Source organism: Cajanus cajan, chromosome 11 (genome assembly GCF_000230855.2).
Source record: "Cajanus cajan strain Asha chromosome 11, NIPB_CcT2T_4, whole genome shotgun sequence".
Classification (NCBI taxonomy): domain Eukaryota; kingdom Viridiplantae; phylum Streptophyta; class Magnoliopsida; order Fabales; family Fabaceae; genus Cajanus; species Cajanus cajan.
Window position 1 is genome coordinate 23,356,691 of NC_138527.1, and position 144,179 is coordinate 23,500,869.

At 29.9% G+C, this 144,179-nt stretch overlaps 7 protein-coding genes and 1 long non-coding RNA gene across 10 annotated transcripts; 4 read left to right on the forward strand and 4 right to left on the reverse strand.

Moving 5' to 3' along the window:
• Positions 1-11,071: 11,071 nt before the first annotated feature.
• Positions 11,072-12,408, forward strand: LOC109806348 (putative F-box protein At5g52610). Its single transcript, XM_020368721.3, has one exon. The coding sequence runs from the start codon at positions 11,081-11,083 to the stop codon at positions 12,233-12,235; it is 1,155 nt and encodes a 384-aa protein (XP_020224310.1). The 5' UTR covers positions 11,072-11,080; the 3' UTR covers positions 12,236-12,408.
• A 2,130-nt stretch (positions 12,409-14,538) lies between these two features.
• LOC109806715 (uncharacterized) lies at positions 14,539-20,108 on the reverse strand. Its single transcript, XM_020369202.3, has 8 exons — positions 19,556-20,108; positions 19,145-19,225; positions 18,800-18,859; positions 17,870-17,913; positions 15,312-15,354; positions 15,131-15,202; positions 14,931-15,032; positions 14,539-14,847 (listed from the first exon to the last, which is right to left on the reverse strand). The coding sequence occupies exons 1-8, from the start codon at positions 19,892-19,894 to the stop codon at positions 14,728-14,730; spliced, it is 861 nt and encodes a 286-aa protein (XP_020224791.2). The 5' UTR covers positions 19,895-20,108; the 3' UTR covers positions 14,539-14,727.
• Positions 20,109-35,776: 15,668 nt separating this feature from the next.
• Positions 35,777-37,930, forward strand: LOC109806713 (micronuclear linker histone polyprotein-like protein). The gene has a single exon (XM_020369199.3). The coding sequence runs from the start codon at positions 36,585-36,587 to the stop codon at positions 37,773-37,775; it is 1,191 nt and encodes a 396-aa protein (XP_020224788.2). The 5' UTR covers positions 35,777-36,584; the 3' UTR covers positions 37,776-37,930.
• A 2,325-nt stretch (positions 37,931-40,255) lies between these two features.
• Positions 40,256-42,071, forward strand: LOC109805439 (uncharacterized). The gene is made up of 2 exons (XM_020367505.3): positions 40,256-40,657; positions 40,867-42,071. The coding sequence occupies exons 1-2, from the start codon at positions 40,338-40,340 to the stop codon at positions 41,738-41,740; spliced, it is 1,194 nt and encodes a 397-aa protein (XP_020223094.1). The 5' UTR covers positions 40,256-40,337; the 3' UTR covers positions 41,741-42,071.
• A 4,775-nt stretch (positions 42,072-46,846) lies between these two features.
• On the reverse strand, positions 46,847-48,854 carry LOC109806347 (putative F-box protein At1g32420). The gene has a single exon (XM_020368720.2). It carries the CDS (start codon positions 48,315-48,317, stop codon positions 47,184-47,186), a length of 1,134 nt encoding a protein of 377 aa, XP_020224309.2. The 5' UTR covers positions 48,318-48,854; the 3' UTR covers positions 46,847-47,183.
• A 9,987-nt stretch (positions 48,855-58,841) lies between these two features.
• On the reverse strand, positions 58,842-70,147 carry LOC109805605 (choline/ethanolaminephosphotransferase 1). Its single transcript, XM_020367761.3, has 19 exons — positions 69,945-70,147; positions 69,100-69,109; positions 68,942-68,992; positions 68,402-68,479; positions 67,709-67,784; positions 67,596-67,618; positions 67,412-67,512; positions 66,899-66,993; positions 66,723-66,791; positions 65,715-65,784; positions 62,819-62,882; positions 62,702-62,742; positions 62,508-62,592; positions 61,118-61,180; positions 59,916-59,974; positions 59,777-59,829; positions 59,460-59,532; positions 59,236-59,279; positions 58,842-59,087 (listed from the first exon to the last, which is right to left on the reverse strand). Exons 1-18 carry the CDS (start codon positions 70,079-70,081, stop codon positions 59,258-59,260), a joined length of 1,170 nt encoding a protein of 389 aa, XP_020223350.1. The 5' UTR covers positions 70,082-70,147; the 3' UTR covers positions 58,842-59,087; positions 59,236-59,257.
• Positions 70,148-101,546: 31,399 nt separating this feature from the next.
• Positions 101,547-111,126, forward strand: LOC109805592 (putative methyltransferase At1g29790). 3 transcript variants are annotated; one of them, XM_083066416.1, is made up of 10 exons: positions 101,547-104,764; positions 104,838-105,041; positions 105,134-105,361; positions 105,454-106,086; positions 106,159-106,421; positions 106,495-106,585; positions 106,729-106,833; positions 106,952-106,985; positions 107,066-107,161; positions 107,248-111,126. In XM_083066416.1, the coding sequence occupies exon 10, from the start codon at positions 108,863-108,865 to the stop codon at positions 110,246-110,248; it is 1,386 nt and encodes a 461-aa protein (XP_082922542.1). In that variant the 5' UTR covers positions 101,547-104,764; positions 104,838-105,041; positions 105,134-105,361; positions 105,454-106,086; positions 106,159-106,421; positions 106,495-106,585; positions 106,729-106,833; positions 106,952-106,985; positions 107,066-107,161; positions 107,248-108,862; the 3' UTR covers positions 110,249-111,126. The 3 variants fall into 3 exon arrangements, with proteins under 3 accessions (XP_082922542.1, XP_082922540.1, XP_082922541.1); XM_083066414.1 differs by having other exon boundaries at positions 106,729-106,985; XM_083066415.1 differs by having other exon boundaries at positions 105,139-105,361; positions 106,495-106,985.
• Positions 111,127-115,484: 4,358 nt separating this feature from the next.
• On the reverse strand, positions 115,485-117,020 carry LOC114916335 (uncharacterized). The gene is made up of 2 exons (XR_003804741.2): positions 115,795-117,020; positions 115,485-115,705 (listed from the first exon to the last, which is right to left on the reverse strand). It is a non-coding gene; the product is annotated as an uncharacterized LOC114916335 (long non-coding RNA).
• Positions 117,021-144,179: the final 27,159 nt, after the last annotated feature.

The window sequence follows — 144,179 nt, forward strand, 5'->3', positions numbered from 1 at the left end:
AACTTTGTTTATATTCCAACAACTGTCATACTTTCTTTGGGTAAGCCATATGTTTTATTTTGAAAAATTGATCGCAAGTCCATCTTATATATTTGCAACTATTCTTTCATATATGTTTAAATAACTTTTTAGTCCATGTAAATTACAATTAGAACATACAATGAGAAACTCGATCATTTAGGGTTTGTTTGGATTTGAAGATGGAAAAGGGGGAGTGGAAAAGGAAAGATTTGAAGGGAAAGTGAGTGGAAAGTGAGGTTGTTTGGATTAAGGGAAAGTGAGTGGAAAGTGTAGAGAAAGTTTGTGAAAGTTTGTGAGTGAATTGATTGATGTGATAGATAAAAAAAAATTTTAATTGATAATTATGTAAGATTACTATTTTGCCCTTAAATTAAAAAAAATTTATAATTAATTTAGTTAAAAGATAAATATATAAATTTTAATTAAAAAATTATAAAATATTAATTAAAAATAATTTAATTTAAATATTTACTTTAAATTTAATGATAGATAAAAATTAAAAATTTAATAGATGAATATATAATTTATACTTTTATCCTTAGATTAAAAATGAGTATAATATTATTTATTGTAAATAATAATAGTTACAATAAAATTATCTTAATAAGTAATTTTTTAAAAATAATAAATAATGATAAAAATAATAATAAATATTAGAAAAATAATAAAAATCATAATAAATAATAATAATACTAATTATAATAAAATAATATTAATATTAATAAAAATAAAAATATTATTATTTTAATTTTATAAATATATATTATTTTATTTTTTTATATATTTTCACTTTTTAATATTATATTTAAATAAATATTTAATTTATATCTATAAATTAAATAAATATTTAATTTATATTTATAAATTAAATAAATATTTAATTTATATATATAAATTAAATATTAAATATTTAAAAATATATATATAAATTAAATATTAATATTAAATAATTATATTTAATTTAAAATATTATATATTAAATATTAATATTATATATATATATAATCGATTACGTTATATATATATATAACATAATCGATTATGTTATATATATATATATAACATAATCGATTATGTTATATATATACGTAACATAATCGATTATGTTATATATATATAACATAATCGATTATGCTGTATATATGTATACAGCATAATCGATTATGCTGTATATATGTATACAGCATAATCGATTATGCTGTATACATATATACAGCATAATCGATTATGTTGTATACATATATATAGCATAATCGATTATGCTGTATATATATATACAGTATAATCGATTATGTTGTATATATGTATATAGCATAATCGATTATCCTGTATACATATATACAACATAATTGATTATGCGTCGTTTTTCTGTTACATGATAAAGTTTTTGCATATATGAGGCAGGGGTATTATGGAATTTTCTTAAATTTTACGTGGCTTTCATCTCTTTTCTTTGCAAAAATGCGAAGATGTTCAACGTCTCTTCTCCTTCTTTTCTTCGCCTTTCTTTCCTCATAAATCAGTAGAAACAAACGTAAAATTTCCTCGCCTTTCATTCGTCGTAAACAGTAAATCAGTAGAAACAAACACTACCTTAAGGTTTTTAATGAGAACCCATATGAATACCAAAACATACAATTACAAGTCAAACTTAGAAATTATCAACACATACACACAATTTACATCAATTCGAACATACAAAGAAAAACAGAGAATATAAAGACTCATTTAGGAAAAATCTATCATACATAGACATATAACAGAGACAAGATTAAGAGTCAATCTCATTACCCAATTCACTCCCTATATCCATATAAAAATAATTACAAATAATTATTAAAACCAATATATTTAATTATAACAAAATATAATGATTAATAATAAAACAAATATTTTTAATAAGAAAAATAGGATGTTACAACAAGGAAGACAAATATGACTTTATTCTTATTAATAATAGCCATAAATTGAGGACTAATGAGTGATATGTCTTAGCCACTCAAGTTCAACAGATGTATTATGTTAAAGATACCAAAGATTCTAATTGGTTAATGTAACACCATTTAGATATGGCATCTCAACGGTTGCACTACATGACACTTTCATGATGATACTTTATTCAACTCCTTGCTAGTCATAACCCTTCATCATCAGAACTCTCTATGAGTAGTCCTTTCTAAGATGTTCGTCCACATTTCAGATCAATGACTGACCTCATAAACCAACATAAGATTTTTCAACATGTTTTGTCCTCACTCACTTTCTAGGAAATTTCTTAGAAGATCACCCATTCTTAAAGTGTTTCAAACCAAACACACTTAATTGTGAAATTCTTAAGCAATGAGCTATCTAAAAGCAAATGCATCTTGTTAGTATAAGTAATACTAATTAATTCCTTTAAGTAATTTACAAACAATACAATCTCATACATGTACAAATCTTTGGATCCCTCTTATTTTAGTGTGTCTAGGCTATTACAAGCTCAGCAACTATCACTTGGTTCGTCCTCGAATCACACCATACAAGGAAAAATGATCTACTTTGATACAACTTGTAACACCCTTTAGATTTAGTGTCTTAGCGGTTGCGCTCCATGATACCTCACACGATGATACTTCACTCGATTCCTCATTGGTCAGAACCATTCACTAATCAAGATCCTCTATCATTCGTCCGCCTTTAAGATTAACTATTGACCTAACAAACTAAAATAAGACCTTTTAGTGTGCTTTGTCCTTACTCATGCACCTTCTAGGAAGCTTCATAGAAAGTCATTCATCCTTAAATTGCTCCAAGCCAATCACATTTAACTGTGAAATTCTTAAGAGATAAGCTACGTACTAAAAAATAAATGCATCTTGTTGGTATAGATATCACTAACTAATTCCTTTAAGTCATTCTTAACAATACAATCTCACACATGTATAAATCTTTGGATCCCTCTCATTCTAGTGTGTCCAAGTTGTTATAAGCTCACTAGCTTTTGCTTAGTTTTCCCTCAAGCAACATCGTACAAGGAGAAAAAACATGCTCTGATACCATTTGTAACACCCTTCAGATTTAGTATTTTAGCGGATGCACTCTACAACACCTCACACAATGATACTTCAATCAACTTCTCATTGGTTAAAACCCTTCACTAGTTAAAATCCTTCATAAGTAGCCATTTTTTAGATATTCGTATGCCTTTAGGATCAATAACTGACCTCACGAACAAATACAAGACTTTTCAATGTGTTTTATACTCACTCACATACTTTTTGGGAAGCCTCCCAAAAGTTTGTCTGTCCTTAAATTATTCCAAGCCAAACACGCTTAATTGTGGTATTCTTAAGTGATGAGCTATTGAAAAACAGATGCATCTTGTTGTATAGATAGTACTAATTAATTCATTTAAGTCATCCTCAACTTTACAATCTCACACTTGTACAAATCTCTAGATCCCTTTCATTTCAGTATGTCCGAACTATTACAACTAGTTGTTATGAAAACAAAGCCTCAAGATTTGTATGAAATGCCTGAGGAAGCCATAAATAAGGCTTGTTAAGAAAATGATGATATTGACTTGATTCCCTTTATATCTAATGCCCAAGATAATGAACAAGGATTTTCATTGAATAAGAACTTAGTTTAATCCACAACTAATAAAAAACTGGTAGTACCTAAAGTTGTTGACAGTATTGATGAAGAAAATGACAACGAGAATATTGATTTAATAGAAGACAAAGAAAGTACTAAGAAAGATGATAGTAATGATGATTAATTAATATTGTATATTATTTTGTAAAACAAACTTTATTATAAGCTATAATTCGATCCTTCTATTGTTTTGTGCATAGATTATATTTACATTTTTATCTATAATATTATAAACCTCTTGATAGTAATTTATTTTTAAAATTTATTAATAAATTAATGAATTTAATTGTTTAATTTATATTATAATAATGAATTGATAGAAATAATAAATCAAAGATTTATTTTAATGTATAAATATTAGGAGATAAATACCTTAAATATAATTAATATGCTAATATATGGAGATAACTATTCTAACTATGCATGTAATCAACAAATAATATTATAGTTTATTCACTACTAGAATTTCTCTTATTACATGCGACTTTTCCTACGAATTTTTTATAAAAATTCGCAGGAAATGTTGTTCTTACAAATTTTCCTGCGAAATTTTATCTGCAGGTAATACCTTCGTGGATAATATTTTTTTGCGAATTTTAAAATTCGTAGGAAATTTTCCTGCGAAATTTCTTGCGAAAAAAATTCGCAGGAAAGTTTCCTGCAAAAAAAAATTTGCAATTTTTTTGCAACAAATTTTGCAGGAATATTTTTTACGAAAAAAATTAAAGAAATTACTATAAATTCTATCAATAATTTTTCAACTTTCAAATGCTCACAATGAATTCATCCGAAGCATTTGTTTCCATGCTTCCAACATATGATACATAATCTTTTAAATTCTAAGATTGTAGATTATAAGTCTAACACTCAACCATATAAATCAACTTATAAGGTAAGTGTTGCTCTAACTTATATACTCTTTAATTGCTTTATTTTTAATCGATGTGAATTGAAGTTTTTTTTTATATATTAAACTTATAAATTTAAACATTTTTTTTATTTTTCCTGCGAATTAAAATTTGCAAAAAAAATCCGCAGGAAAAGTTACCTGCAAAATTTTTCTACCATTTAGCAAAAATTACTTGCAAATTTATTTTTACAAGAAAATCTGCAAGAAACAAAATAAAATTCTTACAATATTTTCTGCAAATTTTTATCATGGAAAAAAATTTCTATGATTATTAAAATAGTAGCAAAATTTGTAAGAAATATTTGTAAATTATTTTTCGCAAAAAATTTTTGCGAATATTTTTTTGCAGGAAAATTTGCAAGAAAATGACATTTTTCTAGTAGTAATTAATATTATATAATAAAAAATTTGATTAAGAATAAAAATGATATGTTTTAAATTTTAAATAATATTCTAAGAGATAATATATAATTTAAAATTTACTAATAATTAATACAAAGAAAATTTGATTAACTCTGAAATAAATTATTTGATAAGAATATAGTTGAAACATTAAATAAGCATTTTAAATTATATAGTCAGAATCTTATCAACAATTTACTATATGATCTTGATATTTTTGTATAACTAATAACTGATTTTAAATTTAATATAAAAATATTATGGAATAATTAATTCAAATGTTAAATTAATAAGTTATTAAAGTTAGATAATAAAAAAAGGATAAATACTTTTTTTAATGTTATACTCTAAAATTATTTTATATAGCTTACAATTTTCACATACAAATACAAAATTAGCTTTAGTTTAGTGGTTAGACTTTTTACAACTTTCTAAAGGTATAAGGCTCAACTCTCTCACTAGGACAAACAAAAAAGAACAAAAAAGAAAACAACAAGTCATATTTATTGGTTATTTGATTTTATTTTTAATACTAAAATTTTAATCACTAAATATTAATCATATAATTAAAACTTATAATAAATTATATATAAATAATTACTATATTTGAATTGTAATACCTGTGAGTGACCCTCTCTTTCTCTTTCCTATTCTTTTTCTTCATTTCTATTTCCAAGTTATGAAATTCTTCTTTTCATTCTCAAGTTCAGGCAATGTTGTTGTGGAGAGGTGGAGATAGCATAAGTTAGGTTTTCTTTTTCTTCGCAAGTTTCTCCATTCTTTTGGAACCCTTGAAGCTTCTTCTTCCTTCTCATTCCAGTGTAGCTCGGAGTTGTCTCACTCCGAATTCGAGGTTACGGGAGCTTGCATTTAGCTTGTGGTATCTTAATTATGTTGTTGTTGATGGATTCAGTTGAATGGATTGATTGAATTTTTTGTTGAATGAGAAAATGTGGGTTTTTGATATTGTGTTGGGAATCATGCAAATTGGTGGAAATTGATGGGGGCATGTTGAATTTGTGAGTTGTTTTAGCTACATTATCATATTAATTGTGTTTGGAAACTGGTTGCATGCTTTGGGATTCTTCTGAGTGCAGGTTTCGATGAAAAATTGAAGTTGGGTTTTGTTCAAGTTTGAATACACGTTGGGCGCGCATTCATGGCAACGGGTGGATCTTTAGTAGAGGGCTAATTTGCTCATTCATGCTAGGCGCGAGGTTGGTCGCATCGGGCGTGAATTAGAAATTTGGTCTTTGGCTGAAGGGTGTCGGGTGCGGAATAAGGCACGCCCGGCGCGGTATCAATAGAGGATGAAGGGGATTCTCTACTGAGGTCACGTTGGGCGCAAAGAGGAATGCATTGGGCGCAACCTTGGCAGAGAGTTTTTAGTGCTTCTACGCTGGGTGTAGAAAACTCGCGCTAAGTACAAGTGAGGCAGAGAGCCTCTAGTTGATTCACATCGGGCGGAAGGTTGATTTCACCAAGCTGATTTAAAGGATAAGTCTTTGACTTGCTCTCATCGGGCGCATAGTGTAAGGCGTCTGGCGTTGGAGTCCCAGGGGAGTCCTTGACTTGGATCGCGTCGGGTGCACATGTAGCTATGTTGGGCGCATAGGCATCAGGGAATGCCCTATTTTTGTGGCACTAGGCGCGGGCTTGGCCATGTCAGGCACATTTGGTATGTTGAATAATAGTTGAGTAGTTGATGATTTAATTAAGTTGATATATGTTGTGTATAAGGATGTTTAAAAGGTGTTATGTTAAGAGTGTTGTGTATCAAAGTTGTTTATTTAAGTTGCTTATTATTGATTATTTAATGTTGTGTTGATTAACGCTGTTAAGTTAATATTAAGATGTTTATTATTGTAAAGTTGTTAAGATGTCTATTTTTGTGAAGTTGTCAAGTTGGGATATATGGCTAAGATATATGTCTTATGTTGAGATACATAGTACTAAGGTGATAAGTTGAAGGTTTTTTTTTAAATTTGAATCCCTTAGTACTGTGTGGGTGGCATGGAAATAGTCGATCTATGTCATGGTTGAATGAACAATTGAGGGTGTGTGATACTTGGAGGGCAGTGGGTGGGCTAACTCCATATATGGATTGGTGATGCAAGCCAAGGTCGTGGTAGGCCCACACGCAAACCCTTTTACCCTGACAGTAGTACTAGACCTTCGAGTTTGAGTGGAACACTTGAGAAATCGCCCATTTTTGTTTATACTTGGTTCTCTTCAGAGTTCCTAATGATGTCTTGTGCCTGACCTAGTTGAAATAGGTCAAACGTTGGATTTAGTAGGGTTTATGCCACCTAGACTACTCAACCTCAGTTGTTGGAGATCTCCTAGTTGTATATGCATGACGATGCATTAGTTGATGTTGTGGTTGATGTTATACTATTGTTGTATTATTGATGTGTATGTTGTTGCATAAAAGTTGAATTGACTTGTTGATTTGATGTATCTTATTGTTGTCCATTGTAGGTTGAATGTTGTTTTATGATGATTATTGTTGTGAGCTCAACCTGGTTGTTTCTTTGTGGCTAGAACTACAATGACTATATCTCAGTATGTGAGCATATCAGGAGTAGGTGATTTTGTGGCAGGTGAGTTGCGTTTGGCTGTGAAGCAGTTGCAAGAAGTATATTTTGTTATATTTTACTGATGGCTACTAGATATTTTGTATAGAATATTTATTTTACTGACAATTGTATATGTATTTGAGATCAGTGACTGTAGATTCTCTGTATGATATAACTATTAGTTGTAAATATTATATTTTTATGCATTATATTTGGTATAGACTGTGTTCTCTATACATAGTCCATTGACGTTATAAATTGTGTAAGACCTGGCGGTCGTTACATGAATATATAAATTGTTAAAAATAAAATAAATAAATAGTTTTAAATATATTAATTATATTTTAAATTTAAGAGAAATAAATATAATATCTTAATTATTAATAATTTATTTTAAAAATATTAAAATATAATATATAAATAATATAATAAATAAAAATTAAAATAATCTCTCAAAATGTTCACATTCATGTTTAACATATAGATGTTAATTTATATTACATGGTAAAGAATAAAATAATGACGAAATTAATCTCGTATAAAAGATAATATGAAATTATTTTAATTTTAATATTTAAATAAATTTAAAATTTTATTCATTATTATTCAACTAATATTTTAATTTGTGTATTATACATTATAGATAGTTATATATAATAAATTTTAATATCTAATAAATAAATATTTATAATTTTATAAATTATATTATCATTAAAAATTAAAAAATAGACTTTAGATATATAAATTATTATTTAAATTTATAAATTTATAATAAATAATTTAAATTGTGTCATAAATATTAATTTTAAATAAAAATTAAAATATTGTAAATTATAAAAGTAAATATATATATATATATTAATAAAGATTAAACCATAAATCAATTACGATAATAAGTGAAAAGAGTGAAATCCAAAATATATTTTAGACATTAATATATTTTTTATTTTTCATCAATTTGGTCAATTCAATTTGTGTTTCTCTAATTTTATATTAGTTGAATCTTTTAAGAGCTAGAGGGTTAATTAGCTATCAAATCAATCTACTGTAGAAATGACTACTTCAATTTTGATTTTAATAACTTGTTAATATAGTAACATTAAATATTTATGATAAATTTTAACAATATATTTTTTACAATGAATAATTTGTTACTTGTAATTAAGAATATATCATAACTTTTATAATAATCACTCATGAATTATATTATTTATTACAAAGTTAACTTTTTGTCTCAAATACATTTTTTATATTTAATAAAATTTATATTAGTGGCGATTTTAAATTAAAAAAATTTAAAATTTATAAATATTAGTATCAAATTTTTATGATAAGCATATTTTGATCATTATTAATAAAATTATAATGACAATTTATTTTTTTTATCATTATTATAAATAATATTAATGATAAAATAGAATTTAATTACTAATGATATATTATTAATAACAAATTTTACTTTCATCACTATTATTTAATGAGTAAAGAAGGGGGAGGATGTCAACATGTGTAGGCTGATAGGGGAATTGCCCTCGAAACAAAGACCCTTGGCACCCAAGTCCAATAAAAAGGACAAAGAGGTTTATCAGTGTTATCAAAAAAATATTTGTGAACAGTTGTGTGAATCCCAACCTTGAAAAAATTGATTTAGAAATTTTTATATAAGCTATAGGGCCTTAGTAGAGAAACCCATTTGGATTCGTCACTAGGAAGACAATAATAATAATAGTTAGAAGTAGGCTGAACATGAGTATATTTACATAAATGTAAAAAAAGAAAGAAAAAAAATGAAAAAAAAAAAAAAAAAAACTTGCATAGAAACCCAACTATTAGGATTTGGATGAAGCTAAGTGGGAACAATATAATGTTTAATATCCAAACAACGCTCATAAAGAAATCATCAAAGGGAAGGGTTATACCAAGTCTTAGAAAATAAGATGAGGGGAAGCGTGAATTTTGCAACGCCTAATGTAAATAGGAAAAGGCCAAAAATAAGAAACTCTTATTTACAGCAGAGGATCCAACGAAGAGCAAACGAAGCATGAGTTGCAATCTTTGGATTTTGATGTAATAATCAACGATGTCAGTGAGTGGTTCTTCGTTTCCCAAAGAATGAAAAGTTTCATGAAAAGAAGGAATTGAAAATGCTTCAAAATTGTAATGATAAAATGATAATATAACAGAAAAATAAACCTCGATAGCTTAGAGGCATATATATACCGGTAGGGTTATGGGACGAGGAATATTCAGGGAATTAACAATGTGTTCATTGAAACCTAGTCGAGGGAATTCATCACCAAATATCTTGGAAAGAAAATAATTAATATAATATTGTGCATAATAATGAATTTATTATGAAATACAATCATTACAATATTTGATTATTGATTGAAACTATTACAATAAATATTAAATGATTTGTTCAAATATTTGTTCTTATTAACTTTAAAATACTAATATTGAAAGTAAATAATTATGTTATTCTTTTCTATTTGAAAGCTAAACATCTTAGTATTGTTATTGTTAAAAAAATTGAAATTTCTCTTGGCACGTAGGATCACTTCAATGACAAATACTTCTAAACATTGTTGTTTACTTTTAAGATACAAAATAAGCACTCAGTTGGAGGTGTTTTTAGTAGCTTCCAAGAAGGATGGCGAACCAGAGAAACCCATTTGGATTGATCACTAGGAGGACAATTATAATAGTAAAAAAAAAAAAAAAAAAAAACAACTTGCATGGAAACTCAAGTATTAGGATGAAGTTGAATGAGTACAAAGTTTAATACCCAAAGTCAAAATACATTCACGAAAAAATCATTAAAAGTAGTCATTAAAATAGATTCTTGCTCAAAAATATTAATAATTCAAAATTATGTTAATAATTGAAATCAAAATATATATATTTCTTATAATCATTTTAATTACTATAGTTATCTACTTTAGAAATATATAAAAAAAAATTAAATAAAAACGTCGATATCTTTAAAAGAAAATAATTAATATAATATTGTGCATAATTTTGTCCACGTGAGTTTATTATGAAATACAATCATTATTACAATATTTGATTATTGATTGAAACTATTACAATAAATATTAATTGAATTGTTCAAATATTTGTTCTTATTAACTTTAAAATACTAATATTGAAAGTAAATAATTATGTTATTCTTTTCTACTTGAAAGCTAAACATCTTAGTATTGTCATTGATTCAAATACTTTTTCAATCAATTTATAATAGTTTTACATTTATGGTTTCTAAAATTTATTATTTTATAAAATAAAAAAAATGATACGATAGTTTTGAATTAAAAACTGGGTAAAAACAGAAGATCATAACCACCCTAATATTAGAGGAAAAAAGAACAAAAAAAAAAATAGTAACTAAAAATATGACTGTTAAGCAGTCAAAGGAAATATAAATAAATAAATAAAATAGTGTGTGTGGAAGTGTAGTATATATATAATAGTAGATATGTAGTGCTGTTGAGAGAGTAAGTGTGAAGTGTGAAGTGTGAAGAAAAGAATGTCAACAATCCCAGATGATATCTCTCTGTACAACATCATCCCTTTGCTTCCATCAAAGACCCTTATTCGCTTCATATGCACGTGCAAGAGATGGAACACTTTCATACGCCAACCTTCTTTTCTTAACCTTCGCAAACTCACACACAACATCATTTTCCTCTCCCCTCTCGGATCCTCAAAACCCCACATTTTTTCATCACCCTGTCACTTCGACCCTCACGATAATGACGTCATCCTCACACCCCCACGTGCCTCCTCGCTCCTCGTCTCCTTCCCAAACCTTAGCTTCCCCAAAACACGTGTGCAGTGCGTCAACGGTTTGCTCTGCGTCCACCCCCGAGGCAGCGTTTGGCTCTCCTCCCACGTGGAGGCCTTCACCTTCATAGTGAACCCCACCACAAGGCAGGTGCACCCTCTCCCACTCGATCACTCCGTGGAACGAAGAGAGTTCATGGTGTCAACCCACTTCGGATACGACAACGTTCGCGGCGAGTTCAAGGTCCTTCGCGTGTTCAAGTACCGCGCGCGTGGCTCTCACGACATCAAGATCTTCACCCTCGGCTGCGACGCGTCGTGGAGACGCGTGTCTCCCGGAGCCTCCCGCGAGCTCGTGGAAAGCCTCTTGACCCGCCACTGGGACAAGAGAGGGGTCTGCATGAACGGTGTTATATACTGGACGCACGGCTTCATTCTTCTCCTGTTCGATGTGGGGCCTGAGGAGATACTCGCCACGTGCGCTCCCCCACGTTCGGGATACTCCCTTGTATCGTGCAAGTACCCGAGTTTGCAGTACCCTGATCTGATCGAAATGGGTGGTAGTTTGTGCCTGTTCAGATTCCGTGGGAATGATTTGAAGTTGTGGTTTCTGAAGGACCACGAGAGTGCGGAGTGGGAATCCAAGAGTGTTGTGCTTCCTCCAGAGGTAGTGCCACCAGAGGAAGTTGTTTTTCCACTTTGTAGGATCCAGAGTGGTGAGATTTTGTTTCTGCCATATTTTGTTCCCACACATGTTAGAGGAGTTTTGTATGACATGGAGCGTAGGACCTTTAGGACTCTTGCTCTCATGGAAATGCCTCACTCGTTGTTGCCTGATCCAGTTTCAGGACAACTTGACATGTTCTATTGTCAACAAAGTTTCATGTTATTAGAATAGCATAATATCTTTGAATCTCTGTTGCTTTGTTTCCGGGTTTACCTTTGGTTCTTTTTCGCGTTTCTATAGAATTTTGTTAGCCTCGGAGGTTGCTTTTCTTTGTGTTCAAATAATTTATTTTGGTTGAAGAAACAAATTCATTATATTTTTGTGATTTTTTTTTTTTTTTTTGGTTTTCCAAATCTTTGTTGGATCTTAAGCCTGACAACTATATGGAATATGTTTTGTGCCGTTATTGATTAAGAGTGTAAGACATGATTCTAACAAAAAAACATTGTTTATACTTCTATAATCTATCTATACCATTTTATGAAACAAGGTTGTAGCTAAGACAAGATAGGCTTGACCAATTTCTTAATTTTTGTGTACATTTTTTAATATATTATTTATAATTAATTTTTTTAGTATATAAGATTATATAATTATTTTTAAATTGTATATACATAAATATTGTTATAGGATTATTAATTTAAGAAATTTATTATAATTTAAAAACTATATTATTTTATCTTTGAATTTTAATAAAAAAAATGATATTGAAATGAATATAAGGATTAAATTTCATTAGAAAAAGTATGATTTATATATAAATAAAATATATATATATATATTAACGAAAATGATAGTGATAAATCATAAAGAACATTCAACTAAAGATTAATTCTTTCAATTCTTCTAAAAAAATATTTCTCTAGTTTTAATTATTTTGTATAAATATCAAATTATTTTATTTTATTTTATTTTATTCACAAATTATTTGAAAATATTTTAAAATATGAAATTAATCTGAATATTTTTGTTTGAATTTTATTAAATAATATTTTGAAAGATATATTGTATTAATTTTATATTAGTGATCATAACTTTTTTTCTCTAATTTAAAATTACTAAAAAATAAAATTTTAAACAATTAATATTTCATTAAAAATATTAAATTATATTAAAACTTATTTTTTCAAAACTGCGTGCAATATGTTTATAGAATGTTATAAACAATATTTAAATTATTGTCATTATCATTTTTTCCAAAATTAATTCTTTTTAAATTTAATTTGAGATTACGTTATAAAATAGTGACTAAACAAATTATCCTTGAAGGAGATGTTCAAACTTCTTAATTATTAAATTTAAATTATAATTTTATTGTTAAAAAATAAAGAATAAAAATTGATTAATTATACAAGAATAAAATTTAAATAAAAAAAATAGCCTTAGGCCAAGAATCTATTAGACATGACCCAAATATAAAAGAGATATTCTTTTTAATAATTGTTTTGATTTTTATTTTTATATGAACACTTTTACCCTTTTTATTTTATAAAAAAAATTAAATCACTTATCTTTTTAAGTATTGAAAGTTTACTGACGACATAACGATTTCTTTTGATTGATTTTTTTTTGTTTTATTTATCCTTTGCAATGAATAATTATCACTTTTTCTATAAATAAAAAAAAAAGATATATAGAAATGCAAAGTGTCACATCCACTAATAATAATAAAAGAGATTGTGTCCCCCATTTGGTGATACACACTTTGAATAACTTTTACTTTTTCGCTAGTATATATAGAGTTAATTATATACACTGTAGGTGTAAAAAAAATTTACAACGACAACTAATTATATCTTTTAATTATACATGTCACTGTTATTATATCTTTTAATTGTGTCATGTCACTGTTAAAAATAAATGTGTTTATAATGACATGACATAATTAAAAGATATAATTGATTATCAGTGTAAAAAAATTTTACACCGATGATTAACTCATATATAAAAGTACTTTGGATAAGATGTTGTCGGTCTTAATTTAAGTGATTCATTGTATTCTATAAAGGCGAAGATATCAGTCTTTTTTGGACTTGATGAGGAAAGCTATGGTGGCGTGGCGCACTACATGATCCATTTACAATTTCAGTCACTTTCTGTTTGGCATTGGAGTTGGACATTTAGTGTTGCAAGTTTTGTGATAAATATATTAAACACTGCTTCCTAAGAGACCTCGTCAAATAAGTATGATATACATGCCCTGCACGAACTCAATGCAAATCCTATCAAGCAAAAATATTCATATACTTTGGCATTCCACATATACATAAGGAGCTACCAGCAAGGCAATATCATAGCAACCCTGTGTTATATTAGATCATATATTACAGACAGATAGAATATAATTGAAATCTACAAATAGGTTTACATGCATTTGTCAACACATAATGGAATCATTTCTTTTATCTGTGTAGTTGTAGCTGTAGGGTACAAAAGATTGTATTAAAATGTGATTGATCAAGTTGGTTATTCACTTCACTCAACCTCAAACTATATTTCAAAAATTTAATTATAAAAATCCAAAAGTTCTAAGAACATGTTTTCTGTTGAATTGTTATGCTATAAATAATATACATCCTCAGCTATCTATCCCTTCTCAAATCCCAACAGAGAAGAATAACATTTCAATTGAAAAATTTGCAACACCTTAAATACATACAGCATTAAATGGCTCTCTCCAACCATGTTGGCAATCTTAGTGAAGACTTCATCCCCATTCTAGTAAGGAAAACAGAATACAACAGGTGGAGCAAGAACATGAAACATCCACTATTGATCAAAACCTGAAAGCAAAAGCCACATTAGTGTTTTAATGAGCCAAGAACAAGAACCAATTCAATACAAAGACTGTAGAATAGTGACATACCAAAATGCCGAATAGGGTATATATCGTGTTCATTGAGGGAATAGAATTAACACCAGAAGCAGTGAGGACAAAGGTGAGAGAAGCATGAATGTTAATGGTGATCTACAAGCAACATTTCCCACAGTACAAGAGGGAGAGAAAAACACGTTAGTAACCACAGATGATAAAAAAGATTTGGAGAGAATTCTTGAATTGATTACCAAAGCTAGTATGTTTTCCCTAATCAAGAAAGATGAAATCAAGACAAAGCCAACCGCACCCAGTGATCGTACCTACGCACATTATCAAGACTTTATTATAAGAAATGAGTAAACGAACCAGCTTAAACAATCATTTCAAATAGGTATTAAGATGTTTGAGTGAAAAGGTGACAAACATTACAATTGTGCACAAGAAAATTGACAGATTCCAACTTGCTCCTGACCTGAAAAGATGTAAAAAGACACTAAGACAGCAAAACATTTACAGGCTTTCAGCATTATTTAATTTATTTCAACAAAACAAAGGGTTAACAGCTTACAGCTGTTACCCTTATAAGAAAACATTTCAGTCTTGTGACAGGCTACTAAAAAATTAATATTTTGTGAACGTATGTAAATAATTTTGACATAGAAATTGAAGAAAATCGCCACCTAGACAAATATAGAAAGCTCATTAAATTCATGTCCAATTAAATGCCCAATTAGTTTTCATTTCCTTTTGCAGGAAGCAAGCATTGGAAACTTTAGCTTTAGTGCTTTAAGCACCAAGATTGACTGGAAGCTATCTAGAAAAAAGGCACCAGAGCTAAGCACTGGAAATAGAGGAAAAGCACTGCCTAACAGTGAGCATCAATTGTTCCAGTGCTATAAGTGCCAAACCCTATAAAAGAGCTGGATAAATGCTGGTGATTGAGAGCCCAAGTTCTCCCAGTGCCAAAAGTGCTGGAATACAGTGAAGCACTTCCCTAAGCACTGGAAGACAAAAAGAAACCCAGATGTCAGTGCTAGAATCACCATTGCAACGCTGAAGCTGTGTGTTGCAAATTAGATTCAATTATTTGGCACTAAATCCTAGAACTAAGTTCTGGATAGGAAAATTTGCAATGTTGCTTGGAGTGCTGTGGTCAGTATCCTAGGCCTTTAAGTACAAATACACGTTTTAGAGGGGAAAATGGGGGCTAAAAGGAGCAAATCTCTTCTCCTTTTCCGATCTTCTAGTTTTCTTATTGTCTTGCTATATTCCCTAGATTACGGTAGATGAAATTATCGAAATTCTTTGTAATTAGAAATTTTTCTTTTCAAAGCAAGTTTCTTCTATGAATATGAGCAATTTCTTTCTGCATTTCATGCTTTCTCTAACAGGCCATTAGCGATCTGAGGTTGTGTTTGTCAATGGAAAATTATGAATGCTTCCAGATATGAGAGTAATTGACTTGTTTGTGATATTCTAGATATAGAACTTCATGAGCAAATGTTTTGCTAGATTTCTACACTTAATTAGATCTATGATTTTCTAAGGGATTATTAGAACCCTGTGTTTAATTGAAGGGGCTTAGATTCAAGGAATTGAACATAGTCTAATTTTGATAGATCAAACTTCAATTTCATGATGTTCCACTGGATTGTGTTTGATTACTAAGAGGGACATAGAAAGATTCAAAACCTAGTCAAATCCATTTCTTGATTCTTGATTAATTCAAAATCATAAAAATCAACTAAACATCAATTAGTCTTAGTTGTTGCATTTAATTTCATGTTCCATCAAATATATTGGTTTGTCCAATTGTGTGAGCTAGTGAATGAATATCAATCTTCGTTTAAAACAACCCTACTTCTCTGCTCTATTACTTGTATGACTGGTACATTTACCAAGTCTTTTAAGAGTCTCAAGACTCTCAACCATTCTCCAGGGTGAAAATTAGAAAAATATTACTTGTAGGTATAGGAATTCACTTAGATTAGAGGAGGGAAATACAGAAAAGAGGTGGGAAAGGGTGAGCAACATGTTGTATGAGTACATTATCTACAATAATTTTAAAAAAATAAAAATAATAAAATAATAAAATAATAAAAAATTTGAATATGGGCATGACAAGGTATATTAAGTTAAATGTAATTATTATATTTTATTAATTTTTTTTATTTTTCATAATATAGTTGATAATTAAATTGATTTACTATCATTATAATGTTATGACCAATCTTTAATGATTTTGCAGAATTTGTTGAAAAAGCATTATTGTAACCAAATTTAAATATAAATGTTATAATTCCAATTATGTTAATATTTTCATTTCTATCCAAAGAGAAAACATATATAAGAGGTTAACATTTAAGACACCCAGATTCTGACATCTGGTATGGATATGATACATATAGGTTGCCAGTTTTGAAGTATATATGCATCAGAGGTGAGGAGAAAGGTGTGATTGTGTGACTGAAGGTTTGGGAAGGAGAGACAAGCCTTCTCAAATTGCTTTGGGTTATCTGTATTTTTCTATTTTAGTCCATCTTGATTTGCTTATTTTATATCCACTAATACAGAATAGCAGGAGGGAAAATCTAACACAATTATCTAATTTAATTCTATAATTGGTCCAGTTCTCTCATCTTGCCACATTATATAATAAGGATAATATCAGAAATCAAACAACATCTGCATTTAACAAAGCAACATACAAAAATATAAATTGCTTGCCCACTTTAAAACAACATCATCTGTTAGTCATGCCTACTTTGGAAGACTGAACATTATGCTACAAAATTCAAGTTTAATAATTTCACGTAAAAGTGAGGTGATTTAATTCGTGTTAACTTGAATTAAAAAAATGTAAATATCACAAATCAATGATTCACAGCATTATACAACCAAAGTAGTAATCTTAATTCAATGAATTTCATTACAAAGTTAACCAGTACATGAAGTATGAAAGAACATAAAATATGTGCTTGACTTACCTCCACAAAGTACCCATTGTGAAACCAACTATACCATGCTTAAGCTGCATGAAAGAAATATTCACTAATCATTTAATTTATAGGTGGTTTCACTACAGTATGCAAGCTATACATAACCCAACATAAAATATTTGTGTAAAAGGAAAATGAAGGGAGGCAAATCTTGGTTCCAAGTTCCAACAAGATTAATTTCCAATGATCACACCTGCAATTCTTACAAACAGTGACCTACGGTATACAGATTTTCAAGCTGTATGCAAAGAAATTGGCATGTTGTTATGGTCGAGGCTATAGTAAACCACTATATTGACTATTATCATCTCTAGAGGGATAAAATATAACCCACGTGAGATGTTCTGCTCTGAATAGCACCACATTTACAAGAATACATATTTGATATAAAAATAAATACATAAATAAAAATAAAAATAAAAAAATGCATCCTCCAACTAATTTGTAAATATTGGAGATCTCATGTCAACTAGTAATAAGACCAAAGTAATATATATGAGAAACAACTCTTACCTTAAAAGTTGATATTATGATGTTGAGAGTTAGACTCAACCTCATATTCTAATATGTTACAAGAGTATGTGATTGTTGTTGAGTATATTAGACTGTTATTAGCCAATCTCATATCAGCTAGTGATAAAGCCAAAGTAACATATATAAATAGAGGACAACCCTCACCTTACAAGCGGTTTTATAAGGTTGAATTAAACCCAAATATATATTATAAGAGTAAACAACTTTTCTTCTCCTAAAATATAAAAATACTCACTTCTCATAAAATTACATTTTGGCTCACAAAATTACAATTCCTTTCTTTTGTAAACAAAATAATAGGCAACAGCAAGGAAAACACAAAGGCAGAGTCCAGAGTCGTGTTGACCTAGCTCAGTAAGTTGATAAAGTTAAAAGCAAGCTCACCAGATAAGTTAGGGCTTTTACTGGACCAGACAAGACAAGCAAAAGTATAGTTGTCGCCACCTACAACAAAAAATAAATGCAACGTTAACAATCTGATAATCGATGCATCAATAACAATTCAAGAATACTTCAAAAATTAGTTTAATTTACATAAACAGTCTGTTTAAAATATTTTTTACACAGACATCCAATGAGATTGATCACTTTACCATGTCATCCTATTCATTAACATGATGTGACAATAATATAAATTTCTATCAGATGTCAGTACAAACTATTCTACACATAAATTAAACTCTTCAAGAATTATTTATAGCATTATGGGAAGCAACTAGCAAGTCTAACCAGAGTTTTCCTTCCAGCATCAACACCCCATCTCATTGAGGATATCACTATTGGCAATGAGAAGAAACAACTAAAGTAATTCTGCAATCAGAAACAAAAGCCAAACATGAGAATTGAGAATTAAAAAAATAACAAACATCCAAAACGTGAATTGAAAATTTTCTACCAGCATAAAGAGACTACAAGCGTTTTTGTTAGCATTAACCAAATTTCAACCCAAACCCATCCCAAAAATAAATAAATAAAAAGACCCATTACTCTATTTTCTTTGCCAAACCTCGTACAAACAAAGATCAAATTTTTGTTAGAACCAACCAAATTCCAACCAAAATAACACGTACCCACTATTCTCCTTTCTCAACAAAACTCCACAAACAAACAAAGACCCAATTTTTATCCGCATTAACAAACCTCAATGGCTAGGGAATTGCTCAAGAAATAGACCAAACCGGTGAGTGCAGCAAACATGGAACACTCAACCAATTGCAGTGTTTTCTGGTATACTGCTCCATTTGGCGACAAGTCGTGAAGTTCCAGCGAAACTCCCTTGTCTTCTTCTTCATTGTGTTTGGTTCTGCAAACTGGCCCTCCAAAATTCGAAACCCTGAGAAGATTGGAAGAGAGAGAGAGTGGGGGTTTGAGTGAGGGAAGAGAGAGAGAGAGGGATTGGAGAGAGAAGTGAAGAGGGTTGGATTTGGCACTGGACAAGAAGAAGAATGGAGAATGTGGATGAGTTTTGAGGGGAATCATGGAGGAGACTTAGGTCGTGTTTGGTTCTGTGGAATAATATGGTTTAAAATGAAACGGTCGTTGAGGTTTCGTTTTTGTCGAATGGGAAGTAGTTGATGAAAAATGAAAATCAAGCGAATTACAATAATTAGTGTGCAACGGCTTCTTCCTCAATCCTCATCCACCATTCCAAACACTGCCTTGTGATTTTTACGTCAATGGGTTGATACTAATTCGGCCAAATTGGATTAGGGATGTGTGTTTTTCTTTTACCTTCTGCTCGGTAGGGGAAAAAAATTAGCATGTAGAAGAAATAAATAAATCGAAAAAAAAAATTATGTTTCATGGGAGAGAAATGAAAGAGAAAATGATTAAAAAGTTGTATGTTATATAAATAAATAAATATAAGCGGTTAATTAATGTATTTTGAAATTAAAAATAAGTTAATTGAATTTTAATTTGAATATTAATTAGTAACATGCAATTTTGGATGGATTACACACATAAAAAAATACAAATGTAAATTAACTATGCATCATCTCGAAATTTTATGTTGTTAATGATTGTGCTTGTCGTGCTAGTACTTGGCACAATGGTGTAAGTCCCTTGTTAGCATTGTTTGTTTTTGAGACTTGAGTATACTACATTTGAGTAGAGCTTGTAAGATGTAAGAGGGAATTTTGAGACAGTAGAATAAAGAAATAATTAATATTAAGTTAATTAAGAACTCGGGAACAATTGAGAGATTTAGCCTATTGAAATAGTTGAACAAGTAGATTATTCACATCGAATAATAATAATAATACATTCCAATTTTTAAATTATATTTATTTGAGATATGTATATGCATAAAATTTGTGTTTTTAAGGTATTTGTGTAAAAACTTATGTTTGAAAGATCCCTTAGTGATTAAAGAATTTAAACTTTAAGGGTCAATTTGTTTTGAAATCTTAATCACATCTATAATGTTTTGGGGATCTAAAGTGATGGAAAATCTTAAGGAGAAGAATGAAGAATTTTTTATAGTTTTTTTTTTTAACTTCTTTCATCTTTGTTCATATGATTTCAAATATCAAAGAAATCAAATAAATAAGAGTAAAAAGAGTGATTGGTGTGCCACTTCTAAGTGAAAGATAAGCATGAGAAGTTAAACTTGTCACAAAGAAGAATTCTTTGATAAAAGTTCTTAAGGAGAAAATTTTTCAAAGAGAGAATTAGAGACTTTGCATAGATAATTTTAGAAATTTAGTTCTTATTCAACACTCAGTGACTAAGTACACATAGGGAAATCTACATGACAAGGTCCAAAAGGTGTGGTAGGGGGCATAGAAGCAAGCATACAAAAACTATGATTAGTGTGTAAAATATGTGACTTGGTAGGTGATGTGCAAACTAATGAGAGAGTTCATGAAGCCATAATTTTAATCCACCATGATAGATGTATGACTCTCCATTCTTTCATGGGCCAAATAAGTTCAATAAGCACATATGTCAAATATTAGTTGTACTCCCTCCCCTAAAATACTAAATACATCCTTAAAAATAATTTACAAGAAAATAAATTCCTATATTATTTGACCACAAATACATAGTCAAAATTAAGAAAATACTTATAATGAAAATTATATATAAAGAAGAAAAAGTGGATTATTAAAAATGGCCTAAAGATCAACATGAGCTTAGACATTTTTTATTCAAGCCTAACTCACTCATGTTGGATTAACCTCTTGGGCATGAGTCATCGCTCAGTGATTAGAGAATTTGGACCTTAGGGGTCAATTTGTTTTGAGAATCCCAATCACATATAATGAGTATAAGTGAATCTAGTGTGACCTTATAACCTTAACGAGTTACTAGTGGATCTTCCCCTAGGGTTTAGTGGTAGGCACCTAAGTTGGGTGGCTATATTCTTTGACATGTACTCTTATGCTACTATTTTTGCAATTGATTTTTGAAATAGTGTCACATGCACAATTATGTTATAACATGACACATTGTATAACATTATATATCTCTTAAATAGGTTGATAAATTATATGATGAATTTTGTTATAATTTGATATTGTTTGATCTTTGTTTCACATTGGGAGCATGAGTGGGTTGTATCTTACTCTCTTTATTTGATTGATTTTGTTTAGGTTGTCATTTGCAAGTAAGACTCAATTAGATGGTGATGCTAGAGAAAAAGCTTAGAACTCATTTGCTTGTAGCTTTGACTATCATGCTCTAATATTATATGACATTAAAATTTAAGTTTTATTATTTTCAAATGATTTATTTTTCTTTATTTCCCATTGTTTATAATTTTGAACTTATGTGTAGTTGTGAAAGTGTTAAAAGTTTACTAGACATTTTTTAATTGTTTTTAATTTTAATTGACTATATGACTAGAGTATAATGTGGGTTTGTTACTATTGCAAAATGTTTTTGTACCTATCCGATATTACAATGGTAAATATGTGTTGAACTTTGAAGGATAAGGTATTTATAAAAGATACTCCAACGCTCAAGTTAGGATGGACTCAAATATTTATGAGAGTAATAAATGAACAATAGTTTACCTTGATCTATGTAACTATTTATACTGATCATAGTGGGCTTGAATTTGTTGAGCCTTTAGTTCCTGATTACTAATTACGTAATACAGTTATTGACTATGAGTTAGTCTCTTAATATTGTTTCTCTCCTTTATTAATCAGGAAACCACAAGTACTTCAAAATAATCACTTTGATCGTCTCAACTTGTTCAAGAGTCAATGTTGTTGAGACTATCCTTCATAAGACGAATGTGTACATAGTCATGTTGATCATCTCGATCTGTTCAACAGTCGACATTACCAAGATTGTCCTGCGTGAGGCGAATGTCTATGTACATAAGGTGAACTCATCATCGATATATTATGTTGTCTCGATCGTCGAGATAAATGATAAAATAAACATTGTCCTTTATTAATGTTGTCCTCATATCCTTTTACTGTATAGTTTTGTAAAAGTTCAAAAAAAATTATTTATTTTTTATATATCATGAAAACCTCTTTTAATTTTTATATTAACTATAGAGAGAGATAGAGTGTCACATGTATATATCAAAAGTTTAAAAATAATGTTCGTTACAAAAAAAAAATGTCATATAATGATACACACTTTATAATAATACAATATTTGTCATTAAAAAAAAAATTTATTTACACTTGAATACAATATATGTTAGTATGTTATTAAAAAATATAGATATAAATACAATATATATTATTAAATTTTATTCAAAATCAACATTAAAATTGTGCATAATTATATGTTAAATAGATTTATGCCTATATATTTTACTTATAATAACATTTTTTATATTTCACTATATATATATATATATATATATATATATATATATATATATTAATGTATACATCAATGTCATTGCAGTATTAATAACTCTAGATGATATTTAACGACAGATACTAAACATGCTGAGATTAAAATATATAATTTCTAAAGTATAAGAATCAAACCCTAAATGATACATACATAAAAACCAAATGTATAGTTAAACCTAGAAAAATTCACTATACATGTGTAGGCTCCATGAGGGAGTAATTGGGCTTGTTTTCCAATTTTGCTGACTTCTATAGCCTCTGAATTGCTTTGGGCCACGCACCAGTCCAAAACATGAAGTAAAGTTAATTTCGCATGATATAAGAGGAAATACTCTCACACAATGTGAAAATGTTAAACCAAAATGAATTTTCTGCTTTCTTTTTTACTTGTAAATAAGAAAGATATAAATTAAAATGAGAACATCGTAAACCTCTTTAAATTCATACTTTAAGAAAATTAAAATTATTAAATCTTACTTGCTGGCATTTAAACATTCAGCAATTTGATTTATTTTAAATTATAATAAGATATAAATTTGTTTTTTGTTGGAGAGAAAAATAAACATAATCAATGGTATGTTTTCTGTTAGAAAAGTAAACAAAAATAATAATAAAATGTAAGAAATGTTGATCGTTTACATTAAAGTTCAAGAAGCTAAATTACAAAACCTGAAATTTCTTAAGGTAATTTGTTTTTAGTCTAAAATTGAAGTGAGTTATTTATAAATTTTAAAAAAAATATTTTTTAAAATGACTAGTAAAAATTAAGTTTTTTTAGTTACGCTTAATCCTACAAAATAATCTTAATCTGTTAGCACCATTTACATGTAAGTATTATATTTAACTACTTTTACAATCAAATAAACTAATTTAAACATGCATTTTAATATATAGAGAGAGGAATTAATGTTTTTGTTAACCACGGTATTAGTATGTAAAATTCATCATAAAAAATAGTGATTAATCTTTATTAAATATTATAAACGAATATAAAATAATTTTTTTCTTTTAGCATAGTTTATTTCTATGAGTATATAAATAATACTTTCTCTAATACTCTCTTTCTCACATTTTTGTTATTATTATTTGTTAAAATTGATTAAAAATCACATATTATAAGAGTCGCATTTCATTTAATGAATTTTTTTTAATTTAGTAATAAGATTTATCAAAATTTATTGTTTTAATTAATAATAGAGACATTATTAACTGAGAGAGTATCCAAACATTTATCGAGTAAAAAGCTTGAAATAAAATATGGAAGTTAAAATAATTTGTATAATCATAAAATGCTTAGCACAAAATGTGATGTATTTGTCTAGGCTAGTATTACCTGTCTACTCTATTTGATCACTAGATTACTAGAATAATTGAACAGCTATAAACCACCTTAGAGCATTCTGACACTATAGGACTAACATGGGCCCATAGAGGTGCATGTCAGACAACCAACATGCCCATAACATTCTAGGTTAATTGCACTTAATCATTTCTCATTCAAAAGAAAGCACATAGACAAATCTTTTTTTTTTTTTTTCTTTCTTTCTTTCTTTTATCTTTCTTGGGTCTCCTTCACTTTTGTTGGATGGCTCGATGTAAGTGTATTTTACTAGGATCCCAAATCATTTAAAACTTAATTGATTGCAAAAACAACAAAATAATTAGTGAACAAAGACCAAGGAAACATCATGATTACCCTAATATTTATAAATTACGACAAACTCAAGAGATTTACTATAGAGAATATGAGGGGAGAGAAAGAAAAAGGGAGAGACAATGCAGCATTGCTTAAGCAATATACTATTCTGCCTCTTTGTCCCAATGATTCAATAGGATTGTGCATGCTTGGGGCGTGCCACCACTACAATTATGTTTGTCTCATGGTCATGCCATAGTTTCTATTGGTTCTTATAACTCAGGTTGTAATAACCATTTGCAATGTTTGATTGTACCATGCTTCTTCTTCCACTTTGACATGGTACTATTTTGTGAGGGTGAAATTGAAGACCATTTATGAAGCCACTCAAGGAACAATCAAATGCATTGACTCTCTTCTTTAACCATTATCATTTTCTTATGAATGGATCTTTATCAACACCCAAATTAATGGCACAACAAGATGTTACTGAAAATGAAGTAAGTTTACCATGCGGCTCTTTTTATTTACTTGACAAGGTTATTTATTTTTATTTATTTTCAAAATGAATAATTTTTTTTTTAAAAAATCTTAAATGGATAATTGTGTTTGTGTACATGAAATCTAAATCAAAATTGTCTTTCAAAGACACAATATTTACTTTATTTTTTCTCTCTTTATTTTAAACAGAAGTTGTGATTAATACTACCACTTTGTTTTGTTTTTTTTCTTTACTATTTTCTATTAAAATAATATTGTTTACATTTAAATAATATTTTATGTAATTTTTTAATTAACAAAATTGTATTTTAAAATATGACTTCTATTTTTTTAAACTAGAATATATATATATATATATATATATATATATATATGGAAACTTTCACTTTAAAAGTCATATTTTACAATGTGACTTAATCTTTCCACTAAAAATAACTACGAATTACTTTATTTTTTACAATTTTTTTAAAGGTTACCTATTTCAGAAAATTTTCAAAAAAGATTACCCCTCATGTATGTCCTCCTTATCTTTCTCTGTACCTGTAAGAAATTGGTTTAGAAAACTTTTTTTTTTTTGGGTTACAATAAAATCTTTCTTTTTTAATCAGGCTAAAGGACTTTCAGAAACGTAAGGCTGGAGCATTCAAATTAGCACCTTTTCTTTATCTTTATTTTTGTACATCTACTTAGCTAATTATAAAATGAGGAGTAATCATTTCTTTTTTTCAATTCGCATCTTCTTTGGTGAAAGTAAAGCTTAATCCCTAGTATTTACATTCATTATAAAACATGAGTTTGAGCTTATTGTTACTTTTGTTAGCAATTTGATTAGTAAATTTATCAATTAACATTTGACTAATAGCCATAAAATTGAATTTGTACATTTCTAGTAATATATATATTTTTATTTTATTTTTTTCTTAAGGTTTTAATGTCTATTTATTTAGAAAAAGAATATGGGTCCAGCTTGAGAATTGGGCAAAAAAGAAAAAGGGTAAAGAATGAGAAGAAGGATATATAACAGCCATAATAGATCCTGATTTGGAGAGACAAGGAGAGTACTATAAACCGCTTTTCCGTCTTGCCCGATTGTCATGTCTACACTAAAGACTTTCTAAGATATTTGAATTGGGGTTAAGGTGTTTTGGGTTCGACTTAATTTTCATCCTAAACTAGTTTATTATATTTTCTTATGATAATAACATTTTTAAATGGGTTAGCCATGCCATCGAACATTATATTGGAGCTAGTGGGAACACTTGCAATAGAAAAGAACCATTAGTGGGATGATAACAATTAAAATAAATCAAACATGGATTACTTGTACCAACTTGTTGAGTATAAATAGAAATTGGAGAAGTATGCCCTACTCCCCCGATTATGCATTATTTTTCATTTTTATGAGATATGACCATCTATAATATATATATATATATATATATATATATATATATATATATATATATATATATATATATATATATATACTCTTTGTGTTTGTTTTATTAGATAAAAAATAATTTTAGATTTTCAGAGTATAAGTTTTAATGATTAGAAATTTAGACATTTTTTAAGAGAAGATTTTTTCAAATTATACTAACATTAAGTTTCTCAGACGAACTACTTTATTAGTAAGACAAAAACATTATATATATATATATATATATATATATATCAATATTATGTTTGATAACTAAATCATATTTATCTATATTATTTCTTGACAAATTAAAAGCAATAAAAATTTTCTTCAGTACTCGCACAACAAAAAAGTAACACAAACATGCTTTGAGTTAGAGAAAGGACAAGAAAAATCCTCAAATCATGTGAAGTCTTAGAAAAAGTTATTTTTGACTACACACACAATAGTTCCTTTTATTTGGTGTCTTAAAGGTGATAAGTAGCTTCCTTATTTAGATAAGAAGTGACAATTTGGTGAAACACATTTAGTGCACTAGTGGATACTTCTTTTCACAAGGAATGAAAATAAAGACAAACGAAGCAAGTATGTGAGAGATGCTCACGGATTTGCAACAATTATCTTCACGAAGCACTTATATAAGAAAACTTGAAGATTAAAAAAGGAGAGGACAATCAATTATAAAAGTTTTTATTCATTTTTTATATGAAAAAAAAATTGTACTTAAATTGGTTGTATTACGTCTTGATAATAAAATGAAATAATAAAATGATTTCCCAACTTTAACTTGGTGTCATTGCTTTGAACGTAAAGATGCTTGATTGTAAAAGAATACTTGGTTATTGAAACCTAAAGAGACTTTGTGTTCAAAGAATACTTGGATAGTTATGTAAAGAAGTAAGTCAAACAATACTTAAGTTGAGCCAAAAGTGACTTGTGAAAGAGTACCCATATCTTTGTAAAAGATAGTGGAACTTGATCGAGTTGATAAAGAATTAGACATAGTCTCAGTGGTTAAGACAAGCTAATATAAAAGTATTACGTTTTTTTTTCTCTTAAACTCTTCATCTGCACTTATAAGGATTTAGGATACTATAGTATTTTGAAAAAAGTGTTGAGTCTTTGATTGATACTATTCAAAATCTCCCTTTTATAGTGTCTTTCTTTTCTCCACAATTTGGTATCAAAGCTCAACATTTGATGGGGTTAAACATCTAACTGTGCTAAAGGAAAAAATCATAAAATGGAAAGTAGTGAGGGTTAGTACCTGCTTGAAAGAGATTCTTTTACAATGTCACCAACCTTTAAGGGAGAAGACTACCCATATTGTAAAGACAAAATACAAACATTTATTAAGTTCACCCAATATCATCTTTGGAAGATCATCACAAGTGGCGGTGTTCTTGTGATCAGGGCAGAAAGTGAGTACATGTAAGATGATTATAACACCTTACAACTTGACACAAAGGCATGATACATCTTGGCTTGCTTTTTGCTAAGAAAGAAGTGCATCAAGTTCTGTAGTTGCAAGACTACCAAAGTAATATGGGAAGCCATCATGGAAACTCATGAGGGCACTAAAGATGTAAGACTTAGATGAGATGATACTTTTTAAAGACACTGTGAGTTGTTCTTTATGAAAAAGAATGAAACCATTGGTGAGATATTTGAAAGGTTCAAAACTATTCTCAATGAATTAAAATACCTAGGAATTGAGTTCTCCAAATCTTAGAACAATCTCAAGATCTTTGATAGTTTTCCAAAGATTTGGGAACCAAAGGTCATCGCTATATCAAAAGTGCATAACCTTAAAACTCTTACAATGAATAAACTCTTAAGAGCCCTAAAAGTTCATAAAGTCCATATGAACAACAAGGGTCATCTAAGAGCAAATGATTCTATTACTCTAAGGTCTGCTAAAACCAATAAGAAGAAGGATAAGGCCAAAGCTCTAAAGGTTGGGTCTAAGCATGGTAGCTCATATAAAAGTTCTAAAAACTCCATGGATGATGAAATATCTCTCATGTTTAAGAAGTTTAAGAACATGCCCAAAAAGAAAGGAAGATTAAAAAGCTTCCATTAAAAGAATGATGGGTTCAAAAAACTTGTCCAAGAAGAAAAAAGAAAGGTCATCTGCTATGAGTGTAACAAGCTTGGACACATGAATGCTAAATGTACAACACTTAGAAAGTAATGGACCAACAAAAACAAAGTCAAGTAGAGTCTAATGGTCACCAAGGAAGATCTGGACAATAGCAGTAGCAGTAGTTCAGACAATGAGAAGGTTAACATTTGTCTCACCACAGTTGCAAACGAAATGGTAGAACTTGACTTTGACTCTTGTTCTTAAGATAATTTTGATGAAGAGGAGATGTCCTATGAAAATCTTCTGAAAAACTCTCACATTGTCACTCTTGAGTACAAAGAATTTAAATAAAAATGAAAACTATTACAAATAAAAAATGAAAAACTCAAGAATGATCTGTCAAATGCTACCAAAAAGATTTAAACTGCCAAACACAAGATCACAAGTAATGAACCACCTATGATTACAACATTGCAAGTTAAAAACATAAAACTCATAAAGGATCTTATTAAGTTTGTGAATGGATCTTCTACAATGACTATGTTCCTAAAGCATAAAAGATTACCCTCTGACAAAAGTGGTCTTATGTTTGATAAGAAAGAGTCTAAGACATCGTTCTCTAGACCTAGGACTTTCCTCTGTAACATCTTTGAGGAAAAATAAAAAAGCAATCATGCCCCTAGCAAATGTAAAAACAAACAGAAATAGAAAAGTAAGTCTAAGGTCAAGCGTACTAACAAAAAAGGACAAAAAAAATGTGGGTACCAAAATCTCAAATAATTCCTGTTGTAGATATCATTGGTGGGAAAAATGAAGGATTTACACTAGTACTTGGACAATGGTTACTCACAACACATGATGGGAGAAAGATTTGTTCCTAAACATGGAACCTCATGAAGAAACAGTCTCATTTGGAGGAAGTGGTAAAGGAAATATCAAAGGTATAGGTAAGATTGGTAAAAAACTCTATACCTATTGCTAATAATGTATTATATGTTGAAGGATTAAAATATAATTTTCCTAACAAAAGTCAATTTTGTGACTGGAGATATACTATATCTTTTGACAAGGATTCATGCATAGTCAAACAAAGTGATGAATCTATGCTTTTTACTACTTATAGAAAGAATAATCTAGAAAATTTGGGCAAACAAAATGTAACATGTTTAGTTTTCAAAGAAGATAAAAGATGGATTTGGCACAAAAAGTTTGGGCATATAAATTTAAAACATATTTCTAAACTAAACAAGAAAAAGTTTACTAGGACGATAAACTCATCTTTTCTATGAAGCTTTTTAGAAAGGGAAAGAGATTGAAACTTTTTTCAAATCTAAATAAATTGTTTTCACTTCTCGACCTTTGGAACTGTTACATGAAGATTTGTTTGGTCCAACTAGAACTCTAAATTTAAGAGGTAAAAAATATGGGTTTATCATTATAAATAGATATTTTAGATATACTTGGATATACTTCTTAGCTCAAAAACTCAATTCGTTCAAGGTATTTGAAATATTTTGTAAGAGGGTTCAAAATGAGAAAGGATTTTGCATTATTTCCATCAAAAGTAATCGTAGAACTGAGTTTGAAAACATAGATTTCAAACTATTTTATGAAAAGAATGATATCTTTCATAACTTTTCTTCACCGATAACACCTTAAAAAATAAGGTAGTTGAAAGAAAGAACCAAACTTTATAAGAAATGACTAGAACACTTCTTTGCAAAAACTATTTACCAAAATAATTCTAGGCAAAAGCAATTATTACTACATGCTATATACAAAATAGAATATTGATAAAAACCAATATTCAATAAAACTCCTTATGAATTGTGAAGGGGAAGAAGACCCAACATTTTATACTTCCATCCATTTGAGTGTGAATGTTATATCATCAACACTAAGAATCAACTTAGGAAGTTTGATTCCAAAGTGGATAAGGGAATTTTTCTTGGATATTTAGATACTTCAAAGGCATAGAGAGTTTTTAACTCTAGAACTTTTGTAATTGAAGAATTAATCCATGTTAAATTTAATGATACTCAAATGATTGATAGAAAATTATTAGATCTAGAAGAGGAATTTGCAAATTGAACCAAAGAAGATGAATGGAACAAACACATTGGAGCAAACAATTACTGAGATTGAATGTCAAATGAATTAGGTAAATGATGCATCCAAATCTCATAGAGATTGAAAGTTCATCATCTATCACTCTTAAGATCTAATACTTAGAGATATGATTAAAGGGATTAGAATAAGGTCTACCTTCAAAGACAATGCATCCTATGCTCTGGTCTTAAAAATTAAGTTAAAGACAACAAACAAAGTACTCAAAGACAATGACTGGATTCTAGATATAGAAGAAGAACTTCATTAGTTTGAAAGAAATGATGTTTGGACACTTGTTTCAAAGCTTGAACATCAAAGTATTATTGGAACTAGACATATCTTTAGAAACAAGCTAAACAAATAAGGTAAAGTGGTATGAAATAAAACTAGATTAGTAACTCAGGGCTACAATCAACATGAAGGTATAATTTTCACTAAAACCTTTGTACATGTTGCTAGACTTGAAGCTATTAGAATTATGTTAACCTTTGCAGCTCATAAGACATCAAACTTTTTCAAATGGATGTATAGAATGTCTTTCTAAATGATATCATTAAAGAGGAAGTATATGTAAGACAACTTCTCAATTTGAAAATTCTTCTTTCAAAGATCATGTTTTTAAACTTAAAAAAGGAAATTTATGGTCTAAAGCAAGCTCTTAAGGCATGGTACAAAAGATTAAGTAATTTCTTAATCAATAAATAAACATCGTCTTGTTCAAGGGCTACCTAAGCCCAAGACGAAGCTTGAGGAAGAGCAAAGTCTTCATGCCAAGCATTTCTCTCAGCATGAAGTACAAAAACAAAAGTAGAAAGAGGTTGAGCTAGCCGTTGAGGAAAATAAAATGTTGCAAGCTGAAGAATCTCCAACACTCCCATAAGTCCAAGTTGTTCCTACACCAATTGTTGTACCTTCTATTTTGTTTTAGGAACCAACTTCAGATACTGAAGAGGTATCGCTGCCTGTTGAAGAAACCATTAGAACATTTACTAGAACAACCAATGTTGTTGCACAACCCTCTAATAAATCAAGTAAATTGAAACTGAACCTCTAAATGTGGCTACCTCATTTTCCTTTGGTCCCAATTTTTGTTGGTGCCAAAAAGGGGAGTACAATAGTTATTAGTTTCTTAATTTTTTTTTTAAACTTCAAATTTTATTGCTTCATCTCAAGTAGATTTATTTATATGAAGTTCATATATACTCTAACAAGTATAATATGCTTTGATATTTATGCATGGTATGCCCTAATGAAATATATGATTATATATGATCTGATGAAAGGCATGAATATATAGTCTATTTGAACATGTCAAGAACACTTACTCTGAATAGGTATATATGATCAATAAGAAATATTTGACTGAAAAACTAAAATCAACTAGATCTGCTGTGCTTAAAATTTTCTTTTCATCAAAATGAGAGAGATAATTAGATCAAAAGACGATTTTTAATCCCTCAGGGTATAATAATGATAACAAACTTAGACATTTTTCAAGAGAAAAGTTTTTCAAATCATACTATAAGACGAATTTTGATAAATGATTGATTATATTAACATTAAGTCTCTTAGATGAACTACTTCATTTGTAAGACAAAAACATATAAATAAATAATTTATGATGCCAGATAACCAAATCATATTTATCTATGTTATTCTTTAACAAATCAAAAGAAATAAAAAAAACTTATTCAATACTTGCACTACAAAAAAGAAATACAAGCATGATTTATGTCAAAGAAAGGATAAACAAATCCCTCAAATCATGAGAAATCTAAAAAAAAGGTCATTTCTGACTGACATTCGCAATAACTCCTTATATTTGGTACCTTAAAGGTGATAAGTAACTTATTTGATCAGATAAGAGGTGACAATTAGGTGAAATGTATTTAATGCACTAAAAGACACTTCTCTCCATAAGGAACGAAGATGAAGACAGACAAAACAAGTATATGAGAGATACTAAAGGATTTACAATAATTATCTTCATGAAACATCTATATAAAGAAATTTGAAGATTCAGTAAAGGAGAGGACAATCAATTATAAAAATAATTATTCATTCTTTCTATAAAGAACATTGTACTTAAAGTGATTGTATCATGTCTTAATAGTACGACGAAATAACAAAGTAATTTCTAAACTTTAACTTTATATTATTTCTTTGAGCCTAAAAAGACTTGATTGTAAAAGAATACTTGATTATTTAAGCCTGAAGAGACTTTGTGTTCTAAGAATACTTGAGTAGTTATTTGAAGAGACAAGTTAATGAATACTTGTATCTTTGTAAAAAATAAAGAATACTTGTATCTTTGTAAAAAAACATAAAGAACACTTGTATTTTTGTAAAAAAAAATAAAGAATACGTGTATCTTTGTAAAAGATAATGAAACTTAATTAAGTTGATCAAAAACTGGGTATAGTCTCGATGGTTGAGACAAACTAGTATAAAAACAATGTATGTTCTTTTTTCTTAAACTCTTTGTCTGTACTCATAAGAATTTAAAATACTACTTTACTATTTTGGGAAAGTATTGAGTTTTTGATTGATACTATTCAACTTCCATTTCTAGTATCTTTTTTTTTTCTCACATATATAATAATGATAATAATAATAATAATAATAATTTTTAGTTTTGAAAAGAAAAATAACTTAATTATTTAGCTTAAATATGTTTGTTGTCCCTTAAGTATTGTAGTTGTATGATTTAAATTGAGTAATTTTAATTCCTCATTTATCATAGTTTTACATTTCTCAAATTTTAATTGAATAATTTTAGTCTCTCAAGTATCATAATTGTATGATTTTAATTATTCAAATATCACAATTATACAATTTTTTTACTTATTTAAGTTGTATACATTATTAATTTTAGTAATAATTAATATATATCATCTATTATATATATATATATATATATATATATATATATATATATATATGAATGACAATTATAGTATATGTAAATTAAATAAGTAAAAAATTATGGTATAAATTTTGACACTTATATGACATTTTTCAGTTTTAATGATTAATGTGGCAATTCTCACCACATTTGAGATTTAAGTGACTAATTACTCTTTAAAAATATTTGTACAATACAAAAGATATATGTTAGTTATTTAAATATTTGTAATTATATATTTATTTATTTATTTTCACCTCTTTCCATATATGCTTTCTTCTCGACCCCGTTAGCTATTTGCAATTATGTATACACTTGTCCAAATAAAAAATAAAAAGAAAAGCAGTTCTTGTCAAAATACCTTTTGCATCAACAAGTTTTAGTGATTAAAGGGAACTCTCTGTCCATCTAAATCTTTATGGTATTGATATTACACATTTGAACTTCCAATGGGCCATAGAAGTAGATCCTCATCCCAAAAGCAAAATTGTTGTGATGTAATGCTAATAAAATAAGTACTCTTCAATGGAAAAAAAAAATGATAATAAATTACTAACAAAATTAAATTAACAAATACACCTTTTACAGTTAGTTTTTGTCAAAATAAAATGGTGCATCTTTCATCCACTCCCACATGCATGACTCTGATGATGGTGATGCCAAAGGGTAACTTGCTAGCATGAAGCAAGAAGAAATGTAACAGTGTGGAAAAGACAAGATAGAGAGACTTGAATGAATACGGCACGCCAAAACTCTCATCTCTTGCCCCAATAATGGATCAACCTAGTCTCCTCACCTCAATGAACTCATGCTTCAAATTGGTCACCATTTATTCACAATTCATTAACTATTAAATAATCACTTAACACATTAATGCTTCCAATAAAGATATGAAAAATATTAATTAAATAAAACTTACATATAAGTATAATATACGAGGAGGGTTTAAACGATATTGGTGTAATTTTTACTAAGTATTACATCGCTTAATAACTTTATATTAAATATGAATTTGGTAAATCTAACTGTTAGATTGAAAGTTTATATCACTTTATATGTTTATATCAAATTTTGTTAAAATTGAACAATAACTTGAAGGTAATCAAAATGTTTTTATTTTATTATATTTTGAAATATATATTACATCAATTTTGTTTTATAAGAATAAAATATCAAATTATCTTTAATTAATATAAAACTTTGTATATATATGATTTAAGAGTGAAGAACTTTTGATCTAACAGTTGAATTTATAAAACTCATATTTAGTATAGAGTTATTAAGCGGTATAATACTTAATAAAAATTATATCATTGCCATTTTAACCTTCCTCATAATATATTATTATATAAATATTTTGATTTGAGTATAATCAGACTTGATCTCTTAAGTAAGATTTCATTTAATAAGTTTTGTAAATAGAAAAAATATAATTAAGATAAAAGGCTTTGATCAAAAGAGATTATTTGTTAGGTTTAACTTGATTCTTTTGATATTAATACCATTTGTTTTGAAAAATTAAATTAATTTTTATTTCTTACCAATAAATCTTATATATGCAAGTTTAAGGGAAAATTACAATTGTAATAGTAAGTGATTTAATTTGAAGAAAGAATATTTAGTAAATATCCAAATTGATTCTTGAATTTGGAAACATTATCAAATTAGTATATGAATTTAAAAAATTATTAAATACATTTTTAAAAGTATAAATTTATAATTATACTAACCAAAAATTAAAAAAAAAATGTATGGGTCAAATGATAACTCATTTTGAGAATTTGTTAATTTAAAAAATGTTGTTATGGGTTTGAAATTGATATATGATAGAAGATGTTATTGAAGGTAGATCTGTCGGTGGGACACGTGGTTATGATCAACGAGGAAAGGGCACATTTTGTGAGAGAAGGTAATGCTATGGTGTGGGTAGAATAGAAGGAATGATGGTAGGGAGCAAAAAAGAGAGTGGACAAATGAATATGCGTGCCACACTCATGTTACTATGAAGGGTTGCTTTCTCAACCCACTAATCTAATCTAAGGGATCTAAGGGGACACATGCAAAGTGGGTATTGGGGGTAGGATTTATTGTCAAACCTCAGTGCCAATGGCATGCAAAAGTCAAGGCAAGAGAGTAAACTGTTTGGGAAAATGTTGTTGACAGTTCATATGAAAGATTGATGGGTTTTCAAGAGAGAGAACTGTTTGGTTAGGGAGTGTCTTTGAAGTGCCACTTCAAAGTGGTACGGTGGGGAATGCAGATATAGTGTTTGATGATATTATGTGCATGCAAGTGATGAAATTTTTTGAAAAGGGTTTGTTCACTTGTTCACTCAATTTAGCTGTTTCAGTCTCTCCCCTACATAATAATGCCTGCAGGAGCTAGTGCTTTATTATTTCTTTTCTTTTTCTTTTCTTTTTTCTTGCATCACCCTTTTTCTCTTCCTTCCTATCGCTGTTTTTCCTGCAAAGAAAACGTAAAGGAAACGCCTCTGTGCCTGTGCTTCCTCTCTCACCCCTTTATTCATTCACATTCAAAATTCTCTACTTTTTACTCATAGCTTCAAAGAGGAAGCTGCTTCTTCAAGCCAAGTATTTTGTCCCTTTTTTCCTTTCTTTCATAGAGCCAAACCCCTTGCCATTTTTCACTTTACTTTTGAGGCTCCATCTAGAGTGAAGAAGCCATGAAGGAGAGGAACAAAGGTGTGGAACCTTACAACACCAATGACATGGATTGCTATTACTACTCCACTTCTGAACTCCCATGTAAGAAACACCCTTCTTCTTCTTCTGTTGGTATATGTGCTTACTGTCTCAAGGACCGTTTGGTCAAGCTTGTGTGTTCTGATTGTGGGGAGCAAAGGCTTTCTTCTTGCTCTTGCTCTGATGAGATGATCTCTTCCCACCGCAATTCATGCACTGTTGAGGTGGGAAGTGTTGGAAGGGTCTCATTTCTCATTGAGAATGAGAAGAATGAGACCCCGGTTCTTCAGCATTTGAATCCCAAGGCCAAGGATAAGGAGGAGGAGGAGGTTGTAGTTCTCAGGAGGAGCAGCAGCAACTGTGTCGAGATCAAGAGGCATGGTGGCTTTTGGAGAATTGGTAAGTTGTTCAGGAAGAAGAAGGAGAAGGATTGTGGAAGAAGTGTTGCTGGGTTTGATGAGAGGAATGAGATGTGGATGCTGGATCACGGGGGTGTCTCTAGGTCCAGGTCACTATGCAGCTTCAGGGGTGGAGGACTATTTGGATCTGAGGATGGTGGGGATTCAGTGCTGTCAGGTGCTAGAAGCTCAATTTCTGCAGCCAGAAGTTCTGGGGTTAATGGAGGTTTGATGTTGGGATCCGGCAGAAGAAGTGGATACAGTGAGGCTGAGCCAAGGAGGAGTGGTTTTGATGGGGAGAGGAGGGATTTATATGAGTATGAAAGTGGCAATGATCTCAAGGGTGGTGGGGGGAAGAAGGGTGGTGTCCTAATGGATGGTGATGGAGGCTTCTATGGGGTAAATAGGCGTGTGTTTTCACTCAGAGAGAGTGATTTCAAAGGCATGGATGAGTCTAGCTTTATTGACTTGAAGCTTGATTATTCATCAGAATCAAAGCATGAGTTTTCTGCCTCAAAGATGGGCAACCTGGGTGACACCTTCTCCTCGTTTAGAGGTGGGAATTTTCTGGCTCATGATGGTGGAGGAGGTTCTTATGGGGCCTTGGTAGGGGATGGAGTCTTAACAAGTGGAGGATCATGTAGGATCACTGTGAATGACAGAGGAATCAAAAGGGGCAGGAAAAGCATGAAGGGTTGGAGATGGATTTTCAGATACCATTCAAATTGGGGAAGCACAAGGAAAAGAGATGAAGACCTTATGTTCAAAACCTGATATAGTAGTAATACCATCATCAAATACATAATGCAAGCTTCATTAGGGTAGTCTTAGTCTGTTGTTTAAATTATCTGTAGTTTGGCCATTAGCCATTATCTTTCATGTGTACTAATGTTTTTTCAGTAAATGAAGAAACTTGATACTTCTTGGAAGGTGCCATGCCAAATGTTTCAAACGTTAGGGAAGAAGCAAAGGAAAGTGCCTCTCAATCATGATGATAGTCCTTAGTAGTATAACAATGAGCCAAAAACCAAACCAGGGTCACAAAATTTCCAATGTGGAAAAGTATGTAATAGACATATGATTGCAAGCTCTAAAACAAAAGTGGTTGCCAAATTTGACACTTGACCTGTTGCTATCACCTATCAATATGATATAGATCTCGATTGCATTAATTTATTTAACCTTCACAAGTGAGACCCATTACTGTGGCAACGACTTAGCTTTCAACGTTGCTGATCTGCATTATTGAAAGGAAGGACCAGGAAACTGAGATGTGGGGGAATCCCTTTTTTGACTCGTCCATTTCTGAGGTGCAACTTTACTAATCTTTTTGTACAAATAGAACTATTACGAGGACCCATGATCTTGTGAAGGTAATAGGTAACTTCCTGCGGTATGATACCACCTAAGTTACACAGTTTTTAAGTATGTGTACTTTTGTATAATTCCCAACGCTTTATTTTACACAATATTTATGTTCAACTGTCAAAATTTAACAAAATTAAATTCAGTTTAAACTAACTATCATCCGTATGTTTTAAATTAGTAGGATTGAATATAAAAATTATACTAAATGATTTATTAAAAAAACTAATGAAAAATCATTTTGTATTTAGAAATGAAATTCCCAAGAGTGTTACCACTTACCAGCACCTCTTGCAACATAATTTTTATTATTGATGTTTTTGAAAAGTACAAAATTATATGTGTGATTTGTTAAATAAGAAAAATCATGAGCGTTAAATAAAAAATAAGACTAAATTACGTATTTTGTTAATAAATTTTAATGAGTTTATTTCAAAGTGTTAAATCATGCGATGTTTACATTTTTTCTTCCCAAAATAAATTTAGAAGGATTAATTTGATATGAATAATAAAATAAATTACTTGTGAGGTATAGGTGTATATATTTAAAATTGTTGCGGATCTTATACAGCCCAAATTATTTTTTAATAGTTAAAAGATTTAAGAATCGATTTTACTTTTTGGTAAAAAAAAAGTTATCATTATATAGTTAGGAATATTCTTTAACTTTATCCTAAATTAATCTCCTTTAAAATTTTAACTACATTAAAGTTATTTCTTTTAATATCACCTTTTTAAATTTATCGAATTTAAGATTAAATTTAAATTCTTGAAATTTGAGATCCAATCACACCAGTATAGTAAAATAAAATAAAAAAATCAATCAATTTTATTAACGTAATTTTTTTAAAAAAATTAAGAATTTACTAGTTAAGTGTGTGTTTGTATTAGAGTCAAGACGTAATTTTTCACGTTTAATTAGAAGTAATAAATAGTAACTTCCATGTAAATTTACATTTAGACATGGAAAGAAAAAAATTGCATTTAAAATTAAAAACCAAACAAACACTCACTAACTTATCTAATTGTGTAGCCACATTTATTAGTCGAAAACGTGATTTTTTTTTTAAGTTTTTCTAAATAGACACTAGTTTTTATTTTTATTTTTATAGAAGAGTTTATGAGACAGCTGTGAAAATCGAACTTAAATGTTCATGTACTCTAATCCCTTCTCTCAACTCCTATACTAATCCTAGTAATCTTTGAGCATTAGTTTTATAGAGTAACACTAACACCTGATAATTACGATGATAAAATTTCAATAGTTTTCCCCCCAAGTATCCAACTGGAAGCACAAGCAAGAGAATTTCAAATGGTATTCTTAAACCAAGCCAAAGTCCTTTTCCATATACGAGTAGTTCTAAACAGAACATACCACGGCCTAAATTTTAATCATTAAAAAATTTGACTAGGATTCGAAAGATAACCATGTCATGAATTGAAATTGAATAAACAACTTAGTCCACCTGCATAACATACCTAACATTAACAATTTTTGTTTTCTTCTTTAATGCCGGGTCTAATCTCTTCAACTTTAAACCTCAGAAGAATACTCTGATCCCCAAATTTTCCCTTTACGCCCTTCTAGGCTGAAACTATCCAAATAGATAAAAACAAAACCAAAGGTAGCAATGCTGACCAAAGTGGACCCCTTCAAACACACAAACCCATTACCCAACAGGGCAATTTTATTGCCATGTGGGGACCACATATTGACAACTCCAACATTTATGACGGCTATACTGGCTTGCTAGAAAAAATCATTTTTCTTCACTAACCTTGGTCAATTGGGACCATTTTATACACGTTTAGTAAATTTGGTCACGGTTGACCATATCAGAATAAAATTTCATTTCATGTGGTATATATATTGATGCCTTTGCATCCACCAAGATCCACATTAAGCAAGTTATCCTTAGAATCAGAAGTTTAGTGGAGAATTGAGAATTGAAGCAATATTAGGATCACAAAATGTATGTGGCTAGGCCTCTGTCTCTGTATAAGAAATCTGCAGATGCTCTCTCATTGCCTCCCCCTGAGGGCCCCAATTCTGGTATTTTGGTGATCCAAGATGAGGATTTGGAGCCAACCTCGTGTTTAGGAATGGGAGGGTGTCATGAGGTGGAGGATTTACCTTTCCCTCAAAATTTAAACCTTGAGTTGTTCTATAGATCAGGCATTTCACTGAATAGAACCACTCATTACCACCATGTTGCCTTTATTCCTGTCCTTAACCAGCCACTGTCTTCCAACAAATACTATGTCATAAATCTCAGTGGGAAAGAAAGAGGGTAAGCTTTAATTTTAGTAAACAAATTAGATTTCCATTACTTTGTTGTATAGATCATTTATATGGAATGTGTCATGCAAATGTCCCAAGAAACCATATAGTTTCCACCATCTAGCATCATAGGATGAATTTGTAATAGTACAAATTAATGATTGATCTTCTTGACAAGTTTAAGGATTATAGTGATGTAATTTGTGTTTGATTTTGCAGGAAGGCATACATTAATTCAAAGGAGGAAGATTTGGACACATTCTGTTTCTACAATGCTGTATCTGATGTACCACTACATTCAATAGATATCAGTGACACACACCAAGAGTTTGAGATATATCCTAGGAGAAGCAAAGTTACTTTCAGGGGTGGTTTTTCAGCTAAATCTGTTGCCCCAAATGGTTACCCTCCAAGATTTTTGAGTAGAAGGTGGAAAGTGAGTGCTTCAACTTCAAGTGAGTCTAGTCTAGTTGAAACATCAGGTTTAAATGAAGCACTCCGTGCCAGCAAGCCAGAATTCAAATTCTCCTTGGCGAAAAAGAGTTCAGAAAGTGTTGTTGTGGGAAAATGGTATTGCCCCTTCATGTTCATCAAGGAAGGAGCTCACAAAACATTGAAGGAAGAAATGAGAAAATCAATGTTTTATGAGATGACACTGGAGCAGAAGTGGGAGCAAATCTTTTCATGTGAGAATGGGAATGGAAAGGGGAACACGGTGAATGTGGATGCTGTGGTTCAAAAGGAAGTGGTTGTGATTGCTGGATGGGAAGCTGTGATTGATCAGATGGATAATGCTGAAGGTTTTCTTTGCTTTAATAGTTTCAACAATGTTGGAGAAAAGAGTAGTGTGGGATTGAGCCCTATAGTGGTTGAGAGAATGAAGTGGGAGCAGGAAAGAGTAGGGTGGAATGGAGGAAAAGAGAAGCATGCTAGAGTTAAGAAGGTGGAAGAATTTAAAGGGACTAATAATGGGTGGAAGAAGTTTGCATGTTATGTGTTGGTTGAGACTTTTGTACTGAAAACATTGGATGGAAGCATTGTGCTAACCTATTCTTTCAAACATCACAATCAACTAAGAAGTAAATGGGAATGAAGATTTCAGATAATGGTTTTAGACCAAGAAACTGTTTAGAAGGGCTTTTGAGAAGTTTTCTACAGAAAATAAAGAGTAATTTTCCGTAAAAGAAGCTCTTAAAAATCCTTTTAGACTTGAATCCAAACATAATCCAAGCCAAACTCATCCAAATCTGTTTACAAGTGTATATCCCCTACGATTTTGTGAAAGAAAAGAAAAATGACTTGTCTTGTTGTCTACTTTCAATTGTGAGATTTTGTTGACTAAGTTTGTTCATTCATTCAGTTTTTAAGTGTAATCATTTCAATTTTGCATAAAGATTATAAGGATAAACTTTTGAGATCCTTCATGTTTTTTGCATCAAGCGACCAAAATCTTAGAAATCTCCCGTGCAATGAACCGAAAACTCAATATATTATTGGATCATGGACCCAAAAACTACCCATATTGGTCCATGAGCCTCAACCTCAAATAAAATGTTTTGAGTCATGGGCTTGAAAACTGAATGCATTGACATGTTGAGAAGAAAGCTTATTCATAAAATTAGGTACTATATGCAGTAGGTACAAGTCAAAAGCTTTAATTCCTAATAATCATGTCCCACAGTATTATTAGGAATGTGCTCTATTGATTAACAACGATAAATATATATATATATATATATATATATATATATATATAGAAACAAATTGATTTAACTTATAAAAAAAAAACAGTGATTTCGATGGTAACATGGCAAAAACAATTCACTTTGGTCATATCTTTTAAAATCACCTCATTGTAGAAATTTGTTTTTAACAGGTCAAGGAGAAAATCTAAAGGGAAATGATACTTGTAAAAGGAAGTGTATAACAAATGTTACAACTAAGGGAGAAGTTTGAAATGTAATAAATGATGGATGAAGAGAGATAAATACAAAAAAATTATATTATATAAATTGTTGTTAGAATGATTATATGTTTATTATCCCATAAACCTAAATGCAATTTCTTATTGTGTAATTTTCCATATAGAATGAAGTTTCACTTTGGTAATCTGCATAAATCTTCTATTAAGTAAAACTTTAATTTTGATTAAAAAATATATGGAAAATACAAAAGGTATTCTTGGTTGTTTTCTTGCTTATATTGGGTTAGCTTCTGCTCTTCATGCCAAACTAACTGATGTAATGTTTGCATTTGAATTGGCTTACGAAATGGGATGGTATAAACTTTGGTTGGAATGTGAGTCTATGTTGTTGGTGTCTGCATTTAATTCTCTTAAGAAGCAACGGGTTCTAACATAAAGTAGTAAAAAATGTATCTTATGGATGAGGCACTAAAATGACTGAGAATAACAAGATTTTAACCGGAAAAATATAAAAAAGAAATCACAAAAATATTTGAAAGCCACGGTGATGTTGTTGCTGCGGTGCGTGCGGCCACAGTGACAAGGCACTGTCACTGTTTACCAAAGAGGAATCGTCGAAACCCTCGTCGTTCTAGGGGTTGATCGCGTCACCGTAGAACAAATCTCGTTCTCTCTAGTTAGTCATAGCAAAATCAAGTTTCGAGTAGAGAAAAGAAATTAGAAACCCTAGATTTTGCTGCTGTACGTGCAGCCACGGTAACGACGTTGTTATGTGACGCCACTACGCGTGCGGTCATGGTGGTTTGACGGGGATGAGTTTAGAAAACTAATTACCAGTTATGCGAGTTGCCTTACCGGTTGAGAAAACAACCTTGTACGTTAATTTTTTTATTAATATATCCAATGACTAAAATTAATGGTTCATCCATGAGGCATATTTTTTACTGCTTCACGTTAGAATCCATCTTGAGGAGAAGCTCCAAACTTGATAGAAAAATCGTTCACTAACTTCTCAGCAGATACAATTCAGAGTTTCTCATATTCATAATATCACGAGGGAAATAATTGTGCTAATAATTCACATGACATGGTGAGTCATGACTATCCAAAGGGGTGGAGGGAGTTAAAAAGCCATCTTCTGTTCCCCCTCCCCATTTAGTAGTTACTTTCCAACTTTGTTCCACTAATTCCACTCAAACACACAACTCCTTTGTAAAGTTTTTAAAATTCAAGAATAAAACAAGAATTTATGAGAATGATACATGTTAGGTCGGTCTAAGGGTAGAGCTGCTAAAACTTAAATTCTCAAATTCTAAATTCTAAATCTTAAGTGTCCGCCAGCCAAAAAAAATATTTGTTATTAGTTTTTTTTTTATAAAGTAAGGTGACATGTGTATTGTCAAAAACCCTTGTATATTTGCAAAAATTGTTTCCTTGTGTTCCCATGTCCGGATCATTTAGCAGTTATAAAATGGATCACGTTTTTCTTTTTTGGTAGAATCATGTTTTGCACTCTTCAATAATAAACACTACAAGAATTTTAGGCTTAGAACTATTCAAGAGAAATTTTATTGACACAGAACTTGACTCAGTTCAGTTTTGATTCATGTGTAAAATCTTAAACAATAACGGCAAAACATATTTCATCGTTAAGCTTAAGATCCAACCAAGATTTTGGGGGAAATAACTTGTTCACAAAATATAAGGAATATGCTTCTTCAACTAAAATAAATTATTTGAGCACAAACAAAACATAATATTCCATTCGGTTAAACTTAAGATCCCACAAAGATTTGGAAAAAAAAAACATATTCACAAAAGGAGTTAATCACCTATACACTACGAGTGTAAAGTTTTTTTACACTGACAACTAATTATATTTTTTAATTATGTCATGTTACTTTAAACACATTTACTTTTAACAGTAAAATAACACAATTAGAAGATATAATTGGTTGTCAGTGTAAAAAAATTTTACACAGACAATGTATAGGTGATTAACTCTCACAAATATATAAGAGATGTATTATTTAAGAATTTTTTTTTATTTTCTAAAAATAGTTTTCATTTTCAAAATTATAATACTTAAAAGTATGCTTGTTTTGAGAACTTATTTTCTGTTTTCAAAAAATAAAAAATATCTTAATTGTGGTGGTAGTAAATGTTAATGTTGACAACAATGGTAGTGATGATGGTGGTGTTATCATCGAAATTAACACTATTATCATTGTTGTTATTGCTATCATCACGATCAATGTTACGATTATATTATTATTATTGTCACTATTATTAAAAAATAGATCGACGATGAAATGGTGAGATTCAGGAAAAAAAAAAGATATTGTTTTATGTCATCTCATTTTCATTTTGTAGAAAAATATTGAAATGATATTTTTTTAATTTTCATTTTCATTTTGAAAATGTTCTCATAGAATATATTTTCTAAATATTAAATAAGTATTTTTTTCATCATTAATTTTCATTTTCATTGAAAATGAAAGCAAAAAATGGACGTATTAAACAACCCTTAACTATTATGTGTCTTCAACTAGAATAAATTATTTGAACACAAAGAAAAGCAAATTATTTCTGCAAAATCCAAACAGAAGAGGCTAAAAAAATTCTAGAAAAGCGATAAACAACTAATTAAGGTAAGCCTGGAAACAAAGCAAACTAAGGAATAGAAGTTGGAAGGTATTGGTATTCTAGTAATCTGAAGCTTTCTAGACAACAGAAGATGTCAACCTGTCCTGAAATTAGATCAAGCCGTTTCTACGAGACTAACAGTCAACTCTGCAAACTTAATATATCAGACTTGAAAATTAAAACATATAGTTATACAATTTTATTTTTTTTTTTAAATCATTGTCCATGAAGTTTGCTGGCTTACAAACCATACTCCTAGTCGATAATGTAAGAACTATCAATCTAAATATAAAATAAAATAAATATTTTACTCATAAAAATTAACCTTAACTTCAAAAAACAATAATAAATAATAATAATAATAATAATAATAATAAATCAATGCATATGCACAGGTTGGGACACTAGTTGTATATAAAAAGAGACAAAATTTCATACTGACGTGTCATTTTTCTAATGAAAAAAAATAGTTTTAATGAAAAAAAAGGAAAATAGTATTTTTTTTATGACGGCTTGAAGTTAGATCTTTTGTATAGTACAATCCTAAAATTAAAACATACCATTGTGGTTTAGTTTTATTTCAAAAGAAAGAAAATTACTCTTTTCTTAATTTAAAAGTTAGAAATTATTCTCATACTTATAATTTTTATTGATAACAAAAAAATTTATATATTTTTAGTCTTTTAAATTTAAGTTAAGTTTGATTTTTATCTCTCAAATTTAAAATTATTTTTTTGTCATAATAATTTTAAAAATTTTGTTTTAATCTTTAAGTCACTAATAATATATCTAAAGGTATAGTTGTCAAAATATGTTAATTCGATCTGTTTGACCTGATTCACCTCAATCCACTTTTTAAGTGGGTTGATCTGACCTAACTCACCAATCTTAATATCCAAAATCTTTTAACTCAATCCAGTCCACCATGGGTTGGTGGGCTAAACGGATTAAGTCACCAATCCACCTAATTTTTTTAAAAATGATTTAAAATAAACTCTAATATAAAATAATCTCTAATCTAAAGTAAAAATTGTCAAACTAAGTATCATGCATACAACAACATTAAACTTAAATTAAAAAGTGTACAACTTTAAATAATCAAAACAAAAAAAAAGTGATTATTCATCAATATTAAACTTCATTGAAGATTTGAGTTTATAAATTTATAGCAATTTCAAGTTGTTTATCATCAACTTTATCTTTATCTACAAAAAAATGGTATCTTATTAAAATAATACATATATATAACAATAAATGTTTAAGTGGATTGTTAATGGGTTGGGTTGATGGGAGTGTAAGTGAGTTAGGTAGACAGCTCAATCCACCAAGAATTCAACCCGAGTGGGCGAGGTTGCAAGTGGGTCAGGCTCCCATCTTTTGAACCATTATGAAAATTTCTATATTTTGGCTCTGCCCAGCCCATTTTCAAGGTGAGCTGGGTTAGCCCACGAATAGGAATCTGTTTTGACAATTCTATCTAAAAGTAATCGATTAAGACAATTGTACACCTTCAGTTGAGTTTAATATAATATTTTCATTAATAATAACAATGATATACAAGAGTATTTAATATTAACAAAATTTGAATATAAGAATTAAAACAAGACTTTTATAAATTATAGGAACTAAAAAAACTAATTTTAAATTTGAAGGGCTAGAAATAAATTTACATTAAATTTAAGTGATTAAAAACATATTTAAACCTAAAAAAATATAATAACTTATCATTTTTTAATTAAAAAAAAAAAAAGGAAAGTAGTTTTTTTTCTTTTTCTTTTTTAATTACAAAGAGGCATGCCTAAACTTAAAATCTTTTGTATATGGTAAGCTAACCCTAAAATTGAAACTCACCCTAATGGTCGGTTCAAGGAAAGTAGTTAGACAAAAGGGGATATGATTCCAATCAGTTATAACTCTTGTGACACAATCAAAGTACCAACAAATAGAAATTTGTCTTCAGTCCTAGCTACTTTAATAACCTAAAGCTTTCTTGACAGAAAACAATATCAACCTCTCCAAGTCTTTGCATCCATGTCAAGGGCATTTCCATGAGCACAACGCTCCTAAACTTCATGGTGTCCATGTCATAGTAAACTCCTCCAACAATTCTAGAGAGAAAATATGGCATAAGTAGGATCTCACCAGTGGGGACATCACAAAGTGGAAAAACAAAGTCACGTGGAGACACAACCGCAGAAGGAATCACAAAACTTTTTTCTTCCCACACCTGAGCCTCATTGTCCCTCAAAATCCACAACTTCATACCACTGTCTTTGTATTTAAATACACACAAACAACAATCGATTTCAACCAAATCTGGGTAATGAAAATGAACTTCCCTCAAGTAGGGATATCCAGCAGAAGGAGCAAGATCAATCACCCTTAACTGTTCAGTCCCCACATCGAAAAGCATGAGAAACACATACGAATATATCCAGTATATAACACCGTTCACGCATAGGCCTCTCTTAACACAATAATAACGGGACAAAAGTTCCTTCACATGTTTTTCAGGAGCAATATCCCTCCACGAAGAATCAACACCAATAGTAAAAACCTTTAACACATAAGAACCATAGTACCTTAACATGCGAAGAACCTTGAACTTGTCTCTAACAGGGTCGTAACCAAAATGAGTTGACACCATAAACTTGTTTTTGTTGTCGATGGAGTGATCCAGGGGTAGAGTGATAACCTCTCTAGTGGTGGGGTTTGCGATGAGAGTGAAAACATGAGCATGGGAATAGAACCAAACGTTTCTTTTTGGGTGAAAACAAAACAAACCATTAACAGTCTGAACACGTGTTAGGGTGAAGTTAAGGTTTGAGAGGGTGAAGAGGAATGAGGGGTGTGGGGGTGTTGTGATGATGTTGGAGTGGTGAATAATGGGTGTTGAGAAGATGTTTGGTTGTGAAAATCCAACTTGTGGGTTGGGTGAGAGGAGAATGATGTGATTAGTGATTGTGCGAAGGTGAAGAAATGAAGGGTGGATTATGAAAGAGTTCCATGACTTGCATACACACCTGAAACGAATGAGAGCCTTTGATGGGAATAATGGGAGAATGTGGTGCAACACAACTTCTTCTGGGATTGTTGCCATGAGCGTTGAATTGTTGAGGGATTTGAGATTCAAGATTAGTGTTTAATTTTAGGTCAAACTTGACACAATATGAATGATGTTATTCTCATGGTGAAGTAGAGATGATTTATATTATATATGTAACAAACAAATAAAATGAGTTATATATGCATAGTCTGAATATCAGGGAGTTGTTACCAATGTATTTTGAATTAAATTTATAATAAATTTAAATAAAATATATTGTTTAATTTATTCTAATTTTATTTATAAATAAATATATGAATCAATCTGATAATATCCACCATAATCATTTGAATTAGTTAGTTGATATTTACTTAATAATGATATTAGAACCCAAAATATATATTTCAGTTATTATGCGGAAAATTTTAACAAAATCAATCAGTTTCGATGTTATTACAAGTTAATTAGAACAAAAATTTGATTAAATTAATTAATATTCATTGCAATAGTACTTTTAATATAAATCTAATATTGTAATGATTTTATTTTAATATGTAATGGATTTATAATGTACATAACAATAGTGTGTCTAAATGAAGGATTCTAGAAATTTTATTTTAAGAAATTTGAAAATTTTAAATTTGAATCACTTTAATTGTAATTTTTATTATTTTTTAAATATTTTATTTAGATAAGTCAATTCACATTTATTAAATTTTACATCTTTAGTTTGCATTAGGGATGGCAAAAATACTCACACCCGCGGGTATCTGTGGGTAAAATCCGCTACGGATAATAAATGGATAGGCTAATTGGATACCCGCAAATAATGGGGACGGATAATTTTTTACCCGTTTATAAATGGGGCGGGGGCGGGTATGATAATATCCATACCCGTGGGTACCCGTTTAATAATATTTATTAAATATCTTAATTATCCTTATACCACATAACCCTAAAACTACACTCTCATCTTATTTTCTTTCCACAGAATTATGTTGGATGTAATTTGATTAATTTTCTAGCTATGATTGGACCAATAAGATTTATGTATTTTAAGTTGTTTATTTACGTTTGGAATTATGAAATTGAATTATTGTAACTTTGTGATATGAGACTTTCCCTTACTTGTGTAAGATTGATGTATTTTAAGTTATTGATTAGCTTGCATTTTTATTATTATTTCAACCGAATTAACGTTAAATACAAATTTAAAATTAACATTGATTTTTTATTTTTAATATTTCATTGACATTAAATATAAATTTAAAATTATTTGTAATATAATTTTTTTAATTTCTTAAAAAATTTATAAATATCCAGGGATATCCGTGGGTATTCAAGAAATTCATGGACACCTGCTTAATGGATACCCGTGTGGATATGGGGTGGGTATGGGGCCAATTTTCATACAGCGGGGCGGGGACAGATTTACTATTACCCGTCTCCATGGGGCCCCATTGCCATCTCTAGTTTGGATAGAACAATTTGATTTTCATCATGAATAAAATTGATTTTAAAAAATTTGAAAATTTGATCTATATGTATTAAAAACTTTAAATTCTTAAGTATCCAGGGCCTAGCAGTGACTAATCTCTTCGCTACGTTGGAGGCACCTCAAAGGGTGGGATAGCTGGCTGACCCTAAGATTTAACGCGGCTGCATACACAAAGCAGGATTCGAACCCCTAATCTTGCTTAAGCATAGATCAACTCCTACTGTTGAACCACACGCTTGGAGTTTCAACAGTTAAATCGTTGAAATTTGATATAGAACATGAGTTATTAAATCGAGTAACTCTAGGTAGATTACTTTTAGAGTAAACAAATCCCTCCTAAGATTAATTTTTATAAAAGTAAATATTATCTAATTTCAAATATTAATAAATTTAAATTTTTAATATTACTATATTAGATAATATTTAACAATTTAAAAATAATTAATTTTAAATGTTCAATAGTTAAAAAGAATTACTATTAGATTTTATGTCGATTTTGAAAAATACAAGTGAGAGATACAAGAAAAAAGAGAAAGGAAAATTTTAAATTCTTATTTTTTTTAGAGAATTTCAATAAATAATTTTAAAAAATATTTAAATTTTAAATTCTTTGTAAATTTTTCATTCCAAATCATTCAAATTTATTTTTAAAAAATTGAATTATTTTGTTAAAATATCTTGTTCAATTGGAGACTAGAACACGAGAGAGGAAGAGAGAACTTATAACACCTTATTTTTATAAGACATAATATAGGTATTTTATTAATAATTTTGATATTTTATTTTTATTAATAAGAGTTGGTTAATATTTATTTATTATTATTTACTATATTTGTGATAATTAAATATTTTGAATTTAGCAATTATTAGTAATTATTTTATATGAATATATATTGTGAGGTTTTATTATTAAGGGTTATATTATTTAATTATTTATAATAAGGGAAGGGAACTTATTTTTGATAATCATGGTTCACGTTTTTTTTTTTACTAAAGGGTTAAAGGGAGGTTAAGTTTTAAAAAGAGAGAGAAAGTTAATCAATTTTACATTTTACATTTTTCTCAGTTACGTGTTTACCTTTAGAGTTCAGAGAACCGGGAGGAAAAGGAAACCACCTGTGTTAATCCTTCATCTTTTTCTTCTCAACAAGGTAAGAGGAGAGTGAGAAACACCGCTTTGGGTGTCGGAATATATGTTGGGTAATGGGATTGGCCCCCAACCCTATGTTTGTTATATGCTCATGTATGAGAGGTTTTCCTCAATTGTATCTGTTTCACCTATGGTTCTTCTTGTATGTAATTAATTGTATAAATTGCTTGAATGAATGATTAATTTTAATTTTAGAATTGTAGTTGTATGATTTGAGATCTCTATAAGTTCCTATGGGAAACCCTTAGTAGTTGTAAGAGAGGATCATTGAAAGAGGTAATTGTTTGAGTAAATTGTAGTGTTTTTAATGTTTATTGCATGATGTAGAACACTTTCACCGATTGTATGAAGAGATTGAAGATTGGATGTAAAAATGAAAATTGCAAACTGCAGAGTTTTTGATCATAGAAACCATGCTAAGCATCAAGGTGACAGAAAGCTAATAATGATGTCTGTGATCCTCAAGCTAAGCGTGAAGCTGAGGCTTAGCGTGGCCCATGCTGAGCATGAGATTCCACGCTTAGCGTGGCTCAATCAAAGAGTTAAGATTACTCTTTGGAAGCCTTGCGTTGAGCGCCCAATCTAGGACTGAGCGCTAGTTGCTCTACTAAGCTTCTTTCCTTATATGTTTGGCAAATTCTATTGGTGTAATGTGAATCTTGTGTTTCTTCTCTCTTGTAGGGATGGCAATGGGGTCCCATGGGGGCGAGTAATAGTAAACTCACTCCCGGCCCTCTAGATGAAAATTGGCCCCATACCCACCCCATATCCGCGCGAGTATCCATTATGTGGGTATCCATGAATTTCTTGAATACTCGCGAATATCCATGGATATTTATAATTTTTTTAAGAAATTAAAAAAATTATATAATTTTAAGTTTATATTTAATGTAATTGAAATATTAAAAATAAAAATTCAATGTTAATTTTGAACTTGTATTTAACGTTAATTTTGTTAAAATAATAATAAAAATGCAATATATAATCAATAACTTAAAATACATCAATCTCACAAGTAAGTTAAAGTCTCATCATAAAACTACAATAATTCAATCTCATAATTCCAAACAAAAATAAACAACTTAAAATACATAATGGTCCAATCAAAGATAGAAAATTAATCAAATTACATCCAACATAATTCTATAACATGCTTAACACATGTTGGTAACTTCATCAACCTCACTTTTGTAAGAAAAAAAGATGAGAGAGTGTAGTTTTAGGGTTATGTGGTACAAGGATAATTAGGATATTTAAGAAATATTATTAAACGGGTACCCGCAGGTATGGATATCATCATACCCACCCCCGCCCCGTTTATAAACGAGTAAAAAATTATCCGTCCCCATTATCCGCGGTACCCAATTAGCCTATCCATTTATTATCCGTAGTGGATTTTACCCGTAGATACCCGCGGGTACGGGTATTTTTGTCATCCCTTCTCTCTTGTGATCTATGAGATGAAATGATGTGAATTTCTTGCGTTATTCAATGTTATCCTTTAATGAATATAATTTATGAGTATGTGATGTGAGAAAAATTGATATGGTAGAACTACGTGAGAATGTTATATGATAATGAGACATGATAATGTGATATAAGAATGCATAGAGTCTTGATTTACATGCATCATTTGCATAAATTTTTAAGGATACGATATAGAATACACCATCAAGGAAGATCCCCTTATGTAAAAGCTTAGGGATTAGTCCTTGGGGATAGCTTAGTTTATAAGTCCTAGTCTCGCCCATTATGTGCATGGGATGTATCTTGCACAGCTTAGTTATCCCGACCAGACCCTAGTATTATGTCCTTCTAGTGAGAGTGCGTAGAGGGTGTGACTCAGTATGTACTCCTAGACTACTTTATGTGTGTTGCTAGCGGCAATGCATTGTGTCATATTTTATCGGCGCCACATGCATGATAATATGTAGTCTGTATCCATTACATGTTCATTTTAATATTATATGTTAGTTGATTTACATCATGGATGAGTGGAGTGTGATACTATTGTTAATCTATCTATGCTATATATATATATATATATGTGTGTGTGTGTGTGTATACATGTCTTGTTTGTGTTTGACTATCTGATGTGTATTTCTACACCGTGAGCCAGAGTGAGATATTTCTCACTCCCTTTTCTTTTTTGTTATTTTCCTTTGCTTGTTATACAGGTGATCATTAGCATGAGGCTAAGGATGTTGGTGATGAAACTTAGGCTTCATTGTTGAGTTTTGTTCTGATAGGACATGTGATATAGGAGCATAGATAGGATTAGATTAAGATGTTATTTCTATTAAATTATTTTGAAAACCTTAGCTTTATTTCTTTTGTAATTTTCGGTAATTATGTTATTTGTTTAAGTCTTAGATGTGATGTTCTCTATCCAAACATGTTTGGTATTTGAATAATGAAAGATTAAGTTACTCAGATTTTATTAATTATATGTTTATGGTATGTGGGTTAAAGGGTGTCACAGAACTAGGCACTATGACTAACACCTTTAACAATGGCAACGGGCCTCAATGAAGGTGGGGCAATAACAACAACATGCACGACAAAGAGAGCCTAGATGGGAATGGAGCCCTGAGAGAGAAGAGAGAAAACAAAGGCTTTTCAATCAAAGTAAATTAAAATAAATAAAATTACCTAAAATAAATTATTTTTTAAAACTATTTATTGAAATAAATTATTTCTGTCACGAAGGATATGTTGAGGTGAAAAAGCATAGGAGGGTATGCGTTTTCTATTTTAGGCAAATTTGAACTGAAAACATACATGTCGTTGTGTGTCTTTTGTTCCAGGATTTTTTTAAATTGAAAAAAAAAGTTAAATTAATTAATATTTATTTTTATTATTTTATTATATATTTATTTTTGACAAAATATGTAGATTGTAATATTTATTGTTTTATGAAATTATGTGTGAAAAAAATATAATGTTGATTTGATAATATTATACAAATAAAAAATTAATATAACATTTTAACGATTTATATTTAGTTGTTCAACTATGGGACAATTTGATCTATTGTCCCCCATCAATATGACAATGTCCACATCGTTGTCTACGTTGTGACTCTGTCCAATCCATTTGGTTGCGGATACGAGTTCATTTTGGTAGTCCTTTTGCACACAACTTGGAGCGATCAGGAACAATTTGAGGGCCTTGACTTGGTTGTATGTTGGCATCATTACCAATTGGATACCATTGTCCTAAATAGGCTTGAGCTATGTATTGGTTTGAATAAACCGGATCAACATAATTGTACGAATTGACACCTACATATACACAAGTAGCGATGACATGTGAATAAGGATATTTGTATGCTTGGAAAGTACCACATTCACAAGTTCGATTATTAAGCATTACTATCCAAGTTTGTCTATTTTGTTGAGTTAGTGGATTGAATGTTTCTTCAACCTCAAATCTTATGCCTTCATAATCAAATCTACGAACAATATGAGAGGTAGCATCCTCTTATTTTTTTGCATTGTCTCCATTAACTTATGACAATATTGTTCTCCTCTTTCACATGTTGTCATGCTTCACCACGTCTTTGATAAAAGTACTCTACTAGTCTAGAATATGTGCACTTAACTAGAGCAATGATAAGCAAATTTTGAGCCCCTTTTAATATCTTATTTACGGTCTTTGACAAGTTTGTTGTCATGTGACTGTACGTGCGACTGTGTTTGTCATTTGCAATGCTCCATTTCTCTAGTGAAATGTCATCGATCCATCAACACATTTCTGGACTTACAAGTATTTGCAAGTAGTGTACCATGTATACAATGTAACAATAAAGTATATTTGTTAGAAAAAAAATAGAGTAACATTTATGTTTAAGTTTAATGTAATTAAATAAGAAATAAACGTATCTATGAAATTATGAAAGTAATTATATTTTTAAATTTAAAACTTGTAAGATAAATTTATAATATATATATATATATATATATATATATATATATAATAAAACCACATATAAATATTAAAAATAAATAAAACCACACATAAATCAATCATATTTTAACAAAGTAAATTATTAAATTTTTCTAACAATAATCTTTTTGGTCACATATTTTTAAATTAAACAAATATACAACATTTTTCACACAAATTTACTCAATAATAAAATAATGAATGTCACAAATATTTAATTCATAAAATATAAACTATAAAATAACAAATATAACTAAAAAACATATATCATAATTAATCTTTCATTTAAATAGTAAAAATATACATAATATATAAATAATCACATTTTATTATTTGTAGACATTAAATATTTAACTATACACATAATATTTAACAAAATATTTTCTAAATAATTAAAAACTCATATACATATAATATTTATACAAAATAAATATTGTTACTAACCTTCAATTAACTTGTGCAAAGAAAAATGTTCCAATGAAGGGGATAAGAACAATGGAATAATAACAACAATAATTTTAACACACTTAAGCCAAATACTGAACTATGAAATATCAAATATGAGAGGGATAATTTTTTTTACAGAGAGAAGAGGAGTATGAATGAGAGAATTTAGAATGAGATGAAATTGTAGAATGTAAAAAATGAGAGGATGGATGATGTATTTATAGGATATAAGAGAGGGAAAGGGCGGATAGTTTTGAAAATTCAAATAATATGCATCACCCCCCTAGAATCTCGCAGACACGCATGTACTCGGTGCCAAGAACACGCACCCGACGCAGATTCAAAATAGTAGTACCCCAAACTCAGAAAATCCATCCAAAACTTGAAAATCATAAGAATCCACAACATGCAACCCATACAATATGATATCCAAGCATCAAACAATCTAGAAACACATTCAAATCCCACATGCACACACCTAGTGGATCAAAATCATCAATTTCCCAAAAATGGCCCAAAACCTAGAAGTTGAGAAAATCCCTAAATTCAACCATTAATTCCCCTAAAATCATGCATCAATTAAGTTCCTAAACTCATATACTATCAAATAATTACATTCTAACTTCTCTTACATGAAAATTGACTCAGAACAACACAGAAGAGAAAAAAGGAGATTAGTGATCTAGAAGAAACTTTCTAGCCTGAATTCAAATAAATGACAGAAGAGATTAGCGATCTAGAAGAGAAGAGGGATCAAATAGAGAAATTTGATAAGGAAAGGAGCTTACGAATCCAGAGCTCTTATCTCAAAAAATTCTCTCTAGAATTTCTTGAAAATGAGTTTATGAGACTCTATTCTCAAAAGAAATCTTATATACCATTCTCTCTAGAGTTACTAAACCCTAAATTATTTACTTACCACGTACAGTATTATAAGGGGGATATAATTCAGGATAAAATTTAGGAAGATCTTTACGTATTTCTTGTAATTTTTTAATAAGTTTTTTGTATTCAGTCTAAGACCAGAAAGCATCATTTTTAAATTTTTTTTGTAAAATCTTTCTCTCTAGTGCTAAATTTATAAATCCTTCATTGAAAATATAGGTCAATAATCCGAAAAATCTTTCTACATCCTTTTTATCTTTTAAACTTATTGAAAAACTTTGAATTTTTTCAAATACATATTTTTACATTATTATTTTTCCTTTTTCTATTTCTAAACCTAGGTATATAATTAATTTTGCTTCATGCTAATACAACTTTCTTTTTTCTTAATACTACTCCATTATTTAAACATTATTTTAAGACTAATTCAACTTTTTTCAAAATGATCTTTTACATCTTTATTAGTATATACCAATATATCATCTATTTAAATAAGGCTAAAATCTTTAAATATTTTAAGTATTGAATTCATTCTTCTTTAAGAAAATACTTGGTGATTGCTTTAATCTCATAAGTAATACATCATTCCATTCGTATTGTCCAACGAGGACAACTAAATGTCGTTAGTTCTTTATATTCTTCTTTTAGCCTTATCTATTAAAACCCCGATTTACAATCAAAAGTATTGAATCAATTCATATTTTGAATTCTTTCAATAATTAAATATTTTCTTGGAAGATAATATGCATCTCCCTCCATTGTATCATTCATTTGTTTATAGTTTATCACCATTTTTTTCTTTTTTTACTTCATTATGATTTTTTACATAAAAAAGATGGTAAAGAATGTTTGCTTTTTATGGTCTAATTAATCCTTTATTCATCATTTATTCAATGTCTTCAGCAATTTATTCTCTATTTTGGGATAAGTTTACATTTTATTTCTTTTGTTGGGTCTTTTAATTTTAGTCCTATTAATCTTGTATTTTTTATCATTAATTCTTGAATCTAATGGATCTTCACAACATACTTCATCTTATAATTCTTCTATGTGTGCAAGGATAGTTCTTCCTATTTCTAAATCAATTAATTTTTGTCAATTTTTTTGACATATTTCTGTTACTACTTCACCACACTTAGCCTTGCTAAACTCTGATAATTTTATGGAGTATTTGCAATCTAAATAATGTAGAATAGGTATTCTACAAATCTCTCTGTTATATATATATATATATATATATAAGGAGTTCTTAGTGTTATATATTCTAAGTATTGATAAAATGGAGACTATAATCTAAGGAAGTTGTTTCTATGATCATATTTATTTCTGTTTCTTGTTGATATATTGTTGAAATACTAAATAATTTTGAAATATTTCAATTGTAACTCTTTTTGTTACATAGTATAATGGGTATATTGATCCGTCTTCTATTTGTATTTTTAATGGTTTTTGTAGTTTATCCCATATTTCAAAGAGTGCTTTGTTGCAATACAAATACTTTCTCATATATTGATATGTATGTTTCAGTCTCTTTTATATTTAGTTTTACTCTTATATAAGTACTATTCGGATTATGTTTCTTCTATAGATAATTCTTCTGCAGAATATTCATATATACTATTTTCTAAATCTCTTAATTCTTCTAGCTACTACATGTTCTAAATTATATATTATAGATACTTTGTTTTATTGTTTTCTAAACCAAAATTAGACAATTGCAACCAGAGCTGATAAATCCCAATACACGTTACGTAAGGTGGTAAATTTCCGATATTCCGATATTTAGGAGTATTTGTTTTAAGGTTTTATATTGCGTTCCTAAGAATTACATTACAAAAATATATTAACCAGAATTTATTTCTGAATATATTTATAAAAGAAACTTATTTTATTACACTCTAATATTCCTACCAATATTTTTAGAATTCAGAAAAATTAATAAAGTTATATGTTAAAAGAATAACTTCCCTTGCTCCTTACTTTCCCACTCACTCATCATCATGGAAATAAAAGCTCAAACATGAGAATGTAATTACTTGAGAACAAAGGATAATTAAGAAAATAATAATAATCAAGAAAAATTAACCATCCGTGTCTTTAAAAGGGAATATACATACAGGAATTTTGAAAAACAATCACCTTGATGACAGTAGTCAATAAACTTAAAAAGAGGATAACTTCTAAATGCCCATTTATTTAAAAATTAATAATAAAATAATTTTAAACTATAAATGTTACTAAAATATGTATTCAAATTAATCTAAACTATGAATTTTATATTAAAATTTATATACAGCTTAAACAATTGATTCTTGATGTAAAACCAAGGCCTAAACCGTAATTGTAACTCAACTTTTAATTTGTGATTGCATATTAAAAATTGACACAACGAGTTGCATGTTAAAAACTAGCACAAAAGTTTGTATATCTTAGGTTCAACTCTCATTGTTTGCCGTTGAACAAAAAAAAACAATAATAACTAGCACAAGAGGCATAAATGGAAATGAAGACACAAGCATATCAAATTACTTTGTTGAATGCTGCGATAAACGTATCAAAATCTAAAAATATATTTTGAATTTTCTCTGTGGATAATATATATTCTTAGTTACATTTTGGTTTATTTTAAACTCAGTTATCCATACTCAAATAACCACGACAAAACCATATTCTAATATGTTAAAAAATAAAAATATGTAGATTTTTTTAAGTCACATTCAAAATAAAATAAATATTTCTAGTGGTTGAATTGAAACACAAGAATTTCCACAAATAGATCTCCTAGTCTATCTAAGAATCAATATATAATTACAAGTTCCATGTTAGTCAAATTTGTCAAACAAAGCAAAATTAGTACTGACCAAAGCCTTGCCAGTATTTTTGCTTGACTTGCTATCTGAAATGACAAAAATAATGACTCAGCAAGACACACAGAAAGGTAGTAGAAAGTAAGTTCAAACAAAATGCTACTTTATAAACTGAAATTGACAACTTGGAAAATAAAGAACATGTCCGAAAGAAGTTATTAGTTGGTAAAGGCATACCTAAAGGAAATCTTGGGTAGATTCAAGCTTCCTTCCTAGTTATCCTGAAATTGAACAAAAGATAAGACATACGTACCAAAGACCATTGTTCTTAGCAAAGATTGATGTAGTAATAAAAGCAAGGATTGATGTAATATAGCATACAAAACCAATTCTCTATATGAACTAATAAAATAAATTAGACTTCATAAAGTATTATACTAGCAGAAAGCTTGGTAATTTACCTGAAACAATAAATTCCCAGGGCATTTGTAATTTCATGAATGACAGACGTGGCAAAATGCAAGTAAAGCATCACTGTTCATATAATCAGAATCATTAAGTTAACGAAATACAGCTAGGGTAAACAAATTACATAATTACTCCATCTCAAGTGTTGACCCAAAAAAAAAAATTTCACTAAGTGCAGCAATGACCAATGCATCAATTTATCAAGTTCGAAATAATTTGTTAATAGTGATTTCTTAGTGAGATGGGCTGCTTTACGTTACAAGCAAAACTATAAAGGCCAAAATCAATAAATCACAAAATGAAGTTGTACCTGAAAATGCACAGTAACCAAGAAGAACTAGCCTCTCATCAAGTAAGGGAACCCTTGAAAAAAATATATAAATGGATTTTTTTAGAACAGACAAACATGAAAAGCATGGAAATTCAGAAGGCAAAACCGTAGCACATACCCATCATTTAGCCTTGATGCAAGTACATTAGCAATGGCCAATGGGAGATACACAAGGGACTGTACAAGATAAATAATGTTTATATCAATTATTTAGTGTAACAACAACAATAACAATCAATCACTTGAATGAAATCAAATATATTAATCAAAGTGTTGTCTATAATTTTCTCTGTCATTCGACCATGGATGACTCATTATGATATGAATCTCTAAACAATAACAATATGCTGTCATACAATTAAATGTGTAAGATATTGTAAACATTTAAGGAATGAAAATTCACTGCTGAGATTTTACTTCGTAAAATGAGTGAACCAAATTTGTACGGTTTGAAAAGATTGTCTTGAATGATCAAAGAATATATCCCCTATGTTTCATGTTGAAGTTTTCCATATTGTTATTAAATATGAATCGCCAATTTTTGATGTTTAAGAAACTAAAATTACTCTCATGCTACACAGAAATATCATTCCAAGTATTAAAAAATGGTTTTGAAGCCAGACAACAATTAATAATTACCCTTTCTTTTATAACGCTCAAGAAATTCATCAACATACAACACTGCTACCAGAAAAAAAATTACATCAACTTAAATACCCAGCTAAATATGTATTAGATAATTTAGACATTTACAGATTATTATTTAAAAAAGAATGACAATTGAAGAGGCAAATATAAAGTAAAATCTTAAAATAAAAAAAATTAATACCTCCATGTTAACTTATTCCAACCCTAGTGTTCAAGTCAAGATTGAAATATCAAGGTTCTTCTTAATAGGAAAAAAAAATATTGGATGCTGCTGAAATAGAGTGCACAGAGATGCTGAAACTATGTTTCACTTCCATAAAGGAGGCTGTATATGTAGGGTTAATGTAAATAATGCAATGATACAGTTTGCTAATTATTAATTACATGATTAGGTTAGCCTATCCAATGAATATAGACACTACTTGCATGATAATGCTCTAAACATAAAGGATAACAAGAATCTTAAGGGGTTGAAAACAGACTCGTCATATGTGCGATCTTTGCAACTACGGTAAAACAAATGAAAGTGAAGTTCACAGAAAGTGTAGAGAACTTTTGGCCGATTCATCATTGTGTTTTCATAGTTTTATATGAGGGACAGCAGCCAAATCAAGCATCTCAATTCTCAATAAAGAATTCAGAATGTAACAGCCAAGTAAAACAGCTTAGTACCATGCACATCCCAGTTTTCAAACCCTTAGGTTCATCACATAAGTGAGCCAAAATCATCCTTCCCTGCAAAATTAAGCTTCCATCGTTAAAAATCATAATATATGGAGTTTTATACAAGAACAAGCCAGAGGCAAGATATGTAATCTTTAGAAAAGTTACAAAGAAAACATCAAGAGGAACAGAAACAACCACAAGTATAGTGGCAAGAACATTTGTTTCAGATTATGCATGTAAATGTATTTACTAACAAAACTATTGAGGCTATTTTCATAAAATAAACTTTTAATTATTCGTCTCATGTATTTAGTTAACTTTCCAAAACACTTGATTTGAAAATTTTATGTTTGCATGCAGAATTTGCCATCATATGAGATCTTAAGTTCCTAATTACTGGCAGAAATTTCCATTCGAGTACATATTTTCACTTTGACATAAATGTTGCAGAACCATTATTGTCCATAGCAAAGATATTGTAAGAACTAATCAATGTGTCAATGGTATCATGACAAAAAATAACATACTCTAGACAATTTTGTAGTCCAATAACTTTTCATAAAGAAATCAGATAGTAAAGGCAATCAAATTAACATTTTGAGGACTAAACTCAATAGTATGTAAATAGAATGCATAATTGCATTTACATAGAGTATAACAGGATATCTACCCCCTTAAATAATGAGATCATCAAAATCATAGTTTCTTCAAAGTCAAAATATGCAGGTAGAGTAGACCAATGAATGAAAATTGAAATGATATAGGATACCTTGCAGCATGATTAGCAGCCCCAAAGCAAAGCAAGAATAAGAGAAATTGTATACTCAGGTACTAGATAAAAAGAAATATTCAAGAACAGGCATGGAATTAGAAGCCCCAAAGCAAACCAAGAATAAGAAGATAAATTATATACTCAGGTACTAGATAAAAAAAAAAGGTTCTAGAACAGACTGACAGAATATGAATTATGCGCTTATTAAGAATGTATTTGTTTCAGTACATGATATGCAAGCCAGAATCAATTCCCCTTATCTAATCCATATAAGTTCAGTCTAGGGTTCACTCAAAAAACACAAAAGCATAATTTAATTAATTCCAAACACAGTACAATTATTCATAAGGAAAAAATGTTTGGATTCTGAAAACTATGTTGTACATGAATCAATAAGCACCTAAACCAAATCAATTAACATTATATTTTGACAGCTATCTAGTCCTATGCAAATTGGTTCAGCTTCCAAAGAGCCATCAGCCAAAAAATAATTATATTAATGGATGATGGTAACCAGCTAAAAAGAGCACCAAAGAAAATACGGTATAAAAAAGCAGCTTGCCATTGTAAATAAAAAAAATTAATAACTAACAATTTTTCAAATTTAAAACAAAGCTATCTTACCACAAGATATCCGAAAGTAAGTCCTGTTCCTATAACAACTAAATGTGGATATCTCCCCATGATGTCTGATGGTGACAAATAATCCCTGCAACAAAAAATGCACCAAGTGCTTATATGGATAAAAGAATAATAGGATGTCTATATCATTCAAACAAACTGAGTACAAAATCAGTGCATCTTGAGTTGAGTTATACCACATAAGGACTCCTCCCACAAGTACAACAAATGGATAAAGCTGCCAAAGAAAAAGCACACATTAACAAAGCAATCAGATTTTAGGGAAAGAATATCATACAGGAAAAAAGAATTACCATTGCCAATGCAAGCGGCATGCTTCCGTTTCTTGCCTTGACAACCTTATAAACATTACTAACACTGTATGGAACAAAAAGATAGTTTTGGCCGTCAAATAAATTACAGACAAAAGCCTACAGAAACAAGGATCATTTCGTACTTAAAATGTAAAACCTTGGTTTTTATCATGGAAGCATAGATTATGTTAACTATTATGATAACCTGGATGATTTAAGGAATAGAGTTCTACATACTCCAAAATACCACCAAATGAATATAACAATAAGAATGAAGAATGTCAAAACCTACACCTGTGTTGAGACTAGAGACTGTAGGGTTCAAGTAAGGAAGAAGAAAATGAATACACTAGTGATAGGAAATTTAATTAATATGGGATAATATGATGTGATACAAAATACAAAGCACTTACCCTTATTTACACTAGATTACTAGTACTGGACTCCTAATCCTAAAAAAAGGGAGGGCAGATATAATGAAATCTGGAAACCTCCTCTATGAAATCATCAAAGATAGTCCAAAGTATTCTAAGATACAATAAAGACATTAATCTATTATGAAATGTTTTCCCAAATTCCAAGTTTCAAACCCTCAAGATAAAGCTATGTAAGCTTTAAGCTTGATACAAATGAGTTCTTTACATGCACTCACATATAGTATGTTCTACAAAACATAAATAGAAATGATACTCAGGGATGCAGGAGACAGGAAAAATGAGTGTTGCTAACAAGAGAACTCGGCAGTACAGCTGCAATGATCATCAACAAGAGAAAGTTTTTGGCAAGCGAACTGGCACAGCTAGCCCAAACTTTTCCAATCCACATTTGGAAGCATCAAACAGCATAAAAATGTAGGAGACTGAACAACTTTGAAATATTGAGGTGGGGTATGCACCATTGCAATGAGAACTACTCAACAGTACGACTCATCATTGATACATGGGAAATTGTCATCAGTTGATACAAAGACAGGAGGCTGGCTGATATCACAATATATTTATCAGTGTATGAATCACTGATATGAAAAAAGTCAGCAAATGATTGTCAGTGGAAGAATAGTAACTTATGGTATGACCGTGAATGAACTATTGGAATACTTTTTTATTGAAAGAGATGTCACCATCTAAGTATAAATGATAGCAAGGTTGTCAAACTCGCTATTCAACTTATAGAATCATAAGAATTTACATGCCCAGAGACCTCCATTAAGCCAAATCTCTTGCAAAATTGTTTTTGTGTAGGCTCGTTCAAACCGGTGCAAGTCGGTTAAAATCATACAAACTCAATTATAGGAGCAATTTTGCAATTTCAGCTAGAACCAAATTTTGGCCAAAAGCAACACCTATTTTCTTTGCTTTGAGGAACATTTAAAAAGTGAACTTAGGGCTGAATTCATCTTTTCTCTCTGTGGTTTTTCTCTCCAAATTAGAAGCCATCTTGTCACCAAACACCATTCTCAAAGGCCCTGCAGCACCCAATCATCAGGTCTCTCTAGTCATGGTCATCTCCTTGCAGGACCCATTCTTTTGGCATTTTTCATTGAAAATAAACACTCATTTGCCATTGCTCAATACGCACACCCATTCTCTAAAGGCTCCGCTCAAGTTGAAGATAGTCACCCATTGTAGAAGATGAACATGAAACACCATTGTTGAAGAGTGAAGACAGGCTCCATTCAAATTCATCAATCTCCCTTTTGTCTTAATGTCTTCAATTATTTTAGGCATTTGTCATTTCCCTGATAAAATTGTGATTTTATAATATTTTGGCTGTGTTGGTTGATTCCTGATTGGTTGTTATAATATATAATAGCAATAAGGCTAATATAGTAATGTGTTATATTATGGCTGATTTTGTGATTTTATGATATATCAGCAGTGAACCGATAATATTAATGTCTAGTAGAACTAGTAAGGGAGGTTTTGGAACCAGTAATTTTACTGTATTTTGCTATTTTGCTATTTTTCATTTTTATGGAGTTGGAATGTTTATATTGGAAGTATTATGTTTCATGCATAAATGTCCTTTATACTTTTTATATTATTTTTATATTGAGTTAACTCTTACTTGTTTGGGTCGAGTTTGCGAGTTGAATTTACGAAGGCTCCATGAGTTTACGTAAACTCTCGAGTTAGTCAACCTTAAATGTCAGGATGAGGATGAAACACAGGTGCTTTAGCCCTGTGGGATTACAACAAGCCGTTGTTCAAGGTACAAAGGTAAAGATCTAAACTATAATAAACATGAACCCCTTCAAAGAAAGATAAATTACAAAATAGATTGTGTTTGGATAAAATAAGGATAAATTGTAGACAATAGAGATCAGTGACAACAGTAACGAGAAGTGTTTACATGGGCCAACTAAGGTTATGGTGACCAGAATTCCTCACAAGTCACTTAGTCACATCTAACAGGGTGGAAATGACAGCATCTAGGCAAGCAGAAACAATAGGGTGAATAGAGATTCGAAGTTACAGGACTTTATGCTAATATATTGTATTATAATTTGATACAAAAATATAAAACTGATCCCTATTCATGCTAGTAGAACTAGACTTCAAAATCCTAATCAAATCAAACAAGGAAACAAATCAAGAAATATAATGAAATCAGGATACCTGTCCACAAGATCATCTAAGAAACTAAAGTATTCTAAGATACAATAAAGACATCATGAATTATTTTCTATATTCCAACTACTTGATAATCTCGGTTTCAGTCCATTAATGCTGAAGTATAACTAGAAACAAAATAGCAACCAAATGGTATAGTTCAACCTATAAGAAAATCTGTAAGCTATGAGTTAGAAAAGAATGTACAAATTTTATGCCAACAGTTAGTGGGGTATTGCACATGTTAAAGTAGATTCAACTTAAATATGGTTAGCTATACATACTTGCATGTGACTGTTGGTATAACACCAAAAGCTATCATTAAACACAATACAGCTTCAAATGTTGGGATTCCTGAAATGTGGAAAGAACAAAATCAAGCAGTGATTTATCAAGGGAGATGGAGAAAACAATATTTTGTTGTTTTCACCATTTCCTTTGAAAGTAGGAAACAAAGTGAAAACAAGGAAGACTTTCATAAATAGTAGTAAAAACATATCATCTGAAAATGAAAACTAAAGGCAGACCACATGCACCCCATATACTCTAAGGTCTTAGTAAACATAATATGATCTATTTGTTTCTATTTCTACCAATATATTGACAATATGATCTTAGTGACTGCATAGATTCTAACAACTTAAAAAGAAATGAAAAGTTGACAAAAAAAATAAATATGAATTGAGGACTTCAATCTAAAAGGCTGTACACTAAGACGAGGGAAAATTTTAGCTATCCAAACCAGACATTTAAGTAAAAGAACATACTGTAGTACATAGCAAACAATTTGAGAGGAAAAATTTGGCATTCAAGACATTGAAAACATTCTATCAAGTAAAGAACTTACCCTCTCTTAAGACAATAAAACAAATCCATGTTTGGCGACAAGTTTTACATTGGCCATACAATCTAATACAGATGATTCATCCCCACACAATCATAGGTAACTAAAACTAAATATGTTCCTTATGCCTATTTACCCAAATCCCAAGTTCATATAACACACAATCATGCATCTGAAACGACAAGGACAACTGGGTATCCAGTGAACATGCAGAATTATGAGTTAGATTAAAAATTCAAGTAAAAGACAGTCAATGTATAAAAACTTGTCTCCAAATGCATGACAGACCTTCAGCAAAGGAAATACCAAAAATACTTCTTAAAAGGTGCTATATATGAAACTTGGAACAAGTACACAAATAGCATTAAAGAGTAGAGAGTAGAGACATATAAATCATCTTTTGATCCAAAACATAGAAATAATACCATATAATGAAAGAAAATCTTACCCCCAATAAGAGGAAACCAATTTAAAAATGGCAAAGACTTTCCAAATGGCTGAACCCACCACTCAGCACCTGTATAATAATAATAATAATAACAACAACAACAACAACCACAACAAACATGGAATTCTAAGCAAACTCAGTAGATGTGAGTGTGTATAACATAGAGAAGTCCATACCCACGATAGCAGTGAAAAAGTGACAGAGGTATATTAGCATAAGACCCTCTGTAGGTCCATTTACAACAGGCAATATAAGCGTATTGGTGAAGTAGCTGCATCCAAAACAACATTTAAAAGAAAATTAACATTCGTAGCCTGTAGCAGCATAAATGAAATATGGTATAAAAAGATATAATCATGCCAAATTTCCAATTGTATGTTTTCACGAAAGGAAAGATGCCAGTTTAAGAATAAGAGATATTTCATTATAGAACAGTACAAGCAGCACACAAACATATAGTCATTTTCCAGAGTCATTCAAATTTAATTTTTATTGGGCATTTCTATTCAGTTAGAACCATCCATTATTTAACATAAGGGGTAGCTAAAACAAATTCTTATTTTCCACATGCTGCAATGTATAATACTGTATGACTTTCTAATAAAAACACAAAAAAAAAATTAAGAAAAGAAAATTACAGTCAATATAACATATCATCTATCATATACTAATTTAATATGATAACTTACTGCTCCCAGGTTGCACCATAAAATGTAATTGCAGATATTAACCACCACCAGAAAGTACTTCTTCCACACATGGCTGTGCTCCCAAAAGCCAATGCTTCAAACTGAAAACAAATTCTCATAGATGATTGTCTTTAAGTCTCATTCAATGATTTAAAAAAAATAGCCAATGCTAAACGAGACATACTGTACAAGCAAGTGCATCACACCCTGCAAATACAGTTGAAAATATCTTCATTAATAACAAACAGGTACAAATAATAAAAACAATAGAATAAAAACACAATGCAGGAAAATCACCATGATCAAATAGCTCCCCCAATGGGCTCGATGAACTTGTTCGTCTAGCTTGCTTCCCATCAACAGCATCAAATGTCTAGCACAAGCACACACACATAAGAACACAAGAAATAAAATAATTATAGCAAAAAATAGGAACTTAGGCATCATGCTCTCCCATGGATAAACCATGAGTATTGTTTAGTGGTCACGACATAAACAGCACATGGAACCACTGTACATTGTAGGATATAAATAATCACAAAGGCATTGAGGAAAAGATAAAACTATCCAAATATTGATTCCTTTATTTTCAGGAAATTACTCAGTAATAGGAAACAGAAGATCAAAGTAAACATGTTTCAAACTCAAGGTTCAAGAATTTCAATAATATCACATAATCATCAACCAATAGAGCACCAAGCTTATGCATCTTATAATCAACCAACTTATTGCTAGTTTCTGTAATTCAAATCATTTAGATTTGTTGTGAAACAACACTACAACCATTACATCAAGATTCAAGAGACTAGAGAGCAAATATTATGTGCTTGAAATGAGATCAAGATTCAAGGAAAACTATAACATAAGTAAAATTTATCAGGGTTGGTTGCCATCAAGGCAGCAAACACAGCTACCCAACATAAAGATTGAAACTAAGGTCAAATGGACAACGAAGTTGGCAAGTACTGCACTATGAGAATTTGATCAGACCTGGTATAAAAACAGAAGTAGTCCATGAGCAAAATGAACCCATCTTGGAGGAGCTGAGTCCAATTGAGGGGAGTATATCTGAAAAATAAAGAAAGAAAGAAAGTTAAGTATAATGTTTCTAGGAATCCACTGTTTGAACACAGCCATTCACATCATATCCAAATTCCCATCCCCAACCATGTAAAGAACAGTTCAACAAAAGAAAATACCAATAAATCATGAAATTCACCAACAATCTTAAACATAAATGTATCTGCAAATTCACTGTTTGAACACAGCCATTCACACTATCCAAATTCCCTTCCTAACCATGTAAAGAACAGTTCAAGTTCAACAAAAGAAATTATCAATAAAGGGTGAAACTAACCAACAATCTTAAACATACTTCACAATTCACATACTTGTTTATAATAATTGCAAATTCCTTTCTATCATTTGACATAATGAAAAAGGAAGTGAAACATTGGGAAGCTATAACTGTTATGACTTTAATTTTATTTTTAGGAAGTAGGAGGATTAATGGACTCAGGTTCCACTTACGTAACCAAGCAATGCAGACAGTAGTAAGAACATAAATCCTGTCAAAGTAATCTGCAACCATGTAATTTATGAATCATCAGAGCCAATGTTATAGCATATGGTAACAACAGTAACAATTACAGATGACGCTACAATAAGAAAGGAGGCAAAAGGTGTACCATGTTTGGACTGCAAAGATTCGCATAATGCCAAGAGATGGAGATAAATAAAAGAAAAAGGTACAAGTTAGTGTATTCAAAACTCAAACTAAGTTGCAAAAATAATAAACCAAAGTATTACCAAAAAGAATAAATGATAGTATTATCTCCATGAATGTGTGTGCGTAGGTGTATGTTTATGTGGTTATAGCCATAAATGCGAAACAAATATATAGTTACAATCAGGTTCACATGCACAATAACCAGTGTTGATAACAACTATAAGTTTCTGGATGATTTCTATCCCACAGGTGTCGTCATGCATTGTCATTGTAATTAGAAGTTATTTATTACACAAACCTTGTGTAAAAGGAAGTTACTAATCCAGATATTACTACTGACAAAAAGGCCAATGAAAACACATCTATGTAAACAATATCATTTTAAGTTTCAATATACTCTAACTTCCAATGATGGCTGGATAAGCAATTTTAAGACACAGTGAATACAAGCAAAGCAAATAAACCAGCCATTCATATATAAACCAAGATCTAAATCACAAATATGTGAAAAGATTATGAAGATTTCCTACGGCTAGGGTTAACTTTGAGGATATTCATTCAAACTGATTATGATATTATGAAGTTACAGTAATTCAGTAACTAACTATAACAGCAACAACAACATTATATTATAATAATTTATAAGAAAAAAAATTCCATGGCTAGAATAATAACAATCCATCTGCCTAAATGAATTTCATAATAAAATTTATCATTCTTGAAGTAAACAGATGTTTTTATATTATAAAATAATTAAGTCAAAACAAAGAAAGAACTTAGTTTCAAATGATAAAAAGTACTCACGGCATCCATAGGGGGAAAATTTTAACAAAGCGACTCCAGAAGGGTTGTAATACATATTTGGCCACATAGGAATGATCTACTCCACTATATTTATATCTGTGCAGAGCTGCAACACCGTGAGCCCCAATATAACCCATTTTTCCTCTGATAAAACTCCAAAATAAGCTTCAAGGACCAGTTAAGCCTCAGCACAACCTGCTGAACTTTGGGAAAAAAACGACCAGACCAAATAAATGTAGGAACTTGCAAGATGTCCAATTGAAAATTGACAAATCAGATTGAATTTGAAGATAACAAAATTTAAACAAATTCAAAAGGAAAAATGCAAACCAACAAACTGACAAGAAAAGGCCATAAATATTATGCATTTTACAGCGAAATAATACATTCTTTTAAGAGGTTTCCAAATCAAACACAGAATCAATATAAAGTTACAAAGTATAAAAATGGAGGGAAAAACATATCAAACAAACAAATAAGATCCCATGAAAAACCAAAATTAAAGTGAAAATTTAAACAGTACTTAGCAGCTATATTTGAAACACAAATTGGAGTACAAAAAGATTAAAACTCTAATAATTAATCATGTTAGTAAACCAAAGTTTCAGAAGATGATCAAATATTTTACTGTTATCTTCATTTTCTTGCCTTTTCTTTGGTGCAGTATGCACATTTTAACACCTCTTACGGTCTCATAGATTATTAGTGGAAAGGATTGTTTAAGGAGAAATCATATTAGAATTAAAAAAAAATGAAGGACACAGAGTACTCAATTACCTGTATAATCAAACAAGCTGATAAGATGTCATTTTTTTTTCTTTGTACCAAATCCTACTTTTTAGCTGAAAATGACAAATTATTCAGCTTTTGAAAATATTTCCCTACTCTAATCACTAGCGAAATGCAATCAGTCTATCAGATTCGCATAAATTACAGTTATTACTGAAAGCCACTTAACTGAAAACGCACATTCACAGATTCACAACATCATTTTAAACTTAAAACCCTAAAATGAATATAAACTATGACCTCCCTTGACAGATCAACAATCTTAGCACACATTAAGTAATTTAATTACTTGAAACAAATATAAGAGATTATCTAAAATAAAAATTATGCTAGCAAGTTAAACCAATTCAAATCAGCCAGTGCTGTATACCTGGCCTGTCAATATCTATAAATAAATAAATAAATAACGGTAAGGAAAAAACATAATTGGAATATTTCACCTCACTGCAAACTCACTGATTCTCTCTATCTTTCAAAACACAAACCTATTTGCTTCAAGTAAAAATAATCCACCAAAAGGAACACACCCCCACAACACAACATCATCTTGCCTGATCTAAACAAACCATCCAATTCTTACAGAAACAAACAAACACAAAGTAGAATGCTCTTAGCAACTACACAACACAAATACATGTCCTGAACTACAGGATCCATGCCTAAACCTCAAAAATCTAAAGCTGAAACCCATTTGTGCAACAACCTCAAACAAAACGGAACTCAATCAATACACGCACCCCACCTCAGAATGCTAACACCCAAAATCTGCAAATAAGATTTTTCCGTTCTTACAGCTAGAACACTATTCGAAATCGAAAAACAAACACGGACACCTTTGAGGGCAAGATCAAAAAGGAAACTTTAACAGGATCCGAAAAAAAGTAAAAGCATACAACGATACCCATTTGGAGGAAAAATAATAATATATTTTAAAAATATTAAAAATAAATGAATCGCATTAAGAAATAGCATAATAGAATAGCGGAAGGGACGGTTGGAATTTGAAAGGAGAATGAATGATAAAGTAATGGGAGACTGGAAAATGAAAGGGCGAAGGTGGCTGAAAAGAGAACTGACCTGAGAAAAAAGAGAGAGGGAAATGGGAAAGGAAAAACTTCTCCTAAACACATGGAATCATTGTTGAAATATAAAGCGAGTTCGTATATTTTTCTTTGTTCCAAACACTGCTTCTCTCTCTCCCTCTCTCTCTCCCTCTCCAACACGTTTATATTTTTTAATTCTTTTTTTTTTCACAATTTGGACACAATATCAAGTGATAGTTGAAATTACACACTTCTAAGATCTAAGAATCATACAATATAATATAAATAATCACATTATGTTATTACATTTGTATATTATTATATTTGTTTAAATATCTAATTTATCATGATTAAAAATCTAATTTATAACAATAAATTTATTTTATTTTATATTTTTTTAAAACTACTCTTATATGAAGTATTATTTTTTTTCTCTCCAATAAATAATACTGTTTACTCTTAAAATTTATGTTTTTCTAAAAAGTCTATGATTAATGTATTTTATCACATTAAGAGAACATATTTTCACTAAGATATTTTAGTTTCAATAATTAATACATTAAATACTATGAAATGAGTATTAGGAGTGTATTGAATTAGGATGTCAATAGATTTTAAAAGATTTTTTTTATTCTAAATTTTTGTTTGGTATTCAATTAAGATAATTGTATTTTTTTATGAATACATTAAAATCTAGTGGTATTCAATTAAGATAATCGTATTTTTTAGGAATCCGTAAAAATCTGGTGATATTCAATTAAGACTTTTTTTAGCTTTAAAAAAGTCTTTTGATACTCAAAAATATAAAAATTTTAATAAATTATTTTGAATAATGAATTTTGTGAGACTTTTAAGTAGAATTTACATGTAGTTTTGGTATTTTTAAATCATATTTCATAATTTTTAAGTTAGTATCTTCATTTTACTTAAGACACAAGTTAAATTTGTATGAGCATGTGTAACACTACATAACTTTTTTCGCAAAGAATGTCGTTCTAATAAATTTCTAATTAAATCAGTAAAAACCATAATTTTGGACATATTATTCAAACTCAAAAGCATGAAAGAAAATATGTTAATGCATTAAGGGATAGTGTAGTTTTAGATATGTGAAAAGGTGTTAGTTAAGATGGCATTAGTGACAATTATTTATCAAAAGAAAGACAGTTTATTTGTCAAAAGATGAAAAAAAAAATGTACTAGTTTTACTTTTCTTTATTATCTATATTAATTTATTTAATTATTGTAGCATTAAATGTGTTTTACAATTTCATATTTTCTAACAAAATCCTTTAAGATTATGATATAAATTCATCAAAATTCATTAAATTCTAAATTATAAAATCTTGATTAAAATTCATGTTTTAAAAATCTTATAAAAAAAAACTTAAAAGTTATGATATTCTTTCAAAGTCTTTTAAAATCCATTAAAATTTACAAGACTTTTTCATGTTAAAATAGTTTTTCAAAATCACAATCCAATGCACCCCCTTATATAAAAGATGTTCTAAGTTAGGTGTTATAAATAGGAATGGAGGTAGGGATGACAACAAGACAGGGCAAATACAAGTTTTACTATTCCAATCCAATCTTTGTTCCTATACTTATCTTCGTATCCAACGGATATAAAATTTGTATCTTTATATTCATTCTCGTCAAGTATTGAATATACCTAACTTGTCTCGTACTCGCTTAAAAATTAATTAAACATTTAAAAATAAAAATAAAAATTTAATATAGATTTGTAATTATAAAATTATATTAATTAAGTTTCAATTGATATAAATTTAACATAGAATAAGAATTACATAAATAATAAGTAATTTTTCAAAGAAAATTAAGTTTTAAAAAATCTAAAACGAGTACGGGAAGGGTAAGCATATACTCATCTCGTCCCCATATCTATTTTAATAAATTAGATATCATTCATACCTGTATCTGGTCAAATCATATATTTATCATCAAAGTCAAGTTCAAGTATTATTGATGGGAGTGAATTTACTAGTCATCCCTAAATGGTGGTGATATAATTCCTAGATGCATAATTCACTAAGATTAAAAAAAATAATTAATATAGTTAAAAATAATAAAATTGACCTATTTTTATAGTTTTTTCCAAAAAAAACTTGTACTATTTTTTCTCTCCTAGTTAATATTTTCCTTTCTATTAACTTGTGTCATATATTATTTGCCTCTTCTAATTAATATTATTATCTATTTTAATCGACTAGAGTCTATGTCTTTTAAACAGTCTATAATTAATATATTTTACCAAATTAAGATAACATGTTTTAATTATAGACATTTTAGTTTAAAAATAATTAACACACCAAGTAATATAAATTGAGTATTATATAAAGAAAAAAATAATTATTCAAAGTTTAATCTTATAAATAGTAATGAAGGTAATAACAAATTTTATTGAGTCAATAAAACAAAATCATGATTTGTCAATTTTATCCTTTTGTACATATTATTAAATTATTATGTGAAAAGTGAAAATATTACTCTATATAAATACTTATACACTAATATCAATAAAAATGCTAAATAACAATCGGATAAACTAGAAAATAATAGAAAAATATATACTCTCACAATCTTTAACAAGAAAAAAATATAAAATAAAATTAATATTTTATAGAAATGATAAAGTGTCTCAGAAAAAAGATAAATAATTTCTTTTAAATTATGAGTTATAATAATAACAAGGAAGTCTATTATATTGGATCTCAATGGGTATGGTCTCTCTTTTTCCATTGTTAGGGATGGTATGGTATGTTTAGTATTGTGGATGGAAGATGAGAGAAGTTTAAATGTTTTTCTTTTCTTTTCATTTTTTATTTTATTTTTCTTCAATCCAATATACAAGTAAGTTTTTTTTTTTTGGGTTACATAAAAATTTAGGCGAATTGAATTTGGAGACTCATCAGGATTATAACAAGCTTTAAGCTCTATAAACGTTTATAAATATACTTAGATCAAGTGAGTTTATTTAAGAGAGAAAATCTCTCTTATTACCAAATTTAAACTCAACTTAAAAAAAATCAAAGTTTTCACCATTTAAATTGTGTGGATAAAGAATGATTTAAAATATTATGAATATTTTGGTGATTTATTATATATGAGTGATTTTTAACATAATTTATTATTACATAACTTCTTTTTAATTAACATATTTATGAATAAATAATTTTATTGTAAAAATATTACATAAAATTTTTATTATTTAATATTTTAACAGATAAATGTTATTTCTTAAAAAAAATATTATATCACTCCTTTTCTATAAGAAAAAAAACATTATAGTTGGAGTGTAAAGTCTAAAGAGAAAAATGATAATTTGTTGTTATATATTTAGTTTCAGAATTATATTAAAAGTAATAATCATTTAATAATTACATTATTAATAGCATTTTTAATTTCACAGTGTTTTTAATTTTTTTATTTGCATCATACATAATATTGTTTGAGTTTGAAATATTAGATTATTTTTTTATGATTAAATAAACAGAAAACAAAAGAAAAATTACAGCCTAGGAAACAAAGTTCCCATAGTATTTGCCGTTACAAGAGGAAGGGCATATGCTGGACATAGTCAAAGAGGAAAAAAAAAATAACATGATTTATTGTAGAAATAGATTTTTCAATGAATTTTTTCATCATATTTCATTTTTTTCTTCATAAACATGATTTACATTGTATTTCAAAACTAACAATTAATGATTAATTTATGTTCACAAAATGTAAATTTAGATAGTTAAATATTATTTTTAACATAGATGAGAGACGAACTTATTATAATTTGTAAAAATATTTTTATTTTGAATAATCTTTCTTTTAATTTTGCTTGTTTTATGTTATTTAAAAAGGAAAAAAAGCACTTTGTACCTAGACTATCCAAAAAAAATTAATAATTATTTTCATGAGTAATTATTGTAGTTTCAAAAGACAAAAAAAAATGGAGAACTATTTATAAGAAAAGGTAATTTTAAGAAATTATTTAAAAAAAATAAGAGAGAAAATTATTTATGTAAAAATAAAAATTAAAAGTAGTTATGATAAAAAGTATTTTTATATAATCGTATAGATAGATGATTTTATATAATAATAGATGAAGTTAATGTTTTTTTCAACCACTCCATTAAAACAAGACCATCAAAAATTAGTAAGAACTATTTATAAGAAAAGGTAATTTTAAGAAATTATTTAAAAAAATAAGAGAGAAAATGATTTATGTAAAAATAAAAATTAAAAGTAGTTATGATAAAAAGTATTTTTATACGATCGTATAGATAGATGATTTTATATAATAGTAGATGAAGTTAATGTGTTTTTCAACCACTCCATTAACTAAAACAAGACCATCAAAAATTAGTAAGCTACTATCGATTTTTCTGCACTAAATTTTTTTATTTAAAAAAACAAAATAAAAAACACAAAAACGATGGAAAAGTGAGATAAATCACAAAGAGCCAATTGTAGCATAACATTTAGAAGTTACCAGACAACTTGGTATGACTGTCTCCATAGATGATATAACATGCTCTAAAAAACAATTTATATAAATAAAAACTTTATACATGTGTTATCATAGAAAAAAAAAAAAACTTTACTTCTGGACATGCTAATTAATATAAATAAATTACAGATGAATAGTTGTATTCTGTATGGATTGTGTTTAATTTTTTTAAAAAAACTACATTTTAGTAAATTGTTATTATAAATTATTGTGAATATAAAACAAGTGTATGTTTGAATTAATTTATTTTGAAAAATTATAATTTCAAAAGATTTTGATAATATTTGAAAATATAATTTAAATTATATCAATGACATGTGCACATTTAGTTTGATTTATATTTAATAACTTAATTAATGTAAATTTTAAAGAATAATTATTCTCAATATTATTTTGTAACAAGTTTATTTCAAATTATAAATGGCAAAGTCTCACCTCGGCCTCATTCAAAATTCAGAAATCACTTAAAAACTCATAGTAATTAATCCATTTAAAAAATCCTTACTTAAAGTTTAAAATAAACTTTTAAATATAAATGAATATAACACAATCAAACATTAATTTGTTGAATTGTGATTTTAAGTCCGTGAATAAAAAAAATATTATTTTAAACCAATTTTATTTATAGTATTTTAATAACTTTAAAGCAATTATTGTACAAATAAATAATATTATCATATGTGTCGATGATTAAAAAATTATAAAAGAATATTTAAGTTTAAAAACACAATACTTTAGTTTTACAATTTTGTTTATGAAAATATATGTAAAACACAAGGGAAAAAAATAAATTATGTTTTAAGAATTACTTACACACAACTTATTATTAATTTTACCGTACTTATAATGTATTTGAGTGTTAATAAAATAATGCTTTATCTATTTTAGAAAACTATTATAAACTTTATTACAATAACTTTGAGTTGAAGAAAGATAAACTTAAAACACAATATAAATATAAAGGAGAAAAAGAAAGAGAGATCATCACACGAGACTTTATATTGGTTCATTTCTAACTTGTGGTTATATTCAATTTTTTATTATACTGACAAACTTTTACTAACTTAAACAAGTTACAAGTATTATTTACACCAAACTTTAATAGGCTCAAACATGAGTATTTGTTGGTTTTGCTTCTCAAAAAAAATAAAATGAGTACTATTTGTAACCCTTTCACATTGGATAAAGGTTAATGTAAAACTCATTGACTACATCTTATAGAAAGGAATGCATATTTTTAAGTCTCAAAAGTTTTTACTCAAGAAGAATAATAAATTGCTTTAAAGCTTAGCCAAATATTAGGTTTTTCATCAAAAACATCTTTACTAATCTTCCTCACCCTAATGTTTGTCTAGGCTTTTTTTGAAATTAGTCATTGAGAGAATTTTCTATTATATCATTTTTCATATTCTTCATGCATAGAGAGAGCATTGAGCATTAATGATTAAATTAAATGTTTTTTACCATCTTGTCATTTTTATAAAATCAAAAACTTGTTTGTCTTTCTCTTCTCATACCAACTACCGTGTCACATACAATATAGTTATTTTTGTAAAAAAGTACAATATTGTACCATGTTAATGGTAGTTGTGCATGTTTTTTCATGAAGTGTGTGAGTTTTACAACATTGACTTTCCAACAAACTTTTTCTATATGTTTTTGAGTTTATAAAATGATAAGTTTATGCTTTCAATTCATGCAACCAACTCAAATTCATGCAAATATAACTAAATGAAACGTTACATTTTGATTATTGCCAGAGTAAGATGATTTTATTTCATCTTTCATTTTCAAAAAAACACATCTAGTTACTCAATAACTTGTTTGCTTAATCAAAACATAACAAGGGGTCCTTAATCATCCTTTATTCTAACAATATATAATTAGAAACAAACAAATATATATCATACATGCCAAAATAACTATTCTTATTGAAAAAAATAACATTTAAGTTTATTTGTATTAATTATTACTCAAGATCATTGTAACTAGGGGTGTTTGTCAATTTGGATAATTCGATAAATCTGACAATAAGAACTAAGTCAATTAAATTGGTTGGAATTTTTCGTTGATCAAATCAAATTGAATTCAAATCATGCCAAAGAAATCTAATTTTCATTGATTTAAATAATAGATTTCTTAATTTTAAAACTTGAATCGATAATTGATTCAATAGAGGCATTAGGTTAGTTGTTAAACTAATAAGTCGTTAATTAAACCGCATGAATTTATATAAATAAAATGTAATTAAACTTAAGTATATATATATATTATGTTTTTCAAACATATACATATAAATGTGTATGGTTTAGTGAAGCAAGTTGTTTTAAATCAACAAAAGCATCTATTCTAATCAATTTGATTCAAAATTTAAAACTATGACAAATTTGCATTTTACAAATTTGTCAATCCGAGAACCAAACCAAAAATCTATCAAATGATATTTTTATTATTTAATTTGTATGTTTTATTTGCGTTAAATCTTGGGGCCAGCTATCCCACCCTTTGAGGTGCCTCCAACGTAGCGAGACGATTAGTCACTGCTGTCGGCGATGGATACTCCAGGGACGAACAAAAAAAAAAAATAATGCATGAAAACTACTTGGATAATGATCACATACAACTTGGACAATTTAGTTTATGTTGGTCATAATGTTTATCTTGGACAATTTAGCTTAAGTTCAATAATTTGGTTTATGTTTAACAATTTAGTTTGTCACATAAAGAGAGAAGTATGAAAAGAAGTATAAAATAAGAAAAAATGAGTAAATTTTTAGATGAGTCCTACCATGGACCACCCTTGTAGCTGGTCAACAATATACCATCATTTAAAATAATTAGATTTATTATGTATTTACAATAGTATTATGTATTTCTTACCCTAGATTATGCACCTCCTTCACCATTGTCCTTCTATTTTTTCCCATCTCCTTTGTTATCATTCCTTATTGTTTCTTTCTACTTCATTTCCCTTCCTCGCATTTTTCTATCTTCTTTGTTGCCTTTTAATTTTTTTCCAACTTTTTTTTCTCCCTCCACCTCCCATCCTCCTTCGCATCCCTCACCACCCCTACAACATATGATAGAATCAATAGTAATTTAAAAATGATTCAAAGAAATTAATAATTATCTCTATCATTATTCACACAAGATGCAAAGATTACTAGTTCATTATTGGGCATTGTTTACATAGGACGTTTTGAGACCACATCAATGTTGAAATTGGGAGCGAATATTAAGGGTGGGTATGAATTGGATTAGATTTGATTTGAAGCATATTTTGATCCAATCCAATCAACTTTAATTGGATTGAATTGGTTCAATTTTTATTGTTTTTCGGTCTCCAATCCAAACCAATTTGGTTGGACCAAATTAGTTTGGATTAGATCAATTTATTGCATTTATCAGTAATATAAAAAATTAAAAGAAAAATAAAAATTAAAATAAAATCACATTATATTTGTAAAATATATTTTCAATGTCATCAATTGATAAAACATTCAATATTATAAACATTTTTATAAACATTATAAAATATTACTTAAAAGTACAAATTGAAAAAGTAACAAACATCATTAAATTAAAACTTAAATATGTCTAACATCACAATTTACAAATCTACCATATCATCCTAGACATTACAAACTCAAAAAAATATCTCAAGCATTACAACTAAGACCATAAAACCCAAATATGTTATTGATACTCCTAACTTTTACAAATGAGAGACACTCACAATGAGACAAACAAAAAACTTGAGTTTTATTTTTGTCCTTTGGTGCTAAATGAATGAGTTAGTTTTAAACAAAAAAAAATGTTAAATTGACCATGTATCCCTTATTTGTCTTTTACTAGTAGTCCAAAATAAATATATTAATAATAATAATATATTAAATTAATCATATGGAACAATTTGATTTGGGTTTGGTTTGGTTTGGTTCGGTTTGATTTTTGGAAATCAAAAATTGAGATCTGAACCAAATTGATTGAATTACCAATTTTCAAATATGAATAAATCTATTTTTTTTTTATTTTGAATAGATTGGATTCATCGGATCATATCTACCCACACACCTAACAAACATACTTTTGGGTTTCTTCTACCTTGTGGTTAGGCATGCTCTTTGCAATGTGGTTGAGGTTCTTTATGGATTGTGGTTTGGGATAGCACAAGGGTATTATTGTATGATGACAATGATGTTAACATTGTCATTGAAAATAAAAGAAAGACATATAGAGGGTGTTGAATTCATGTGTAGGTTTTTAAAGCTTTTTGCAAATGGCAATTATAAGTTTAAAGAAACTTGTTTGTCCAAAAGCATGAGGGATGGGGATAGAGTAAAAAATTTTTTTTTTTATATTGGTTCACTTAACATGAGCTATGTCTTATTACCTTCAAATTCGAAGGGTTTAACTAATTTGAAGACTTTTATAAACAAGTATTCTTTATGTCACTCTTGGCTACGACAAGTATCTCTATGTCAACTCCTATCCAAAATGTAACAACACATTGTAGTATTCTTTTGCTAATCTCTTTAGGATTACAAGAGAAAATAAGTTGAGTTTTTACAAGCTAATTCTCATAGAGAGGATATATATGTTTAAGTACACTCAAAAGATGTTAGACTTGCTAAGGTAAGGATAGTTAAACTTAACCTTTTCTCATTAATTTTCCACTAAACGATGACTTACAAGGTTTTTTTTTTACTTAGAAGAAATTTATTAGAGTTTTGGCATAGCTAAGAATGTTTTTTCAATATTCACAAAGTTCTACAAATATTAGCTTCTTCTCTTCAAGAATTTTTAAATTTATAGACTTCAAAAATATATTTGTTAGTGAGAGCCTTCAACACTTAGTCGTTTGAATGTGATATTCGATCTTCACAAAATGGTCGTTCTTCACTTTTGCTCACATGTTTCAGAGCTTCATAAATGCTTAAGCTTGGAAAGAAATGAAGCAATGAGACTTTGTTCTAAACATGATACTTTTTATGTTGATAAGTCTCTTTATGGCTGACTTTCCTTTTCTAAAAGTTGCTTTGGTTTAGTTTCATTGTATTGTTATACACACATACACGAAAGAGGAAATAAAGTAATATAACATTTATAGGATCCACAAATTATCAAAGCGCTTATTAGAATATGTTTTCTAAAGTTTAGATAGGTTATTTAAGGGCACAAAAACATTATTCTAGAGTGAAGATGAGTCATGGAGAGAAACAAGTGCCTAGGAGTACGTATGAAGGTACCACTAGAACCTCCAAACAACAACAAAGATATTTGATTCCAATAGATATCTTTTAAAGAGAATGTTTAGAGGGTCTCGACCCGCCATTGACCCACCAAAAACAAGTATGGTCGGCCCGCTAGACAAAAATAGGCTAGAAACCTAGACTCGCCTTACCTAAGGGCAAGTTGGTAAGCAACCTGTCAAAAAAAAATATTAAAAAAAAGGGAAGAAAGAAAAAAAAGTTTGCATATTCATTTTGAATTACTTTTCTAGCATACTCATTTTCAATATCTAAAGGACATACATAAATTAATGTACCTAAATAATAATAAAAAACTCAAATTATAATTGATTTAATTTGATTTACCAAACCTCAAATATCAAATTTGTTACATAATAAAAAATATAATTATAACAATATTCATAACTCTTGTAACATATTTATTGTACAGCAAATATCAAATTACATATAATAAAATAAATTAAATGCACAACATATTTGTTATATGACCAATCATAGATTATACACAAAATAAATATGAAATGACTTAATAAAATTTATATTAAAAATAATAAATAAAAAAATAGGCAAGTTTGGTGGGTGGGCGGGCTAAGTAAGGCAAGCTAGGATACCTAACTCGGCCTGTAAGCCTTGGCCCATTTTACCACCCCTAGTTGGGGGTCTATCCGAACTTATCTCTTCACGTAATCTTCTCCAAGAAGGAGCCATGACTCTTGAATTTGAATGATGTAATCACTTGCTCCCCAAATTCAATATTGCTTAGCCTATCTTTTAGCAACTTTACCTTCTCTAAAATAATTGGTTGGTGGTGAAGCTTCTTGGAAAGAATATGGGTTTTCTAACAAGTGGAAGATACAAGGAGGTTATGACCTCTTGAACATGTTTCATGGATTCAATATGATTAAGTTTGATATTGAGACATATTGTGAGAAGGTTATGATATTTAAGTGAATTAAATATTTTTTTTTACTCTATTTTTTTCGTCCTTAATCATTAACAAAAAATAAAAATAAAAATATCACAAAAAAAGTATTTCTTTTGATAAAAATAGAAAAATTCTAAAAATGATCTAATAGGAATTGAACTTAGGTTCTATATTTCTACTACCTCAATTTCTTCTCCTAAGAAAAGAGTTATGTTCATGTGGATGATGCAAATTTAGAAAAATAGAAGTTAAAAAAAATATAGAGGAATTTCACCCTACAAAAGGTGAAAAAATAAGAAAATGATAATACTTCATAAGAAAGAGATTGAGATAGGAAAAAACTCGAGTAGAGGGTACAAATATTCCAACATGCTTGTACTGCATCACATCCACTAATAATCTCATCATAACAATTTATTAAAGAAAAGAAATAAACTTTGACAAAATTTATTAAAAGAAAGAATCAAACTCTTATAAAGTGAGGGTAGCCATACTAAATTTGATATCCAACTAATTTTTTTTATACGTTATGTTGAATATTAGGTATGCTATTTCTGTCAATTTTTTTTAATAGCCTCTCTTATATTAACTGAATTTTATTTTTTGAAAAAAAGTATAATTTTTTAGCAAGTTACTGATATTCCTTAATGAGTGTTTATTCTAATTTAGCAAATTTATAAAAAAAAATTAATATATATATATATATATTTATTTATTTATTTTAGTGTCAAAACAAATTTCTTTTTTAATTTATACTAAAAGTAAAAAAACACTTTGTGTATCAATGTTTTTTAAAATAAATAAAAATAAAATTAATTAAGATTTAATAATAATCGGTATTTATAGAAGGATTTTAACAATTTTTGAATAATTATCTAAAAATTGTGTATATAAAAAATAAATATTATTAACTAGGAGGTAAAAGTTACTCGATACCTTTTTTGTGTAATAGGGGGCTTAAAAGCCCAAAAGGAAAACAAAACTCAAACTATCCTGCTAGATCAGCGACTAATAAGGAGAAGAGAAAATGGGGGAGGGGGAAAGAGTCATAAACAATAAAATTCTCTCCTAACACAACTCTATGTTTGGCTAGCAAATCAACCACTGAATTGGTTTCTCTAAAAATATGCGAAATTGAAAAACTCGACAAAACATTGGATAAGTGGCGAATCTTCTGAATTATATCAGCATAAGGATGATTCCTAGCACATCCATCTCAACAGATTAATTGCTTCCAATCTTTGATACATTCAATCTCCCAAAAGCCATGTTCGATGATGTAGTCACCAACACATCTAAATAGCTCCACAAGTGTAATAAAGGAGTTAGCTTGCCTAATAATAGGAGACCCATTAGGCAACTAAGAATCATACCAAAATCTCATTGTCCTTTCGTCCTTTACCTGCCATCGAATATTTGAAGTGACATGTTGCCAATTTGCACAGATTCCTTGCCATAAATTAGACATGGATGTCTTCCTCTAAACTTGAGGGATTAATCCATTTAAGCATTTATACTTGGATCTTACTACTTGAACCCACAATTTATTAGATTCAGTTATCAAACTCCATCCATTTTTTTTATCAAAAATGAATTATTAATATTTCTCATGGACCGCAACCCTAGACTACCATACTCTTTAGGAAGACAAATTTTATCCCACCCAATATCATGGATCTTTCGCTGATTAGAATATTCCCCCATAAAAGCTACGACATAATCTATCCACTTTATCACATACATTGTAAGGAATATGAACTGACTACATTGTGTAAGAAGGAATGATAGCAAGAACAGACTTACACAGAGTGAGATGACCTGCAAAGGAAATAGAAAAAACTTTTCATTCCCTGAGCCTTGTGGTCACCCGATCAATAATAACTTGATAGTCTCTTCAACAAACTCGAGTATGGTGAACAGGAATACCCAGATATCTTCCTAGATTATCAGTGTGACTAAATCCAAAAGAATTGCTAATCTCCTCCTGCACTGCATAAGCTACATTTTTAGAGATGAAGATTCTTGTTTTCTCCATATTAACTTTTTGACCTAAACTGCCGCAAAAGAGCGGTCTAGACATGATTGTATTACTTCAACTTGATCCATTGATGCTTCCGCAAATAACACAAGATCATATGCAAAGGCAAGGTAAGAGAGAGAAGGGCCATGTCTAGAAAGTTTAATTACTTTCCAACCTCCAGAATCAAAAACCAATGTAATGAGATGAAAGAGGCGTTCCATACAAAGAACAAAAAATATGAAGAAATAGGGTCGCCTTGACAAACTCCACGAGATGGTAGGAATTCCTCAAGGACCTCGCCATTCCAAAGCATTCAGAGTCTAAAGGAGGAAATGCAAGCTGAAATTAGGTCTACAAGATTAAGCGGAAGACCAATATCTATAAGTGTATCCTTCATAAAGCTCCACCTCAAATTGGCATAGGTTTTCTCAAGGTTGATCTTGATAGCCATTCATCCTTTGTTACTTGTCTTGCCTTTCATAGAATGAATAACTTTTTGAAAAATGATAATGTTATCCTTACTATATCTGTTTGGAATAAAACTGCATTGATTGGGATTCATCAATTTTTCCATCACATTACTGAGTTGATGGGCCAACACTTTGGTTAAAATCTTATAAGAAACAATGCACAACCCAATAGGACACATTTGTTTCAGATGGGTGACATTCTCTACTTTCGAGATCAACACAATCATGGTTTCATTAATGTCAGCAACCTTAGTTGGTTCTGTTTCAATCTCATGAATGAGTTGACATATAGCAGGGCCTATAGTTTTCCATTGAGATTGATAGAAAACTGCTTGCAGCCCATCAGGCTCAGGGGCCTTAAAACCTCCCATTCTTCTAGCTGTTGAATAAATTTCTTCATTACTGATTTGACTCCCAATAGTTTCCAATTCCTCCTTGTCAAGTTGAGGTAATGCATTTGATAAGCAAACTATAGTCGAAGTCCCTGTATTTGAGAATAATGTCTTGTAAAAACTTGTTACCATCTTTTCTAACTCACCTTGCTATGTCACCCACTCGTTATTATCGTTCATCAGCTTCACCACCTTATTTCTTTGTCGACGAACGATAGATGTTCCATGAAAATACCTTGTGTTTCGATCACCCATTTGCAACCATTTGCATCTAGACTTTTGAAACCATATTATCTCTTTTTGCGCCAGTATTTGGTCAAGCTCAACCAACAAATCACGTTGAAACCTTTTAAGGAAACAATTTGGACCTTAAAGCAGCTTGCGCGTGATTCCATTTAAGCGTTGGAGAAGTCTACATTTTGTGTAGAATACATTGCCAAATGTGAACCTGTTCCAGTCTAGTAATGATTGCTTCGTGTGGTTAAGGCGTTGATTCCAATTATTATGCATATTCCATTCACACTTCAAGAGATCAGGAAACTCCTTATGCGTAATCCAAGCTGCTTCAAAATGGAAGGGTCGTCTAGAGTGGTAGTCAAAGTAGTTGGGGTGTAACTTCAATAGAAGTAGAGCATGGTTTGATTTCATAGGGTTCAGGTGTGTAAGAGTCGCCTTAGGAAACAAAACCTGCCAGTTTAAAGATGCCAATACCCTATCCAAATGTATAAAAAATTTTCCTCGATGCCAAGTGAATGGAGCTCCATGGTAGCCAATATCAAGTAAGCTACAATGATTGACACAGTTCTGGAATGCTAGATCACCACGTAAGCAGGAATTACTAATGCTCTCGGTTCGCTCATGGGTGTGTAAGATTGCATTAAAATCACCCATGAGCATCCATGCCATTTCCATAGATGGTGCTAACCTAGAAATGTCTCTCTAGAGGGGTATGTGACCTTGTGGGTGAGGGCTAGCGTATACCATGGTACAAAACCAATGAGTATCACTCTCCATGACCTTAAGGTGAACATACTGATTTGAGTGATCCATAACTCCGATATTCCATTTACTTGAATCCCACATACACCACAAGCCTCCGGCTTGTCCTTGCGCTTGCACCAAATGACACTTATCAAGAAAGATTCTACGTGAAACACGTAAAGCTTGATCATCACTGATGTATGTTTCTATGAGACAGAGTAACCCAATGCGATATTCCTTAATCATATCATTTACTAACAAAGAAAAGCCATGTGCACCAACTCCTCGACAATTCCAACTCATAACATTCATTGAGAATTGGTGGTATGAGTGGGCTGAGAAAGCCTTGTCTCCGAAGGATGGTCAATCTCCATTATTATATGATTATCTTTCATCGTCGACTGTTTAACGACCTTGGTTCGAAGTGGTTTCTAAGAGCTGTCGCAAGTTTCAGGGTTTCTTCATCAAGTAGCACTGCCTTGGAGGAGAATCCTTCCATGAATAGCTTATTTTGTGTTGACGAAGTTATTGAACACATCCCCTCAAACACTATTCGAGAGTTTTCCTATTAAGTCATAAAGATCTCTTTTAAGCCATCTAATTTAGCAAACGTAGGCGGCCCAACAGCTTGACGAGTGTTCTTCAATACTTTTGGAGGTATGGATATTCGGGATTTAGAATAATCCTTCCTTGCAAGCGAGCTAGCACCACCACATGATGCTTGACGGTTTTTCCAGCTAACGGATTGCATATCTTGATTGTGTTTTCCGTGATTTGCTTATCCAAATTTTTTGTGATTTGTGGTGGCTGCTGGACCAATGATGTATCTTGCATGGATTGCATGGCATTATCTTCTAATGATTGATTTGGAAATAGAGGATTATTATCTTGTTTAGATAACATATTTAAATCATGATGCGGTTGAATATTATCATTTTCCATAATATGCAATGCAATATTTAAAGATAAGGAATTTTCCTTATTTCTCATAATTCATTTATTTTTCCTAGATTTTTTGTGCATGTTTACTAGCATCCATGGACAGTAGATATTTTTTGGATCTTGTGTGATTTGAGCCGCTTCTGTTGGTTTCCCTACATTCAATTCTAAGCCAGGTGGAACCCTAGCATGTTCGGTTGGATTGGATGCAGGTTAGGCCCCATTGTCCACTTCCATAGCCCCTGAACCAATCTTTGAGTTCTCCCTAGTCTGAATCACCTATTGTTCCATTGAGACACCACAATGTTCTTGCTTGTGACCATATCTGCCACATTTGAAACAAATGGAGTGTTGACCTTCATATTCAAGCTTGATAATATGTCCCATAACATTTATCATGGAAACTAATTTCCTATTCAGATTGACTTCCATGCAAATACGTGCAAATTTGCCTCGAGAATGAATAGACGTCAGTTTGTCTATCTTGAGCATTTTTCCCAGCTTACTCTGGGCACCCCAAAGGAAATGATCATTATATATAAAGTTCTATGGGTAACCCAGGAATGTGTATCCAAGCTGCTACCTTTTTAGTTTGTGTCACTATTACCGTGAAGAAAGGTTTCCACCTTTACACAAGAATATAATGATCCGCTATCATCCAAGGACCTTCATAAAGTGCATGTCTATAATCCTCTTTAGCTAAAAATTATACAAAAAAATAATCATTAGGCAAATCAATCATACGCATTGACCCATCTTGATCTAATCCTGATTAACCTTGTTCTCTAAGGCCTTGAATGCAATGTGTTTACCCAAGACGTGGATGATCAGAGCTTTCTTCCATGGGGAACACCATTTCTCAAACTCCTCTTGAGTAACATTAATTGTTGGACAAGGATCAGGGTTAGAGTCTCCATCCACTAGAAGGTTCTCTTCCTTCTCAACCAGTTCGTCATACTCTTCCATCTCCTTTAGCAAAACCTTATAATCAAAAAGGATATGTCCGCCATCCGTAGTCAATACACTCTCAGCATATGATCATTTTGGACTCCCCGCAACTAGGGAGTTAGCCCCTTGTTCATCCGTGGTGATATCAAACAACACCTCTCTGTCCTTCATCTTAACCTTCTTTATGCTACGTTGATCCACTTTTTCTTTCTCACTCTCAAAAACCCTAGTAGAGCTCATTTTGTATTTTCATTAACTCTCCTTTACTCTGTTGATTAATTTCACACAAAGTCTTGGTATACATTTCTTTAAATACAGACATTAATAAAAATAGTGGATGGTTATCAAAAGATTAAAATAAATCTTATATCAAAAGATTTTTCTAATTTTTATTAATTATTATTATGAAGTTTTTCAAATGTTAAAATTGTGATAATAATGTGTACAACAAAATAAAAAATTCTCTTTATCTATATCTATATCTATCTATATTTATTTATTTTAGAAAATCCTATACATAATTTTTTTATCCATCGTGATTATAATCATAATATCATGATTCAAACATAAGCATATGCGTATACTATCCCAATTTATATATACACTTAATACTCTCAAAAAATTATCATAGGCAAATTTGTGATTTTTTTTGGGGGAGTATATTTGTTTACATCATTAAATGAAAAGCGTCGCAAGTCTTTATCATTTTTCATTTAAATAACATAATAAAATTGGTGGAGCTTCTCCCTAAACACTTCGACATCATTTGTTTATGTCCACGTACGTTCATAAAATCTCAAGGTCCGATAGTTATTTTGGTAAAAAATAAAAAAATAAAAACACACACACCACATGTTTTATTGATTAACTCATAATATTCTCAAATGTGTATGCCAATTTTTTTTTTAACCATTCTATAAAAATTTTGAAGTTTTTTTTTTATTAAATATAATATTGATAGGAAGTATCTAATTTTTATTAAAAATTGTAAATATTTTTTTTCTTTCAATATACTCTATTTTATATTCATAATTATGAATCAAATATTTAATATTTTAATTAAGAAACAAAAGTTACTATCACTTATGTTAATTAGATGGTCGTAATAAAATTTTTTTTATGCTTCTAACTACTTCAACCTCTCCCTACTCATCTATTAGGCTAACCACTCAACCATTAGACTAACCTTAGTAGTCGATATTTAAGTAGTTTTAATTAAAAACAAGTTTTATACATCGAGTGAATTAGAAAATAATTCAAAATTTTGAACTAAAAAAATAATGATTGTTTTATAAAGACAACACTAACTCAATTGAAAAATAACGATCAAAATAGATCTTTTTAAAAAATAATGAATTAAAATAATTTTTTGCGACAAGATAAAATATAAAAATATATTTTAATCATAAGCATATCAACCGATTTGTCTGATTTAAATTTAATCCTAATCACGTGATTTTGAAAATTAAAGAAATTGGCGTAACGTGGAATTCGCAGTCAAGCGTCAAGGCGATGGATGAACAAATGCGATGAGTTTTCACAAATCACAACACAATAATTTAAGTACATGTTTAAACATCAGTTTAAAATTACATTAAAAAAATACACATTTTTTTAATGTATTTAATATGTTCGTTTTTCTTTCTTGGACGATGATAAATGTACGATCCAAATTGAGATAGATGAATTGGAATAAAAATAAAAATAATGGTAGGAGAAAAAAGAATAATAAATATCAAGAAAAGATAAATAAAATAAATATATTTTGACCATTTTTTTCATATTGAGTCAAAGAGTGGTCAAACAAATTGCACGAATTATTGTATATTCATAAAATGGAACACGATTCTCATAAATAAATAATAATAAAAATAAAGAAAAGGTGTGCATGGCTTCGAAGTTGTCGTAAAGTTGACTAACTTGTACTTTAAGAAGATATAATATGGAAACATATTCTCTAGTTTAATTAATGTAAGATTCTATTTCCATGAAATTTGGAGGGACATAAAATCATTTTCAACGAAGTTGCTTATAAGTAACTTTTTGTACTACATTATTATTACATTAATTTTGACTCATTTTAAAGATTATTTAAATTTTAGCAAAGTTGTTTATAGAAATAATTTTGCTAAAATTTAAATAACCTATAAAATATGTTGATGTGGCAGTGATGTGGTACATGAAATTATTGCATATGCTCTAAAGTATTTTTGCATTTAAAATGTTAAATGTGTGAGATGTGACAGATGATTAGTGGAAACACAGGAGTGCAGCTGTCATCTAATAGACTATATACATGACTTTTTACTTTTTATTATTATTATTATTATTATTATTATTATTAATTATTGATTAAATATTTATATTTAGAGACTAAATAATTATTCAGAAATACAACTTTGTCACTTACTGTGGAAAAATTTATCAAACGGTTCACGTGAAGAATCCTAGAAAGTAGAAACCGGCTATTATCAGAAATATGTTTCTTAACAGGTTAAATAATTAATTATTTTAAATTTGTAAATTATGATGAAGACCCTTTTACAATATTTTGATTAATCAAAGAAGAAAATTTGTCATATTCCCAAATGTTGCAGCAACTTTCTGATCACTAACGTTCCACTTTTAAGATTTCATTTGACGAATCAAAATAACTTTGGCAAGCTTAAGTTTAGGGTTGTTTAGGGTTTAGGGTTTGTTCAAGTTTAGGTTATTATGAACCCGTTTATCCATCTGGTCAACATTTCAAACTTCTGCATGATGTGGCAATGAATGCCAAGTGTCAGCATTTCATTCGCCAAAACTTAAAGGGACACATAAACCCTATGATTAAACAAGGCATGGAAGGAATCTCAAAAGAAAATAATACTTATGAACAAATTTGAATACCCAAGTTCTATAATTTTCGACAACAACATGCTTCCTTGTATTCTCCATCGTGATTCGTAGGTATGGTGTTTATGGTTGTGGAGATCCCACAAATGAAAAAACAATCAACTATTCAAAACTATTCAAACTTGTGTTCTTGTAACAGTGCAATTCGGGAGATTCTTTGAGCTTCTCCTTCTCAAGTTTCTTGATGTAGTTATTAATTAACTTATTATTAAACATTTTAATTTAAAATTTTAAGTAATTAAATAAAAAGTTACCAGTAATTTATCTCATCTGTTCGATCACAGAACACAGAACACAACATCTAACGATTCAAACACATTTGTCCACTCATGAACCATACGAAATACTCATTTTATTTTCGTTGTCCACTAGTGAACAGCATTTCCATTGGATTTACCGTAGATTCAACTTTTTTTTTTTTTTTTTTTATAGATGATACCTATGACCTTATAAATATAACTAAACATTTAATTTCAAGTTTTTATTTTTTTTTATTGACCTTTGTATTTTTTATAAATTGTAATTTCATTTTTGTAAATAAAATTATTTACATATATAAGCTTTCTAATTATGTTTTGTTTGTTTTGAGTAACAATTTGACAAGTTCTTATATATATTTTATAGTTCAACAACTACAAAGATAAAAAAAAACATAAATCTAATTACATAGTTTTAACATGCAACAAAAAAAAAATAATAATAAAAAATATATATATATATATATATATATCGAAATTTCATCAATAAATGAGATAATAAAGTAAATTCTTTAGCGAGATTATAACTATAACCGTACATGTACATTATAACACTTGGTTTTCCTGTTAAAAATATTTATTTAATTATTAATTATTGTGTTTTTGTTGTAATTAATTGAGTTGGTTTAGTAATTATTTTAATTATTTTTTTATATGGATATATATATATATATATATATATATATTTTTTTTTTAAGATTTTATAATCAAGTGTTTTATTATTTATTTACTTATTAATTAATTGAGGGAAGGGTTTTTGGTAACCATAGTTAGTTGTTTTAGTTGATGGGTTAAAAAGAGGTTTATGTTTTTAAAAAGGGGAGTTTTTTTATCAGTTTCTTTTTATGCCCGTGAATAACCAATTTTATCTAGACCCACAAAAGTAATGAAATGGACGTCTACTATAAAGCGAAGGAGCTCCCAAAGTATGGAGACAGCACCATATGACAACAAGGAGGCTTGAAGCCCAAAAAAGTTGGTTTTAGTAGCCCAGAACGGGTTGTTCCAAAATCAGAACAGGTTGTTCCAAAATCGGAACGGGTCATTCCCAAGTTGGAACAGGCTTTTCCAAGTTACTAAAAAGACCTAAAACCCTAATTGAGAACGGGCCAAAACGGACTGCTCCAGGTTCAAATTTAGTTCATAACTGAACAATTCAGAACGGGCCGTTCCGAATCCGGAACGGGTCGTTCTAGTCAGGTCTGACATCTATAAATAGCAGACTTGGGCACTATTCTCGAGGGAGAAAAAAGGCAAAAAAAAATTGGTCTAAGATTTCTTATAACTCGAAAATCCTCTCTCTTTCTCTCTCTTTGTATTTCTTGAGATCTGTGAAGCATCTATGTAGTTTGAAAGGTAGTCAAAAAGTACCTAATAGATCCTCATATCTGAATATTCAACACGTTAACAAGTTCAACAATTTATTCGTCTCACATTTGGTATCATATTCTTTTCTTAACCCTTTTTTTTTTCTTTTTTTGATTGGTTGAAAATAATTATACATACAGAGTGAATGTGATTTGTTGTCTTCAAGATTATCATTTAGAAAGTATTCATACAATAAATAATAACGTTAGTTAAATAACATTTTTATCTTTAACGTTATTTGATTACGAGAGTTTAATGACTAGCCACTTGTTAGCTTGAATTCTTGTGTAAAGATTATTTCAAACAAAATTAGCAATGTTAAGTCTATCTTTAGCGTTATTATGATCGTTCAACGTTTATTTATTCGTTAACTTAAATTATTACCCAAGTCTCAAATAAAAATGCAAAAAGGGTTTTTTTTCATCTATAAAGGTTCCATACAAAGCATGATAGAATATATTTTTAGGGTAAATTAAATATTTATAAATTTATATAATTTTGAGCAATTAATTAAATGTACTATTTTTTAAGGTGCATAGGGTGCTAATATCTTCCCAATGCGTAATTGACTTCCGAACCCAATTTTGACTTTAAAGATTATTTTTAAAAGGGTTTTCCAATGCTTTTCCCTTAAAATAAGATATTGGTGGCGGTTTCATTGAAAAATAATGTTTGTGTCATCCCGTCGTGATTTCGGTTACGACAATGCCCCTTATTGTAACACCCCAGTTTTCCTAATTCATATTAATGATATGCTAATAATTATTTTAATATTTTAAATATGTTTATTAAAGGATTTTGATATAATTTAATTAATTATATGATTTCTATTTTAATATAAAATATGGTATGAATTAATATTTTGATTATTGATATAAGGTGTATTTTATGAAGATGTGTTTTATTAAAGGTTTAAGCTTGTGATATTTTTATTAAAAGGGAAGAGTGTATTTTGATTTTATTTTAGCTTTTTTTATAAAAGGGGAAGGAAGGTTGTTTTGGTAATTAGGTTATTATTATTATTTTATTATTTAATTAATTGAGTAAAAAGGAATTGCTAGAGTCAGTTTCATGTACTCATTTTCTCTTTGTTTATTTCCTTTCTACACTCTCTGAAGACCAAGGAAAATGAAGAGAAGACTACCTGGAAATTGCTCATGCTTCGACTTCTGTCCATCAAGGTGTTAGTACCAGAAAATGAATTCAGAGATACTCGAAATACAGGGGTGCTCGAAATCTTAGGTGATCAAAAAATGGCAAAGAAGTTTCTGAAGAAGACATACGAAGCCTGAACAGAATCAAGAGATACGCGAAGACATTTTTCGTGAAACTCTCGAAATCCTCGAACCGGGAGGTTGCTGCTCAGGAGAAAGGCTCACAGCCTCGCAACCTCTCAAAGTACAAGGAAAATCAGGAAACACTCAAGTATATTTTTCGTTGGTTACTCGAAATCCCAAGGATCCGGACATACACGAATACACTTCGTAACCTCTCAGAATGAAGAGCTTAAAGGAGACACGATTTAAGAGCGGTTGAAGTAAATCATGGGATAAGTGTCAAAGGTTGCAGAACGATTTGGGGAAGTTAATAAGCAGTTCCAAGAGTTATCCAAAGACGTGCCCGGGAATAAGCCACGATGTGGAAGTTTAGAACAATTATGCACTTCCGGGGCACGTCAGAAACAGTTACCTTTCCCAAATCTTTGTCTATAAATTAAACGAGCCATGCTCGTAGCAAAGGGTCAGAAATCAAACACCCACAATACCTCACACGCACTTCTCGCCTGCGCATAAGGCCCACTGTGCATACGAGACAGCTTTGGGTACGGACACACCCACAATACCTCACACGCACTCCTCGCCTGCGCATAACGCCCATCATGCATACGAGACAGCTTTGGGTACGGTTTCTCGACCACCTTTCTTTGGTTAGAAATCAAATTCCCACAATACCTCACGCGCACCGCAGCCTGCACATAAGGAATATTGTGCATATGAGACAGCTTTGGGTATGATTTCTCGACCACCTATCTTTTTTCCTTTTTTAGGAGTAGCGTAGCATAACATAATCTAGTCTAGTGTAGTGTAGTCATCTGAACATGTTTCGTCATCCTTACGCATTGTAATTTTGTTACCATTTAATGAAGGATATGATTTATGCAATCAATATACATGTCATCTATTCGATTCACGTTAACACATGCATGAATTTGATTGTATAATTAGCATAGATCTTCTGATGTGCTGAAACAAGCATAGATCTTCTGATGTGCTGAAACAAGCATAGATCTTCTGAAGTGCTAACACCAGCATAGATCTTCTGACGTGCTCAGACAAAGAGCATAGATCTTTTGATGTGTTGAAACAACACCCTAATCAATTAACTCTATTTGTTGTTTGTACGATTTATTTTTTCACTGAAAGTCTTCGATTCTGACGTGTCACGAACACGCATAAATTGAAACGTGCTAATCGTGCTAGTTCGAATAAAAAGAACCTACGAACGAAATCCTCCACAAACACAAGGTAAGGGGAGAGTGAAAAACCTCTCTTAAGGTTCGAGGATAAATGTTGGGTAGTTAGGATTGGCCCCCAATCCTATGTATGTGTATGCTAAGGATTTGTGAGAGTTTTCTGTTTTGATTCCTGAGTGCGAATATGTATTTGATTCCTAAAATTGATATGTTTTGGTTTGACATAGAGTGCTCTATGAGTTCTTATGGGAAACCTTAACAAAAATATTTAGGAATGTGGTTAATTGGTTTGATTTGATGTGTTGATGACTAAATTGAGTGTTATTTCATGTTTTGAATATATAATGGAATATTTGTACCGATTAAGTTATGAAACTTGATGAATTGGTGTAAAAGTGGTGGAGTTCGCGTTCTGTGATATGCAAGTTTTACGTTTTGTGTTGGGACAGAGCAAATCATGGGCTTGACTGATGAGTGACGACCGTGATTGACTATGTTTAGAACTGTCACTTTCCGCGTGAATCACGGGCATGACTAGTGAGTCACAGCCGTGATTGACTCTATTGAGAATCCTCATTTTTACACGTGAATCATGGGCGTGATTGATGAGTCATGATCGTGATTGACCCTGTTTGAGAATCCTTACTTTTTGTGAGTGAATCACGGGTGTGACTCAATAGTCATGGTCGTGATCTTCTTTGCTTATAGTTTTCATGAATTTCTTCCTCTTTATGATGCCCCGATCAATGTCTCGTGTTTCAATATGCTATGTGTGATGCACTATCTTGTCTTGGTATGGAATGTGATGAAAGTTATGATTTTATAGTGAACGTGGCAAGCCTGTGTTAGAGTATAACTGAAGAGTACATGACTAGTGAATGTGTGACATGCATCATGAGCATATATGACTTTAGGTGTGTCACTTAGGCCGCATGCCAGTGTACTGGATTATTCTAGGTGTGTCGCTGAGGCCACATGCCATTATACTCATGTGAATTCCAGGTGTGTCTTTTCGCCACCAATGATATATTTATGATTACATGTGCTGCATGTGTGTTGTTGTATCAGCATACCAGTGACAAGAAATATGTGAATTTCGTATGGCGCCACATGCATGTAGTGAGTAGTATGCATGACATCGAGACATGAGGGTGATTATAACTACTTTGGATATGCTATGTATGTTGCATGTATTGTGTGTTTGGGCTAGTTAGCATTTGTTTCTGCACATCGAGCCTGAGTGAGACATTTCTCACTCCCTCCTTTTGCTGTCTGTGTTTCCTATTTTATTGTGATGTGTAGGTGAGCTTCAATAGGATGCCAAAGGTTTTGATGGGGAAGTCTAGACGGGAAGCTCTAATTAGACTATGTGACACAGAGTTTTAGCATTAGGGAATTTTTGTTTATTGTGTTTTGATGGAATTCATTATGTTATTTATTTTTACCCAAGGATTTATGTTTAAGAGATTTCATGTTATATGAAAGGATTTTTGTAATGTGAACTCTCTACTCATGATTAAAAAGAGAACGTCTCATTTCAATTGAAGTATTTTTTAATGTATTTTATTTTAAAGAGAATTATGTCCTTTTTATGTTGAATATATGATGCGGGGTAAAGGGTTTAACCTCCAATCCTATCTCTATTGTCTGCTTTACATATGAGGGTTTTCCCCAAAAAGTGTCTTTGTCTTCTTTGTTGCTCTTTGATGTTCTCATTGTTGGTATGTATATGTATGTGCCTTTAATTTTGTGTTTTGATCTATAATCGCATGTTTTAGATTGCGTGTGAGTTTCCATAGCTAGGGCCCTTAGAACTTTTCTATCAATTGGATGTTCACTTTTGGTGATTCTTGATGAACTCTGGTGATAGGATGAGTTTTAAGGCCCAAAGAGTTAAAATTCACACTATCAAATTTTGTCACTGATGTGATTGGCAAGTCACGACTATGACTGGTTAGTCACAAGCATAACTGGTGAGTCACGACAATGTGTTCAAATTTTGACCCCTCTTTATATTTCATTGAGTTGATCATGAGCATGATTGGTGTTACAATTGTGATCCTTGAGTCATGACTGTGACTCATGTTATTGCTCTTTTTTCTCATTCTTTTATTATTTTTTTCTTTCCTTTTATCACCTCTAATACTTGAGATAACTCATTTATTAGTTTGAGATACAATGTATGATATTTGTGTATGAATCATGTATGAATTGGATGATGTGTTACCTTGGATCTTAATATAATGAAAAGTCTAAACAAGACTTAGCTATGATGTGATTATGAAATGAAATGAATTGAGAAACAATCGTGAGTATGTATTATTGTAATATGATAGAGCATTGAGTTTGTTTGACAACATTTTATGCATAAAAGTATTTTTTGAGGGTATAATATGGAATACTATTAGGGAAGGCCCCTTGTGTAAAAGTTTGGGGATCAATCATTAAGGATAACTTGATTTGGAAGTCTCAATCTTGCCTATTGTGTGCATCAGATATATCTTGCGTTGCTTAACTATCCCAACTAGGCCCTAATATTATGTCCTCTAAGTGAGGGTGCGTTAAGAGTGTGATCTGACATGTACTCTTTTGCTACTCTATGTGTTGCTAACGGTAATGCACCACATGATGTTTTAGACTAACGCCACATGCATGATTATGTGTAGTCCATGCCCATTAAATAATACACGTGAATGAATCATTATGTTATTTGTTATTATTATGTGAATTCAATATGTGATGTTAATAAAAATCATACCTTGTTATGTGTCGACAGTTGTAATATGTTCATACATCAATTATGCCTATATTATGTACCTTGTTATCTAGTTATGCATATGAATGATTTGTTGGAATAACTTATTATATTATGGATAATTTTAAGATTTTTGTTTATTACTATGCTTATGAATTGTCTCTTACTTGTGTTTGGCTATCCGACTACAACCTACGCTATGAGATAGTTTGTTTTGTTCTTCTTGTATATAGTTATAGGTGATCTTTAGCATGATGTTGAGGATGTTGGCGATGAGACCTAGTCCTTATGTTTGGGTTTATGCTTTGATGGGATGTAACATTGGGGCTTAGTTAGGATTTGTATTTCCTTTAGTTATGTTTAAAGACAGTTGTTATTTCTATTGTTAAGTCAAGAGACAATCTTGGATTCTTTAAGCTTAGATTTTTAATGCTAACAAATAAAACATTTTATAAGAGAAAATGTCTTAAAAAAAATATCTTTGAAAACCCTTATCAAATGAAGTGTAATATATAAATCGTCTATAAGACAATGTAAATCAGATGAAACATACAGTTTGTCTCATATACATTAAATGCTTATTATTTCTTGAGAGTAATGACAAAAGCTTCTTAAATGCATCATTCCTTAACAAGTTAAACTAGAAGATTGTCTTGAAACTCACAAATCTGTCAAAGAGAATAAAATCATACTTTTCATTAAGACCATGGACAAAGATTCCTAAAATCACAAAAAAAAAGTAAATAAAGTCACTATTGTTGTTGTATTGTGCTAACATTACTTCTATAAGTTCTGTTTGATATGAAAAGTTGACAAGTGTCGCAACCAAGATCGCAACGGGACGATAAAAATAAAATTTAAAACAATGAAGTCGCCACTAATGTTTATTTTTATGGAAAAAACATTAGAAAACCACAAAATAAAAAAAGATCTACAAAAATCAGATTTTTGAGTTCGGGAGTCGATTACATGTAAGGTAGGTATTAACATCTCACAACGTTCGTCCTAAGACGATTACCTTTAATTAATTAAACAAATTATTTATAACTTATAAAATATTTATCTCACCCTAAATTAATTAACTATAATGATCAAATGTATTTTATTTAACTAATTTAACTAATGCATTTTAAAAAAAGGTTAAAATTATTATTGTTATATAAAAAGGAAGATAATATTGTTTTTATTTTTTGGCTCGACAAGATTTATTTCTTGCTCCTATGTATCTCCATGTGTAATGAAGAATCAGAGTCACGTAGTTCTTTGTAGAAATTTTTTGTGTATTGATACATTTTTTAATTAAAATTTATTTTTTTTATTAAATTGAGGATTCTTGAACTGTCTCAGCTCATTCACACTAAAATATAAAATTCACTGAGGTGTACACCAAAATTAATTTAATAAAATATTTAATTTTAATTATAATTATTGTTATTGATATTATTGTTACTATGGTGTATACTTAAAAGATTTTTTGGTTGGATATTTTTATTTTGGAGAAAAATCTAAAGATATCAAGTTGTCACAACTGGTATCTTGAATTCAAAGGTTAAAAAGATGTCACATCTAATTAAAAATTCCTCAAATAAAATCTTTGATATAATGATTTCAAATATTTATGTTGAATATTGTGATAATATTTTTCCATATTTAATTATGCATTTTTGAATTTAAATTTTTTTAAGATCATAAGTTGTCACAACTTACATCCTTAAGTTCTAGGATTAAAGGAATGTCACATTCAAATAATCTTCTTTTTTTTCATAGATATAATTAATACTAATATTGATAAGAGAATATCATAGTAATTATTATTATTATTATTATTATTGTTGTTGTTGTTGTTATTGTTGTTGTTGTCTAAATGGATTAAAAATTATGTAAATATCTAACACATTTGTATAAAGAAATAACTTAATCAAATAAAATCAATTAGACTAATTTTGTTAAAACAAGAAATAAATATCATCATCTAAGATTAAGGAGATGCCATATACAAATAATCTCCTTTTTAGAGAAGATATATATTATTAATATTAATATTGATAAAAATATTATTATTATCTAAAATAATTAAAAATTATAAGAGAACCTAATGTATATTTATGAAGAAATAACTTAATCTACCATAATTAACTATACTAATTTCTTTTGTTAAAAAAAATTATCATAAAACATTAATTCAATATGATGCATATCTTGAGAGAAAAAAGGGACAGAGAAAGGAAAAAAAGGATATGATAAACGGGCTAAAAAAAAGAGATATGATAAGTGGGTTTAGCCCACATGCGTGGCTTGGTGCAACGTGAATCAGAGAATGAAAGGGAAAAAAACATTAAAAAAAAATGGCATTTAGCCACGTGACCAGCCCATAAATAAAACACAAAGAAAAGGAGAGAGGAGCTCTGCTAGGGTTCCGCATGCAGCCTCCCTCTGTGGATATCAATAGTGTAGTGGATCAGCCGTGCAGGAGGGAAGGAGAAGGCGACAATGCATGGCGGTTAGTAGCGTCACCGTCACCGGAAATCGCTTCCGACGACGACACACGGTGGAGTTCACGGTGATGCTTCCACGCGAACGTGACTGTCAATACCGCCAGAAATCGCTTCCGACAGCGACACGGTGGGGCTCGCGGTGTTTCATCCACATAGTGTCTCGTCATAGTGACGTACGACCTTGGTGCGTGGGAGGAGATTAAGGCAACCATCGTAGTCGCCGGAAATCGCCTCTAACGGTAGTGCATGGCAGCATTCACAATGATGTTGAATAAAAGTGAGACAAAACTTCCTTTTTTTTTTATTTCCTTATCCATTTTTTCTCCCTTGCTTGGCTAGTTAGGATAACTTGCGCGAAGCAAGCTGGTTTCCTTATGATTTTCAAGCAGTTAAAGGATGTAATTGTGGTGGGTTTTTTTTTATTATTTTTTTATGAAGTAGAAAATATGTTTGTGATTATAAGTGTGTGTTGTAGGTTCATGAAATTGTTTCAAAAATTAAAACACATGAATTTAGCAAATAGTGACATTGTTAATTTTCAAACCTCAAATGGAAAAGGCAAAATAGACATACCAATGTTGTGCCCTGCCTATCTTCTTTCTCCAAGCTTTTTCTGGTGCTCATAAATTCTACATTTCTTTACCAATTTTTGGAGCCAAAATTTTTCAACCCCCTTCACTGCTATTATCCTGGGGTATTTATAGACATAATTTAATTATATATTTTTTACCAATTGAACTAACTGATGCCAAATTCATACTTTTGGCAGCATATCCTACAAGACCGAGATTTTAGGGGATTTGTCGGTGGCTGTGCAATTTGGTTGCAATTTTGGTGGCTGTGCAGTTTGGCTATAGTGTTGGTGGCTGTGTTGTACAATTATGTTGTTCCTTCTATTTACGTTCATGGGTCTCATTCTCCTCCAAAATGAACATGCCTTGTGTTGGTCCATTAAAGGAAATGTATTGTATGTTGTTTATTGTTTCCCCTAAGTTGTGTTTCTTCTGCTACGTGGGTCTTCTATTGACATGTAACAATAAGTAACCTCCTTGATCAAATAAGAGGTACCATTTGGTGAAATACAATTATTGTTCGCATTAAATGAGCTGAAAAGTTACCTATCATCACAAAGAAAGATGATGAAGACAAACAAAACAAACTTATGAGTCAAACTCAAAGTATTAGAATGATCATCTTCTTTGAGATACTATATAAGAAGATTCAAAGCTCAAGAAAAAATGATAACATAGAATACTTAGAGAGAGAGAGAATAGACATATAAATACACTTGTACAGAAACATACTCTGTGTAAATTTGTTCTTTATTATAAACATTCATTGCTCTGTACTAGTTATATAACGTCTAAGTGAAATAAACACAACACATGTGTAACTTTCATAACCATAGTTATAAGGTTGAGCCTAAAAAGGCTCATTTGAAAAAGAATATTTGTTTTGAATTTAGAGAGATTTGACTATAAAAGAATACTTGGTTGTTAAGTCTAGAGAGACTTATTGTTAAAAGAATACTTAGGTAATTGCTTAATAAAAAAATATCAAATACATATAGAGAGAGAGAGAGAACAAACATATAGATACACTTGTACAAAAACATACTCTTTGTAAATTTGTTCTTTCTTGGATACACTCATTACTCTATATTGGTTGTATAATGTTTAAGTGAGATGAATACAACACTTGTGTGACCTTTATAACCATAGTTATGAGGTTGAACCTGAAAAGGTTTGTTTGAAAAAGAATATTTATTTTGAGCCTAGAGAAGCTTGACTGTAAAATAATACTTGGTTGTTAAGCCTAAAGAGGCTTGTTGAAAAAATACTTAGGTAGTTACTTGAAGAGACAAGTCAAAAAATACTTAGGGTTAAGCTAGAAGTGGGAAGTGACTTATTAAAAGAATACTTGTATCAATGTCCAAAGCTAGTGGAACTCAATCTGATTGAATTGAAAACTGGACGTAATCTCGATGGTTAAGACGAACGAGTATAAAAATATCCAGTGTTCCATCTAACTACTTTTCGTTCTTCATCTGACTAGAGTTGCCGCTTCATACAAAAAACATGCAAGTTTTGATACATACTATTCAACTTCCCTTTATTGTATTTATATTTTCCCCACATTTTAGTACTAGAGCTCAACCTTTTACAAGTTTGAGCATCTTATCGTGCTAAAGGAAAAAGATTCTTTATGGGAAGTAGTGAAGAACAACACATACCGAAGGAGCTTATCTCACAAGGCCTCTTACCTTTAATTGAGAAGACTACCCATATTAAAAGGATTGAATAGAGACATTCATCAAGTCCACCCAATATATACCACCTTTGGAGAATCATCACTCAAGGTGATGTTGTGACCAAGCTTGAGAATGAATATACTCAGGATGATTACAACACATTGCAACTCAATACCAAAGCAAGATACATCTTAGCTTGCTCCTTGTCTAGAATAGAGTACAACAAGTTTTGCAGTTGCTCAACAGCCAAAGAAATGTGAGATGCCATCAGAGTAACTCATGAGGGTATTGAAGATGTAAGGCTCAGATGAGCTACTTTGCTTTAGAGACACTGAGTTATTCTCCATGAAGGAGAGCGAATCCATAGATGAAATATTTGGAAGAATCAAAACAATTTTGAATGGGTTAAAATCCTTGGGAATTGAGTTCTCCAAGGCTCAGAATAATCTTAAGATCTTGTACAGTCTTCCTAAGATTTGTAAGCCCAAAGCCACAACTATCTTTGAAGCACGCGACCTTAAAGTTCTCACTCTTGATGAACTTCTTAGAGCTCTACGAGTTCATGAGGTTCATTTGAATAATAGAGATCACCCTAAAGCAAAAGACACTATTGCTTTGAAGGATGGTGAGACCAACAAGAGAAGAGAAAAAATGAGATCTTTGAAAGCAAAACCTATGTCTAGCATCTTAAATGAAAGTTCTAAGAACTCTATAAACGATGGGATATCTCTCATGTATAAAAAGTTCAAGGATATGTTAAAGAAAAAAGGAAAATTGAGAAACTTTCACAAAAGGAAGGAAAGCTTCATAAAGCCAAGCTATACAAACAATAAGGAGGTTGTCTGCTATGAATGCAAGAAGCCTGACCATGTTAAAGGAAGAAAGGAAAATTGACTACCTTTCTCAAACAAAAAGATGGTCTTCCAAAAAGAAGTCCAAGAAAAGTCTAATGACCACCTAGGAGGATTTAGATAGCAATAATTCAGATAATGAGAAGGTCAACATATGGTTCATGACAAATATTGGGTTAGATTCTACTTCACTAGTACAAAAATAGGATTTTACGTCACCCTATTTACGTCAGAAAACCCAAAATACGACGTTATAAATACGCGGTGACATTGTTGTAAATAAAAGCCAACTAATTTACGTCGAACAGTGGGGGGCCGACGTAAATTAGTTAGCTTTTATTCCCCTTAACCTTTTAGTATTCCCCCGCGCGCCATTGCTTTCAAAACGTTCTTCTCTTATTCTCTACGCCTTTGTTTGCACATTGCACGTTTCTAAGTCTCTAGGAGTCTTCACATTGCATGTTTGAGGTTAGTTCTTCTCTTATTCTCTATGCAATTTTTTTCTTCATTTTCAGTTGAATGTTCATCTGGAACGGCTCGTTCTCCAACCAGAACGAGCTGTTCTGCTTGATTGTTTTGTTTGTTAATTGTTGATATGGAACGGGCCGTTCTGAAACTTGAACGGGCCGTTCCAGATAAACAATTAACACATAAGTATTGCATCTGGAACGGGCCATTTTGATTTTAGAACGGGTCGTTCCAGACGCATAAATCTGTGTTAATTGGGTATCTGAACGGCTCGTTCTAGTTTCAGTACGGGTCGTTCCAGATGCATTAAAGAAGGACTTTTTAGGCATTAATCTTAGGTTTCTGTTTGTGTATTATTTGTTTTTTTATTAGTTTTTTTGTTGTTATATTGTTATTGTCTTTTTTATTTTATTTGTCTATTCAGTTAATTCGTTGTTTTAATAATGAGAGTTTAATTTTTTCAGGATTATGGAGGATTCAGGGTCTGGCAGTGGAAGGATGGAAGATAGATCTGTCACCCGATTGTTTGGGTTGACAGTTGGACGCATTGCCAAGGAGAGGACACCGGTTGAGGTGGATCCTCGTTTTGGCAAGACGTCAGGCCCAAATGCTGCCAAGTTTAAGATCTATTTGGGAGTCCTAGCTCGATGGCATGTTTCTATTATCATTCCATTATGAGATGACGTTCAGGAGGCTGACAAGAACCTCATGTGGCAGGATATTCAGGTATATACTTTCACATCCCTTCAATATTATATAACTTAAATACATTATTTATTATTTGTTGTTATTTTCATAGCAAAATTTTGACATTCCCAACACTGAGGTCATGAGGAGGAAGATGTTATATGCACTTGCTACCAGGTGGAGAGACTTCAAGACTTTCTTGACATGGGAGTATGTATTTGGAGAGCGACAAAATGAGACTCCCTGTCTAAAGTACCAGATCACTGATGAGGAGTGGATGCAATTTCGTGCCACTCAATTGGACCCTTCTTGGCAGGTTAGTTATTGATAACTCTTACATTGACACAAATACTTAAGGTATATTTTAATTAATCTCATTTTCTTTTTTGTATTATTGCATGCCAAAAGAATAGTTGCCCAAGAACGACAGAACAAGAATGATGCACCCTATCTATTGTCAAGAGGGGGATATGAATTAAAAAAAAGAAAATGATGAAGGCTAAGGCAGAGGTAGCAGGGGTTGAGTCTGCTGACCGTGTGGAGTCACCTCCCCGCCATGAGATGTGGATAGTAGCCCGAACAAAATCAGATGGGCAAATGATTTCTAAGTCTGCAAGGGCCGTTGCTGATAAAATAGTAAGTAAAAATATACAAATTAAGACTCTTCATTTCAACTCATTTAATTCATAAGTGTAGTTTAGGGTATACTTATTGTTAATATGTTGCAGGAGGGTTTAGTTGAGTAGACCACCCAAGGCTCATTTTTTTCCCATGATTGGGATGATATCCTCACAACGGCCATAGGAAGACCAGAGCACGCAGGTCGTGTGCGTGGTGTTGGTGGTTCTTGGAGCCACCGAGATTTCTTTGGTGCACGATCATCGAGGAGCAGTACTATTGACTCTTGCAGTCAAGAGGCTATGCAGAGAATGGAAATGCAGTTTGAAGAGAAATTGAAGAACATTCGAGAAGAGTTTGAATAGAAGTTTGAACTTTTAGCTCATTCTCAGCAACAGACTATAGTTGCTCATGATGGTGTTCAAGTCAGCACTAAAAGGAGTTGTGCTGCTCCAGATTCCTCAGGGGAACAGACTCATACTGATGTACCAAACCAGTGTGAGTTATATGTTGAGGATGACCCCCCATGCTTAATGGCTATTGGCCGAGTATTTGAGGGTGGCTCAACCATCCATGGTGTCCCTCTACAGCCAGACTGGACACGGGTTGTGGTTGACCAAGTTCAAGATGTTGCTGCTCTAGTGCCTTTGCCCAATACAGAGGTTCAACTAGTGGGGCAGGCAACCGGCACATTCTTAGCTTGGCCAAAACGTTTGGTGATGCCGCTTTCAGCACGGGCAAAGGTAATTCTATTATTGCTCTTTTATATTCTTATAATTTTATTATTGTTTAACTAATTTTGATTATTTCTTTAGGATTTTATCAATCGTGGTAAGGAGGGCATGAGAGAACCTCATGTTGATCATGCTAATATCGCAGAAGCTAAGGATGATCCCATATCAAGGCTTCTAACCATATTACCACGATTAAAGAAGAATCCAATTCAATTGTAGTGGGACATTAGAGTTTTTGGAGTTGATAGCTCTGATGTTCCACTATACATATCCCTGCCTGATGCATTAGAGATTGTTGGGGGAAACTCCATGTTAAATATATCTATCATACAGTTGTGGGCCATGTAAGTCATATTTTCTTTTATGAGTCTAAATTTACAATAATTACATTTAACTTTTAATAATTATTTGTGTTAGGTACATGGACAAATTGAGTGTGGAGCAAGCACAAGCACAAGTATATGGATTTATTGAGCCTCAATCTATCCAAAAATCAGGAAACACTCAGGTCCACATCCAACAATATATGCAAACATGGATGAGTGAATTAGGAAGAGATATATACATGGCTTCATACATTGACAGTTAGTTTTTTAATTGGTTTTTTAATCATGGTAATTTTATAACTAATTTGTTTGTCATACAATGTAGGTCCCATTGGCAGTTAATGGTAATTATTCCTAAGGAATACACCGTGGTGTGGTTTTGTTCACTACATCGAAAACCAAGCCACGAAATTAAATGTCAATTACAAGGGTAACTAAAATTTTTCATTATGTTTTAAAACTGTAATTATATATATTCGCGAACATCTGTTTTTATTTCAATTAATTAGAATCGTGTCTGGAGCTAATATTTTAAGTGGAAGAAGCAGATCATCAAAGACATTGCACTTCATATACCCTAAGGTTAGCAAATTAATTAATACAGACAATAGTATTTAAATTTATTGACTTTGGAAATAATAGTTATTTGTTTCTTATTTTAGTGTAATAAGCAACAAGACTCGTTTGAATGTGGCTATTACATCATGTATTGGATGAGAGTCATAGTTTCTGCGGGTATTACTGATTCTTGGGTGCAGGTAATTCATATCAAAATTTATTTAAATATATTTACCTTTACGATAATTAACATTGCATATTAATGACACTTAAATTAATGTTTCAGGTCTTTCAAGATCCATCTCCATTGCCCGAAGATGAGATCATTAAGATAATAGAACAATGGGCAACTTTTTTTCTTCAAAGTATACAATAGTTAGATTTCTAAGTTTAGTTAGTTAGATATTATGTTTCTAGTTTGATAGTATTGACAAACATATGTTTTATAGCTTTTTTAGGATAATAGGATTTACATTGTCATAATTTATGCTTTTTAAGATTTATATATTATTTTCTTTTTGTCATTCAATTTTGAAATATAATTTGAATTTGTATTCTGGACTGTCTAGTTTATATATGCAGGTTTTATATTGGGTATATCAAAAATAAAAATAAATTTTTTTTTAAATGCCAGATTTTACGTCGGACATGGTGTAGTCCGACGTAAAATCTCAGGCCCTTTTTATGTCGGGCATAGGACAGTCCGACGTAAATTTACGTCGTGTATCAGAGGCGACGTAAATTTACGTCTCCCGCATTAATGTCGGAGCCTTTTCTGACGTAAAAGCCTTAAAATAGCCGACGTAAAAGACCCCTTTTGTACTAGTGCTTATATTTGATTTTATTTTACATATATAAATATATTATTTTTATTTTGATATATAAATTTAAAAATGTTTTATATAGATACTAATGAAAAAATATTTTTTTAAAAGATATATAGTTAAGTTTAACAAAATTTATAATAATTAAATATATAAACCAAAAAATAAATTGTTAAAATGTAATATATTTGAATTTTTAAGAGAAAGTTGTGTAATATTTACATCCAAAGAATGTCGGTGTAAAAGGCGTTTTGGTCATTTTTTTTTTTTTGTAATGAAAGCTAATAACATTTTAACAAAAAAAAATTTAAAAATAAGTAAAGTGTCAAATGTATTAAGAAAAAAAATTATAATTTTTTATCACAACATAGAGGACACTAAATTTATTTATAATAAGCACAACGTATAACGAAGGAGTACGAAACACACCAAGAAATTTGTTGGTACTTGGGAACCAAGTACTTAGATCTGAAGCCCATACGCCAATTCATGCACCTGACATGGAAGCAGCAACATGAAACTGAATACCCACATATGAAAATGGAAGACACCACTAACTGTTTCATCTTGCAATTCTTTTTCTTGTTCTTTCCTTGCTGTATATCAGCGTTTGTGGTGGAAACATATTTTTTTTTATTGTTATTATTTACATCCAAACTTAACGAACAATTTTGCAGAAGTCACGAATAATTATTTAAAAATTTTCTTATGGTTTTGTTCTGGCAAATTGGTAAGTCTTTTAATTCTCTGGTAACATTTCTTGCAATCTAAGAATCCCCCCACTAAAGCTGGATCGAAACGTTTTCAACTATTTTTATTGCACGTATTTCTTTGGATCATGGAAGAATCATGTGCTGTAAGTTCATAGTTTAAGTTTATACACAAGTTGACCCTTTGAGTATTCTACAATATACGCCAAGTTCATAAATCACAATCTTGTTTTGTGGTGTCCTCTTCTAGCTAGAGCTTTTGCATTGTGTTTCTTTTATGCTATGATGTGTCTATATTAGTTTCAATTCTCCTAGTTTCTCATCTAGAGGGGTGTCCAAATATTTTTCATCATTAGGAAAGTCCCCAATGGGGAGATCATGTCTTCCCAAGTGTAGAGTTTCAAGAATAATGGGTTGGATACAAATTATTTTAGGAGGGTTGGTGATCTTGGTAAGCATCTTGAGTCTCACTAGATTCTACTATGCAGGTTTTTTCCTCCACAATGAAGACATATGCCACCATTTCTACAATGTGAGGGATGTTTATGATGGTTTTGATGCCAAATCACTCTCTGATAGAGTTGGAGAAGTGATAGATGGGTTGGAAGCTTTGAAGGCCAAGATTGAGTCAAAACTACAAGAAATGGAGAAAAGCAAGCTCACCTTAGTGGACAAGAAGTTTCTAGAGGATCACATAGTGAGCCCCCTTCATAGCGCCAATGTTGCTCTAAGGCAGATCCAGGTCTCAAAGATTGAAGAAGGATTAAACTCCACAAAGGAGGATCCTTTGATCAATTTTTTCATCACTGAGGAGATAAGAAAGTACATAACCCCAAAGGAGAATAGGGTTGGTAAGATCAACCTATATGGGGTAGACAAGGTTTATAACACTATAGGCCATGCATGTGTTTTGCACAAGAAAGAGTTGGAGAAGTACATGGACTATGATATTGGCTCTTATTGTGATGATGATTGGAACTTGGCTCAGAAACTCATGCTCAATGGGTGTGATCCTTTGCCTAGAAGGAGGTGCTTGACAAGGGCTTCAAAGGAGTACCAAAAGCCTCACCCCATAAATGAGTCACTATGGACACTACCAGATAGAAGAAATGTGAGGTGGGGGAATTACCAATGCAGAAACTTTGAGTGCTTATCAAGCAAGAACCCAAAGAGGGGCTATTCAAAATGCACTGGATGCTTTGAAATGGACAAGGAAAAGGTGAAATGGGTCTCCAATAGTACTTCAATTCTTCCTGTGGACTTTTTGATCAATGACGTTTTGGCAATTAAGCAAGGTGAGGTTAGGATTGGACTAGACTATGGCATTGGAACTGGCACATTTGCTGCAAGAATGAGGGAGCAAAATGTGACAATTGTCTCAACTGCACTCAACCTTGGTGCTCCTTTCAGTGAGATCATAGCTCTTAGGGGTTTGGTTCCTTTGTATGTCACATTGAATCAAAGGCTTCCATTCTTTGATAACACTATGGATTTGGTGCACACCACTGGCTTCATGGATGGTTGGATTGACCTATTGTTGTTGGACTTTATACTGTATGATTGGGATAGAATTCTGAGACCTGGAGGCTTATTGTGGATAGACAGATTCTTCTGTAGCAAAAAGGATTTGGATAATTATATGTTCATGTTTCTTCAACTAAGATACAAGAAACACAAGTGGGTTATTTCTCCCAAGTCAAAGGATGAGGTATATGTTTCTGCATTATTGGAAAAACCTCCTAGAGCCATATGAACACAATCAATTTCTTGTCTTTTTTTTTCTTCTTTTCATAATGTTTGTTTGTGTAGGTGTGTTATTAGATATGTATAAGTAATCAAGAGTTTTTTCTTTTGAATTTCATTCCTGGTACGGATTTTATTGGAATAATTTGCAAAAGTTTGCAATGTGATGATAACTTACCTACATGAAAATTTTCAGTTTTAGCAACTTATGTGGATTTGACTTGTCTTCTATGATAAATGAATTTGAACTTGACTCCAGCTTTATCCTAAATTTTTCTCACTATTAGCATACTCTAGAATTATTTAATTTCGTTTTTCAATCATTTTCTTCCCTAAATTTCATTTCATTTTTTTCATTGGCCTTCATACTCTAGAAGTTATTTTACTAATTGTTACTGGATTTTTTCTTCTTCTTTAAACTATCCTTTTATTTAGATTTTCGCTTTTATATATTTGTTTTACCTTTTTCTATTTTTATTCCTCTAAGTTTTATTTTTTTGCATAAATATCAATCAAATTCTCACAGCATGGTCCTTTAAAAGCAATATTGTTCGAAACAAGGTTTTTCTTCAGGTATTGAAGTTCATGTAGGAGGATCTTAATTTATATGTCTAATTAAGCCCAGTAGTTTATGCTGACAACAAGGCCCAGCATAATTTCATTGGCCCATTTATAAGTGGAGCCCCATTTTAGGGGACCATTTGACATGGATATAATTTGGTGATGGGAATTACTATTTGCACTCCCTCTTTTTAACTTAATACACTCCATTTTAATTTTTTATTTTCCCGCGAATACTTCTAATTAACGAAGAAAATGAGGCTGCCCGTGAGAGCCTACACGTTGTCCCCAAAGCTTAAAAGACACTTCAATAAAGACTAAATTTAGGTATGCAGATGTCATTAATAAATGGTTATACATATTATTTTGATAAAACTTTAATTCATCTAGGAGGATGATACCAACTACACCTAAACAATTCTACTTAAGTTTTATTCATCATATAAATCCTTTCACTCATGATTAATGATAAGTTTGTATAATAAGTATCTTCTAAGTTATGTAAACTATAGTTTCTAATTGAATGATTGTGTTATAATGCTAATACATGTGTCTTGGTTCTAAAATAAGAAAGAAAATAAACATGAACAAATGTTATATAAAAATAAGTCAAAAACATAAAAATAAGTACCTTACAAGAACGTAAAATGTAAACCTAGAAAAAAAAACTTATAATAAAATAAAAAGATTGAGAGGAAATAATACAATAAATTTACATGATTCAACCAAATTGACTTACATTTACGGGGAAAAAACAGATTCTACTATTTAAAAATAAAATCAAGTTTTAACAATAAAACAAGTTTTTGCTCCTCTCAAGAACCTCTTATCTCTCTAATTAGTTTTCTTTTCCTCTTAATGTATCTTTTTCTTAGCTTCAATGCGTACACTCTCACTCTTTCATGCTCATACTTAACACTTTATTCTTACACTTTCTCTTTATGTGTTCCTTAGAAAAGATCCTTAAACATACATACATACATATATACATACACACATATATATAGGGATCCAAGACACACTAAAAATGTGTTTTATAAAACAGACTAAACTTAACCATTAGATTAATGATGAAAAATTATATATATATATATATATATATATATATATATATATATATATATATTATGAATTCATCAAATAAATAAAAATAGACTAAATGTATAAGATTATATAGGTGAAAGAACATACAAAACATTAAGATAATACATTAGATTTTGAATTATAATAAAAAATGTCATGTAAGATTCCTCATCTAGTGAAGTTTTTATAGGTTTTGGCACAAAGATATTTTTTTCTCCTTTAAGAAATAAGCCCTCAAATCATATAATTTTTTTGTTAATGTTAATTACGTTCATAATTTTGATGGGACTTGTTTTGTATTTATATTTTATAAATATATATTTTTATAAAGAGTTTGATCTAATTTTATTCCCTTGCTTTTGATTTATAGAACAAAACTGTAATATCAAAATTTGAATACTAACATTATCATAATCTTAAGATCAATTTGATAATATCCTAAACTTAAATAATAAAATAATACTTTTATATTTATCTAAATAATATTTTAAAATTTTAAAATATAATAAATTTCTTAAAAACTATATTAATTTTTAAACTAAAAAATTTAGACATATTTCCAACATATTCACGAGTATTGTTATCCCCAATAAATGAAAAGCCATCCTTTTGTAATTCCCCTTATGGCTTTATCAACTTTCCTACTCATCTCTTTGCTTTGCCAAGGAAAAAAGGCTCTTCTCGGAGGCCAAGGACCATAGGTTTCACTATTTGAGAAACAACAAAATGTGATCAACTAAAGAGAAACAATTTTTGTATTCATTTAAAGGACTCGTGATGGTCATCAATGTCGGCTTCACTGAATAATTGTTCTCAATAAATATTCTTAAAAGAATCAAATAGGAAGAGAAAAGAAAATAAACTTTTCTTCTATAAACTAATACATAAGTTATTTTGTTGAAAAAAATTAAAAATTATTTTAACTTCATACATAAATTAATTTTAACTTAGAATTTTTTTTTATTTTCTAAAATTTAAAGTGATTTTTGAATTATTTCTCTAAGCATAAATATATCTATATATATATATATATATATATATATATATATATATATATATATATATATATATATATATGAGGGATCCATTTACTCTAGAAGTAAGTTTACCTAGACTTACTTCGTTCAATATCTCATGTTTTACATAAAATTTCAACGATCCAACGGATCAATTTAAAGTTCTTAATGCATAAATTAAATTTATAAATTTTTAAAAAATTTAAAAATAATTTGATACTTCATTTCATTAATTCAAATTGACAATAATTATAAAATTATTTTATACATTGATTCGAATTAATAAAATGAAGTATCAAATAATTTTTAAATTTGCAAATTTAATCTACACATTAAAAACTTTAAATTAAATTGTTGGGTCGTTGAAATTTGATGTAAAACATGAGTTATTGAACGGAATAAATTTAAATAGACTTACTCCTAAAGTAAAAGAATCCATCTTTATATATATATATATATATATATATATATATATATATATATATATATATATATTTCGTGTCTTGATTTTGGAAATCACTTCGATGGTGATAGAGAGACTTAAGTAGAGTGTAGAGTGACAAAGAGGAGGGAATATTTTGAGGATATTCTTTTTATATACATAAAAAATAAAATAATAAAATAAAATAAAGCAATAGCTTTCCTAATTGATTCGAACCATTTTTACACGAATTGAATACGAATACACGAGGTTACTATTAATTTGGAAACAAGAACATATTAGTCCGTGCAAGAAAAAAAAATCCCGTGACGAATAAAGTGCATATTTAGTTTGTTAAAAGACAAATAATTAAACAATAGAAAATATTAGTTTCATATATGCAATAGAGTTAGCAAGTTCATGTACAATACTTTATGATTGAAAAATAATATTAAAAATTATACAATTTCAATATTCTAATGAAATTATTCGAAAATATGTATCAAGTTGACCCAACTTGTCTCGAAATTTTTTGATATTGCATTCCGATCATAAATTATTATATAACAAATGAATGTAACTCCATTATTAAAAAAAACTTATAATGAGGGTAAAATTTTCATTAAAAATTAGAAATTTGTAGATAAATATTTATTTATCTATCATGTAAGTTAGATATCAACAATTTTTTTAAGATTTATTTATAACAAATATTTATAACTACGCATATTTAAATTTTAATTCATACGCCAAATACTTGTAAGTAGAAGTAATTTTTTCTTTTATCCATTATAATCATGTTTGCATGAATAAAATACTTATTTAAATTGAAAAAAAAAAAAAAAAAAAAAAAACTCTGAAAGACAGAAACGTTTATAGGGGGCATTTACTATTATATTGTCAGAAAGACAGAAACTTTTGCTAAATAAAATTAATGCATCCGAAACTCTGAAATAGATGCTCTGAACTCTGAAGCATGAAGTGTGTGATTCACAATACAACACGTGAGTGCAACAGAGGATCTCTCTGTACTCTGTTACGCTACTAAAGTAGTTTTACAGGATAAGAAATGTTATGCTATTGGATTGAGCATAGATATACTGAATAATGTTCCAACTCACTCTATTTTAATTGATAATATTTGGTTTCATCGGATATAAATATGGTATGAGTAATATTTGTAAGTAGCAAAATTACTTTATGTAAAGGATTTGTATTCGAAATAATTTGATATACACGTTATAATATGTATATGAATATAAGTGAATTAAAAATAATTTTATAAATATTCGTAATAAATGTATAGTTATCTAATATAAAAAATAGTATAAAATTTTAGGTGATGGTCAAACATAATTTAGTTGTTAATTAAATAGTCAACATATATGGTTTCATAGTAGTTTTAAAAGTCCCCTCCAATTAATTTTGTTCTATTCTTATGAAAATCATGATCATCACATATGCAATTAGTCCACTAAATATCCGCAAGGAACCACGCAACCTTTTCAGTGACCAATTAAGGGTTGTAACTCTCAACTTCATATTTTACTTCACATTAACTAAAGATCTAAAAGAGGCTCAACAAAATTCACTCCAAGAGTTTCACATCTACTCAATGAGGGTTTTCAACAATCGGTCTCCCAAATCACCAAAACAAGATTCCTTATATAGGATCTTCAACTTTCAAATAACATGTTCTCCTCTAACCCTAAGTTAATCAACATATTTTAATGTATATAACATTCTCAGCATCAACATCTCAGCATAGATCATCTATATACATTGTCTCAAGTCAATGCATATAGAGATCAAATTACACCAATCAAAATTAACATACCAATGTTATACACCTCATCCAAGAGTAGCATACTAATGCTCAACAACTTATTCAATAATAATATATCGATGCTTATTCACACGCTAATCATGCAATTATAACATATAAATATCACATAACATATCAATGCTCATCACTAATTTCAAACTTATAATTACAACATACCAATGCTCAACTCATAGTTCAACCATACAAAAAGGTAGCATGTCAATGCTTATCATCATTTCAATCATATAAGAAATAATATACCAATGCTCATCATCTTAATACCCTATACAACATCTACATATATCACCACAAATCAACTTATATAAACTCAACATTTATCTTCAACAAAACCTGGGCCCGATGCAACTTATCTCGTGTCAGTGCCACTAAGACAGAAAGTTCTCTGTATCGTCCACGCTTGACACTTTTCAACCTGCGCTTGGCGTGATTGGGGTAGGGAATCCCTAGGACCTCCCACGTGGCATGACAAAATCCACGCCCAACCTCATATCAGGTAGATAGTCTCTACAAACCAAACTCTAATTTCAGCTCACCAAAGATCTAAATCAAAGCATACAAGCACATCAATGATTCTGAGGAAAGAATTGTCCAATTGAGAGAAAGTTTAGAGAAGAAGGAAACTCACACACCTAAATCACCTCTCTAGTTTATCTCTCTAAAATCTGGAGAACATGAACTTGTGAGGCTCAACTCTCAAACAAAAACTTTATATACTTCTTTCCCTCAAGGCCAACTGAGCCTCTAGTCACCCTCAAAACTAATCAGACTCTTGGGAATCCTTCAACTCTCTGAGCCTCACAACACACTTCAAACACTATATAGATTATTAATTATTATTAAAAACTAGTAATTAAAACTTATAATGTTAAATATTGATTTATTAAATCAAGTAAAAGAATGAAGAGAAGCATATATTTACTCGTTTCATACTCATTTTTGTATTTTTCATAGCTTTAAATTTCTAGAAACCTATTTTTTTTTTAAATTACTTAAAATCTATGTAATTCTTATTTTATTTTAAATTCATATCAGATAAAATTTAATTACTATAATTTTATAAATACTACTCTATATTAAAATTTTTATTTTCTACATTTTTTATATGGAAATAATTAATTTATTCCTAAACAAATATAAATATATATAATATTTAATAAAAATAAAGATGCGAGACAAATTTTATAGTCATGAATATATTAAAAGGAAGATGAGTATAAAATACAAATTACTCTGACATAGAAAGAGAAATATTAAAATCTGGAACCCCTAGCCTCATTGTCATTCGTGTTACTGAGATATTTTCACCCCGAAAGAAAACTAGGGTAAAAGTAAGCATGTCGTGTGTGAGTGAAAAAGCTAGTATTGCAGTACAGCTATATTACTAGTATTTAAATTTTGTTCTTGAACTAGTGGGTGGTGTGACGACAATTTTATACAGGGTTGGACCATTAATTAAGAGAATATGAAAAAATCAGGAACACGCATTCATTATTCAACAAAAGGTGGCAGATGAGAGCAATAATGGAGATGCCAATACTACTACAACTACAAGATAACATCCTTTTCTCTTTCCTTGTGTTGCGACCAAATCTGCATTTTGCTTTTCCTAAAAATGAATGGTTCTCATGCATTTGATACATGCCTAGTTGGCAATCTTTGCTTTCCCATGCCAAATGTGAGCCACCAATTACCCTCTCATAAAGGGACAAAACAAAGGCCTTCTATGCTCAATTGCACACCATACATTTTCACACCTTCTCTTTCATTTGTTAAAATTTTGTGTTTAATTAATTAGCTTGTTTAATTTAGTTTCTTATAATCTTAAAATAATTTAATGAGGTTCTTCAACTGATTGAGATTAATAATGTTAATTTTTTTTTATGTGAAATAATAAGAAAAGATACATATTGGCACATGTATTTAACATGCTTAGTCTCGATTGAATAAAAATATATATTAATTTTTAGAATTTAAGGAACCAAACCAAATTGAGTATTTATAATAGAAGGATCAAATTTAACTAATTAAATAAAATGAGATATCAAAAGAGTAATTTTCTCCATTATTTATTATAAATCATTATAAAAAAAATATTAAATAAGATATGCGGCTCACAAAAATATATGATTTTTAAAAAATTTCGAATTTATAAAAAATAATGAGTTCAGGAGAATGTGTTAAAAGAAGAATATGCTTGGATATAAATTTAGAATAATATTTTTAAGAATTTATCTATTAAAAATTAAAAAAAAAAATTATCACTTCTAGTTTGTACTAAAAAAAATGTTGTAAAGCGTATTGTTATTAAAGTTAAATAATGTCAAATGAGAGATTTTTCTCTATGTTTTTCTTCTCAAATGAGTGTTGGACTTAATTATTTTTAATATATATACTATGCATGTGTATAAACTAATGTTTATCTTCTTATTTTAATAGTCTGGAATTTTGACTGCATCTTAACAATAAATTTATATTCAAAACTCAAAAGCATATTTTTATCAAACAATATGAAATTATCTTTTAAGACCAAAAATAAAATGTACCTCAAGTTATATTTTCTTCAGTTCGGTTTGTCCCATTTTGAAAGCATTCAAGTTTGGAAAAGGACTCCAAGTCATTATCACCTTTCATAGGGAAATTAGTTTTTTTCTTGTCCAGTCAATAAGGCATATCTTTTTCTCTCATCTTATTGTCCCCTGCGTTTGATTCTAGCTGAACTTTAGTGAAAGAACAAATAATGTCAACTTTAAAAAAAAAAAAACACATAACTTTAATTAGCATTTCGTAAAGTTTGTTGTTTTTATCCTCTATTACTTTCATATTTAAATCAAAGTTTAAAAAAAAAAAAAAAGTACGTTGTCTAATAAGATAATAACAAATCCTGACATTTTATTTTATATATTAGATGTCAGAAGCTACTACACAAGTGAATTGTCTACACATTTTCTTTTATTATGGGATAAATTCACCTTTGATATTCATGATTTTATGAATGTGAAATTTTGGTTCTGTACTTGCGGTACTTATATAATCTTCTTTTAAGGTCGTCTGATATCTCCAATCTATTAGTTTTATATGTCTTTAAGAATACTTAGGGAGTGAAAAGGTGCTCTAAGGTTTAAGTAGTATATTCTCATTCAAAGTAATAAATGCAAGTAATTAATAAATAATAATATTTTTATTTTGATATATGTTACTATTTAATGCTGACTGTGATGAATTTTGGATGAATAAGTATTCCAAGATTAACAATTAGATAATATACTTCTTAGTCCACATTTACAATGATATTTTGAGCCAAATATTCCTTTGATCACTTTGTCTGTCGAAGATGTTGAGGGGGTTTTGTTAATGTTGGCATCGAATGAGTCTCCATTTCTTATCTGTTTATTATGTCTTTGATTATTTTATTATCATTAATCTAGTATAGGTTCTTTGATTGCAAATTTAGTCTATCTACTTTTCAAAGTTAAGCAATGTTAATTAACTCATTAACTTGTCATCTAAAATTAAATAGAAAAGTTAATGTCATAAATAATTCATAGCAATTACTTAGACATGTTGGCTTCCATGTAAAAAATAACATTATTATTATTATTATTATTATTATTATTATTATTATTATTATTATTACATTTCTCTTTTATTTCAATCAAAATTTATAATTTATTAAATAAATTTAATACTATTATTTTCTTATGTGTCCAACTATCTAACAATATTATTCATTGGCACATCATCATTTTTTTTAAATTTAGATGACATGTTAATGGGTGGACTAACAATTCTCAAGTTTGAAAACTAAAGAATCAAATTTTCAATAATTATGAGAGATTGAAGTTACACATTCATGGAATTATAGAAATCAAAAGTGACTTATTGTATCACTTTTTTTCTTTATACTATAGGAATGGCTAATATTTCTCACTAGTAGATTTAGTAAACTTAATATACATACCAATTACTTATATTAGATTTATTATAGTCTTGCTTATTGTATTTTGAGAACAACTTTGAATGATTTGGAGCAAAGATATTGAACGAGTATAAATAAATTAATACACCTTCATTTGACGTTGGTCGATGTGTTACATGGCGTGTTGGACGCCTCATTTGAAAAGCATAAACATATTGTTGTATCTTACCAAGTGATATAAGAAAATTGATATTAATTTAAGAACCGACTTTTGTTAACGGATAAGAATTTTAGAAAAACACGTTTACAAAAACTTTCCATAAATTTTTAGTTGTTATCATTAAAATAGAGTTTGGCACTTAATACATTTTTAGTTCTAACAAAGACATCCAAAAACTTGTAGACGACCATGTGATGGTTTTCTCCCATATAGCACTTAATAGGGCCCGATTCCTTCATTTACTACAATTGGCATTTTGTTAATAATGAGTTGCTGCAAAAACATTCAACCTAAAAGGTTAATAGTAGATTAGCAAGAAATATATAAGCCACTACTGTTGCAAGAATGACTAATTATGCAGGTCAGAAATGACTTTTTAATGACGATTTTGAATGTGTCATAAACACGGATGATATATAATAAGTTTTATAATAGAGGATTGCTAGAGAAACAATTCTACACTATGTGTTCCAAAAGCTACCTTATGTGTTCCGCTTTATGTCATTCCCATTGAAGGTGCTGATGTGGTTCTAGGGGTTGCCTGGCTTCGCACATTAGGTCCGATTCAAGCAGACTTTTCGGTGCCTACACTTACCTTTCAACATCACGATACTTTAGTCACTCTTACGGGTGACTCGGCCTCCCCTATTTTTTCCTCTTTTCACCAATTGTGCCACTATGTGCACCAAGATTCCGTGGCTTCTCTTCACCTACTCCAAGTCTCACATCCAGAACCTCCCTCATATTTAACCTTTTCTGATTCCATACCTGTTTCATACCCCATTGAGCCACATTCCAACAAGTTTTTCAAAAACCTAATAGTGTGTTTGGATAAAGAATTTTACAAATTCAAGGAATTTTAAATTCTTAGTATTTGAATTACTTTGATTTCAATTTCTATCATTCTTAAAATATTTTGTTTGGATGAGTCAATTCAAATTTCTTAAATTTTAAATTATTAAGTTGAATATGATAATTTGATTCCATCATAATAAAATTGATTTTAAAAATATATTTATATGTTGAAATTTTTAAATTAAATTTTATAAAAATAAATATTAATCCATTTTTAAATATTTAATAATTTTAAAAATTAATATTAGATAATATTTAATAATTTTAAAAATTAATATAAGATAATATTTAATAATTTTAAAAATATTTTTGCATATCCAATAATTAAAAGAATGAAAAGATAAGATAAAATATATAGGTGAAATAAGAAAAATAAATATGAGGAATTTCAAATTCTCCCACTTTTGAGAGAATTTGAAATTATACTATTTTAAGGAATTTCAAAAATGCTTGAATTTCAAATTCTTTGTAAATTCCTCATCCAAACAAAGTATTTCACCTCAAGGAATTTGAAATTCTTCAAATAAATGAATTACCCTATATAAATTCCTCATCCAAACACACAATAAAGGTCTTCCTCCACTCGTCCCCAAGATCACCATATTCCCCTCATGCCAAATTCCCCCCCAGTTAATATTAAGCCGTACCGTTACCCTCATTCCCAAAAGACTCTCATGACCACCCTCATTACAGAAATGTTAACTGATGGAATTATTAAGCCTAGTACTAGTCCATTTTCATCACCAGTTTTACTAGTTAAAAAGAAAGATGGTACTTGGCGTTTTTGTGTGGATTACCGGGCCCTGAATGCCATAACCATTCGCGACCGTTTCCCTATGCCAACAATTGAGGAATTGCTAGACGAACTCGGTTCTGCTCAGGTTTTTTCTAAGATTGATCTGCGTTCCGGTTATCATCAAATTAGAGTAAATTCTTCCGATACTTATAAAACTGCTTTTCGCACGTTTGATGGTCATTATGAATTTTTAGTGATGCCATTCGGTTTATCTAATGCTCCTTCTACGTTTCAAGCGACCATGAATGACTTACTAAGACCATTTTTACGAAAATGTGTGCTTGTGTTTTTTGATGATATATTGGTCTATAGTAATTCATTTCAAGATCACTTGTCCCACTTGACTTCTGTTCTACAACTCCTATTGTCTAACCAGTTTTATGCCAAATTCTCCAAGTGTGTATTTGCAATGCAATCAGTGGCCTATTTGGGCCACATCATTTTAGGCAAGGGCGTTCTGCCTGACCCAGAGAAGATTCAGGCTATTGTGGCCTGGCCCCCTCCGCGCTCATTCACGGCTCTACGCGGGTTCTTAGGCCTAACGGGGTTTTACTGCAAATTCGTGCGTAATTACGCGACTCTTGCCACTCCCCTCACCGATTTGTTACGTTCTCCCTCATTTCAATGGAATTCTCAGGCACAACAAGCATTCACAAAATTAAAAAATAAGATTACAACAGTCCCTGTTTTGGCTCTTCCCGACTTCACCGTCCCATTCGTCATTGACACCGATGCTTCAGGCACTGCAATTGGGGCCGTTTTATCTCAGCATGGTCATCCCATAGCATTCTTCAGCAAGCGCCTATGCCCAAAACTTCAAGCTGCATCCGTCCATCTGCGCGAGATGTTTGCTATCACAGAAGCCATAAAGAAATGGCGTCAATATTTAATTGGTCACTATTTCCAAATCATTACAGATCAAAAGAGTTTGAAGAATCTACTTACCCAAGTCGTGCACACACCAGAGCAACAGAAATGGGCCATTAAGTTCTTGGGCTACCACTTTGATATCCTATACCGGCCAGGCAAACAGAATATTGTGGCTGATTCGTTGTCACGTCCGGAACCAGCCCCACCCATTTTATTTCACATTTCCTCACCCGTTCCAACATTTATTCAACCTTGGCAAGAATATTTCAAGTCGGAGGGTCAGATGTTAGTTACGAAATTGCTCCAACAAAATCCGGAACAAGAAGTGTTTACCTTTCACAATGGGCTGTTATATTTTAAATCACGCCTCTTTGTTCCTGACATTCAAGACTTTCGCCTCCAGTTACTCAAGGAATTTCATTGCACCCCGGTGGCCGGTCATTCTGGATTGAAACCCACAGTCTGTCGTCTTGCTGCGGCTTTTTATTGGCCTGGCCTTTACTCTGATGCTCGTAAGTTCATCCGTGCGTGCCCGGAATGTCAACACAATAAGTACCTGCCCACAAAAAAATTTGGATTATTGCAACCACTCAAGCAAGCCAACAGAGTCTGGGAAGACATTTCAATGGACTTTATCACTCACTTACCTCAATCTTTTGGGCATTCTACCATCTTGGTTATCTGTGATCGATTAACCAAGTTCGCTCATTTTCTTGCACTGCCGGCCAAGTTCACCGCTCCTCAACTAGCTCGCCGGTTTATGGTGGAAATTTTCAAAATTCATGGCTGCGCGAAATCCATTGTCTCGGATCGGGATCCCCTGTTTGTCAGTTCTTTTTGGCGCGAATTATTTCGAGCTCAAGGCACCACTCTAGCCTTTAGTTCGGCGTATCATCCCCAATCGGATGGTCAATCAGAGGTCTTGAATCGTTGCTTGGAGGCTTATCTCCGTTGTTTTGTGAGTGATCATCCCCGTGCCTGGTATCAGTACCTTCATCTCGCCGAATACTGGCACAACACATCGTTCCACACCAGCATTGGAACCACCCCTTTTCACGCCTTGTATGGTCGTTCCCCGCCTACCCCGGTGGATGTTCTCCACAGCCCGTCTTCCACAACTGTTCAACTTCTCCTACAAGAACATAGAGAAATTTTACAGGAGGTCAAACTACACCTCTCTCGAGCACGGCAGCGCATGAAAATTTTCACAGATCAGCACCGTCAGGATATTACCTTCCAACCGGGGGATTGGGTCTTGCTCAAGCTTCAACCATACCGTCAAACGTCGTTGTTGCGCCGAACGTCGCAGAAACTCGCCAAGCGATACTATGGACCTTTCCGCGTTCACCGTCGCATCGGTTTGGTGGCTTATGAGTTGCTGTTGCCAGAAACTGCCCGCATTCACCCGGTGTTTCATGTCTCCCTACTCCGCCCATACAAGGGTGCTGACCCTGTTAGTCATTTCCGACCACTCCCACCGACTCTGGATCCGCTTCGTCCAGCTACACCTTTGACGCTCTCATCCTCTCACCACAACGCGGAAGAAGTCCCACCTCTTACACATACCAAGGCTGTTGCGTGTTTTGATGAAGCAGACACCACTTCGTTTGCCCCAACACGTGCCCATGTCATTAAGGAGTCAATTAACGCCAACGTTCCACTTTCCACCGCTTCATCTCAGCCATCCACACAAAACACAAATGCATCCCAGGTGTCCACCTCAGCCTCGATCCGTGACTTCATCTCCATGGCCAATGACATTGAGGACAATGTCAAAGGTGATCGGGCCGGTATTGATACAGGTGGAAGGCCCAAACGAAACAAAACAAGCCCTCTCAAATTTAAAGATTACATGATTTAAGGAATTGGGCCTTAAAAAGGCCAATAGTTCAAATGGGAGTCCAACAAATTGTTCCAGTTGTTGTTTCTGTTTTCTTAACCTAGAATCAAGGTCCTACACGTGTAGGAACCAGAGTCTTTGAAATTTCCTTTTTATTGGATTGTAAGGACTTTTGAAAGGAAGGAATGAGTATCTTCTTAGCATTAACCTAGTGTAGAATTGTTTCTCTAGCAATCCTCTATTATTTGGTGCTTTCGTTGAGAGTTGAAAGTGAACAGCTGGGTTGGGCTCGAAATCTGCCAAATTAGGTGCATCCAATACCGCATTTGTGGCTGGTAACTCCAACTCCGAATCATCCTGAGAAAGTAACAACAAGAATTTGGGGGTGGCACACTTATGGCCCGGGTGGAACTTTTCATCACAATTATAACAGAGGCCCGCGGCCCGACGTTCCTGTAACTGTTGGGATGTCATCCTTTTAACGGGTAAGGATTGGGGCTCTTTTGTAGTGGTGGGTTTAGGAATAGGGTTGGCCGATTTAGGGGGTGGGGATGGGGGGTACTGAAAGGAGGAAGAGGAGCGGTTGAATTTAGGTTTGGCATCCTTTAGTTTGGCCTCAATTAGTTTAGCCAGCCCAATGGCCTGAGATATGGTTTGGGGTTGAAATAAGGCAATTTCATTTTGAATTTCTGGAAGTAACCCCGAAATAAAACAGTTCTTAAGCACTTCAAGAGGTATACCAAAAACTCGATTGCTCAATTTCTCAAAATTAACCTGAAAATCAGTAACTGAACCTGTTTGACGTAACTTTAGTAATTCCCCCTGATGATTTTCATAAGATGAAGGGCCAAAACGAATTTCTAAGGCTCGAGCAAATGAAGTCCAATCCCCTAATTGGTTGTTGTGAAACATCCATTTAAACCAGCTCAAGGCAGCACCTTGCATATAAAAAGCCACAATAGGAACCCTTTGATCCCATGGTACCTGATAAAACATAAAGTATTGGTCCGCCTGAAAAAGCCAATCTAAAGGGTCCGATCCATCAAAAGGGAGCAAATTGAGTTTAGGGGGTCGGATTTGGGAGTGTGGGATGGCATTCAAAGGTGGGATTGGTGGGGCCAAGGATGAAGAAACGGGGGGTATGACAGAAGAAGACAAAAAAGGTAATGACGGAGGCACTGTGGTAGAAATGGGAAAACTGGAGGGACCATAACCAAAGGAGTGTGGGGCCGCGGTGAATATGGGGGGTGGTCGAGGGAAGGAAGGTTCACCAGGTGGAAAAAGTGGGAGGGCCATATTGGGAAAAGGAGGGGGAAAATTGTGTGATCCAAAAGTGGTGCCGTTAGTGGGGAAAGAAGAAACGGTAACAGAAGGTCCGGATGATGAGTTGGGGTTATTAAAATGGGTTCGTAGGGTATCCATGATAGTGGACAAGGATTCTTGGTTTTGGGCAATGGCTGCCTGCATGGTAGAGTATTGAGACTCAAAGGAAGCCACTTGGGAGTCAAACTGGGATTGGAGGTCTTGGAATTTGGTGGAGAGATGGGTAATGGGGTCATCTTCTTTCGAAGAACGAGGAGGCATGAGGGAAATGAAAGCACCAAATAATAGAGGATTGCTAGAGAAACAATTCTACACTAGGTTAATTTACTTATTTTTTATGGCAAACACTTCGAGCAATGGTGTTGAAGATGAGTGTCATTTTTGGATTTTAAGAAGTTTTAAAAATTGTGAAAAACGAGATTAAAAAAAAAGATGCTATAGAGGTGCAATAGACAACTTATAGAGAGTCCAAGAAGAAAAACTATAAAGCTCTCTTCTTAATCCATCAATGTATGGATTTTGCATATTTTGGAAAAATTTGCTTAACTAGTTCGACAAAAAAAGCTTAACTAGTTCGACGAATCTTGTTCGCTCAAACCAATTACAAGAAGAAAAATGCAAGTAGTTAGAATAAGAAAGGAAAAAACAATTAGAAAGATAATGGCTCATCAAATGGTCAAAATTAGTGTTAGATTGAACATAAGCAAGTTGAATCTTCAAACAGACAACAAGACGATACAACTCAAAGAAATTGAAAATAAAAAAAGTTTGACAAAAAGAAAATCTAGTGTTATAATTCTAAAAAAATTAGGGTTATTTTGTAAAAAAAATGCAAAAGTGGTAAATGAGGAAAGGGAAAGTCTAATGTGAAGCATATCCTGTTGGAAAAATATTATGTGGCTCATATAAGAATTTTTGTTTGGTTTAATTACCCCAATAATCTAATTAATTGTATTATAATGAAAAGTTGTTATAGAATAAAAATAAGCTATTATAAGTCATGATAAATATATTTTCTTCTTGATGGAGGAACTAATGAAGGCTATTATGATAATAAGGCAGGAGTATTTGCTATTAATAAACATATTTTATTAGTTATAAGTCATAATAAACATATTTTTATTGGTTTAGAATCAATAAATTGGGAGCAACTCTTAAACAAGAGGAACAAAAAGATGCTATGAATGAAGAAATTAAGGCTAAAAAGAAAAAATTATACATGGGAGCTTGAAGATCCATCAACTACAAAGCAACCAATTGATGTAAAGTGAGTGTTTAAGCTAAAGTTGGAACCAGATGGTTCAATTCCAAAGTATAAGACAATATTAGTTGCAAGAGGCTTTTGTTAAAAAGTTGAAGTGGACTACATTGAGGTATTTACTCCAGTTGCAAGAATTGAAACTATTAGGCTAATAATTGTCATTGTTGAAATTATTCATCCCACTAATATCTTTCATTACTTGTCAATTTAAATATGTTTTAAATTCAAAAATTTATTAGGCGTAGGCAGTGTTTTAAAACCCGGACCGACCCGGCCGGTCGGACCGGTTGGACCGGGAACCGGTGGTCCAGCCGGTCCGAATCTGAAGTTGGATCGGTTATGCAGTCGACCCGTTTCAAACCGGATTGAACCGGTTAATTTTCCGGTTCAACCGGTGAACCGGTGGGTCAAACCGGTTCAACCACTTTTTTTTTTTTTTTTTTTATAAATTTTTTAAGGGACCATAAATCACAAAAATAATAATGAAAATTGAATCTCTTAATGAAAAAGCAAGGAGTCTTATTAAATATAACAATGACTACTTGTTCTAATATATTTGTTTGCAATATATACAACTTAAATAACTTTTATAGTATATTATTAATTTTAAATTATATATTTAATAATTCAATATCTATGTAAATATTACATATATTATTTTGTGATATTAATTGCAAGCATATTATATATGTATATTATTTATATTTTTAATTTGTATTAATATACCATTTAACATGTAATTTTTTTATGTATTTTTTTACAAAATAAAAATAAAAATAATTTTAAATAAGATAGAAAAATTTAAATTTAAAATAAGATATGAATTTATTAAAATTTATAAGTATAAATATATTTAATATGAATATTTTTTAATAAAAATAAATAAAAATCGAGTCATGCGGTTCAACCAGTGACCCACCGGTTCAACCTTTGACCCACTGACCCAATACCTTAACCGGTTCGATGACCGGTCCGGTTTTTAAAACTATGGGCGTAGGTACATCTTCCATTATTTTTATTGTTGTGTACATTGTTGAGAGATTGATATATATATATATATATATATATATATATATATATATATATATATAGAGAGAGAGAGAGAGAGAGAGAGAAAGAAAGAAAGAAAAAGAGAAAGAGTTGTCAAAATGGGTAATTTGACTTGGGTCGGCCCATTACGGGTTGAGTAATAGGTGGGTCAACCTAATTCGACTCACCTTTAGGTGAGCTTAAAAAAACCAGTCTAGTCCGACCCATCACGGGTTGGTGGTAGGCATGACAACAGGGCAGGGCGGGGGCGGGTTTTACATTCCCCGCCCCCGCCCCCGCAAATTTAAACCGCCCTCGCCCCCCGCCCTCGATACCTGCCGGGGATAAAATCTAGGTTCTCATCCCCGCCCCAGGCGGGGTTCGGGTTTCCTCGCCCCGCCCCTGCCCCCACTCCTATTTTTTCTTCTTTTTTTCTTTTAAATAAATATGAACAATTTTAAAAAAAATAAAATAAAAGTAAAATAATATAAATTTTTACATATAAATATTTATAATTTTGGTTTATATATATATATAAATAATTTTTTAATTATATTATTAAGCGAGGCGGGGACGGGGGCGGGTATGGGGGCGAGGGCAGGGTGGGTATTAACATCTCCGCCCCTGTCCCCGCCCCCGATTTTATCAATCAGGGAAAACCCGAACCCGAACCTGATAAACACGGGTTTTTCCCATCCAAATCGGGGCGGGTTCAGGCGGGTACCCACGGGGGTGGGTTAGATTTCCATGCCTAGTTGGTGGATTAAACGGATTGACTCATTTAAATTAAAAAAATAAAAAATATATTAAACTTTCTTAGAATAGTGGATTTGAGCCTAACTCATCCTTACAAAATCGGCTTGTAAGGTAAGAGATGCTTTCCACTTATATACTATTTAATTGCCTAATCTCTAGTCGATGTGGGACTTGGGTTTTTCCCAATACACCCCCTCACGTCCGGTGGCCCTTTTTAATGATCTAGGATTGACGGGACTTGAATATACCCCCTCATGTCCCCATGGTGCATGCATCAATGAATGGTAGGTGGCCCTTTTTTAATTGGCAGGACTTAAATACATCCCCTCGTGCCCATAGTGCATGTATCAATGATGGGTGACCCATTTTTAAGAATCTAGGATAGATTTAATACCATCTTAGAATAGTGAATTTGAGCCTAACCCAACCCTACAAAACTGGCTTGTAAGGTGATGGTTGTTTTCCACTTATATACTATTTAATTGCTTAATCTCTAGTCGATGTGGGACTTGAATTTTTCCCAATAAACTTTATAAAATAAAAGTATATTATAATCTTATATTTTAGAATTACAATTATGTTACGCAAATATGACAAATAATATGTAAAAAAATAGATATCATCCACAACCAACTTAATCAACATAGAAAATCAAAGTTATTGCATAAAATATTGACAAATAATATCAAATTGACACTAATTATCATAATTCACAACTAATATGTACAAAAGTTAGTCAATAGTATAAATGTATACCATTAATTTAGGTACCTCAAACCATCATAAGATCAAATACTTAAGGGGTAAAGCTATTCACCATCATCATTCACAAACTACATTTTCATAATTTAATCTTCTAAGACATTGTATGGTCCAAACACCTTATCTAGATTTATATATATGATATTAAGTTGATCTTAATTTTATTATAAATTTAAGATAATTATTTACAATTTTTATGTTGAACTCATGAGATAATTTTTCCATCTGCTATTTAAAAAAATACAAAATTGTAACATTTTAGCCTAAATATAACAATTTGACCTTTGTCCATTAATTTGATCATAACTTGAGTTATATAACTCCTTTGTAAGTAATTCTAACGACATTTGAAATCTAACATTTAAGGCTACAACTTTTATAAAGATTACAAAACCTAATTTTTCCATTTAAGTCTACTCAAAAGGCTTACAACATACATATGTTACATTTCGTGCATAGAATATGATGTTCATCTTTTAACTCACATAACTCGATTATTCATTAACTCAATTTCACATATTCAAGCAATTAACATCAATCTTTACTTTACTCTATAAATAAGGGTTTCTTACGGGAACTACAAACACTCATAAATTCTCAAACAATTCAAATTATAGGAAATTAATTATATATATAATTCAAATATCATATAACACACATAATTACATACTCATATCAACTTCTCATGCAATCATCAAAAATGCTTTCGATTCTCACATGAATCCATTGGCAATTCAATATCCACAAAATTCGTTCAACACACAAAATTATACATAAATATCATCAATTAGAGTAATGAATAATTATATGGAAGACAAAATTTAAGGAATAAATACAAATTGGGTTTTTTCTTCATACAACGTATATAAATAAAAAGGAGGTTGAAATCAATCTCACTACCCAACAATTACCCCACATTCAGAGATTACTCACTCTTGTACATCGATGAGCTCTAGAAGACGGATGTGGACCTTCAAGGTATTCTCTTGTGAGTTTTGTTCCTCCCAAGTCCCAAGCCTAAAGTAGCATGAGCATACGAGGAAAGGAAAATAATGAGCATAAAAAAGAAAATTGATAAACACTAGTACACAATAAGCATTTTACGTCGGTTATTTAGGGGTTTTTACGTCAGAAAAAGTTCCGACGAAGAAGCGGGAGACGTAAATTTACGTCGGACATGCCAAGGTCCGACGTAAAAAGTCATAAAAAAGTTATAAAAAAAAAAAAGAAAAGAAAACAAGTGCAGCAGAACGACCCGTTCTCCAAGCAGAACGACCCGTTCTGCTTGATAAACCCAGGAGCAGGTTCTCCAAATCCGGACTTCATCTTTTAACTCTTCTAGTGTAGAGCTCCTTTCATCTCGGCCTAACCTAGTTGGATCCGTGGATGTCTCTGCTACTTGCTGACAGTCACTCTTCATCTTCTCCTCTTTTATCTGAGCTTGATTCTATTGATTACAAAAAAAAATCTTGAAACTGGTCATATACATAACCTCATAGAAAAACAGATGGACGTATGGAACTAAGGCGAAGAAGAAACCAACGCGAAGAAGAAACCTCCGAAGAAGAAAAACAGAAGAAGAAACTTGAGGAGGCTTCAGAGGGATGAGGTGCAGAAGAAGAAACAACGCGCGGGAGAAAGAAATTTTTGAAACCTAGCCATGCGCGCACACCTTCTTTTAAGCAGGCTGTGGCTTATTTACGTCGGTCCTTTTAAGGGACCGACGTAAAAAAGTCATAAAAATTACGAAACATGCCACCGCGTTTTTATTACGTCGGGTGTTTGTATTTTCGACGTAAAATTGGTGACGTAATATCCTAATTTTCCACTAGTGAAAAATAACTCCTTTTAAAAACACAACTCCTCACTTAATTCATATTTAAAACATTTAACCAAGTTACAAAACTCTTATCTCACTTAATAAAATAAATAAATCATTTAATTATAAAACCTTATAATATATTCATATACATATAAGATAATTAAAATAATTATTAAAACCAACTCAACTAATTATAACAACATATAATAATTAATAAATAACAATAATATAATATATAAAATAAATATAATTTTTCCAGCACAATTATAAGTAAAATGAATACATAAACAATTATAATAAAAAAACATATATTTTTCTCTAAATACTTATTACAACAAAATATCATAAAAATACATATTTTTCTCTAATAAATACCATACAAAATAAATTTTTAAATATTTATTAAAAATACTCAGAATTATTAAAAATCTCTAAACTATTTTATAAAACTCATTTAATTAATTAAAATATTCTTTTAATAATTTTAAAAACTTGGGATGTTACAACCGAGAAAATTATGTTGTATCTTGGAAGACTTGCATAAGAATTTACAGATAAATCTTTTAGAATAGTGTATTGCACGTCCCGTGTTGAAATCAATTCATACTTTCAACATTTGAACAACCCGTGTTGAAATCAATTCATACTTTCAACATTTGAACAATAGAAAGTACTTGTAAATTGTATAACTAAAATCTAATATCAACATGATATTCAAATATATCATGTCCAAGATTCACATCTAAGTAGGAATCACATTAATTAACAAACAAGTTACTCTTTATTCAAACAAAATCATTTTTGACTATTAGTAACTTTTTCATCAAACAAAATTAATTTTGACTATTATTAGCTTTTCCATAAAACAAAATCAATTATGGAGTTTTATCTACCCTAATTTATAAATATACACTCAAAATCAATTAATTTTAATATAACAAGTTTTTAAACAACATCCAATATGAAAATTTAAGTTTATATCTTTTGTCATCAAAACAAAAATTACATTAATTTTTACTCACATTTACTTAAAATAAATTATACAAATTCACATAAATTCTAAATTAACTTAAAATGAATAATACAAATTCAATGGATGCTAAATTAATTATGTCAATAGATATCTAAATACATATCTAAACACAGACTTATATAGACAAAGATAGTAATTGACGTTGAGGATTTGATTTCAAACACGCATCTATTAATTTTTATTCATTTAAAACAGAAGGATAGTGATACCCTGTATCTATTAATATTTATTTATTTTTTAAGAGAAAAGAGACATAAACAAAATTGAAGGGTTTTTTGGCGAGTCAGTGGACACAGGTAACAAAAGAAGGAAAAGAAAAGTAGGGTTACGTAAGTAAACAGTGAGATAGAGATAGGGTCATAGACTCATAGGGTGTGACTCACGTGAGTTGGAATCTTTTTACGTGCACTGCAATCCTATCCACCACCCTCTCCTGCTCCTGCTCAATCCTACCAATCCCTTTTCCCTATCTTTCCTACTTGGATCTCATTCCTCTTTTTAATATATATAACTTTTAAATTTAAATATAATTTTAATCCCTTAAATTTAAATTTAAGCTAAATCTATTTTTAGTTCCTCAAATTTATAATTATTATTTTTAATCCTTATAATTTCAAAAAAAAATTATTTTAATCTTTATATTCAAATTTTGTTAAGAAATTTATCAAACATTACCGCATAAAATCTACTTATTAGTGTCTCTATCAATGAAAATATCACATTAAATCCGGTCGATATTGCACAACTATTTTAATTAGTCAATTTCAAATATGTTATTAGTGACCTAAGGGACTAAAATAAGATTTTTAAAAATTACAGGGACTAAAACCAACAATTTTAAATTTGTCTTAAATTTAAAGGACTAAAAACATATTTAAGCCTAACTTTTATTATATCGCTTAATAATTTTATATTAATTATAAATTTTATAAATATAAATATTAAATTATTACTTTACATTATTTTATATTAAATTTTGTTAAAATTAAATAATATTTTAAAAAATAATCAAAATGCTTATATTTTATTATATTTTAAAATATATATATTATGTCAATTTTGTTTTATAAGAATGAAATATTAAATCATCTTGAATTAATATAAAATTTTGTATATATAATCTAAGTGTAAAAAACTTTTAATCTAACGGTTTAATTTATAAAATTCATATTTATTATAAAGTTATTAAACGGTGTAATACTTAGTGAAAGTTACATTAGTATCGTTTGATACTTCATTTCATAAATTCAAATCAATGTATAAAACGATTTTATGATTATTCGTCAATTTGGGTTAATAAAATGAAATATCAAATAATTTTTAAATTTAATTTTTTAAAGATTTACATATTTGATCTATGTATTAAGAGTTTTAAATTCAACAATTTGATCGTTGAAATTTGATATAAAACATAAGTTATTGAACGTAGTAAATCTAGGTAAACCTACTCTTGAAATAAACATATTCCTCTTATAATTAATATATATATATATATATATATATATATATATATATATATATATATACATTTATCTTCTCAACATAAACATATATCTCTAAGCCATACTTTTTTTAGTGAATATATTTTTTTAAAAGTTTACATGAGTTGACTCATGATAAGTCTCATTGAAATCTAGATAAACGGCTCTACAAGAATTTATAGATATACCTATAAATTATCTATCAACAAGATTCTTATATTAATCATAAAAATTAAACCTACATTCATTTAAGATATGAGTATGTTTTTAATGGAACACATCATATACTCTTGTTGTTTGTGGTGGAATATGGTGCTTGTATACAAAGTATTATTATTTTATAACGAAAGCCATGCGAGAATTAGATACGGGAATATCAATGTTGAAAAGGGAAACCGATCGAGAATAATATATGTTGGGAAAAGATGATGTGGTATGATGGTGATACTAATAGTGTAAGAAAAAGAAAGTGGTTTGACTAATGGATGAATTAACTCAAAAGATGATCATAATCATGCTCATCATAGAATCTTACAAGTAGAAATGAGAACCAAAAAAATTGTCATCATTGTATAAACTTCGGAGATACATGCATTGAATTCAATTGGAATTTGGAATTACCTTTCGCGTGCTATGCTTTCAATTCCTGCATGTAATTTTTCTTTCTTTCACTTTTTTTATTATCTAATTAAACTTAATACTTTTTTTAAAAATACTCTGTATGTATAATTAAAAATGTTTTCATAATTTAAAATATAATAAAAATTAATTCATATATATAATAAGAATGTTTTTAGCGGTTATTATTCAAAAAAAAATATTTTAAATAATTTGTCTTCCATAAAATATTTTTAATTTTTTTTCTAAACCTTTATATATCTTTTACTTTATTCTTTTCATTTTTTTATTTATAAATTGAATTTCAATATTTGTATTAAAAGAAATGATCAAGAGTTCAAAATAACATTGTATTAGGATGTAATTTATACCGTATGGGGGCTGACCTGGCCGAACACCCGACCTCTCGAACACTTGGGCCGAACACCCGACCCCTCGAACACTTGGGCCGAATACCCTCAAACACTTGGCCGAATACCCTAACATACCGATCACCCGAGAATCGAACGGAGTACGTCGGTATGCTCGGCCAAAACCATGTGCCGGCTCCAAGATGATTTCAAAGAGCTTAATTAACATAATGTATTGGATTAGCCCCCTAATTTCCCGGGACCCAGTCCCTAATCACGGCCCAATAAGAAGTCCTATAAATAGAGTCCCAACGAGGTACGTAACCAACTTTTCAACTACCGCATTTAATACGCCGAACACTTACTTGAGCGTTGGAGTGTCTTTGCAGGCACCCCCCCTCATTTCGGACTACTCGGAGAAGGATGAGAAGACCTAGACCCCGGACCCGACCCGTTACAACAAGGATAATTGGAGTGTGTATCCTAACACAGGAACATAATTATTTATTATTAATTTAAACTATAATTTATATGTTTAAAATATTTATTTATTTTAAATTTGTTATATAAAATAAATATTTACATTTGATTATTGGATTACATTTTTTATTTTTTATCTTATTTTTTAGATTCATTTGGTCCTTTTATCTTTTAAGATGTATATTTTAGTCTCTTATCTTCTAAATTTGGATCTATTTGGTCCTTTTGAATGAATGATAATTTTTAATTTTGAGAAAAGATTTTAAATTTTTTCTTGACTGATTTATGACCTAAAATTTACTTATTAGATTCATTTATATGAAAGGTATTGAGCACAACTAAATTTAAAACCAAAAAAAGTTGTAAACATTATGAAAGTTGCATAAGTTCAAAAAGTAACAAAAACAATTCTAAATTTAATTTCATATTGTTTTCTGTACAGGGAAAGTCAAAACTACACAACTTATGACAAACCGCACAACTAGAGGTCGTGACGACCCTTCGGTCAAGACGTCCTAGGCCGAACACCCCTTCAGACGAGGCATGAGCCAGGAAGGTAATCGGCATTAGGGGAGCCCGAACATCCTCCATTAAGACTACTTTACTTCAATTAAGGAATAAACAATAAAATCCGCATCAACCCAAATGAAGGCTTAAAACCCATATTACCATTTTCCTAATCCAAAAAGCCCATCAAGCTCAAATATGTCACTATAAATATAACTCTAATGGGACAAGAAAGGTATGATGATCATTTAATACTATTGCATTTAATGCTCTGAACCGAATACTTACTTAAGCATTCGCAGACACCCTCCCCACCATTTAGAGCAAGGATTTGGGCAATTATAGTCTCAGAGTTCTGAAGACCGGTAATTAAGAAGAAGATTAACAAAGACGTGTTCTCGAATAAGAATATTTTCTAATTGATCGAGTGATATATTTTTCACATAATTTTTACAATATTTATAACTCTTTTAAATTTAAACATTAATTAAATTTCATAATTTTCATATAGATGAATCTAATGAGATAAATTTTAAGTTTAAAATTACCTATCAAAATTAAAAATAATTATTATTTCAAAAGGATCAAATAGATATAAATTCAAAAAATAAAGGATTACAAATAAAATTTTAAAAAAATAAATAACTAAAATAAATTTTAAAAAATAAGATAATAGACAAATATATAATTTAACGTTAATTGTTATTATTATTATTTTTTTTGTTCGTCCCTGGAATATCCACCGTCGATAGCAGTGATTAATCTCCTCGCTACGTTGGAGACACCTCAAAAGGTAAGATATAGCTAGCCTCAAAATTTAACGCAGGTGCATACACAAGGCAGAATTCAAACTCCTAACCTTACTTAAGCGTGGATCAACCCATAACGTTAATTATTTAGCACATACAAGAGGTGTATATAAAATTAAAATATTGGTATACGTGTGTGAGAGAATGTGAGCGGAATAAGAACAACATGAATTTTGATTATATCTCGTCATGAACGGTCAAAAATAAAACAAACAAAGGCCTATAAGTTTTTATTATAAAAAAAAAGCTTGAATACTCATTGAATTTTATAATTATACAAATTTTATCTTTTAGTCTTTATATTTAAATTTTTTTAAATTTTATTCTTATATAAACATTTGTTTTTTCCCCCTTTTAATCATTTTCCTAACATATATTGCCCTTTACACTTATATTTGCACTATTTTTATATTTTAATTTCTATAGTTACATAAAATTTACTTTTTAATTTATGTGTTTATAAGTTACTTGTTTTAATTCTATATGAATAATTTTCATTACCCAAATTTGTAAAAGAATTAAGATTTTTCTTAAATAACTTAAAATTTCTGTCTTTAAATATAATTATGAGTTATTAAATTAACTATATAACTTCTATTATTGAATACTAATTCGGGAGTATTCATATGAATAAAGTTAGTAAAATTATTTACTTCTTTCATTATTTAAATTTAAATTCTTCATTAATCTATTGTATTTTTTTATGTTCATAATTATATATATTTTTTTATGCCTACACATAAACAACTTTAGATTTTTTAAAGTTATTTGTTTAGTATCAAAATTAAATTAAATAATTATATCAAGTTCATGTGAATTTAATCACTTGAACTTTCGTCTAATTTATTACTTATATTAATTGGTATATATATCAAATACGTAACACTAATATATTATCCAAAGGTGTATATAATATATGATTATATGAGAACATTCAATCCAAGTTGCTAACCACATTGTATATAATATTTTTAGTAGCTGTACTTTTTCTCTTTATCATGGTTTGGAAACAGCTTAAAATAAATGGATTAGATGTTTGATTTGTGAATTTGACACTAAGATGATCTTACAACTAATTGATCATAATATTAATTTCTTCCATCTTTCGTAGATTATAAGAAAAATTCAAGCATTGAAAGTGGAAATTACATTTTCACCATCCATTAAGGGAAGCTAATTTGTTTTTTGCTAATTGACTCTCCAAATTGCGCTCCTCTTGTTAATCAAATTTTATTTTGTTGAATTCGTGTCCATATTCGGTGATGCCTTTTGATATGATAGATGTTTCAGAAGTGTTACATATTAGTTGTTGTTAGATTTTTTTTTTCTTCTTCTTTTTTTCCTTTCCTATTTTTATCTTTCAATTTCCCATTCATAAAAAAATAATCAAATATATTGAAAAGGATTATAATCGAACGGGAAAAAGCTTGCTATGCTAGAGATGTATGATGGTATATTTGGTTCTACCTCTCATATGTCAGACATTGATTTTGTTACTTCTAAAATGATTAGAATTATATTTATTGCATGTTTAACTATTGCTAAAATCAATTTTAAGATATTTAAATTCACATTTATTATTCGAAGCAACTGTTATATATTTTGAGATATTTTAAAAGATTAATTTATTGATGAAATTATTTTGAATTTAAATTTAATTTTAAAATAATTATTTTATTAATTATATAAATTTGAAAATCTAATTAATATTGATTCTAATGAGATACAATAACATCATCGTGATATTTTTAATTAATTTTAAATTATTAAATATTTTTAAATTAATTAATTTTAATTATCATAATTAATTATAATTACAATAATTTTATCTCTAATGTATTCATTGATTAAATAATGTAATTAATCATTCATTATTACAAAACTTAATTAGTTTCGATTATGAAATTATCAAAAATTTATAAAAAGAAATACAATTGTTTTATTAAAAAAACTAATTTATATTGTATTATAAGATTATTTTTATTTATTGATAAATTATTTTAAAAATATTAAAATTTAATATCATAAACAATTATGAAAAATAAAAATTAAATTAAATAAGAATTTTTTTAAAAAAAAATACACTCTTATAAAAAAAAATCTTAAAAGCACCCTCGAGTAAAATATTAGTTTGTATTTTATATATAAGGTTTGATTTGATATTTGAAATGTGATTTTTATGGTTGTTAATATTTTTATATATTTTAAATATAATTTTCCCAAACAAAAACACACCTTGTTTATATCAAAATAGAGTTTAATTGAAAATCGTTTTCATGTAGCGCAATATTTTTCATTTATTTTCGTAATCAGTTTCGTGTCACTAAAATTAATTTATTAAACTTTGAGTTAAGATGAAAAACGTTAATTTCGCAATTTCAACGTGTGATAGGCCACATGGGAAGCATTAAGCATATATACCTTAAAAAATAATTGTTGAATAGTCATAATATTATAAGCTTCAAATCATCGATAAATTTGGTCGATGCAAATTTGCATTGCTCAAAAATACGGACAATACAGAGAGGAGGACGAGTTGCGATTTTTTATGTGACCCGGTGACAATAGTCATGACTATTGTTTATAACAGCTCATTCACTAATTTGGGGCACTTTCCCAATTTATAATTTACGTAGATGAGGCTATTTTCAAAATATGTATATCTTTGAGACATTTTTTAATAGTGTTGTTATGCTCATGGTGACACTCGTGACACGTGGATTCTTTTAACTAGTCATGAAAGTTATATTTATAATGTCGCTACAACCCATATCGACACAAAACAATTTCAATGAAGTCGCTATAACCTACATCGCCACATTTTTAATATTAAATAAATTTTTTTAAAAAATATAAGTAAATATACTTTAAAAAAAAGAATTCGTAAAAGTGGCACTATGACCTATTGCGCCACATATTTAAATATTAAAAATACATAAATTTAAAAAAATATATATATATATAATAAAGAAATTACATAGAAGATAAATAAAAAAATATAAACTTATATTACATTCATAATATAAATTAAAATTTGAACAAAAGAAATTAAGTTAATAATTTAAAAAAAAAATTTAAAAATGGTGGTGCTATGGCTTATAGCAACACAATGTCGCTATAGGCCATAGTGCCACTTTTAAAAATATTTAAATACATAAAAAGAAAAAAAATGTATAAAATAAAGAAATTACAGAAAACATAAATTTATAAATATAATTTTATATGAAATTGATAATAAAAATTAAAATTTGAAAAAAAAATGAAGTTAATAATTTAAAAAAAAAAACGTAAAATAGGGTGGCGCTATGGCCTATAGCGACATAATATCGGTATAGGCCATAATGCCACTTTTAAAAAAAATTTAAATACATAAAAAGGAAAAAAAATATGTATAAAATAAAGAAATTACAGAAAACATAAATTTATAAATATAATTTTATATAAAATTGATAATAAAAATTAAAAATTGAAAAAAATAAATAAAGTTAATAATTTAAAAAATGTAAAATAGGGTGGCGATATGGCCTATAGCCACACAATGTCTCTATAGGCCATAGCGCCTCTTTTAAAAAAATTTAAATACATAAAAAGGAAAATAATATGTATAAAATAAAAAAATTACAAAAAACATAAACTTATAAATATAATTTTATAATTTTTATATGAAATTGATAATAAAAATTAAAAATTGAAAAAAATAAATAAAGTTAATAATTTAAAAAAAAAAAACGTAAAATAGGGTGGCGCTATGGCCTATAGCGACACAGTGTCACTATAGGCCATAATGCCACTAGTGGTGGTTGACAATTTAATGCATGCTGACCACGTGTCAATTTATTACGAATATGTCCAATGGTAACTTGACACGTGACATAAGAACAGTAAAAAAAAAAATACCCTATATAACCCATTTTCACCCCCTTGCCCCACTTCCCACACGCTGGTCCCCCCTCCTCTCCCCATGAATCTCGTATTCAAATTTTTTTTTCTTTCCATTTTTCAGTTATTTATAATTTAATTTTTTTAATTTTATGTAACAATATATTTTAATTGTTTCAGGTTATTGCTATTTTTTCTGGGATGTATTCATCTTCATACGAGGTATTTTGTGTTTTAGATTTTTTTAATTTTTTTATTTCCTGCAATTTATTTAGTTATATTTATATATTTATTTTTTTGTGTAATTATTGTAAAGTCGCTATAAGCTATATCATTTTAAGTAATTTATTTAAAAAATGATTTTATTTAAATTTTAGATTTTATAATTTAATTTTGTGTAATTATTTAGTTATAAGTATATTTTTTTTTCTGTAATGATTGTGAAGTCGTTACAGGCTATACTATTTTAAATAATTTATTTTTAAAAAATTAATTTAAATTTTAAATTTATTTAATTTAATTTTATGTAATTTATTTAGTTATATTTATATTTTTTTCCTGTAATGATTGTAAAGTCGCTATAGACTATATCATTTTAATTTATTTATTTAATATATAAATTTATTTAAATTCTTTATTATTTAATTTGATTCTGTATAATTTAGTTATATTTATATAATATTTTTAATTTTCTGTAATAATTTTAAACTCGTTATAAGTTAATTTAGTAAATAATTGTATTTAAATTATAAATTTTTGGATTTGATTATTTGTAATTTAGTTATATTTATATATATATTTTTACGTTTGTTAGTGTTATATTAGATATTAAAAAATGCTAAAAAGTATTATGAAAATAACTTATATAATTTGTCTAAATTAAATTTAATTGATAATAAATATGGTGCGGGCTATATCATGTTAAATAATTAATTTAAAAAATAATTGTATTTAACTTGTAAATTTAATAATTTAAATCTGTAATTTATTTATATTTATAATTTCTTTTAAGGTTGTTAGTGTTATATTACAATTTTTATATTAGTTTATTTATATTTTATATAATGTTTTAAAATTAGTGTTATCATAATATTTAAATGATAAATATTAATATTTTATAATGGTTTAAAAATAGTGTTAAAGAATTATATTTCCTAAAAAATGGAAAATATTTATATTATAGTTTATTCTATTGTTAAAATTAATTAAAATTATGAAATTATTGTGTGTATAATAAAAAGGATAAAAACCTAATTATAATTGTTATTATGCTAAATTTATCATAGAGTACCGAGTTAGGGCATTGTGGGGTGTCTAACACCTTCCTTACATGTAACCAACCCCTGAACTTGATTCTGATTATGACAGCCACAAGTAAATTTTGAAAAACTTTTTCTTTTTTGGATGTTTTGAGTAAAATATCGGTGACGACTCTTTCGAACCTTTTCAAAAATCATCGGTGAAGGATTAGTCTGATCTTGGATATTCCTAAATTAATGAGATTTTCAAAACGAAGTCCAAACCATTTATGGGTAATATCATAATTTTTCAGGCTCCGACACTACACAATAAAAAATGTATATTCACATAAGGGGATATTCAAATTTCAAAAACGACTTTAGTCTCCTCTAGTTTTTTATGTATCATAGCTAAGACTTGTATCTAACCTACATGTCTACAGCTTAACAACTTAAATAGCTTTAGTAGCATGCAACTTATATAACTTTATCAATTTTCATCAATTATCATCTATAATCAACTTTAAATATCATTATACATCATCATTCATATCAATAATTCTTCATATTTCAAAATTAATAACTTAGGACATCATATATTATCATATGCTATAAGAGAATTAACATATATAATTTTCAACATGTAATTACCAACTAGCATACAACGACAACTTCCACATAATAAAACACAATTGGAGTTCCACTAATCCAATCAAACTCACCTTTATATCATATGAAAGCTAAAAAGGTTATCTAAAACTCTTATGAAGACTTAAAGTTATAAATTCATCACATACTATATTGAAAATCACAAAAATTGTAACAGTTTACCTACATGTTGACAATTTGACCTTTGCTCATTAAAAATGTCATAACTTGAGTTATAGACAAGCTTTTTAGGTGATTCTAAAGCCATTGGAAACATAACATGTAGGACTACAACTTTTATGAAGATAACAAAGTCTAATTTAGAAAGCACCAACCCATTCACCCTTTAAAAATTGGCCAACCCTTTTAAGTTCACTTAGTGAATTTATTGCAAAGACACCCACAATTCTCATTCCCAATTCCACTTAATTGTTTAAAAATTACTCATGAGATGCTTGATAGAGACAATATTTGTTGTGCGCAATTTTAGGGTTTTCAAGCCTCTATAATCCATCCGAAGCTCACCTACAGGCTCTGAACTTAAATTCAAACTAGCAAAACTCATATGAACATTATCAATACTTCATTTCTATCAACAAAACAACTTACAACAAGGATTTGGGTACAAAATCAATAAAATCAAGATTTTTCTCCCAAAATCCCAAATACCTACAAAATCTCCATGGCAACTTCAAATATTAATAAAATTTGGCACCAATGGGAAAATCAACAACACCTTTAACATGTAACAACAAAGGATAACAAAAAACTTCCCTTACATTCACTCGTAACTCATGAATAGAGGAAGGGAAGAGAAGAGTTTTGGGTCACTGTATGACTCCAACCAATCGAAACTCTCGACCACCAATTTTAAGTCTGCACTAATCCTATTCAGATCAACTATGGAAAGGGTTAAAGAATGTAGCAAGAAGAAGGAGACAAAATTTTCTTCAGAGAGCCTCTCATTACTTTTATCAAGGTTTTCTTGAAAATGTGACTTATTAGATTCAATTTTTTAAAGAAATCTTATGTATCTTTTTCTGAACCAATCCAACTGAACATATAACTTAATATTAAAATAAGTACTTTAAAAGGCAATATTACAAATAATTTATTTAAATATTATTTTTTAATTCATAAATAAATATGAAAAATAAAAAAATTGAGTTAAATAAGAAGTTAAAAATATCCCTAAAAATGCATTGAAGAATAACTCTTAAAAATAACTAAAAAAAAATAAATATAAAAGTTAAGTAACATTTTGGTAAAAATGTGTGATTAAACAAAAATATAATATTTTAACTTGTATAATGAACATAATAAATGTGTATTTTATATAACTATAATTTATAATAGTTAAATACTCTTAAATATATAAATTATAGTAAAATTAAAATTTATAATAAATAAATATTTTTGAACAAATAAATCACATTTTAAGATTTTAATAAACAACTTATATTGTAAGACAAGGCCATTTTCAACAATAAGTGACTATTTAAAAATTTTAAAACTTAAATTAAAATTAAAATAAAAAAAGATAAATTAAAGACTTATTGCATTTTTGATCTTTTTAATTGCTTAATTTTAATTCACATATATTTAAAAAAATTATTGAACAATTTTAGTTTTATCATTGACTTCCATTCAATTTTTAATAATGTGATTATGTCCCAATTTTAACGAGTCAAATCAACTCCTAAATATTAAAAATGAACTTATATGAGAAATTTTTTATGAATTTTTTAACTTCTTGTTTAATTTAATTTTTATTTATCATAATTATATATAAATTAAGTTTTAATGTTTTTAATTAAATTATCCATAAATAAAAATAATATTATACTACAATATAAGTTATTTAACATAAGGCTAAAACATAATCTATTTTTTATTATCAAAAATTATATATAACTTATATGTTTAAAAATATTTATTTATAAAATTTTTAAAATAATTTATATATTTAAATATATTAATTATTTATATATAATTTATTATAAATTTTAGTTATATATAATAAATATTTAGTTTGTATGTTTCACATACTAAAATACTAGTTTTATTGAATCAAACAATTTATGCCACGTAAGTATTTATTGTGAAATTATTTATTTATTTATTTTACAAGTCAAATTATTTAACAAAACAAAAGTATTCAATATTTTGCTGAAATATTTTATAATTCTTAAATATTTTATATTAAATAATTTAATTTTTATAAAATAAATAATTAATGTCGCATGAAATGTTTATGTGATACATATTAGATGGACGAGTTAAAAGTGAGACTAAAACTGCTCATTCTTGAAATGTGTGGATGAAAATTGAATAATTAGGTAACGTTGAGTATAAAATAAAGATTTTTTTTTAATGATTTTGAAGTTGAGAATGTTTATTTATTTATTTATTTTTATATTTGATTTATTATTTATAGAAATATTATAAGAAAATATTATTTTTAATATATTATTAATTTAAGTATGTTTTTAATTTTTATAAAATGAGAGAGTTTTAATTT

Coding starts and splice junctions, on each gene's coding strand:
- LOC109805439 (XM_020367505.3), top strand. CDS start 40,338: ATGTATGTGGCTAGGCCTCTGTCTCTGTATAAGAAATCTGCAGATGCT. Junction 40,658..40,866: donor CTCAGTGGGAAAGAAAGAGG/GTAAGCTTTAAT, acceptor TTGATTTTGCAG/GAAGGCATACATTAATTCAA.
- LOC109805592 (XM_083066414.1), top strand. CDS start 108,863: ATGGGGAGATCATGTCTTCCCAAGTGTAGAGTTTCAAGAATAATGGGT.
- LOC109806715 (XM_020369202.3), bottom strand. CDS start 19,894: ATGATTCCCCTCAAAACTCATCCACATTCTCCATTCTTCTTCTTGTCC. Junction 15,203..15,311: donor CAATTTTCTTGTGCACAATT/GTAATGTTTGTC, acceptor TAATGTGCGTAG/GTACGATCACTGGGTGCGGT. Junction 15,033..15,130: donor GGGAAAACATACTAGCTTTG/GTAATCAATTCA, acceptor TGTTGCTTGTAG/ATCACCATTAACATTCATGC.
- LOC109806713 (XM_020369199.3), top strand. CDS start 36,585: ATGAAGGAGAGGAACAAAGGTGTGGAACCTTACAACACCAATGACATG.
- LOC109806347 (XM_020368720.2), bottom strand. CDS start 48,317: ATGGCAACAATCCCAGAAGAAGTTGTGTTGCACCACATTCTCCCATTA.
- LOC109806348 (XM_020368721.3), top strand. CDS start 11,081: ATGTCAACAATCCCAGATGATATCTCTCTGTACAACATCATCCCTTTG.
- LOC109805605 (XM_020367761.3), bottom strand. CDS start 70,081: ATGGGTTATATTGGGGCTCACGGTGTTGCAGCTCTGCACAGATATAAA. Junction 61,181..62,507: donor TTACTTTCGGATATCTTGTG/GTAAGATAGCTT, acceptor TTAATTTTGCAG/GGAAGGATGATTTTGGCTCA. Junction 59,280..59,459: donor CTGGGAATTTATTGTTTCAG/GTAAATTACCAA, acceptor GTTCAATTTCAG/GATAACTAGGAAGGAAGCTT.